Genomic DNA, 144,179 nt, shown 5'->3' with positions numbered 1-144,179 from the left:
CTAGGGTTCGATTTTCCGCTTTACATTTTGGTGAACCCGACGTGAACATCTTAATTTTGATTATTCATGGTTAGATCTGAAAAATTTTGCTTCCTTAATTACATTTCCATGTTTGATCTTTTGCAAATTTTAGAGGTTAACTGCATAAAAACCCTAAATTTTCTTTTTAGTAATTGAGCTTGTGAAATGTCTAATTGTTAATGCTTGTTTCAGATGTACCCTTCTATTGCAAGTTATCAATTCATATTTGTGCCTTAATTCTGAAAATTAAGTGGTTAAGTGTCAAAACCCTAATTTTTAACCCTCTTGATTCAACCTTTGACCGATGATTTCACTGATCAAAACACCTCTAAATTGGCTGTAACTTTGGATTCCACAACAAAATCATAATATCTTTCATCCCTGAAAATTTTGAAAAAAGTTGTGAGGACCATGTGCACCCCGAGCACCATTGTCCCCGACTTTTTTTCTGAAATTTCGGGAGCTAGATCTTACTGTATTTTTCTACTAGAATCCAGAATCTTGGCTGATTTCATCAATTCTAACACTTTCAAAATTAAAGTCAAAGTTGGTCTAGTGATTGCTTGGATTAAGGCTTCTAATCATTCAAAAATTGTTGAAATTGAAATTTTGTGTTAAAATTGTGTTTCTTACTGTCCTAAATCTGAAAAGTGTGTTGGCATTCATTCAAAGTTTCAGTGCTTTATTCAAATTTTTGCAATTTGTGACTTTTGAAATTAAGTGTTTAATTGCAACAACTTTGATTTCCGCTTTCAAAATTGAATTTTGCATGAAATTGAGTCAACTTTTAAATTCCAAAGCTTGCATTGCTTTTAGTATTCCCTCTAAAATCATAAAATTCAAAATTTCAGTTTCCCTCTCTTTTTCAAAATTCAAATTTTGCATTTTTCAACAATCTTGGTAGGATTCAATTTTGAGATTGCAACTTTAATTTGGCCTATCTACAGATCATAAAATCACTCAATTTTTTTAGATTAACTTTAAAATCATCATAACCTTCATCCTTGAAAATTTCAAAAAAAGTTGCAAGGACCGTGTGCACTCCGTTCGCCACGGTCCTCGACATTTTTTTTGAAATTTCGGGAGATTGTCATGAATGCATTTAATAGCTTAAATCTAGGAGATTGGCTGATTTTATTGAAATTTACTACCTCTAAATTCGAAAATAAATTCAAAATTCAAGATTTCAATTTTCAAGATAACAATTAAAATTAAGAGCTACCCCCCTTGGCCCTAATTTTTCAATTGTGCCTACCTTTCTTGGAAGTTGTGTTTACCTCTTCTTTCACAAAGTTCAAATTGGATAATCATTATCTCATTGTTCAATTTTGCCAACTTTATTTTCAAAATTCAAAATCTTCTCTCTCTCTCTAGTGCATGAGTTTTACAACAATAAGCCCTACTTACACTATTCCCGTTAGACGAAGCCTTAGAATTAAGTCTTTCCAAGGTTTAAATACCGAGGAGATGGAACCTAATTTGAATGGCCTTTTTAACGAGGACACGGGTACTTCCTCTAATCCTCTTAATGATGAAAAAGCTCTCCATGAGGTTTCTATAGAACAACTTTCGAAATTGGATAACCAATTTGATGATTTTCAGCAATGGATGTCTCAAGAATACCCCGATAGCCAAGCTCTTTCATTAATTGAGGGTCTAAAATGTATGGTTCAAAGTGATAAGAATGGAATTGATATTTTGCGTAGTATTGTACACATCGTGGATTCAAATGTGATGTCTATGAAGAGTTGTGCCGAAACTTTAGGTTATACACAACCTCCTACTCAAGTCAATCATTCTATCCCTTTGACAACTTCTATTGCTAGTATACCTACTTTTACATCAAACATAATGACTACTTCAATACAAAACATTCCACCTATGATCACCAGTCATGGGGGCAATCCTTCTTCTTCAATCAACCCTCTTCCTTCATTCAATCTGACTTCTTCATTCATTCCTTCAATGAGTGTCCCTATTACATCTCCACAAATGAACATGACACAAGGGGGCAATTCATTCAACCATTCCATTCCTCCTTATAGTGTTCCTTCTTTCCAATCATCTCCTATGACTAACTATCATAGTGTCCTGCCACCTTACTCTCAATCAATACCTTCTTTCAATAACATAATACCTCCATCACAATCTAACATGTCTAATATGAACTCTTCGACTGAAGCGACCATTAACAATCTTGCACAAACTGTCTCTTCTTTACAGCAACAAATTGCCTCTATGAATCAATCTAAGTTTAGTGTGCCCACATTTGATGTTGCGAGCCCACTTTCTCTTTACATTGTTTGAGCTATCCCCCCTAAGCATGTTGAAATCCCATAGTTGGAGCTTTATAATGGTAAAGGTGATCCTCTAACACATGTTAAGACCTTTCAAACAATATGTACCGATTTTTCTCATGACCAAAGGTTGCTTGCAAAACTATTTACTAGAACATTAAGAGATAAGGCTCTACAATGGTATTGCTCATTGCCTTCCTATTCTATTACTTCTTTCCAACAACTTGCAAATGCTTTTATTCAACAATTTCAAAACAATATAAGTCCTAAAGTTACTTTGATTGATTTAATGCATTGTAAACAAGGTGTTAAAAAAAAAGTGACTGATTTCATTAGTAGATATAAGCATTTGTGTGCTCAAATTTCTTTTCCAGTACCAGACAATGATATTCAAAGAATCTTTATTTCTAATTTACAAAAAGATACTAGAGAAAAACTTCTATTTTTTGAGTTTACTTCTTTCCAACAATTATGTGCAACTCTTCACAATTATCAACTGACTATGAGTCAAATGGAACAAGTAAATCCTATGGCTCTGAGTGATAAGGGTGATAGTAGTCAACAACCATTTGGGAAGTTTAAACCGAACAGAGGGTTCATTAAGTTCAATGAAAACATCACCAACAACAATGTGAATGTAGCATCAGGTGTGCCTCCTATTTCTAAGTTTTTCAAGAAAGAAAGAGAGTTTACTCCTTTGAATGAATCATTGCATAGTATTATGAATAAGTTATTGGAACAAAATGTGCTTACTCTCCCTCCTATAAAGCAAATAGATCCTACAAAGATTAATTCACCCTATTTTGATAACAAATCTTTTTGTCAATTTCATCGTCAACCTAGGCATGATACTGAAAAATGTTTTGCTTTAAAGGGTAAAATTCAAGATTTGATTGATAATAATACTATCTCTGTTTTAGGTGTGAATGATAAAGGCAACACATCTGTAGCTCTTCCTAACCAAAATATTAAGATTTTTAATGATCCATTACCTTCTCATACCTCTAATGTGATTGAGACTAATGGTTCCTCTTTCTCACTTGATGGTCTTGTGTCTATGACTCCGAATGTGATTAACTTTGTAAAGCAGCAGAAAATCCCTAAAGAACCTTCCATCACATTTGATTCCAGTGAAACTATCAGGGCACCTGATGGTCCTTTATATATAGTTGCAAAAGTCAAGAATACACCTTGCCGTGGAGTGCTTATTGAACCTTCTTGTATGGTTAACGTCATTACTGAAGAATTTCTTTTTACTTTGCAATTGAATCAAGTGATAGATATGACAAAACAAATGTGGTTGTGAAATTATTTGATGCATTTTCTTCTCCTACAATTGGTTCTATTACATTACCTATTGAGGTCCATAACAAATCCCTTGATGTGAGCTTTTCTATTATTCCATCATCCGAACAATTTCATGTGAAGCTAGGCTATCCTTGGCTATCTTCCATGAAAGCTATTGCTTCTCCTATTCACAAGTGTTTGAAATTTCCCCATAATGGTGAAGTTGTTACTGTCAATCATAGTCTCTTTAAACCAGCTGAAAGAACTTCTAGTCTTCCTATTGATTATTTTTGGCCTAAACAATTCCAATCTCTTCCACCATGAAGTGATCATCTTTTCAAATCTTATCAAAAGTGGAAAAAAGATATGATCCTATCTCTAAATGAACCTCGAACACCCAAACTTGATATTCCTATTGTTCTTGAGAAGGAAGTTCTTCCTTTGAAAGATAAAACTAATGTCTTTCCTCAAGAAGATTCCCAACCCATTCCTATGGATGTGACTATGTCTATGTCTAATAAACTTTCTAAAAGTAGACCTATACCTCCTCATCATGATGGACTTGGTCTCCTTCCTAAACCAAATATTCCTCCTTTATATGGAGCAATTCCTCCCCCTTCCTCTTATAAAGAGAAGAGACCTTCCTCTTCTCCTATTATCCAACCTAAGAGACCACAACCTAAACACCCAAGTGATAAGGATGAGAACATTCCTCCTCCTCAATCTTCTCAACTTCCTACCAAGACTAGATGAAATCTTTTTGCGTGTGAACACCGATGAAAGTGTCATCTTAGAGCTTGTGCAGCTGCTTCTCAAACTTTGCAATCCCCAAAAACACCTTCAGCTAGTATTATTCCATTTTCTCCTCAGCCAAAAATTGAGCCAAAATCTCCTAAGCATAAGATGCATGATGGTTTTGATCCTGTGTGAGTTAAAGATCCTATTTTTATAAATCTTGATGATGATATAGATGAAAATGTTATTCATGATGAAAATGTTACTTCTCTTGCTTCTGATAGTGAATATGAATATGTTGATATTGATAAGCATTTATCTAACTAATTTTCTAAAGCACTTATCTTAGCTCCTAGACAAGAACAACGTGGCTTGGAACATGAACATAGCCCTTGTTTGGATCTTGTGATAGCTCCATCTGCTGTGTTGGATGTTCCTCCTCTAGTGTGTTTCCTGCCTTCTTGAAATATTGATCAGCAAGATTGGGGGGTGGATGACGTGCTAGACTAGTTCATTAGCACAGCAGACTCTCTTCTCCTCTCTTGATCTCTTTTGTTACTTCTTCTATGTGTTATTCTCATTCTTCTATTTGTTGTCCTTAGTGTTGTCTACTTGAGGACGATGCAAAGAATTGAGATCTCTTTTGGTCTCTCTCATGTTGACTCAAAAGACACATGTGTTCCCTTCTTCTAGGTGACCTTCCTTGATTGGGGAATGAAGAACAATTATGCATACATACATATGATATACATGAATTATCATACAGCATACTGACCCCAAGGAAAGCGAAGTCACCTCGTGATTTGTGTTTTGTGTCTATTATCCTTGGGTTTATCTCACACTTGGGGGCTAAATCTTTGCGATGACATGCTCCTTTCCCTTCTCATTTCTTATGTGTATCACTACCTTAAAGCAATCACCCTCGATGAGGCATGTGCGATCACTATAACATAAGGGGCATATACTCTGTCCATATCTCTTCAAGTTTCTTAAAAATTTCTTGGCGAACTTAGCTTTGCCTTGAATATTTTTGGTATTATTCTTGCATGACTCATAGTGAGGGAACCTTACTACTGTCAGTCATGGTTCTCCCTCGTGATCTTCCCTTTTACTTTGTCAATTGAATTCGTAAGATCCTTAGTCCACTGGGGGCTTGGTGTATCTTGCCTCCTTGATGTGGTGAAAGTCTTCCAATGTTGTTTCCTTGTACTTTACCGGAAGTATGGGCGTACGCTTATACTCTCACTAAAGTGGGGGGTAAATGTAGCATCGTAAAATTGTGACACTTGTAATTTCAACTGCATTTGGGTCTTCATGATGGTGGCGCAACGTTGAACCTGAATGGAGACCCCGAAACCTGTTTACAACATCAAAAACTGCATCTTTCTGCACCTTGGCCTGATCCTCCTTGCACCCTGCTGTCCTGGGAGGTGGGACCATGGTGCCTAGTGCCTTGGTCCTTTAGGACCATGGCACCTAGTGCCCTGGTCCCTCAGGACCATGGCACCCAACGCCCTGGTCCCTGGCCCTATTTTGGGCCCGGTCTCTTGTTGGGCATCGGGTCTTCAAGTTTGCAATTTGGAAAATAATGCTCATAGGTCGGCCTAAGGTCGGAAAAATCAGTCTCCTAACCCTAATTGACAAGCATATAAACTACATTTCCCCTCCCAGAAAAGGAGGAGGAAAAACATATGTGTGCAAGAGGCGGAAGTGATAGGCAAACATTCAAACATTCAAACGTTCAAGCATTCCTTCAAGCAATTGAGCATTCTAGGTCTCCATTCAAGACAAGGATTCAACCATTGAAGAGGAGATCACCTAAAACATACAACATACAACATACAACATCATTACACCTTCGCATGTAAGAATACAAACATTCTTACAACAAGGTATCAGTACTTGATTACATTACAAACATTTACATTTACAGCATTCTCATTTCTTGGTTAATTCCAAAACTGAGGTTTGACCTGAAGGCAAACCCCTAATCCCTAACCCCCCAATTGTCCTCTCTTTTCTGTGTGTAGGTTGCAGGTATGCGGCTGTAATTGAAGATCTGGAATCCTTGTGCAGAGATGAATAGATCCCCCTTCGTTTCGCGGATTTTTTGGAGGACCGTGTGCACTCCGGGCGCCATCGCCCCATCAACTTTTGCTCAAACTTGTAGGACAGCATCGTCTCAACATTTTACTACTAATTTCAGGTCCGTAGCTTCATCCCGTGTCTCTATCTTTGTCTACAAGCGAATCTTTCTTACTTTCACATACACTCCTAGTTCAATCCTTCTATCTACATCCTTTACAAAAGAGGGTATCCTTGCTGTCTCAACCCTTGAAACTCATTTAGAATTCAATTTTTCATTGTGTGGGATTGGATCTTGTGAGTTTCAACCCCTCTTTTGAATGTAAAGTCTCTCCTAAGTGAAAACCGTCAATCCTAGTGACCTCCTTTCTCTCTCCTTGGAGTGGGGGAACACCTAGAGTTTGATTCTCCACTTTACACAATCATACAATGAGACCTTGCACATTTGGGATAGGTGACTTGGTCCTAAGAGAAAACCCCAAAAATTAGTAGGATGGAGAAAACATGGGCAAGTTTGAACCAAATTGGCTTAAACCTTATGTCATCACAAGAGTCTATGGATCAAGTTCATATCAACTATCAACACTAGAAGGAGAACCATTGGATGATCCTATTAATAGCATGCACCTTCTTAAATTATATACATAGCTTTTCAGAGTATTCCAATTCAAAAAAAATAAAAATCAATCAAGATCATTACTATGATTAAAACCTAGAAAATAGGCACCATGTGACATAAAAAATTGAAAAATGGAATAAAGTAAAAAGAAATAAATTTTTAAAATAGTGAAAACTACTTTTGTGGTACCCTGGGCAAGTACCATGATGAAAATTGGGTTACTTACACCGTGTGTAGAGACTTTTGCTCCTCCTTCCTTCAAGATTCAGTCTCGCCCTTTCACTTTGCACACACTCCCAACCTCACACTCCAAAATAAATTTGTCCATCCTCATCATGGCTTGATATTGATCTACCTAAGTTTGGTCCATCATCCATAATAAACCCTTTTCACCTTTATTTGCACCATAATAAATCAAGTCCTATCTATAACTAGGGGTAGATCCTAAACCTAGTGGTGAGAGTGGAACCTTGTCATCACATGTTTTGAGGAAAATCGTCTTTTCATTTCCTTCTTTCCACACACAATCCACAATAAAATATCGCTTGCATTGCCAGTCTACAATAAAGTATCTATTTTGTGGAATAATTTAGTTTCAAATGAGAACTTGTGAAATAATTTAGTTTCAAATGAGAATGCAAGCAATAGTGTGCTTTCAACAAATCAATCTTTCAGCAAACTTTGACTACAATAACATTTTTCAGTATTATTTTTCCTCTATCAGGATAACACTATTGTGATTAGATCAAAAATATTAACCTATGCGGAAAGAACAGTAAGAAGTTGAGGATGCCATTTTATGTTGGTGTCAAGTCTTGGATTTTCTTTTGATTTTATCTTCTGTGGTGACATGTCTTTTATCTTTTTAGGGATGTCTCTAACTAGAGATTTTATCTCCAGGATGTCTTTGACTAGAAAGGCAAGGATGGGACATGGTTACCTATTTTTCTATGTGGGGTTTGCCTCTTAGTAATGCTAAGGCTCATCCAAGTATACAAGGACATTATGCGTATAATGTGAATTGGATCAATCCTTTTTTGAGACTATCTGATCTCCATTAAAATGATACAATGACTATCTAGGTCAAACATATATCTGGATGGTCACAATGCATTTGTCATAATAAAGCTCAGTGATGATAATGCACAAGAAACTCATTTCACCTCCATATCTTTTACCTTACATCCTCGCTTGTTTTTTGTCCTCCATTGTCCCGTCACATGTCTGTGTAGTCCAGTATCACATGACTGAGTATAATGACACACCACAATATTTGCATCTCATGTATCCTCCACTTGTATCACCACATGCTAGTATGCACTATATATATCATACACAAAAATAATAATTTCATCACATCCTGCACATACCATTTCTTAGTACATAATATAAGCATCATAGGATTATTACCATAACATATGCGTCCAGCATACCTCAGTATAACATACAACATTTGCATCACTGCATATATAGAAACATACAAATGCATCATAATCATCGCATAACATACCATCATGTTACATCTCATAATCATGGCATAAACATCATAAGAAAATGCATCACATACAGATCATACATGTATATAGTTATCGCCAAAATAGGTCATCTCTGATATATATATGTGTGTGTGTGTGTGTGTGTGTGTGTGTGTGTGTGTGTATGCATACATATATGTATGTATGTATATATATACATATTTTATATATATGTATGTATGTATGTATATATTATATATATAATATATATATACATACATATATATATGTATGTATATATGTATATATGTATATGTATATGTATATGTATATGTATATATACATATAAATATATACATACATATACATATACATAGAAATATACATACACATACACATACACACACATGTGTATGTGTATGTGTATGTGTATGTGCATGTAGGTGTATGTGTATGTGTGTATGTGTATGTGTATGTGTATGTGTATGTGTATGTGTATGTGTATGTGTATGTGTACGTGTATGTGTATGTGTATGTATATGTTTATGTATATATGTATATATGTATATACATACATATACATATACATATACATATACATATACATATACATATATATGTATATATATATATACATATACAGATAGATATGTACATATATACATACATATATACATACATATATAGATATATACATACATATATATACATATATATACACATATATACATACACATGCATGCACACACACACACACACACACACATAAAAAATGGTAATGTGTCATGATACAATGATATCAAAATCATATGACTACAAAATCTCAGAGCCGATAGGCCTAGATGAAATTTGAGCTCCTAAAGGACTAGCATGCCTAGATCATCTCATCAGCCTCCTCCTACTAACCTTGTTGTTGTTGGTAGTGGCCCCATCACCCCACTGCTTAAATCCCTTCAACTATCTTTCCCTATGGTTGTCGATCAGGATGCTCATCTGTAACTACCTACCCTCAAATAATGTGGAACTACTACCTCATAAAGGATTCTCCAGTACTCTATCTTCTCACGGGCCCTTGTTTTTGCTAGAATGTGTTGTTGTCATTGATGTCAACATATTCATGTGCTTCGGTGTTGTAGAGAGTTGGTTTGGTTAGTATGTTGCGAATACACTGATGCAAATTTGAAGTTTCTGAGATTAGTATATGTAGTTGATTTAGCATAGTTTTATGATGCTATGAAGTGATTTGATCGAGTTATGCAATTCAATATTGCGATTGGTTTTCCAGTGTTCAGTGGTTAGCATAGTTGTCGTATTTGATTCGTATTGCTCAGACAGAATCATTATATCTTGAGTTAAGGATTTGGGATAGTTTTTATGATGTTCTTGTGTGTCTTTGTTAGTCAACAGATTTGTTACTTCAAAATATTCTACTATGTCTCCAATGGAGAAGTGACAAAAAGTTCCCAATAGTTGGATAGACCGTTCTTTGAAACACGATCTCCCTCTACGTTTGAGAGGGGAAGCTCCCTTGTATGATAAGGGGTATTTGTATTTTTACGTATAATTATCTTGAAAAGGAAAAGGGAAAAATAACTCTAAATGGAATTTAAAGAAATCTACACAACAAACATACGATTGCCACTAAGATTTCATTGACTTCTAACCTTATCACTATCAACTCTAGACTACACATAAGAAGATATTGAAACAAAATATTAAGTTTTTCATAACGTTAATATATTCCAGAGATACCAAAGAAAAGTATAACATTATATGACCATTGTCTTCATGTAACTACAAAAGTAATTTGCATGCTTGTTAATTCAATATCACAGAATAGTTACATAACATTGAGAAAATGAATACTTAACAACCATGGAAACAATTCCAAATGCCTTGTATTCAAAATGATGAAGCTATACAATCCAAAAAAATTAGCAGTCCCAAACTCATAAAGTCCAAAACTTCCTTCCATCATCTATCTTTCTAATTTTATAGTCTTTCAAAATAATTACCTCATAACCAACTTTGATTCTGAGTTAAAAACTAACTCCTTTCTGTGCAAACTACAATGAGTTAATAACTAGAATATTTATGTGTAGAAAAAGTCAACCCACTAACCTTGACTTTATGAGATAGAAAATCACAACTTATACAATGAAACCGAAAATAAACTCAAGACTGACTAAGAAAAACATGACAAAGGAAAATATACAAAGATATAAACATGGTGTTAATTTTCGATATCATGGAAGAGCATGCTAGCTGACTATTTGTTTCTGTTGAATTGGTGATTTAGCATTGAATAACTTATATGCTTTGAGCGCATCTACCATGAACTTGTACCTGGGAATAATCTAATTATCCATTTTTAATTAGGCAGTAGCTTGGCCATCCTGAATGTTAACTAAATTATGATAGTATAAAGGCATGTCGCAATCATCTAAGGCAACTGAAATGACACGGAGTCTCTTCATTCTATTTGCATCTGACACCTGCACATCTGCTAATTTAGTATTGACTCTGTCATGAAACTTGCTTAGGAGAACTTGACTATCCATTAGCTGAAATTGCTCTTTTACTGATATATCACCAATGATATTCATTGTATCTTCTATTCCCTTTATTTTTGTTTGTTCACAAGTTATCAAGAGTTTTTGATACTCATCCAAGCATTTCTTGATATTCTCCAATTTCCACCTTATACTCTTGCACCATGTACTAGATTGATTTTCTTCTTTATTAGAGAAGACTTTTTCATCATTGAGTACATTCATATTTGTTTTCGCTATCCTTTGGAATTATTTCAGAGTATCCTACCAAGACATCTCTTGTTCTTTAACGTTCTTCAATTATGTTATAATTTCTTGTTCCTGTGCATCAAGTTTCCTATAAACATCCTTGGCCTTCGCAATGAATTCTAATGTTTCAGACTTCATTTGATGAATCCACTCCTCTAACATCCTACTCTATTTCTTGCATTTGTGTATATCTTCCATCACCTTCTTTTCAATAATTCCTTCAGTGTGTACCAATGCTAGAGTTGAGGCTAACTCCAATTCTGTATCTGAAGAATCCACAATAGATTTGACATAGGATGAAAGAACCTGCATTTGTTGCTTAAGTTGATCCTTTGTTTCCTTATCTTTATTTTCTTTGTTAACAAGAATAGTTTATGAAATTTCAAAATTATGGAGAGCTCCCTCATGTGTTGTAGGACCTAAATCTACTTGTGTCATGTTAAAATCTGCCTCATTAGCTTCACTTACATCTTTTTCACCAACTGGTTGGGCTACCTCAACACATAAATTTCCTTATGATGTATTCTCAATCTGGATACAACTTTGGTTTTCTTGGGTTTGGCTATTCTATGAAGTACATTTGCAACTGCATAAAAACTAGGAGCTATCAGCTGAATAGTTCTGTTCTTATTCTGCAAACTCTGATGTAACCAGAATGATGAGGATGATGACAATGATTATTGATTATTCACACATGCAGAGGTTAAAGATGTTAAGCTATTTGGCAAGAGTGGAGATTTAACTTTAGTATGAATATCATTCATTTGAGCTTCCTCAAGAATGGCAAATCATCATGTTGGGGTGATGAAATAACAATAGATGGTGAGACAGAAGAAATTTGTTGATTATCAACATTGGGAGGATATTGAGGTCAAATATTTTCTAACTCATCTTCAAGCTCCTAGGCAAGATTCATTGTCTTTCCTTTGATCTTTGATCTCTTTTTCTTAATTACAAAGCTAACTTCACATGCCTTTGCAAGATCCTTCCTTTTTTTTGGATCTTCTCCATCATCACCTTCTTTGGATATATTTTGGTGTAGACTCATCATTCAGTTTGATCTTTGTGAATTTGCTAGATGGAAGAACTTCCTTGTGCTCCACTTCTATCTTTTGAGGAATTAGCTTTATATGAAGGTCTAGTTTCCATAGCCTCAATCCTCTTACCTTTAACCGATTCAAGCATCCTTCGAACCACATAAGTTGATCTTTCTTGAATACTTCTTACTTCTGAAATTGATGAATTAATGGGTGGAAGTGGAAGAAGTTGAATCCTCTCAAAGTAAAAACCATCAATCAAATCAGATTCATCATCCTCAATGCCATTCACATTTATTTACATTCTATAGTCGATAATCTATTTGATAGAAAATCTCATTCAATCCCTTTTTGACACCTCAAAATCATCTTCACGGTATTGCCAAAAATCTTATATATGAGGAAAGTGTCCAAATCCGGCACCAAGATGTAACTCTCATGTAGCATACCCTTTGATATCAAAGTGAAACCTTATATCTTAAGGATACAAGTGGATGTTTTCTATAGTCCTCCTGATAGTTTGAGCATCCGAATATCTCTCACAGCTATAATAATCAAGTCCAATGGGAAAAGAAATAATACTTTTTCTTTTATTCCGACAAATTTTGTTGACTTGTGAAATATTCTTGCATACCTCAATAAGGATCAACTTATCTTCAACAAACCTCAGCAATATGAGAGGGCAGACATCATAACCTCCTATCCAAATGTACGTGAACTTCAAAAAGTATATAAAGTAACTACCATATTTCTAAATCAATGTTGTTGCTTCTGAGGATATTCTGAGTCCAATATTACCCTGTACTTCTCTTACTGTCAACATAGTAAAAGCATCATTACCTCACCTAAAGTGATGATAGCTTTCCTTCAACTACAACTATAGATGATAATTCTAAATTTGAGTTGCATCATCATAAATGCCTTCAACATTCAATCATGGCCATTTCTTCATCTCAACAATGGCATAGAAGAGGTATGATGTCATATAGAAGTTATAATTGTTCTTCAGTTTGAGTAGATGATCACAAATATTATTGCTAATAATCTCAATCCAATTAATAAATTGTATACCCTCATGGATGATATTAATAAACAAGAACATACACCCTTCCACATCATTTGAGTCCTCATTTCCTATGACCCAATTCAAGAAAATAACTATATTAGTTATTGTTGGCATATGTGCAAAGCATGATGATATGATGATATTGTATGTAGTCATTGATGTCAATATGTTGAAGTCTGAACCAGTATATTGAAGAAAGAAAATTGGCAAGAGAACCAATATGATGATGTGAACTGGTATATGTGAAAAGGTGAAGTAGTATGTTTGTTCTAGGTGAACCGGTATGTTGGAATGAAAACCGGTATATGGAAGTTTTGTATTGGGGTTTTATATGGAATGACTACTGGCTCGTAGTCTCAGCTTCAGGGTTTCCAGTTGATGAATCTCCTATGTGATTAAACCGATGACATATTGTGATGAGTTAGCATTATAATGAAGATCAGATAGTGTTTCTATGTTAGCCTTGTGCGCGTGAAGGATTTCCTTGAGGATCTTGCATGGAGATTGATTTGATCTACCTCGAGAATGCGTGAAGTCTCTGTAAATGATGGAGAATGCGTGATGGGTTATTAGCTTCCTGAAGCGGCAAAGAATGAACATTGGAGAATATCTTGAGATCTGTTAAAGACTTTTGTATTCAATGCAGTATGATTAACGGTTAGGATTGAACCGATTGAATTGGAAAACCTAAATGTTTAGGGTTTAGGGTTTATGCTACTGACCTATCTGTTTCCTATAAGGTTGATGATGTTTTTCATATTGAAGTTGTTGGCAAATGTTATGTGTGTATCCTAGTGAGTGATACTTGATTCTTTCCAGACTGGAGAAGTGTGTTGATGCCTACAGAAGTGTGATTGTGGAAGAAAAAGAGCTAAAGAGGATCTTCCTTGGCATTGAGTGTTGTTATTAGATCAGTGTATTACATGTTGACTTTTAACCATTTCAATAGTTGGAAAATCCCTTAACCGGGTAGCTTTAACGGGCTTTTGTGTAAATCCTTTAACAGGGTGACTCAATTCAATGAGTTCTTAAAATACTCTTACGAGGTAACCTCTAACATGGTTTTAACCTTTAACCAGGTATTTAGTCATCCCTTAACCAGGTGATCCCTAGCAGGATTGGTTCCTAGTAGAACCTATTGTAAAAGTCTTTAACCAGACTAGGCTCCTAATAGAGCGGACTTCAAAAGAGTTCAAAGAATAGCTTGTGGGTATTCATCCCCACTGTAGTTTTTCCTAGTTGGGTTTTCACGTGAAAAATCAGTGTGTCATGTGTGATGTCTTTCATGTGATGGTTTAGTGTTTTATTTCAAAGAGGTGAAACATGTTGAGCTAGGAGTCATTATATTTCTGATAATAGATTACTTGTTTATGCATAAGGGTGAAGTGGAAATGGGGTATTAGATTGTGTGGAAAGCTAAGAGTTACCAGTTTATGTCTTTCACATTCTCACTATTTTTTACCAGTAGTAATCTAATTTAGACTAGTGTTATTGCTTTCCAGTCAAGTGATGTGTTTACTTTCAAACCAGTTCAGGAAAATTATTTTTGTCTATACTGATTCACCTCCCCCCCTCTCAGTACCAGTTTGGTACTAACTGTTCATAATTAATTCATCAATTGGTATCAGAGCATCCTCCAGGTCCTCTGTGTTGTAAGCTTAACTGCTTGAGGAAAAGATCCTATTCTAATGATGAAGAGGGGAGGTCCAAAGTGGAACAAAGATAACTTTAAAATATGGAAGGACAGAATGAAGATATACATCAGAAGTATGGGTGCTCAACACTGGAGCTATGTTGAGAATGCTTATGTTATCCCTACTGGTACTCTCACCGATGATCAAAAGAGAGAGATTCAAGAGAATGAGAAAGCCATGGAAGCCCTAATCAGCAATTTATCTGACATTGAGTTCATTGATGTTCAGGATAAAGACAATCCCAAAGAAGTATGGGATGCTCTTGAGAATATCTATGGTAGCAATCAGCATGTGAAACAAGCTAAGGAAGAGAGCCTTAGGGGAAAGTTTGAAGACATGCAGATGGTTGAAGGAGAGACCATTCAACAATATGGAATAAGAATCAAAATTGTTGCTGGAGACATCAAGAGTGCAGGAGGTAAAATAGATGATTCCACTATTGTTAGGAAAGTCTTGAGATCCTTATTACCAGTCTATGTAATAAGGGTTGCTGCTATTTAGGAGTTGAGGTCTATAGATAAGACAAAGGTATCCCTAGACTCCATTATTGAAAAGTTGACCGCATATGAGCTAAATAATTATGATGGCAGTATTTAGAAGACTGAATCAACCTTTAGAGCATCTGCTGCACCATCTAGAAAGGGAAAAGAAGAAAGAACTAGTTGTGAACCAAGACAAAATAGAGAAATGGATGATAAGGAGATCCTGATGGAATTTGAAGCTCTTCTTGCCAAGAGAATTCCTAAGGGAACTGGCAAATACAGAGGTAAGATCCTTTTGAAATGCTTCTCTTGCAATAGGATAGGACACATTGCTGTAAACTGTCCTAATGGTGATAATAAGGACAAACTCAAAAAATTCAAGAAGTTCAAAGGAGGAAACTGGAGAAACTATTTTGTAGCAGTTGATGAAGGTGTCATTGATGAGGAATCAAAACATTAAGAAAGTGAAGATATTGTGTTTGTAGCAATCAAGCAAGATGTGTCAGGCAAGAAGGCTCTTGTCTCCTGCTTTGATAATTCCAATGAGTGGATTATTGATAGTGGTTGTTCTCACCATATGACTAGTGATCAAAGTAGGTTTTTATCTCTGGAAGAGTATGATGGTGGTGTGGTCTGTTTTGGTAATGATGCACCATGTATGGTAAAAGGCAAAGGGTCCATCTCTCTAAATGGAAAAAGCAGTGCTGATAATGTGTATTGGGTAGAAGGTCTCAGACACAACCTTTTGAGTGTTTCCCAGCAGAATGATAATGGACTCACTTTGGAATTTAAAAATGGAGAGTGCAAAATCAAAGGAAAGAATGGTGAACTGATGGCCACCGGTATACAGACCAAAGGTAACTTATTTCATTTGAATGCAAATATCAGTACATGTGTAATGGCTAAGTTTGATTATAGCTGGATATGGCATAGAAGACTCTGCCATGTAAACTTTTATAACATTGTGAAGGCCAGTAAGACCAAGGCAGTTAGAGGATTGTCTGTGCTAAGCAAACCAGAAAATCCTTTGTGCAGAGAGTGTCAATAGGGGAAAATGTCTTCCTCAACCTTCAAAGGTAAATCTTTCACTGCAGACAATTTACTTGATCTTGTGCATACTAATTTGTGTGGTCTTATGAAAACTAGCAGTGTCTAGGGAGATAGGTACTTTATGATTCTCACTGATGACTGCTCAAGAATGATGTGGGTTACATTCTTGAAAGACAAGTCTGAAGCTTTTGGAAAGTTCAAAGCCTTCAGAGCACTTGTTGAAAAAGAAAGTGGTAAGAGAATCAAATTCCTTAGAACTGACCAAGGAGGTGAGTTGACTTCTAGTGAGTTCAATAAGTAATGTGAAGACTATGGCATCAAGAGGCAATTGTTTGCCCCCCGGACTCCACAATAGAATGGCCTAGCAGAAAGGAATAGTCGGACTGTAGTTGAAGGAGCCAGAACCATGCTGATTCAAGGAAAAGTTGCTCACACTTTTTGGAGAGAAGTGGTGAGCATTGCAGTCTACACAATGAACCGGGTACTCATCAAGAAAGGTAAGGATAAAACACCTTATGAGTATTGGACCGGTAAGACTCCTGTAGTAAGCTACTTTAGAGTGTTTGGTAGCAAGTGTTATATCAAGAGGAGTGAACACCATAGAAAGTTTGATGCAAAATGTGATGAGGGAATATTCCTAGGGTACTCCACCAAGAGGAAAGGTCTCAAATATTTCAACAATAGGACTTAGAGAATTTTTAAAAGTATCAACGTTAGACTTGATGAAACCTCTTAGAAACCCGAGGAAACTAATAGTGAGAAAGTCATAGATTAACCGGTTGTAACCTTCTGGGAACCGGTTGAAAAACAACCTAGTACCAATAGTAGTGCTCCTACACTGCATATATAGAAACGTACAAATGCATCATAATCATCACATAACATACCATCATGTTACATCTCATAATCATGGCATAAACATCATAAGAAAATGCATCATATACAGATCATACATGTATATAGTTATCGCAAAAATAGGTCATCTTTGATATATATATATATATGTGTGTGTGTGTGTGTGTGTGTATGCATACATATATGTATGTATGTATATATACATATATGTATGTATGTATATATACATATATATTATATATATACATATTTTATATATATGTATGTATGTATGTATACATTATGTAGCGTAGAAATTAGGAATCATCAAAATAAGTAGATCAAATCAAAACATTAAACATGGATAGCTCAATCATAGGAAAACTCATTGCAAATGAACCTAATTTAATGCACATTCAATAGAGGTATGAAAATGAAGCATTCAAAAGAAAACATTATGCAAACCAGATTCAAGATTGAATACTCCTTCCATGCGGCTCCATTGTTGTTCTTTCCTCTTCAATAGTTTTGTGGATCTCACCTACAAGTGCCCTCACAATTGAAAGCAAAAAGCTCAAGAGTACTAGAACTAAAATTTGATAGTTTGACAGCAATTCGGATTTCAAGAAGTAATTGAAGGGGATGATTGAAGAAAAATTATCCAATTTATAGAGAAATTGGAGAAATCACAAAATTGGCATGATGCAATTCAAATAGAAATTGCAAATCAATATGACAAATTATGACAAATTATGCACTTTCCATGCACAATTTGATTGATTGACAATTTGATGACAAATTATGACACATTCTATGTCAAAATTGATTGATTGTCAATTATGACAATTTATGACAAATTGAAATGTCATTCCCATAGAATTAGGAGATGAAATAGGAGGGAAAAGAAATTAGAAATTTGAGAATTTAGAAAATTGAAATTGATGAAAATTAGGAAATTGGAATTAGAAATTGATGAAAAATAGGATTTAGGAATTAGTGAATTAATTAATAATTTTTCATTTATTAATCAATTCACAAAGAAGAATAATTAGCCAATTAAATAAAGATTTAATTGTAATAAGAAGACTTAGGATTAACAAGTAATTTAGTAATCCTAGAGGAAGAAATGGCGAATTAGGTTAAATGACTAAATCATAAAACCCTAGAAGACGAATTAGAAATGCGAAAATGACAATTAGGTCTTGATTAGAGATAATTAATGTCATGATTTGATTTTGATAAATGACCAATGCGACAAAATGATTTGATTGATAAATGCGCCAATTGACGAGGAACAATGACAAATTGATCCAAATTGACATAATTAAGACAGACAATGATCGATAGCAAAATTGACAAAATTGACAAGTGGACAAGGATCGACAACAAAATGGATTGCAAGATGACAAGATTGAAAATAACCACGATCGATGACAAATCGATCGCAAAATGACAAGATTGAACATGACAACGATTGATGACAAATCGATCGTTAAAATGACAAGGTTGAAGGATTGATGATGATAAGATTGATAAGAGGACAAAACCCTAATTAGGATTGACAATGTCCAAAATGATGACAAATAAGCATGCTCATTGATGCAATAAGATAAAATCGATCAAAATCATGACTGGATAATGTTGTTGACAAGACCAAATTCGAGGACGAGATGATTGAAGAATGTAGAAGAATGACTCGATGTTCACAAATGATAAAGACCAAATACGTGACATAGGAGAAATGTTAATGCGATGCAAAAACCTAAAATGAGGCAATGCGCAAATGTTAAAGTATGACCTCGCAAGCGTTGACCATTTTTAAGTGTCTACACATTATATATATATATATACATACATATATATATGTACGTATAAATATATATGTATATGTATATGTATATGTATATATACATATAAATATATACATACATATACATATAGATATAAATATATGTATATGTATTTACATATACATACACATACACATACTCATACACATACACACACATGTATATGTGTATGTGTATGTGTATGTGTGTCTGTGTATGTGTATGTATATATGTATATACATACATGTATATACATACATATACATATACATATACATATATATATATATGTATATATATCTATATATATATATATACATATATATACATGTATATATATGTATACATATATATACATATATATATATATGTATACATATATATACATATATGTATATATGTACATATGTACATATATGTATATATATATATACATATATACATATATATATATGTGCATATATACAGATAGATATGTACATATATACATACATATATATGCATATATACACATATATATACATACACATGCATGCGCACTCAAATACACACACACACACACATACACACACACACACACACACACATATATCAAAAATGGTAATGTGTCATGATACAATGATATCAAAATCATATGACTACAAAATCACCCAAGGTGTCTATATCATCATACAAAATTGATACAAAATGATACAGAGAGATATGATGAACTCCATTCCTCAGAGCTGGTAGGCCTAGATGAAATTTGAGCTCCTAAAGGACTAGCGTGCCTAGATCATCTCATCGGCCTCCTCCTACTAACCTTGTTGTTGTTGGTGGTGGCCCCATCACTCCACTGCTTAAATCCCTTCAACTATCTTTCCCCATGGTTGTCGATCGGGATGCTCATCTATAACTACCTACCCTCAAATACTGTGGAACTACTACCTCATAAAGGATTCTCTAGTACTCTATCTTCTCACGGGCCCTTGTTTTTGCTAGAATGTGTTGTTGTCATTGATGTCAACATATTCACGTGCTTCGGTGTTGCAAAGAGTTGGTTTGGTTAGTATGTTGCAAATACGCTGATGCGGATTTGAAGTTTCTGAGATTAGTATATGTAGTTGATTTAGCATAGTTTTATGATGCTATGAAGTGATTTGATCGAGTTATGCATTTCAGTATTGCGATTAGTTTTTCAGTGTTCAGTGGTTAGCATAGTTGTCGTATTTGATTCGTATTGCTCAGACGGAATCATTATATCTTGAGTTAAGGATTTGGGATAGTTTTTAGGATGTTCTTGTGTGTCTTTGTTAGTAAACAGATTTGTTACTTCAAAATATTCTACTATGTGTCCAATGGAGAAGTGACAAAAAGTTCCCAATAGTTGGATAGACCATTCTTTGAAACATGATCTCCCTCTGTGTTTGAGAGGGGCATCTCCCTCGTATGATAAGGGGTATTTGTATTTTTACGTATAATTAACTTGAAAAGGAAAAGGGAAAAATAACTCTAAATGGAATTTAAAGAAATCTACACAACAAACATATGATTGCCACTCAGATTTCATTGACTTCTAACCTTATCACCATCAACTCTAGACTCCGCATAAGAAGATATTGAAACAAAATATTATGTTTTTCATAATGCCAATATATTCCAGAGATACCAAAGAAAAGTATAACGTTATATGACCATTGTCTTCATGAAACTGCAAAAGTAATTTGCATGCTTGTTAATTCAATATCACAAAATAGCTACATAACATTGAGAAAATGAATACTTAACAACCATGGAAACACTTCCAAATGCCTTGTATTCAAAATGATGAAGTTATACAATCCAAAAAAATTAGCAGTCCCAAACTCATAAAGTCCAAAACTTCCTTCCATCATCTATCTTTCTAATATTTATAGTCTTTCAAAATAATTACCTCATAACCAACTTTGATTCTGAGTCAAAAACCCAGAAAGGCACGGTTCCAGAAAAGCCCAAGAGAATTCCACTTGGTAGCAGTCAGGCGGATTCTTAGATATCTGAAGGGAACTATTGACTATGGATTGCGGTATCCATACAGTAATGACTTCAACCTAAGAGTGTTTACATATGTTGATTGGGCTAGTAATGTGGATGACCAGAAGAGCACAGTCGGTGGTGCATTCTTTCTTGGTGATAGACTAGTCTTAGGGATGAGTAAGAAGCAGAGTTGTATCTCTCAGTCTACAGCAGAAGTGAAGTATGTTGCAGCATTTATGAACTACACCTAGACAATTTGGATGAAGCATGTATTAAATAGCTTCAAGGTTCCTGTATTTGAACCGGTAAGTATATTATGTGACAACACAAGTGCAATTAATATTTCCAAGAATCCGGTGTTGCATGCTAGAACCACACTTCAAGCTCAAGTATCATTTCTTGAGGGAGAAGGTTCAGAACAAAGAGGTTGTATTGGAACATGTTTCCGGTAAGGAGCAGTTAGCAGACATATTCACCAAGCCTCTACTGAAGGCTACATTTACCTATTTGAGAGGTGAATTAGGGATGTTGCCCCTTCAAGAGGTGAACTAAAAGTGTGTGCTCCACATCAGTCAGGTCTTACATTAATATATAATTTTTTAAGATTGGTGTGTTGAAGGATGCTACTCCTTAGGGGGAGCAACATAGTGGACCATAAATGTGTATGCCTCCACTTTGGCATTGTTGTCAAAGGGGGAGAAGATGTGATGCAAAGAGATATCTTTGTATATTTCCATCAATGCCAAAGGGGGAGATTGTTGGCATATGTGCAGAGCATGATGACATGATGTTATTGTATGTTGTCATTGATGTCAATATGTTGAAGTATGAACCGGTATATTGAAGAAAGCGAATTGGCAAGAGAACCAGTCTGATGATGTGGACTAGTATATGTGAAAAGGTGAAGCCGTATGTTTGTTCAAGGTGAACCGGTATGTTGGAATGAGAACCGGTATATAGAAGTTTTGTATCAGGATTTTATTTGGCATGACTACCGGCTAGTAGTCTCAGCTTCAGGGTTTCCGATTGATGCATTGCCTGTGTGGTTCAACCGATGACATCTTGTGAAGAGTTAGCATTATAATGAAGATCAGATAGTATTGCCTCATCACTGTTGTGCATGTGAAGGATTTTCTTGAGGATCTTGCATGGAGATTGATCTTATCTACCTCGGGAATGTGCGAAGTCTCTGTAAATGGTGGAGAATGCGTGATGGGTTATCAACTTCCTGAAGCGGCAAAGAATGAATGTTGGAGAATGTCTTGAGATCTGTTCAAGAGTGTTGTGTTACTACTTATCAAGTTGCCATTAGTTTCATGTCAAAGTTATTCTATATACTCTACTCGGTTAACTCTACCAAAATATTCAGTCAGTATGAACAGAGCAGTCAGTAATAGAAGAAACTAGTCACAAAGTCTAGTATACACCGAGCTATCTACCGAGTATCACTTTATGTTTACCGAGTAGCAAAGATAACACACCAAGTTAAACGTGTTACCAGATTCATTGAACCTGGACATGCATATGGAAACATGTTACAAGATCGAGGCACATAGAACCATTATCACATTGGAAATTGCACCTAAAGATTGTGTATGATTTTGAGGTCATTTAACCAATGAAATATTTTGCATGGTTATTCATTTGATAAAACATGTTTGTAAGATCAAAGCAATGAATGGATCACCGTCTTAAGAGATCTATTTATACAACATGAATTGGGATCAAAAATACATGCAGAAAGGAAGATACAGTAATGCATGAGTGTATGAAGACTATTACAGAGACACAGAGGTCACCGAGAAGGATTTTAGAGAACAGTTAAAGAATAGAGTAAACAGAAGGGTTTACTGAGTTACTATATGGGTTACCGAGGTATGCTATAAGCAAGGTAACTTATTTTGAGCACATAGAATTTTCTATAACATTTTAGATGTAAAGTTGCAGATATTTGTAATAATCTTATTGTAATATTTTGAGTTATAGAGAAACCTTTAACATGGTAAAAGACTCTAACCAAGTCTATAAATTGTAAAGCCTCTAACCAGGTGAAGCATTTAGATAAGTGTTGTGAAATCCTTTAGCAAGGTAGATCTAACAGATCTTGATACTCCTAACGGGGCAAGCTAACAGAAATAGCTAAACATGTAGCTCTAGCCAAGCATCTTTATTATTTTTGTAGTGAAGTTGTGGGTGCCATCCCCACCGCAGTTTTTCTCTCTGACCAAGAGTTTCCGCGTAACCAAAATATATGTGTTATGGAGTGAATCATGTATGATTGTTATCTATTTGTTTTAGCTTTATGTTATGTTTCAGCAGTTTTCAGTTTATGCATAACACTAAAGTTGTTATTTAGAAAAAAATTTGGAGTACTGATTCACCCCTCCCCTCTCAGTACACTTGCCTTCCATATTGGGCCTAACAATTGGTATCAGAGCTTCAATCTTGGAAAAGGGTTTAACTGCCTAAAGAGAAAGATCTTATCAATGGAAGGATATAAACAATCTCGGAGGATTGTGTATCTGCAAGAAGAGTTAGATCATGCTAATCAACTGATTGTAGACATGCAAAGACAAATGCACAAAACTCTGAAAGTGAGAAAAAGGTTATCTGATGATTTGCAGGATTCTCAAGAGTTAGTGGAACAAATTGAGACATCATCTAAGAACAGTATGTCTGAAGAGACTAAAGAATTGATTGGAGTATTGAAAGAAAAGAACAAGGCACTAGCTGATCAACTGAAAGCAATGAAAAGAGAAAATAAACATTTTAGCACAAAGATGACTAAAAATCTTGATGCATTGAGGACAGCTGAGGATAAAGTAAGAGATCTTGAAAGTAAGAAACAACAGCTTGAAGTATTAGTATCTAAGAAGAATGATGAAATCACAAGGTTGATTGGGATTCAACAAAATATGTCAGATCAACTAGGTTATGCACATCATGAAGTAAATCAGAAAGATGAGGAGAATCAACCATTAAAAATTGAAGTATCAAGGTTGAGCAATGAACTTGAAACAGAGAAGCAATCCAAAGAAACACTGAAGAAGAGTTATGAAGCATCAAAGATATTAGATGAGAAATTGAATACAAGAAGACCCAACAAAGAAGCTGGACTCGGTTACAAAGGAAAAGACTCTACTGAGAAGGGAATTCATACTACCGAGAGAGGAGAGTCATCAAAGTAAGGTGGAAACAAGAATAACATCAAAAGAAAGAAATCTATTTGCAACTACTGTGGAAATCAAGGTCACACTGCCAACATGTGCAAAATCAGAAAAGGTAAGCAACCGATTGTCACAAAGTCTAATGGTTATTGTTACAATTGCAATAAATATGGTCACACATTTAACCAATGTAGGACAAAGTTTGTTAACAATTATCAGAAGGCAAAATTCAAAGGATTTTGTAAAAACTACGATAGATATGGACATAGTATCGAGAAGTTTTGGATTAAGAAAAATAACAATATGTGGTATGCACACCGGGCAAATGCTAGAGGTTACCGAACTCACACAAATCCTTACCGACAGTATTCTGTAGTACCATGGGATTACAATACAAGGATATGGTGTGAATGTTGTGGAAGATATGGACATATAAGTTCCAACTATTTTATTAGGTTTGGGATGAACAACCGAAGATCATGGAGAAATCTTGGTATGGCATGTTTTCATTGTCACAAAGTTGGACACTTAGCTGGAGATTGTAGAGATCAACCTAGAGGAGATACTGAAGAAATAAAAGACAAATTAAAGATGATTTGGAAAAAGAAGGAAATTTTGTCAAATGAAGAAAGCACCTTACCTACCGAGTTAGGTGCACCTATTCCAAATTAATTGGTAAAGGTATGAAGGGATTGCATTCTTTCAAAGTTTAAATCTTAATAGTTCCTATTGTAGTATGTACTTAATTCAAAATCTGCATAGTTAAGATGTATTAGTGTAGCGTCCTAAAATTGCGACACTTGCAATTTCGACTGCATTTCGGTCTTCACGATGGCGATGCAACACGGAACCTGAATGGAGACCCCAAAACTCGTCCGCGACACCAAAAACTGCATTTTCTTGCACCCTGGCCTGATCCTCCTTGCACCCTGTTGTCCCAGGAGGTGGGACCAGAGCGCCCAGCGCCCTCGTCCTCCAGGAACATGGCGCCCAGTGCCCTAGTCCCTGGGTCCTATTTTGGGCCCGGTCTCTTTTTGGGCATCGGGTCTTTTTGTTTGCAAATTGGAAAATAAACTTTCCTTGTCGGCCCAAGGTCGGTAAAATCAGTCTATCAGCCCTAATTGACAAGTATAAAAACTACATTTCCTCTCCCATTTTGAGGAGGAAGGATATATGTGTACAAGATGTGGAAATGATATTCAAACATTCAAGCATTCAAGTATTCAAGCATTCCTTCAAGCAATTGAGCATTCTAAGTCTCCATTCAAGGCTAAGTGTTGCATTCAAGACAAGGATTCAACCATTGAAGAGGAGTTCACATATTACATACTACATACAACATACAACATCTATACCTTCGCACACAAGGATACAAACATCCTTACAACAAGGTATTAGTACTTGTTTTACATTACAATCATTTACATTTACAGCATTTCTCATTTCTTGGTTAATTCCAAAACCAAGGTTTGACCTAAGGGCAAACCCCTCATCCCTAACCCCCCAATCATCTTCACTTTTCTATGTGTAGGTTGCAGGTACGCAGCTGAAATTGAAGATCTGGAACCCTTGTGCAGAGACGAACAGATCCCCCTTCGTTTTGCGGATTTTTCGGAGGATCGTGTGCATGCCGGGCACCATCGTCCCGTCAACTTTTGCTCAAATTTGTAGGACAGCATCATCTCGACATTTTACTGCTAATTCCAGGTCCGCAGCTTCATCCTATATTCCTATCTCTATTTATAAGTGAATCTTTCTCACTTTTCATGCATTCCTAGCTTAATCATTCTATCCACATTCTTTACAAAAGAGGGTAGCCTTGCTGTCTTAACCCTTGAAACTCATTGAGAATCCAATCTTGCATTGTGTGGGATTGGATCTTGTGGGTTTCAACCCCTCTTTTGAATGTAAAGTCTCCCCTAAGTGAAAACCGTCAACCCTAGGGACCTCCCTTCTCTCTCTTTGGAGTTGGAAGAGGGGAGAGCAACTAGGGTTTGATTTTTCTGCTTTACATTTTGGTGAACCCGACGTGAACATCCTTTCTGATTATTCATGGCTAGATTTGAAAATTGGATTCCTTGATTACATTTCCATGTTTGATCTTTTGCAAATTTCAGAGGTTAATTACATGAAAACCCTAAATTTTCTTTTTTTAGTAATTGAGCTTGCGAAATGTCTAATTATTAATGCTTGTTTCAGATCTACCCTTCCATTGCAAATTATCAATTCATATTTGTGCTTTTATTCTGAAAATTAAGTGGTTAAGTGTCAAAACCCTAATTTTTAAAACCCTCTTGATTCAACCTTTGCCCGACAATTTCACTGATCAAAACATCTCCAAATCAGCTGTAATTTTGGATTCCGCAACAAAATCATAATATATTTCATCCCTCAAAATTTGGAAAAAAGTTGCAAGGACCGTGTGCACCCCGAGCGCCATCGTCCCCGACATTTTTTCTGAAATTTCGGGAGCTAGATCTTACTGTATTTTTCTGCTAAAATCCAGAATTTTGGTTGATTTTATCAATTATAACACTTTCAAAATTAAAGTCAAAGTTGGTCTAGGGATTGCTTGGATTAAGGCTTCTAATCATTCAAAAATTGTTGAAACTGAAATTCATGTCAAAATTGTGCTTCTTACTGTCCTAAATCTGAAAAGTGTGTTTGCATTCATTCGAAATTTCAGTGCTTTATTCAAATTCTTGCAATTTGTGACTTTTAAAATTAAGTGTCTAATTATAACAACTTTGATTTCCACTTTCAAAATTGAATTTTGCGTGAAATTGAGTCAAATTTTAATTTTCAAAGCTTGCATTGCTTTTGGTATTCCCTCTAAGATCATAAAATTCAAAATTTCAGTTTCCCTCTCTTTTTCAAAATTCAAATTTTGCATTTTTCGACAATCTTGGTAGGGTTCAATTTTGAGATTGCAACTTTAATTTGGCCTATCTACAAATCGTAAAATCACTCAATTTTTTCAGATTAGCTTTAAAATCATCATAACTTTCATCTTTGAAAATTTTGAAAAAAGTTGCGAGGACCGTGTGCACTCCGAGCGCCATGGTCCCTGACATTTTTTCTGAAACTTCGAGAGATTGTCATGATTGCATTTAACAGCCTAAATCTAGGAGATTGGCTGATTTTATTGAAATTTGCTACCTTTAAAATTCAAAATCTTTTCTCTTTCTCTAGTGCATGAGTTTTACAACAATAAGCCCTACTTACACTCTTCCCGTTAGACAAAGCCTTAGAATTAAGTCTATCCAAGGTTTAATTACTGAGGAGATGGAACCTAATTTGAATAGCCTTTTTAACGAGGACACGGGAAATTCGTCTAATCCTCCTAATGATGAAGAAGCTCTCCTTGAGGTTTCTATAGAACAACTTTCGAAATTGGATAACCAATTTGACGATTTTTGATAATGGATGTCTCAAGAATACCCCGATAGTCAAGCTCTTCCTTTAATTGAGGGTCTAAAACATATGTTTCAAAGTGATAAGAATGGAATTGATATTTTGCATGGTATTGCACACATTGTGGATTCGAATGTGATGCCTATGAAGAGTTGTGCCGAAACTTTAGGTTATACACAACCTCACACTCAAGTCAATCATTCTATTCCCTTGACAACTTCTATTGCTAGCATACCTACCTTTACATCAAACATAATGGCTACTTCTATACAAGACATTCCTCCTATGATCACCAGTCATGGGGGCAATCCTTCCTCTTCAATTAACCCTCTTCCTTCATTCAATCCGACTTCTTCATTCATTCCTTCAATGAGTGTCCCTATTACATCTCCACAAATGAACATGACGCAAGGGGGCAATTCATTCAACCATTCCATTCCTCCTTGTAGTGTTCCTCCTTTCCAATCCTCTCCTATGACTAACTATCATAGTGTCCCGCCACCTTACTCTTTACCTTCTTTCAATAACATAACACCTCCATCACAATCTAACACATCTAATATGAATTCTTCGACTAAAGCGACCATTAACAATCTTGCACAAACTGTCTCTTCTTTACAGCAACAAATTGTCTCTATGAATCAATCTAAGTTTAGTGTGCCCACATTTGATGTTGCAAGCCCACTTTCTCTTGACATTGTTCGAGCTATCCCTCCTAAACATGTTGAAATCCCGCATTTGGAGCTTTATAATGGTAAAGGTGATCCTCTAACACATGTTAAGACTTTTCAAACAATATGTACCAATTTTGCTTATGACCAAAGGTTGCTTGCAAAACTGTTTACTAGGACATTAAGAGATAAAGCCCTACAATGGTATTGCTCCTTGCCTTCTTATTCTATTACTTCTTTCGAACAACTTGCAAATGCTTTCATTCAACAATTTCAAAACAATATAAGTCCTAAAGTTACTTTGATTGATTTAATGCATTGTAAACAAGGTGTTAAAGAAAAAGTGACTAATTTCATTGGTAGATATAAGCATTTGTATGCTCAAATTTCTTTTCCAGTGCCTGACAATGATATTCAAAGAATCTTTATTTCTAATCTACAAAAAGATATTCGAGATAAACTTCTATTTTCTGAGTTTACTTCTTTCCAACAGTTGTGTGCAACTCTTCACAATTATCAACTGACTGTGAGTCAAATGGAACAATCACATCCTATGGCTCCGAGTGATAAGGGTGATAGCAGTCAACAACCATTTGGGAAGTTTAAACCGAACAGAGAGTCCATTAAATTCAATGAAAACATCATCAACAACAATGTGAATGCAACATCAGGTGTGCCTCCTATTTCTAAGTTTTTCAGGAAAGAAAGAAAGTATACTCCTTTGAATGAATCATTGCATAGTATTATGAATAATTTATTGGAACAAAATGTGCTTACTCTTCCTCCTATAAGGCAAATAGATCCTGCAAAGATTAATTCACCTTATTTTGATAACAAATCCTTTTGTCAATTTCATCATCAACCTGGGCATGATACTGAAAAATGTTTTGCTTTAAAGGGTAAAATTCAAGATTTGATTGATAATAATACTATCTCTGTTTCTGGTGTGAATGATAAAGGCAACACATCAGTAGCTCCTCCTAACCAAAATCTTCAGATTTTTACTGATCCATTACCTTCTCATACTTCTAATGCAATTGATACCAATGAGTCCTCTGTCTCACCTGAGGATCTTGTGTCTATGACTCCGAATGTGATTAACTTTGTAGAGAAGCAAACACTCCCTAAAGAACCTTCCATCACATTTGATTCCACTGAAACTATCAGAGCACCTGATGGTCCTTTATACATAGTTGCAAAAGTCAAGAATACACCTTGTCGTGGAGTGCTTATTGATCCTTCTTGCATGGTTAATGTTATTACTGAAGAATTTCTCTTTACTTTGCAATTGAATCAAGTGATCTATGACAAAACAGATGTGATTGTGAAATTATTTGATGCATTTTCTTCTCCTGCAATTGGTTCTATTACATTACCTATTGAAGTTCATAACAAATCCCTTGATGTGAACTTTGCTATTATTCCTTCATCCGAACAATTTCGTGTGAAGCTTGGCTATCCTTGGCTATCTTCGATGAAAGCTATTGCTTCTCCAATTCACAAGTGTTTGAAATTTCCCCATAATGGTGAAGTTGTTACTGTCAATCATAGTCTCTTTAAACCAGCTGAAAGAACTTCTAGTGTTCCTATTGATTTCTTTTGGCCTAAACAATTCCAATCTCTTCCATCGCGAAGTGATCATCTATTCAAATCTTATCAAAAGTGGAAAACAGATATGATCCTATCTTTAAGTGAACCTAGAACACCTAAACTTGATATTCCTATCGTTCTTGAGAAGGAAATTCTTCCTTTGAAAGATAAAACTAATGTCTTTCCTCAAGAAGATTCCCAACCCATTCCTATGGATGTGACTATGTCTATCTCTAATAAACTTTCTAAAAGTAGACCTATACCTCCTCGTCATAATGGACTCAGTCTCCTTCCTAAACCAAATATTCCTCCTTTATATGGAGCAGTTCCTCCTTCTTCCTTTTATAGAGAGAAGAGACCTTCCTCTTCTCCTATTATCCAACCTAGGAGACCACAACCTAAACACCCAAGTGATAAGGATGAGAACATTCCTCCTCCTCAATCTTCTCAACTTCCTACTAAGACTAGACGAAATCGTTCTGCACATGAACATCGACGAAAGCATCGTCTTAGAGCTTAGGCAGCTGCTTCTCAAACTTTGCAATCTCCAAAAACACCTTCAGCTAGCATTATCCCATTTTCTCCTCAGCCGGAAATTGAGCCAAAATCTCCTAAACATAAGATGCATGATGGTCTTGATCCTGTGCGAGTTAAAGATCCTATTTTTATAAATCTTGATGATGATATAGATGAAAATGTTATTCATGATGAAAATACTACTTCTCTTGCTTCTGATAGTGAATATGAACTTGTTGATATTGATAACCATTTATCTAATGAATTTTCTAAAGCACTTATCCTAGCTCCTAGACAAGAACAACATGGCTCGGAACATGAACATAGCCCTTGTTTGGATCTTGTGATAGCTCCATCTGCTATGTTGAATGTTCTTCCTCTAGCATGTTCCCTGCCTTCCCGAAATATTGATCAGCAAGATCAGGGGGTAGATGACGTGCTAGACTAGTTTCATTAGCATAGCAGACTCTCTCCTCCTCCCTCTCTTTTGTTACTTCTTCTATGTGTTATTCTCATTCTTCTATTTGTTGTCCTTAGTGTTGTCTACTTGAGGACGATGCAAAGCATTGAGATCTCTTTTGGTCTCTCTCATGTTGACTCAAAAGACACATATGTTCCCTTCTTCTAGGTGACCTCCCTTGATTGGGGAATGAAGAACAATTATGCATACATACATATGATATACATGAATTATCATAAGCATACTGACCCCGAGGAAAGCGAAGTCACCTCGTGCTTTGTGTTTTGTGTCTATTATCCTTGGGTTTATCTCACACTTGGGGGCTAAATCTTTGCGATAACATGCTCCTTTCCCTTCTCATTTTCTTATGTGTATCACTACCTTAAAGCAATCACCCCCGTTGAGGTGTGTGCGATCGCTTTAATGTAGGGGGGCATACACCCTGACCATCTCTTCAAGATACTTGAAAATTTCTTAGCAAACTTAGCTTTGCCTTGAAAATTTTTGATATCTTTCTTGCATGACTCATAGTGAGGGAACCTTACTACTGACAGTCATGGTTCTCCCTCGTGATCCTCCCTTTTACTTTGTCAATCGAATTCGTAAGATCCTTAGTCCACTGGGGGCTTGGTGTATCTTGCCTCCTTGACGTGGTGAAAGTCTTTCAATATTGTTTCCTTGTACTTTACCAAAAGTATGAGCGTACGCTTATACTCCCGCTAAAGTGGGGGCTAAATGTAGTGTCCTAAAATTGTGACACTTGCAATTTCGACTGCATTTCGGTCTTCACGATGGCGACGCAACACGGAACCTAAATGGAGACCCCAAAACTCATCCGCGACACCAAAAACTGCATTTTCTTGCACCCTGGCCTGATCCTCCTTGCACCATGCTGTCCCGGGAGGTGAGACTAGAGCGCCCAGCACCCTAGTCCTTTAGGACCAGGGCACCCAGTGCCCTGGTCCCTGGGTCCTATTTTGGGCCCGGTCTCTTTTTGGGCATCGGGTCTTTTTGTTTGCAAATTGGAAAATAAACTTTCCTTGTCGGCCCAAGGTCGGTAAAATCAGTCTATCAGCCCTAATTGACAAGTATAAAAACTACATTTCCTCTCCCATTTTGAGGAGGAAGGATATATGTGTACAAGACGTGGAAACGATATTCAAACATTCAAGCATTCAAGTATTCAAGCATTCCTTCAAGCAATTGAGCATTCTAAGTCTCCATTCAAGGCTAAGTGTTGCATTCAAGACAAGGATTCAACCATTGAAGAGGAGATCACATATTACATACTACATACAACATACAACATCTATACCTTCACACATAAGGATACAAACATCCTTACAACAAGGTATTAGTACTTGTTTTACATTACAATCATTTACATTTACAGCATTTCTCATTTCTTGGTTAATTCCAAAACCGGGGTTTGACCTAAGGGCAAACCCCTCATCCCTAACCCCCCAATCATCTTCACTTTTCTGTGTGTAGGTTGCAGGTACGCAGCTGAAATTGAAGATCTGGAACCCTTGTGCAGAGACGAACAGATCCCCCTTCGTTTCGCGGATTTTTCAGAGGACCGTGTGCACGCCGGGCGCCATCGTCCCGTCAACTTTCGCTCAAATTTGTAGGACAGCGCCGTCTCAACATTTTACTGCTAATTCCAGGTCCGCAGCTTCATCCTATATTCCTATCTCTATTTATAAGCGAATCTTTCTCACTTTTCATGCATTCCTAGCTTAATCATTCTATCCACATTCTTTACAAAAAAGGGTAGCCTTGCTGTCTTAACCCTTGAAACTCATTGAGAATCCAATCTTGCATTGTGTGGGATTGGATCTTGTGGGTTTCAACCCCTCTTTTGAATGTAAAGTCTCCCCTAAGTGAAAACCGTCAACCCTAGGGACCTCCCTTCTCTCTCTTTGGAGTTGGAAGAGGGGAGAGCAACTAGGGTTCGATTTTTCCACTTTACAATTAGTAAGTTTGAAATTCTATCAAAGTCTTTTTGAAGCACTATATTGGAAGCCTGTCAAGTTGGTGAATGAAGGAAGTTTGGTTACTCGGTTAAAGTGGAAAAAGGAAAGAAGGTTTAGTGGAACCGAGTGCAATTAATATTTTTGACCTAACCCGCACAGAGACCGATAAGGCATATGGTGTATTTAAAAGCATTTATGCAGTCATTTTTCACTCACCAAGTTTTCGAGAGAGTAGAGAAAAGCGAATCAAAGGCGATCAAACCTCCTACAGAGCAAAATCAAGGTATTTACATCAATCTCAACACACTGTTAAGTTGATTTACCGATCATATCTAGTTGCCATTATCTGCTAAGTATAAAGGGTCAGTTGCTTAAAATCCTAAAACCCTAAGGATCCTTTGTTAGCTTTTATCTGAAATTCACAATGGCGCCCAAGATCCAAGATCCCATAGTTTTCAAGAATGTAGAGAAGCCCTCACTAAAATTCTCTTTGACTCCCAAAGTTGCATCAGAACCGGATGACAAAACTGCCTTTTTACTCATCTTGGATAGAGTGTTGTTAGTCGAGGATGTGAGGTTCTTCACCAAATGCCATGTTGAAGAACTCAGTCATGTTGAAATTAAAGACACCTATGATGAGTTGTGCAAAGCTGGTAAATTGAATAACAAGTATGAGCACATCAAGATCAAGGGATTGACTGAAGCCCTAACCTATCCCCATGTGTTCAAACCCTAGTGGGCTAAGTTTATTCTAAGTAGAGTTCTGATGATTTCATGTGGCTAGAAGAGAAACCATTTAAGATTACCAAGGAAATCATTCATCTGATCACCGGTTACCCTATCTATGATCATGCCCAAGCACAGAAGATGATTTCACAGAAGGAATTGATCAGTTTAACCAGAGTATAATCTGATTGTGGAGGATTGAAATTGAACAATGTCACAGATGAAGAACTAAAGTTTACCATTAGAGTAATTGGTTACTGTTTCTTCCAATCGGCAAGGGAAAATAGTGTACCCTATGCAATAGTAGACCTGGCTTACAAAATTGTGAAAAAGGTAATGAAAATTGACCTATGTGAGGTATTGCTGAAGAACCTATTTGAGAATCTGAACACCATCAGGAAGCCAAAGAAGAACAACTCAGCTAACACTCTAAAGTTTGGATCATTACTAGTATGCATGTTTTTCTATTTTGAAAAATTCTTTCCATCAGTCGGTAAAGTTGTTTGGGAACTACACCGACCAATCACCCACCAGATTAATGACTTCATCAAGAAATTAGTTGACAATTTCAATGATATTATGGATGATTACTTCAGTAAATTTTAAGAGAAAATGCATAACAGATATAGGATTCCACCCTAGCTAGTGAAGAAATACAAAAATGATATATGTTTTGAAGCCAATTACTGTTATGTGAATGCTGTGGAACCGAGGACTCAATCTTTGTCACTGATGGGTTATGAGATTGACTTTGACATCACATAATAGTAAATTGATGCATTTCTTACATTACCAAGGCATGCTACCACACTGAGGTATGGAACTTATGAGGAAGTGAAGGAAAAGGTAAAAATGAGCATTGTAGTACCCAAAGCTACAAGGAAAGCAACAAAGATGATTAAGGCATTATCAGATAAATTTGGAAAAGACTCTTCCTCTACACCTATCAAAGGCACCATTGCCATTACCGAAGAGGAATCTGAAACCTAAGAGGCAGCAATAACACTAAGCACTGAATTGCCTAAGGGAAAAGTGTTGAAGAGAAAGAAATAGGACACATCAAAGGCCTCACTGACTCCACCTCCAAAGTGACCTAACACAAGAGCTTCTGAAGCCTCACCGAATGAGAAAACAAAGAGTGTTGCCACCCCAAAGGTAACAAAGACTTACAAGAAAGCTACTCAGAGACTCATTTTGGCAAAAGAGTCTAGTGATACCGAATTAGAGGATGCAAGCAAATTTCAGATTGTCAAGAGCAAGAAGGTAAATGAACATAGTGTTGAAAACTTTTGTGCTAATCTAAAAGAATATGGAGGATTTGGATCATTTAGATTTATCAAGTATGAAACTAGAAATAATGATGAGAAAAGACAAATTGAAGAAGCTGTCATTTGCACACTTCTAAAATTCTGGTTAGCTCCATTGGAACTAGCTAAGTCACTTCCGAAATAACTTTATTTGCATATTGATAATAGGTGGAAGTATGCAATGGACTCAGAGAAACAAATTAGAGAAAGAAGTCTGGTTCATCTCTTTCCTGACATGTCAGTAGCTGAAATAAAGGAACATCTGACAACCTACAATTCAAAGTTTCTTGTCAAACTGAGAGCTTTAAAACTGATGAATGGGTTGTATATTGAAGTGGAAAATGAGACAAAAGCAAAGTGGCAAGAAATCTTTAGAATGAAGGATGCTGGTGAGAAAGAAAAAATTGAAATAGTCGATATCACTGAGCAAAACCCTATAGACACCATACAGATAGATGAAGATATCATGGATATAGAGACACCAGAATAGGAAATGATAGAAGGCAATGCATATGCAAAACTTGTATCTAGTGAATCAGTCTTGGAACAAGTTTAGCCTTATCCACCAATCAAGTAACCTGTCTCAACTGAAACCCCTCATGACACGGAGCAAGGCACCAAAGGTCACAAGTCTACAATAGGAGTAGGTACTACTCAAGAACAGACATTTCAAGCACCTTCTAGCACTAAGAAAACTGCAACTGAGATGCCCAGCATCGAGACACCAAAGGACACCTCAGAGGCTAAAATAACCGATCAAAGTGTTGCCTCTACCAAGCAACCTACTGAGGGTCATCAAGCCTCACAAGCCCTTGTCTTAGTTCCATCTGTGAAAGGTAAAGAAAAGAAGATGAAAAAGCATAATTTCAAAGTTGATTTGTCTAAACCAATAGTGTTGCCGAATGTTGACATAGCAAAATTAAAAGGGCAAGCACTTATTGATTTCAGTGAACTATTCAAAGCAAAGGCCAAACAAGAGAAGCAAATGGCCATTCAAAAGAAAAATAAAGTACTTCAGAAAGTAAAGACACTATTATCTGATATGCTACCTACAACTATAGTATCTCCTGATGTAGCCATCCACATTCAATTGGATGAACTTCTAAATCAGATAGAGACATCTGGAGTAGATGCTTCTGAATACTTGAGCAAGCTAAAAGATAAGGAGCTCATTGCAAAAATGATAGAAGAAGTACAAAAAGCTATTGCTATTGGCAAAGTCAAACTTGTCAAATTTATTGCTGAGTTAACCCCTCAACTTAAGCACATTATTTATTTATTTCAAAAACTCTGCACATTTTCTTTATGCATTAAAGACATTAGAAATAAAACAGAAGCAATTGAAAAAGAGATCACTGATCTTTCAAATAAGTTGAACACAGAGCCCAATTCAGTTCCAAAATTTTATACAAAGTTACAATAGCTCATGGCTCAACAATTGGACTTAAGAAATGAAGAGCACAAGATCAGGATGGATATAATGACACTTCAGACATTATTTCTTCATCATCTTTCACCCATCCAAGAACAAATTAATCGAGCCACTCACCTTTCTACTACATAAGAGGGAAGCACATTAGATGGCTTAATTTCTTTATTGGCTGATATTCAAGCCTAGAATTCTTTAATGGACAATGTAAAAAATGCACTTTCTGTCGCTCTCACCGAAGTAAAGACAAAGTATAAATCCATTTTTGACCAGCTGCCACCACCAAATTGTAATTAAATTTTGATGTTTGTCAAAAAGGGGGAGTAATATAATATGGTATTCAAAGTATAGTAAACAGAAGGAGTGTAGTACACAGGGGGAGTATACTGTTCAGCACAAGCAGTGAACAGAGTATCTTATGATCTAATGGACAGTTAATTTTGATTGGATATTTTTGACAGTGATCACCGAGCAGTGAACAAAGTAGAACAACAATGATTATAGGATATTGATCATCATGCATGCAAAATCAAAGTGTTATATAGTAGATTGATAAGGGGAGTATATCTATATAAACTATTTCATTGACTATTGTATATACTATTAGTTTTATGACAAATTTTGCAAGTATATAGATTTTTAAGTTATAACTTTGAAAAGTAGTTTTTGTCAAACATCTCAACTAATGTCAAAAGGGGAGATTGTTACTACTTATCAAGTTGCCATTAGTTTCATGTCAAAGTTATTCTATATACTCTAGTCAGTTAACTCTACCAAAATATTCAGTCGGTATAAACAGAGCAGTCAGTAATAGAAGAAACTAGTCACAGAGCCCAGTATACATCGAGCTATCTACCGAGTATCACTTTATGTTTACCAAGCAACAAAGATAACACACTGAGTTGATATACACCAAGTTAAACATGTTACCAGATTCATTGAACCTGGACATGCATATGGAAACATGTTACAAGATCGAGGCACATAGAACCATTATCACATTGGAAATTGCACCTAAATATTGTGTATGATTTCGAGGTCATTTAACCAATGAAATATTTTGCATGGTTATTCATTCGATAAAACATGTTTGTAAGATCAAAGCAATGAATGGATCACCGTCTTAAGAGATCTATTTATACAACATGAATTGAGATAAAAAATACATCCAGAAAGGAAGATATAGTAATGCATGAGTGTATGAAGACTGTTATAGAGACATAGAGTAAATAGAAGGGTTTACCGAGTTACTATATGGGTTACCGAGGTATGCTATAAGCAAGGTAACTTATTCTAAGCACATAGAATTTGCTATAACATTTCAGATGTAAAGTTGCAGATATTTGTAATAATCTTATTGTAATATTTTGAGTTATAGAGAAACCTTGAACAGGGTAAAAGACTCTAACCAAGTCTATAAATTGTAAAGCCTCTAACCAAGTGCATCATTTAGATAAGTGTTGTAAAATCCTTTAGCAAGGTAGATCTAACAGATCTTGATACTCCTAACAGGGTAAGCCATCAGAAATAGCTAAACATGTAGCTCTAGCCAAGCATCTTTATTATTTTTGTAGTGAAGTTGTGGGTGCCATCCCCACCACAGTTTTTCTCTCTAACAAAGAGTTTCTGCGTAACCAAAATATATGTGTTATGGAGTGAATCATGTATGATTGTTATCTATTTGTTTTAGCTTTATGTTATGTTTCAATAGTTTTTAGTTTATGCATAACAGTAAAGTTATTATTTAGAAAAAGTTTTGGAGTACTGATTCATCCCTCCCCTCTCAGTACACCTGCCTTACATATTGGGCCTAACATTTTGTATTCAATGCAGTATGATTAATGGTCAGGATTGAACCGATTGAATTGTAAAACCTAAATGTTTAGGGTTTAGGGTTTATGCTACCAACCTATTTGTTTCCTATAAGGTCGATGATTTTTTTCACTTTGAAGTTATTGGAAAATGTTATGTGTGTATCCCAGTGAGTGATACTTGATTCTTTCCACACCAGAGAAGTGTGTTGATACCTACAGAAGTGTGATTGTAGAAGCGAAAGAGCTAAAGAGGATCTACCTTGGCATTGAGTGTTGTTATTAGATCAATGTATTACCTATTGACTTTTAACCATTTCAACAGTTGGAAAATCTCTTAATCGGGTAGCTTTAATAGGCTTTTGTGTAAATCCTTTAATAGGGTGACTCAATTCAATGAGTTCTTAAAATCCTCTTATGAGGTAACCTCTAACAAGGTTTTAACCTTTAACCGGGTATTTAGCCATCCCTTAACTGAGTGATCCCTAGCAAGATCGGTTCCTAGCATAACCTATTGTAAAAGTCTTTAACTGGACTAGGCTCCTAACAAAGCGGACTTCAAAAGAGTTCAAAGAACAACTTGTGGGTATTCATCCCCACCGTGGTTTTTCCCAGTCGGGTTTCCAAGTGAAAAATCAGTGTGTCATGTGTGATGTCTTTCATGTGATGGTTTAGTGTTTTATGTCAAAGTGGTAAAACATGTTGAACTAGCAGTGATTATATTTTTTATGATAGATTACTTGTTTATTCATAAGGGTTAAGTGGAAATGAGGTATTAGATTGTGTGGAAAGCTAAGAGTTACCGGTTTATGTCTTTCACATTCTCACTGTGTTTTCCCTAGTAATCTGATTTAGACCGGTGTTATTGCTTACCAGTCAAGTGTTGTGTTTACAGTCAAACCAGTTCAGGGAAAGTCTTTTTGTCTGTACTGATTCACCCCCCCTCTTAGTACCGGTTTGGTACTAACTGTTCATCATTAATTCATCAGTTATATCCTCCATCGGCAAAGACCGGTGAATTATTTTAGGAAGCTGTAATTTTCCTTTCCTTGGTTTTCCTAACCATTTTCTGTCTATATTATGCAAACACTGGTCTTCATTATTGATAAAGTAATTATCTGCATACTCTCTATCTACCTTTGTGAATTGGTCTCTGAAAGGCAATCTCAATATTATGGCAATAGAGATTGGATCAAGTTTAACGACCACATTACTTTCTATTGTCCTAATTTCTTTTGTATCTGGATTAATTTCTTTCATGCATTCCAAAACTAATCCCGAACATTGGACTAATGTGGGGTACCTTGCTACATGTGTTAATCCACTCTCTAGTAACCTCTGAGTTGTCAAAGTCTTTTTTTCCTTTCCATCGATTTCCAAAACTCAGAAAGACTCTCATTTCCTAATTTAGTATCCCCAATATCTAGAAGCATGTATTTGAGAATGGGTGCATAATCGAGGCTATGAGACTTATACTTCATTATGAAAAATAAAAATATCACTCACTCAACCTTATTTTAATGTATGCTTGCAACTAGCTTACATCACCTAAATGACACATGTCAGAATAGTTCACATGCTTTGTCTATGCATTCACATTATGATTTGGACTATAAGCACAGGCTACAATATTAAACATTTCACATGTATGATCTATACCTACACATTTTGCAGCTCAAAGCTCCTATGTTGTCTACTGGAAGAGGTTATGAAATTTGATTATACATCTGCCAATTGCATTAGCCTAAAAATTTCAAACATCTTGAATACACTTCATTCTTCCCCTGCAATCATTGTCTTCAATGGGATGACATTTCTTAGAGACTTTTTTAAACACTTCTCTCGACTTTTCTCAACATATGTATTTATCATGCACCTTTTGTCAACCAATTCGCACCTGAGCTATGCTTCACAATTTGCATCTTTTCACACATATTTTTCTGTCAAGCAATTGGCTATGATAATTTATTTTCCACAGAGCAGTTGCAACTTCAATATCTAGCCTCCACGATTATGTCTTGCACCACGTCTTTCAGAGCATTATAACTACAAGATCTAGTGAATCTCTTTATGTTTTATGCATTGGTGAATATCCATAACCTATTCGAAATTCCCACTAAAATATCATGGAATTCAGTTTTACATGAGGATTCAAGTTCATCGATCCTTCATTCCCACCTCTCAATCTTAAGAACATCCATCTTTTATGTTCTCAAGTGTTCTCACTATTATTCACAGAGTCTCCTAGCTACCAAGCAATCGATACCTTCCTCAATTCTGAGTTCCCATTAAGGAAAGCTTCGGCATTAGCTATCCCACCTCCGATTGTTTCCCATGCGTTGGAATCAACCTATTGAGATGGGTACTTGGTTTCCTTCTTAGAGAATGACAAGTTTAGAAAGGTCCCACTGAGTCAGATTTAGAGGGATGAATGAAGGTGCCCTACTATTCTAAGGGGCATCCACATATATAAAAGTGTATTATTACCAATGAGTTCAAAGTGTCACGAATAAGTGTAGTTGCTAATCTGCATTAATAATTTCTTTTATGTGTATGATCTACACTGCACAATGTAATTTCTTTAGTGCATTCTGTCAAACAAGTATGATGGATGCATTACATCAAACAGTTCACGTGCATGGTCTGTACTTTTAACAATCAGCTCCTTCCATACTTTCATGATTTTCCTGTGCATTTTGTTCAATAAGTATCAAGTGTCATTGCTCTTTATCAAACCTTCCATATCTATGATGTGCATATCAGATTGTCAAAGTGTTAATGACATGGAAGTTGATTTTACATCTGCCAATTGCAGCATATATATATTGTAAGTGAATCTCACAGTAGGCAAAAATCTTAGATTTGGTAGTCACCTCTCCTAGAGCGAGTGCAATGACAACAACTAATGAAATCCCTCTATCTTTTAAAGCTTTGATGAATGTCCTTGACTTGTTCAAAAGCTCTCAACTTTGTATGAATGAAATGGAAGGTAGACAAACTTGCATTGCAGATTTACATTATTACTCTTTTTGTCTTTGCTTACAAAAATCCATGAGATCACTGCATTTTATTTGTACATTTTTTTTTTAACTCTTATGGAGAAGGTTAAGAATGCTCCAAAACGGAGCATTTCTTACCTTTCTAGACAAAGTGGGTCCACACAAGGTTAGAAAATAAGGTTAGAGATGCTCCATTTTGGAGCATCCTTAACGTTTTTCTTTTTTTTTCTTTTTGAGGTTATGAATATGGGTTAAAAATGCTCAAAAATGGAGCATCTTTAACCATTTATTTCAAAGACTATGATCTTGACCTCTAGAAACCATCGACTATGAAGGAGAATAAAGGAGAAATGAAAATGATGTTTTTAGATAACTCTTTACCTCAAATGACCACAATATTTAAAAAAATTTAAATATTAAATTATATTTTGAAAAATAATTTAAATATTTTAAATTTAATGCCCAAACTTAGGAAAGACTGCCATATCTTCCAAACAGTAGGGAGTTAGGCTCTGAAATTTGAAACACATGTTGATGGTAGGGAAATGAGACAACATCATCATTTATTCCTCATAACGATACCTAGGATGAGATATTTTAATCATTTTTGGGAGAGGGACATCAAAATTTGAAAGTGTAATATATGATAAACCATGAAATAAGTTCAGGTAAAAATTAGTCACATTAGAAAAAATGATTCTTAGAACATGTCTATCAAATGATTCTCTTCAATTCTTGATAATTTTTAAAACTCATCCATTTTTTATATTCTAAGTGATAAAGATCTTGAGTCACATGCTCACTGCTTACATATAAACACCTATTGGATCTTCATTCAACATTGAGACCGATTTGAAATTCAAATTTTAGGCATGCCAAAAATGGGGCAATAGATGGCTCTAACTAGGGACAAGGGCTGCAAAGGATGTAGGATGATCCCAAAATCTTTGGTTTCATAGGCTAGTGCACTATTCATTGGGTCAGAGGCATGTGAGACGAAAGATAAAACATGCAAAGGATTAGAAGGACAAAAACATGAAGGAAAGAAAATCCTCCACCACAAACCAAAACTAGGACAAAGATAAACACCTATTTATCTTATGTACATGGACAAATGACAATCTACCCTACTGATTATAAAGTTTCAAATGTTGCCAGCTATAAGGGAGGGGCAAGTGTGTTCCATCCATATAGGCCAAGTACAATGAATTTTCACCACAAACCTGTTTTATCTAAAAAGGCCCTCTCCAAAGAGAATCAAACCTGCCATGCATTCCCTTTGGCTCTCTCCATTTATCCCATACCAAAACTAATTCGCTAATGCGAAATAATCTTTCTGTTTCTCTTCTATCAAACAATTCTTTAACTCATATTTGGTGTTCTTTACTTCTATCAACCACTACTTCTCTTTGCTGCTCCATCTTGGTCAAATACAGCACTCACTTTTCTAATACATCTCTAAATTCATAATTTTCCAAAACTTCTTGCAATTTGAGAAAATCTAACTCCAAAGGAATAGGCAACTTTGCCTCTATTCCAAAAACTATTTCAAAAGGAGATAACCTGATAGCTCTCTTCTTTGTGGTACGATAAGCCCATAGTGCCTCATACAAATGTTTATGCCATGTTCTTTGATTTTCATTAGCTAACTTTTAGAGTATGGTAATGATATTCTTATTGTTGGCTTTAGCTTGACCATTTCCATGTGGGTAATAGTCAGATGTATGAGAGAGAATGATTCCATATTTGTAACAAAAAGATGATATTTCATGAGAAGAGAAATTGGTAGCATTATCAATGACAATATTATGCAGGACTCCATATCTCACTTAGATGTTTTTCTTAGTAAAGTCACAAATCACCTCTGATGTTGTTTACTTCACTAGAATAGCCTCGAGCCACTTTGTGAAATAATCTATAGCTTCCAAGATGTGTGTGTGATTTGCACTGGAATGAGGATGAATGAGACCAATCAAATCCGAACCCCATTGTTGGAAAGACTCTTCGATGATCAATAGCTTTAATGGTAGAGCAACAAGATGTACTTTCCCTTTGAATTGCTAGCATGTGTCACATTTCTTTACCCACTCATCAGCATCCTTGAACATCCTTGGCCAATAGTAACAATTTATCAGTATCTTGTATGCTGTCATTGAAGAAGAGAAATGCCCACCACATTCTTCATTATGGAAGAACTTAAGAAGCTTCTCTCTTTTCGCTTTATCCACACACCTTAGTAAAGTACCATCGATTCCCTTTTTGTATAGGACATCACCATAGATGATATATTTGGCTTCCTTCAACTTGATGGTCCTTTTCTGCTTAGGGGTGAGGTGAGCCAAACATTCTTCATACGTGAGAAAGTAAGCTATATTAGTGAACCAATCATCTATGGTGCCGATGAACAAAACTAAAGGCAATTTAGACTCTGAAATAACCTCTCCTTCTGAAGTATTTTCAGCCAACAACTTGCATAATCCTCGCCCTTGGACAAGCTTAGTGAGTTTGATGTCAATATCATACTCTTGAACCTTCGCAATCCAAGGAGATCTCTTTCTCAATCCAATTTCTTGTTGAGTGAGGATTGTCTTCACGATAGTATCTAGAACATATACATTAGAGTGTGAATTTAAAACATAGAAATGAAACTGCTTCACAACCTTCACCACTGCAAAATCTTACTTTTCAACTGGAGAATATTTCAGCTCGTGTTTCTTCAAAGGAATGCTCATGAGAGAAATTGATGCTTCATCATTGTCATTATGTTGTTGAGTCAAGATTACAGACAATGTGGAATCTGAAGCATAGAAATAAATATTAAAATCCTTGTTGAAGTATGGATACATTAACGTAGGCATATCTGCTATAGCTGACTTGATTTGATTGAATGCTCTCTTTCCTTCTTCTGACCATTTGAAAACCACATCACCTTTCATCATCTCAATAATTGATTTTGTTATCTTGGAGAAATCTGGGATGAACTTCCTTATGAAATTGATTTGGCCAAAGAATGAGCAAACTCCAAGCTTACTAGAAGGTAACTGCAACTATTGAATAGCTTTGACTTTCTCAGGGTCAATGTGGATACCTTTCTTTGCAATAAGGTGACCCAACAACTTTCCTTCGGTCACTCCAAAAATTGATTTCTTTGGATTCAAGGAGATTCGTTGTTGCCTACATCGATGTAACACACATTCAAGATGATATGCATTCTCTTCTCATTTCTTGGAGAAGACAGTCAAGTCATCCAAATAAACAACAATAATATTGTTTCTTAAATCACCAAAAGAGAGATCCATCACATGCTGAAAATTGGCACCAACATTAATCAGACTGAAAGGCATTCGGTTGTAAGCAAAAGTCCCCCGTGGAGTAGTAAAGATAGTCTTATACTGATCATCTTGATCCACACTGGTCTAATTATAGCCTGAAAAATAATCAAGCATGGACATCATTTTAGATCCAAAAACAGTTTGAAGAAGATGATCCATAACTGGAAGAGGATAGTTATCTTTGAGGGATGCTTGATTTAGATTGCAAAAATCAACACAAATTCTGATCTCCCTATTTTTCTTTCTGATAGGAACTATGTTTTCTACCCATGTAGAATGGTGAATAGGATAAATTTGTTGGCATTGAACACTCCAATGAGAAATTTTAGGTGATCAAAGGTATTGTCATTGATGGCAACCTTGCAATCCTATGGCACCGACACCAATAGACTCTACACCAGCAGATAGTTCACCGACAACAACAAAGATGATTACTGACACTCTAGCCGACAAGATTTTATTTATTGTAATTTGTATTTAATTGTAACATCTTTTTGTAAGCCGACAAGGCGTATTGTAATAAGACTCATATATAAGTATGAGATCTTGTAGATCATTTTATAAGTGATATGAAAAGAAGAGCGAAGATGGATATGTAGTGGGAATATTAAGGCAAGTTTTGGAGTAAGGTTTATGATTATTGTATGTGCTTAAACCGGTACTGAACCTGGCATAGTAGATGATTTTTGTAGTAGTACATCACATTGGATTTCTATAATCCATTTTTATAAGTCAATGAGACTTCCTTTGTAATTGAGCAGTGATCTCTAGGTAGTTGGCCTTCCTGCATGTGCAGGTACACATTTGTAAGTAATATCCATTCATTGGCCAGTGAGTGAATATTGTGGGTCACAAATCCCATCCAGGTTTTTCCCACACCAGGTTTCCTCGTTAAAATCCTTATGTTATGGTGTGCTTTCTATGTTGTGTTTATTGTTCTTATTTACTACATTAATTCTTGTTTACTGGTAGACTATTTTGGAATGCAATTTATTTAATAAGATCAAAAAATCTATTAACCAACAAGATATTGATTCACCCCCCCTCTCAGTATTTTTGGGAATCCTAAAAATTGGTATCAGATCATGGTCCTTTATTTTTAGAAGCCTAATATCTTGAGAAATATTTTGACACCAGTATAGATGGATAACTTGAGACAATAGTTGGAAACAACTCTTGTGGATTATGATGTAGAAAAGTTGAAGAATTTCAAACTTGAATATGATCTAAGGACTACACAGGAATTCATTCAAGGACTTCAAGGGAAACTCACTATTGCTAGAAACAAAAGAAGAGAACTTCATGAGATGATGCAAAGTGATGATGATGAGAAAGAAACTCTAGTTAATGATCTTATGTGCAAGCTAAGATTGGAAAACTATACTATGAGAGATGAGATGCAAGATATGACTATGAGGTTTTGTAAAGATATTGAAGATAGAAAGAAGAATGAAGAAGACTTGAATAGAAGACTCAATGATGCTGAAAATCAAAATCTAAGACTCAATCATGAGAATGACATGTTGAAGACAGATTTGATCCACTTGGAGCATGACAAAATTGAACTGATGAGACAAAAGGGAATTCTAGATAATGAGTTGGCTACTTCTAATCAACACAAAGAGAAAATCAACAAAAGTTCAGAAGAACTTGATAACATGCTGAAAAGTCAGAAACCTAATGGAGATACTAATTGACTTGGATTTGAAGTTGGTGAAAGCTCCGGTACTGCAAACCCTCCTGATCATAGTAAACCGGTAAGACAACCTAATTCTTACAAATTTAATGGGAAATTCTTTAACTATAATAAGTATGGTCATAGAGAAAATCGTTGTAGATTTAAAAACTATCAGAACACTAATGCACCCACCGATCAATGTTCTAAATACAACAAAAGTGGTCATAATTTAGAAAATTGCAGAATGAATGAAAGATGTTATGTTTGTGAAAAATTTGGGCACTTATCTAATCAATGCATAACACATACCGGCATAGGATATGGAAAGGCAATTCAGAAAAACAATGTGACTTGTTATGCTTGTAACAAGATTAGGCATATTACAAAATTTTGTAGAAGTAAGACATTACTGGCAAATAACAAAGGACCCAGTTTGAAAGGCAAAGAGAAGGTTGAAGAGGTAAATCAAGAATTTTCAAAACAATGGATTAGAAAGAGAGATCAGAATGTTGATGAGACTATTCCTTCACCGATAGAACAAAGTAGTACTCCATCGACAAGAGATCCTTCATCAAATTGAAAGAAACCCTTTGGGGGTATTGCTACAAATTGAAAATCATGCAAGTTAACCCTCAGTTGATGGTGAGAAGATGAATTACTTCTTTACAAGTAGATGTGTTAAGTTTATCTTAACTAGTAGGCATTTAATGTGGTAGTTGAAGGAAAAGACATTATAAAGCAAGTTTTTTTTACTCTTTTTCACTCACCGAGCATTCAAATTTCCTAAGAGTGTGAAAAACCCGAGCGAAGGCATCCACAGTGAGAAGTGAAGTAAATCTTTCAAGCATCCAAACCTAAAGGCAGATTAAGGTATTTATCAAATGGCTTCCTCCTCTGCACCTGATTTCATTGCAAACCCTACTATAATTGAAGTGGTTAAATGCCCTAGGCCTGTATTTAAGATCATACCCGAAATAGCGAAGCAGGATGATACCCTAGGTGCATTTTCTAAAATACCCAAAGGAGTTGCTTATGCAGAAGACCCTAGGATATACATACAGTGTCATATTGAGGAACTTGGTGCTGATGAAATCATGAACATGTATAAGACTGTAATTTGTGATAAAAGTGGGAATGTGAAATCAGAACACAAGATAATTGAAACCCTAGGTTTTTTGGAAATGCTTAGTATTCCTGATTTTCCTAAGGAAGTTGTGACGATTGTATTGAGCAGAGTTCATGGTGAATTATTTTGGCTTGAATCCATCCATAAGATAACTAAGGAAACAGTTAGGGTAGTGACTGGCTTACCTTCCATGGGTAGTAGGCCTGATAAATCTAAGAAGGTTCCAAACAACATAGTAATGACTTTGACAGGAGCAACATTTGATAGTCGATCCTTAAGAGTCAATGATGTGAAAGATATAAATGTCAGATTCATTAGCATGATTCTAGGATACAAAACTACACATGCAAACAGATTAAACTCAGTTTCTAGTCTGTGTATCAAGAGTGCTTATGACATGGTGAACAATAATGCTAAGATTGACATATGTGAATGGTTAAAGGATGAATTGTTTGATAATCTTAAGAAAATTAAAGGTGATAAGAAAGGTACTTTCAGATTTGGTAACTTACTTGTATGCCTAATGCTATAGATTGCTAAGGAAGTTCCCGGTATAGGAAGAAAAGAATTTGGCATTAACATACCGGTAGGTAAACAACTATTGGATATCTTTAGCGGCATGGGAGCTGATAGGGAAAACAACATAACTGAATACTTCCAAGCATTTAAGGCTAGGATGAAAACAAGAGAAAGGTTATCTCAGAACTTAGTTGACAAATATCAGAATGATATATGTTTTGTTATAAAGAAGGATGAAATCTAGATGGAAGCAGTTCTTCCTAGAACTATTTGGGTAACAGAAATGGGTTGTGAGGCTAATGAAATCATAGTTGAAACTTATGCAAAGGCATTAGTTCAAGCTCCTATAAAACCACAAGAACAATTCTTTGGAAATGCTAAAACCATAGAGAGTGGTGTACAAACCTTGAAGCGAAGGAAGAGAAGAGAACAAACTATAATAAAAGTAACTAAATAGGCCAAAGAAATCAAGAAAAACATCATAAACATCACTGGTATTAAGGAAAAGTGACTTGGAAGGGTTACAACTGGAAGCTCACCTTTCATCGATTGGTACTTCATCTGACAGTGAAATACCAATAGTGTTTAAAAGGGTAGAAAGAAAAAGAAAACCTTCAGCTGTACCCTCTCCTACACCCAGGAAGACATGATAGAAACAACAGGCAGTAAGGCCTCGAGCAAAGAAAATGACACCAAGGAAGAAGAAAGAAAAACAAGTTTTTCCTCCTTTAGACAATCTTCTAAATGAAATTACTGAAGAAGGAAAACTATCTATTGTGAGCAAATTGTATAATACTTTTACTAATGAAGAAAAGGAAAGCATAGAAAATAGTGTCATTATACACTTAGACATATACAAGATATTTTTGATAGAAGTTGTAGATGATTTACCAAGTGACTTGTATAGGAGACTTGATGCAAAGAGATTAGCTATCATGGAATTGGATAAGAAAATAAAGGTAGAAAAATTGCTTGCAGTGCACCTAGTGAAATCAGCAGAAGAAATTGATGAACTGATAAGTGAGGCAAACAAAACAGTATTTTCCACAGGTCACCAGCATGTAGGATTAATGGCTGGTAGAGTGAATGAAATCTCAGAAGAGACAACAGACAAATGGGATATATTCTTTATGGAGAAATAAAAGCAAGTACAACTCAAATGATATATGTTGGTATTTTGGATATGTTGATATGGTTTTGTCATTGATATCAACAAGTTATCAACTCTGGAAAACATTCACCGGCAAGCAAACCCTGACACCGACACTGGCAAACTCTACAATGATATTCTATCCACCGACAAGTTACATTGCTTACAGACACTTGGAAGACATAAAGGACACTTGGTTGTGTTGAAGATATCATTTGAACACCTTGTCTTGGAGAATTGTTTATACAAGTTTGCATATTTGCTTTCACTGGCAAATAAGACCAGGATATGCGCCGACAGACTTATCTATTTCAGATCAGCATGACACATTATGGAGATAATTTAATTATGTTGTAAATGCATTAAGCCGACATGTTGAATTGGTTATTACATCGGATATTGTTTTATAAATTACTTTTATTGTAATATCTTCATAGAGCCAACCTACTAAAATCGGTCCTAGGTTATGGTATATATGTAAGATCTTATTTGTAAGATTGTAGTGTGGATTGTGATTTTTGGATTGTGAAATAAAGAAGAGATATGCGAGAATAAGAAGAGCTATACACGCAAACATTGTCTAAAGGTTGAAGGAAGGTATTTGTGAAAGACAGACAAAACTCCACAGGTACTGAATCCAGCATATGAAGATGCTACATTGAAGCAATACATTTGTCATTGGATTTAACCATCCAATTATAGTCAGTGTGACTCCCATTTGTGATTGAGCAGTGAGCTCTAGGTACTTGGCCTTTCTACATATGCAGACCCCATTTTGTACACATACTATTTACAGTAGTATCATCTGATTGTGGGTAAGATTTCCCACCATGGTTTTTCCCCTTACAGGGTTTCCACATACAAACTTTGGTGTTATGTGTTATGGATGCTTTTATCTTTCTGTTTCATGCATTATTCTTTACTGGTACTGCAATTAACTATCAAACTATTTACCAGCATAAAGTTTGGTTTACCGGTATTAAGCATTAATATTGGTTAAGTTGTTTTGGTTTGAGTTTTGTTGGAAAACTGATCCCCCCCCCCCCTCTCAATTGTCCCTAGGACCTAACAATTGGTATCAGAGCCTAGTCCTCTTTTTGCAGAAGTTTAATAGCTTGAGAAGATCAAATGGCTACTAAATATTTCAGGAAGGACAGTCCTAAGCTTGATGGAAACAACTATGGAATATGGAAGATCAGGATGGAAACACATCTAAATTGTATTGGGAAAGATATTTGGGATGTTACATTAAATGGATATAACCACTGTTGTTTAAGGTCAACCTGCTCCACCTACCTTGGCTAAAGATGAAGAAAATGATTGCAAAGCAAGAGAAACACTTTTGAGCGTATTATCATATCAACAAATTATGGGATTATTAGATAGGTCTACTACTAAAACTATTTGGAACCATTTGGAAATACTATATGAAGGAGATTCCACAATAAAAATTGCAAAAATTGAAAGCTTCCAAGTCAGGTATGAAAATCTGAAAATGGAAGAAGATGAAAGGATTACTTCTTTTATGGAAAGAGTTAATGAAATTGTTTTGGGTATTAAATGTTGTGGAGGAACCTTAAGTGAGAGTGAAATTGTTTCAAAAGTTTTAAGAGGATTGCCACCGGCATACAAAATGAAAGTTACTTCTATAAATGAACTAAGAAAAATGCCTAATGCATCAATAACTAGGGATGCATTGATTGGAAAACTTTCATCTTTTGAAATTGAGCAATTTGGTCTTGTTGCTACTATAAAGACATATCTAGCTTTTAAAACATCAACTTCATCTGCACCATCATTTGACAAATCTAATTGGAAAGCATTTTATGCAAGAGAACTTGAAGAAAGTAGGAGAGAAAATGAAGAGCTTGAAGAACTTGAAGCACTATTTGCAAGGAAAAAGCCTGAAGGTCTAGTTGGAAGTAAGTATGAAGGTAAAGCACCCTTTAAATAATTTAATTGTAATAAGATTGGTCATATGGCTTCAAGATGTCCTGAAAGACATGCAAGGTTAAGAGAAGAAGTAAGAAGAACATATAAGCCTAACCCTAAATATCAAAGATATAGATTTCAGAAGAATAAAGATAAATCTTGTTATCTTGCTGATGAAGGAGTGACTGATGATTCTGATGAGGATACGATAGACAATGGATGGGTCTTTGTTTCTTTAACAGAAGATAAATCGACACTTATTGCTCAACTGGTAGAACAGGCTCTGGCAGCTAAAGTGGAATTTAAGGATAAATGGATAATTGATTCAGGATGTTCGCATCATATGACTAGAGATAAGAGCAAATTCTTATCCTTCCAGGAATATAATGGAGGTATAGTAAGATTTGGAGATGATAAAGCTTGTTCAATCAAAGGTAAAGGTACAATATCTTTTGATGGTAAGCATAATACTGACAATGTTTATTATGTTGAAGGTTTGAAGCATAATCTACTGAGTATTGGACAACTAGTTGAAAAAGGATTTCACTTACAGTTGAAAAATGGAAAATGCAAAATCATGAACAAAACCAGCTTGGAAATTGCAACCGGTAATCAGACTAGAGGTAATATCTTTCATTTAAATAGTAATGAAAAGACATGTTTAATTGCACACATTGATGAAAGTTGGCTATGGCATAAGAGACTTTTTCATGTAAATTTTGATTGCATTATAAAAATTAGTACAACTAAGGCAGTTAGAGATTTACCTAAGATTGTTAAACCACACAATCTGGTATGTAAGGAATGTCAATTTGGAAAGCAAGTTAGAGCATCTTTTAAAAGTATTCCAGAAAAATCCAATAATGCTCTTGATTTAATTCATACTAACCTGTGTGGTCCTACTAGAACTAAAAGCCTACAAGGTGATAGATATTTCATGCTAATCATTGATGACTAATCTAGAATGTGTTGGGTTACTTTTATCAGAGATAAATCAGAAGCATTTGGGAAGTTCAAATTATTCAAAGCAATGGTAGAGAATGAAACCAGTGAGAAAATCAAATGTCTAAGATCAAATCAAGGAGGTGAATTCACATCTAAAGAATTTAATACATTCTGTGAAGTGAATGGAATCAGAAGACAACTATTAGCACCCCGAACACCACAGCAAAATGGAGTTGTAGAAAGGAAAAATAAAACTATCTTAGAGGCAGCTAGAAGTATGTTATTTGAAGAAAATCTACCACATGTGTATTGGAGAGAGGCAGTAAGTACAGTGGTCTATACATTCAACAAAGTTAACATCAAAGGAAAAATAGGTAAGACCCCTCATGAACTATGGTTTGGGATTACTCCCACTCTTAACTATTTCAGAATATTTGGAAGTAAATGCTATATTAGAAGAGATGAGTACATTGGTAAATTTGATCCTAGAAGTGATGAAGGGATATTTCTTGGCTATTCATCTAAGAGTAAGGCATATAGATGTTTTAACAAGAGATTGCAGAAAATTGTTGAGAGTACAAATGTGAAAATTGATGAATAGTTTAGAGAAGTTTCTCAGTATATAGACTCTGAACCAGCATAAAAAATTATGGTAAATGAACCTACAGTGAATCCACTGGTACAGAATGAAGATCCAGTTACACCGGCATCATATGAAGATTCAACGGTAACTGAGGAACAACAAAAGAAGACACCCCGGTATGTAAGACTGAATCATTCTAAAGATCAGATAATTGGTAACAAATTCAAAGGAGTTATGGCAAGAGATAAATTGGAAAATGAAGAGGTATGTCTTATTTCACAAATTGAACCATTATCAATTAATGAGGCATGTGAAGCTAAACACTGGATTAAATCTATGGAAGAAGAATTAGACCAGATAGAGAAAAATGATACATGGACATTAGTTCCACGGCCTAAAGACAAAAATGTAATTGGAACAAAATAGGTATTTAGAAACAAGTTTAATAAAGATGGTAAGGGAATCAGAAATAAAGCAAGACTAGTGTGTAAGGGATATACACAAAAAGAAGGAGTTGATTACAATGAAACATTTGCACTGGTAGCTAGAATTGAGGCTATAAGATTATTCTTGGCTTTTGCAGCACACAAGAACTATAAAGTATATCAGATGGATATTAAATGTGCATTTCTAAATGGAATTCTTGAAGAAGAAGTTTATATTGAGCAACCTGATGGATTTTCTTTTACATAAAATGAAGATATGGTTTGTAGGTTAAAGAAAGCTTTGTATGGATTGAAGCAAGCTCCAAGAGCTTGGTATGCTAGATTGGATAAATATCTTTTGAAAATTGGTTTTTGTAAAGGTAATGCTGATAATAATTTATACTATAGAATAACAAATGATGATATCTTGGTTATAGAAGATTTTGTTGATGATATAATCTTTGGAGGAGAAGATGGATTATGTAAAGAATTTTCTGAAAAGATGCAACAAGAATTTGAAATGTCTATGATGGGAGAAGTAAAATTATTTTTAGGATTACAAATTTCACAAACTGATAATGGTATATTCTTGAGTCAATCTAAATACTTGAAGGAATTTTTAAAGAAGTTTGGTATGGAAAACTCTAAACCAGTAAGCACACCTATGACTACAACTGACAAATTATCTTTGAAGGATGAATCAGAACCTATTAATCTGACAAGATATAAATCTATGATAGGAGGTCTACTGTATTTGACACAAACAAGACCTGATATTATGAATGTAGTATGTATTGTTTCTAGATTTTAGAGTAATCCTAGATTAAATCATGAATCAACACTAAAAAGGATTTTCCAGTACTTACAAGGTACTAAAAATCTTGGCTTATGGTATCCTAGAGATGAAAACTTTGATTTATGTGCATATACAGATGCCAATTGGGCAGGAGATGTAGATGATAGAAAAAGCACCACCAGAGGAGCATTTTTTCTTGGAAATGGATTAATTTCTTGGTTGAGTAAGAAACAAAGTTGTACATCTTTATCAACAACTAAATTAGAATATGTTGCAGCAACAACTAACTATACACAGGTAATATGGCTTAAACAAATGTTGAAGGATATAAAGGTAATATGCAAGGAACCTACCATAATCTATTGTGACAACACTAAAGCAATTGATATATCTAAGAATTCGGTACTACATTCTAAAACTAAACATGTTTCTATCAAACTAAATTTTCTGAGAGAAAATGTTGAAGCAAAAGAAGTAAAACTGGTTTATGTGAATACTAAAGAATAGATTGCAGATATTTTTACTAAACCTCTACCTAAGGAGACTTTTGAATATCTTAGAGACTAGCTTGGGGTCATACCCCCACCGATAGAGAATTAGATAGTTGATGTTTTTCATTAACCAGCAGATTTAACAGAGAAATCTTTTATTTCGGCTTTGATGAGGAAGCTACTTCTTAGGGGAAGAGGTTGATCTATTGGTATATTAGTTGGTATTTTGTATTTGAACCTGGTTTTGGTATATCTTTGGCATATGATGTCAAAGGGGGAGAGATTGATATGGAAAAACATAAGGAGAAAACATAAGGATGACACATGTTACTCCCAGGGGGAGAGATTGTTCAGTTGGAAAGATTGTTATTTGGTTATGATCTCTTTTAAGGAGATTGATTGTTTTTTGGTATTTGGCATTTATGTTTTGGCACTTTGATGGTTTTTCCATCTTGTGTTGCCATGAATGCCAAAGGGAGAGATTTTTGGTATTTTGGATATGTTGATATGGTTTTGTCATTGATGTCAACAACTTATCAACTCTAGCAAACATTCACCGGCAGGCAAACCCTGACACCGGCACTGGCAGACTCTATAGTGATATTCTATCCACCGACAAGTTATATTGCTTATAGAAACTTGGAAAACATAAAGGACACTTGGTTGTGTTGAAGACATCATTTGACCACCTTGTCTTGGAGAATTGTTCATACAAGTCTGCATATTTGCTTTCACTGGCAAATAGGACTAGGATATGCAGCGACAGACTTATCTATTTCAGATCAGCACAACACATTATGGAGATAATTTAATTATATTGTAAATGCATTAATCCGACATGTTGAATCCGTTATTGCATCTGATATTGTTTTATAAATTACTTTTATTGTAATATCTTCTTAGAGCCGACCTACTAAAATTGGTCCTAGGTTATGGTATATATGTAAGATCTTATTTGTAAGATCGTAGTGTGGATTGTGATTTGTGGATTGCGAAATAAAGAAGAGATATGTGAGAATAAGAAGAGCTATACACACAGACATCATCTAAAGGTTGAAGGAAGGTATTTGTGAAAGATAGATAGAACTCCACTGGTGCTAAATCCAGCATATGAAGATGCTATATTGAAGCAGTACATTTGTCATTGGATTTAACCATCCAATTGTAGTCAGTGAGCTCTAGGTGCTTAGCCTTTGTGCATGTGCAAATCCCATTTTGTACACATACTATCTACAGTAGTATCATCTAATTGTGGGTAAGGTTTCCCACCATGGTTTTTCCCCTTACAGGGTTTCCACGTACAAACTTTGGTGTTATGTGTTGTGGATGCTTTTATCTTTCTATTTCATGCATTATTCTTTACCGGTACTGCAATTAACTGTCAAACTGTTTACCAGCATAAAGTTTGGTTTACTGGTATTAAGCATTAAGATTGGTTAAGTTTTTTTGGTTTGAGTTTTGTTGGACAACTGATTTCCCCCCCCCCCCCCCTTCTCAGTTGTCTCCAAGACCTAACAACATAAAACTCTCAAAGTTTACCAAAAGGATAAGGACAAAGGTAAACGTAAGGTAGGTGGTCCTCCAAGCATAAAAGTAATAGATAACTTGCCCCCACCTCCTTCTGATAGTCCACCAGTTGAGACTGTTGACACTCTGGCAACTGATAATGTTGAGTTGACACATGAAGATACCAATCCTAATTCTGAAGTGTTATATATAGTGAACATTGATACACAAGAGGTAAGTATTATGGTTGATAAGGAAACCACTGGTGAAAAGAAAGATGTGGCACGCTAAAAATATTATAGTAGAAACACAAGTTGAGCATACAGTTGACAATGTTGAGTTTGGGGTTGAAACACAAACTAAACAATCAGTTGATCCCCTAGATACTGGAATGGTGACTAATACCACTGGTGCACACATTGAAAAAACCCACTGAGTTAGAGCAACCGGCTACTGACAGCACTAAAAAACAAGTTGAGATACCGGTAGTGGATAGTTCAGAGGTGCATACTAAGAATCTGGTAGTAAATACTGAGACATCATCAGAGAAATCAGAAATGGAAAGCACAGAGAAACTAGCTGAGGTACACACTGAGAAAATAGAAGAGAAAAAGGTTGAGGTAAAGGTTAATACAGAGATAGTGCCACTGATGACTACTGAGAAACCTAAACCTTTGCTAGTTGAGATGTAGACACAAATTGACCTATCAGAGGTCGAAACAAGAAAAAAAGTTACTCACACTAGTAAAATGCAAATTATTAAGGTAGTTGGACAATAAGCTAGTTCTTCCATGACAGAATTCAGACCAACTAATGTGACAGAGGTATTGTTGGACTCAATCAAGAAAATAACAGATTGTAATGCACTTGCATACAAGGCTATTGGTGACATAATTCCTTTATTAAAACTGATTGCACTCAAGTGTAATGTAGAGAATAAGGATTCTTTGAGCCAATTAGACACATTGTCTAAATATATCACTGGCAAACTATTAACAGTTGATCAGATCAATAAGGAAACATTTAGTGAGAAAATGAATAAGGAAAAAGAAAAATTATTTGAGGAGACAATTAAAAAGCGCATGGGACACATTGATACCCTTTTACCGGCACTAAGAAAAACAATTTTGGAGTTTAAGGAACTATACAGGGATACATGCAAGAAAAATCTTCTGACAACAGATATAGACAAGGAAATCAGCAAGGTACAGAAAGAAATAAATGACATTGTTGATAATTTTATTGGTTCATCAAAACCCATATCTGTTATAGAGAAGGAAATATTAGGCTTGGAGGAGAAAATTGAAAAATTTGAAAAAGAGAAGGAATGAATAAAGTTCAAGGCTAAAGAGCTTAAGTGCAGACTTGGTCCTAAACTTGATAACCTCATCTCTTTGAGAAAAGAGATCTCAGAGGCACTTGTTCAAGGACTAAAGAAACTAGAAGAGAAAATGCACATCCTCACCAGTACAATTCAAAGGATTGAAGCAACATTGAAGGATAGTGAAAGGTTCACTGAGAGCCTGAATTTTGTATTGGCAGATCTATTTCAGATTGTAACCAACCGGTTGCAGGGTTCCAGCTGTGAACTACACCCAGTTGACACTTTTTGACATCCTTTGTCATTGATGTCAAAGGGGGAGTAGTAGAGGAGAAAAATCCAAATGACATAAGAGATCATCTACTCAGGGGGAGCACACAATTTTGGTAAGATTTTTGGACTTCATTTTTTTGGTATACAATTTTGAGTTTTTCTCATGGGTGTTGCCATCAATGCCAAAGGCGGAAATTGTTGGCATTGCACACTTCAATGAGAAATTGTAGGTGATTGAAGGTATTGTCATTGATAGAAACCTTGCAATCCTATGGCACCGGCACCAACATACTGTACACTGACAAACTCTACACTGACAGATAGTTCACTAGCAATGGCAAAGATGATTACCGACACTCTAGCTGATAGGATTTTATTTATTGTATATTGTATTTAATTGTAATATCTTTTTGTAAGACGACAAGGTGTATTGTAATAAGACTTATATATAAGTATGAGATCTTGTTGATCATTTTGTAAGTGATGCGAAAAGAAGAGCAAAGATGGATATGCAGTACGAATATTAAGGAAGATTTTGGAGTAAGGTTTATGGTTATTGTATGTGCTTAAACCGGTACTGAACCTGGCATAGCAGATGCTTTTTGTAGCAGTACATCACATTAGATTTCTATAATCTATTTTTGTAAGTCAGTGAGACTTCCTTTGTAATTGAGTAGTGAGCTCTAGGCAGTTGTCCTTCCTACATGTGCAGGCACACATTTGTAAGTAATATCCATTCATTGGCCAGTGAGTGAATATTGTGGGTCACAAATCCCACCAAGTTTTTTCCCACACTGGGTTTCCTTGTTAAAATCCCTTGTGTTATGGTGTGATTTTGTATGTTGTGTTTATTGTTCTTATTTATTGCATTATTTCTTGTTTACCGATACACTGTTTTGGAATGCAATTTATTTAATAAGATCAGAAAATATGTTAAATAGAAAGATACTGATTCACCCCCCCCACTCTCAATATCTTTGGGAATCCTAACAAAATTATTTTAGCCTTCAACATTTTATCCACTTCTGCAAAAATTGCATTGGCTATCTTTGGATTGAATTGCCTTTGCTTTTGCCTGAATGAAGTTGAATTAGGTTTGAGAGTAATTTGATGCTTGAATTCACCATTCATAAACTCTTTAAGATCATCATATAACCATGCAAAGACATCAATGTATCTTGTCAATAGATCAATGAATATCTTTCTTTCCTTGTGTATAAGACATTTTTCAATCAAAACAACTTTAGGATCATTTTCAAAACCTATGTCTACTTTCTCAACATCTAAAGATCCCAATGGCTTTTGTTCATCTTTCTTCTTCACAAATTGATCATGTTTATCAAACAAACTTTCAAGAGAAACTAAGCCTTTAAGAATGGTATTACCTTTAAGTTGCAGAATCTCAAGTTCTTTTTCCTCTTCTTTAGTAGTCTACTGACTAGTTGAAGGTTGGTTCCCATCAAAAAAAAAATTGGAATTTTTTTTTTTTCCTTCCAAGAACCAAATGATATTTTTTTCACCATCAAAGACTTTCCAATTCTAATTATTATCTGGCACACTGGGTCGATAGATCATCTCTACAACATAAAAATCCTTATCAAACTTAGGATGAGGAAGTAATAAAGAAGTTGAAATGGCTAGAGAATTCGCCTTTGTATTCAATTCTCTTGGAATGAATTGTATGGAAAGAGAATCAAAACCTTTGATCTCATCCCACACTATATTTGGATATGATCTTAGCCTTTTTTTCTTACTCAGGTATCTATTCTTTACTTGACTAACAATCAATTCAACATCTCCCATGACCTACAAGTTTTTGATCCCTTTCTCCTTAGCAAAATCCAACCTTAAGAGAAGAGACTCATACTCTACAGTATTGTTTATAGTATCAAATTTGATCTTGTAAGCTTTGGGAAAATTTTCATCTAGAGGGGAAATCAACACCACTCCTGCACCTGAGCTGGAAAATGAGGAACTTCCATCAAATTGCATTTTCCAAAGTCTTGAAGATATATCAGGGACAAGTATTTCAAGAACATTCTCTTCTTTTGAAGATATCCTATAAGTACCCAAACCAGTTTCAAGATACAATATCTTTGCCTTTGGATCATCAGACTTAAGGACTGTATATTTTCCCTTAGTTTCGAGATCTAATCTGACATTCTTGTTGCCCAGAGGTATCAAAGCATGGGACCAATCTAACTAAATTTCACCACATAGGTATTTACAAAAACTATGACTTAAGAGCATACCATAACTGGCTGGAATATCAGCAACTAAAATGTTAAGTTTCAACTTCTTTTGGGGGTGAGTAGCTAAGGAAACTTGAGCGTCTTTGATTTTCTCAACAAGGGGAACTTGTTTAGACTCCAATGAAAACACTTTACCGGTTGGTTTTTTCAAAGACAAACCTAATGCATGAGAAAATTTGGAAGGCATTACATTATCGAATGCACCAGAATCAATGATACAATTGCTTAACTTACAACCAACTATATACAAAGATATATAGAAAGGATTTGGCTTATCAGAAAAGGAGGTGGCATCAAGAGATGATTCCTTTGCAATAGATCTCTCTTGATCATCAACATCAAAGTTCTCACCTGATTCTTTGTGTATATCTGAATGAGACTACTTGAGATCCTTTTTGATACAATGCACCAATTTATCCAACTGCTACGGGTTCTTCTTTAGATATTCAAATTGAGAAATTTGCACCTTGGTCTTTTTACAATATTCTATAAAATCAAAAGAATCTTCAAGAGAAGGTTCCCCATGATCAACAACTTTGTCATCTTTTCTTAACGATCCTGATTCTTCTTTATTTTTCTTCCTAGATAAGATTTACTTAGGAATATCCTCTACTTCTTTATCTTTTGTAATAGGTTTATCTTTTTCCTCTAGTTTCTGGTACCAATTCTTTGTGAAGATATTACAAGAATGATTGTTAACATCACTATCTTTCTCATCTTCCTCAGCAGACTCATATTCTAAAAAGTTAACTATAGATGGACCAAACTATTGATCAATTTCATCTTCAATATATTCTTCAATCTTTTCACTGGTCTAATTCATTTGCATAAATCTAGTCATTTTAGGGCATGAAGCTCCATCATGATCTGTTGTGAGGTCACAATCACACATTTTAATAGGTTGGAGATTACTTGTGGATGGACGTTCAATGGCCAACCTTGGTGTTGGAGCAAGAAGATTTGGTTGCCGACTTTGTTGGTAAGGAATATAATTCCTCCTAGGGATATCTTGATATAAAGGTGGTGGATTTTGTGGCAACTATTTCTTTAGTTGGAGCAAATTATTGTCTAACTTCTGAACCATTGGATCAGTGGTTGCAGGGTTGACTTGTTGCAATTCCTTATTCCATTTTTCTACACTTAATAAGTCATCTTCAACTTCAATAGATAGCCTCTGTGTTGTTGCAAGATCAGCAACTCATCCTCACCTTATTTAGAAACTTATATCAAGAGGTTGTGCATTAATAAAGAAGCACTTCTGGTTTTCCTCTGTGGGTCTCTTATTAGTTGTAAGTCTATTGACAAGTTTATTGAATCCTGCCACAAATTCTCTCATAGGTTCATGCACTTTTTTTCATTTGAGTCAACTATACAAGAAGCAAGTTCCCATCATCAATAATTTTGAACCTATACTCAAATTTTTGTATCAGAGTCACCCAATTATTAATGGAACCAGCTGAGAGCTGATTAAACCATTTAGTTGCAGCATTGATAAGAGTTTCAACAAAAAGTCGAACAAAAACATCTTCGTATTGGACTCCAAGGACTGCACATGTAGTAAAGAAAGCACTGATATGATCTTCTGTGGAAACTTTTCCATCTCCTAAAAATTTAGGAAGATACTTCCTTGAGCCCATTGGCAGGTCATGTAAGTGATTTCTCAAAGCCAAAGGACCTATGGCAACACCCCATGGAATAGGAGGAGGATTTTTTTGCTTGATTGGTGGCACAAAAATAATAACAAGAGGAGGAAGTAAGGTTAGATCTTCAAAAGATGGTGAATGTACACTTGTTTTCTTTGGAGAAGAAGGTCTATTGGTAGACCTAACTTTCTTTTTATAAGGTATTAAATTTGTGGAAAAGTTGATCTTATCTAGTTTAGCAAAATCAGGATCAATAATACCCTTACTTCTATCACCTCTGGTATATATTTTCCTTACCAGTGTACTTATTGATTATTTTGCTCCATTTGATCTTGCATGCAGTGAAAATTTTTCCTATTGCACCTTGGAATTACAACAATTCTTTCAATGATGATCAACTCTTGTCCAATAGGTACTCTCCTGAGAAGCTCACCAAATTTTTCTTCTTCAACCAACACTTTATGTACTTGCTAATATTCTTGATCACCTTTATGACTCTTCCACATGAGCCTATTGAATTGTGATATCACATCTTCTTGCTTAGCTTGAATGTGATTAAGATTTGGTTGTAAGACATGTGTGTTGTGACGAGTCAGGACCATAACTAGTCACGAAACACAATATCTTATCTTCTAGGTTGTCTTTGAATTTGATGTTGTTTGGGTTGAACAACTAGATTTATTCATAGGAATACAAGAGGAAATATTTCAACTACTCTTTCAAGCACCACCACTAGATTTCTATCTTGTCTTTGTTCTTCTTCAAGAATTAAACTCAATGTCTCGTATTCTGCCCGATTTCTTCTATTTCTCCAAGCTAAAGTATCCAACTGAGAAATTATATTTTCTTGCTCGACCTGAACCCAATCAAGATTTGATTGCAGCAGAGGAAGCACATTTTCATGCGGAAGACCCATATTTCTTCATGGTGGGCCAATGGAAACAAAATATCAAGGTGATCATCTTCTTGTTTGTTTCCCCAGAAAAGTCACCAAAAATCTATTAGTAAATAGATTTATCACTTCAAAATATTTTACTATGTGCCCAATGGAGAAGTGACAAAATGTTCCCAATAGTTGGATAGACCATTCTTTGAAACATGATCTTCCTCTATGTTTGATAGGGGTAGCTCCCTCATATGATAAGGGGTATTTGTATTTTTACGTATAATTAACTCGAAAAGGAAAAGGGAAAAATAACTATAAATGGAATTTAAAGAAATATACAAAACAAACATATGACTGCCACTCATATTTCATTGACTTCTAACCTTATCACTATCTACACTAGACTACGCATAAGAAGATAGTCAAACAAAAAATTAAGTTTGCACAATGCCAATATATTCTAGAGATACCAAATAAAACTATACTGTTATATGACCATTGCCTTCATGGAACTGGGAAAGTAATTTCCAAGCTTTTTATTTCCATATCACATGATAGTTACATAAAATTGAGCAAACGAATACTTAACAACCATGGAAACACTTCCAAATTCCTTGTATTCAAAATGATGAAGTGATACAATCCAAAAAATTTAGCAGTCCCAAACTCATAAAGTCCAAAACTTCCTTCCATCATCTATCTTTCTAATATTTATAGTCTTTCAAAATAATTACCTCATAACCAACTTTGATTCTGAGTTAAAAACTAACTCATTTCTATGCAAATTACAACAAGTTAATAACTAGAATACTTATGCATGGAAAAATTCAACCTACTAACCTTGAATCTATGAGATAGAAAATCACAACTTATACAATGAAACCGAAAATAAACTCAAGACTAACTAAGCAAAACATGACAAAGGAGAATATACAAATATATAAACATGGTGTTAATTTTTGATATCATGGAAGAGCATGCTAGCTGATTATTTGTTTCTGTTGAATTGGTGCCTTGAATAACTTGTATGCTTTGAGCGCATCTACCATGAACTTGTACCTGGGAATAATCTAATTATCCATTTTTAATTTTGGTAGTAGCTTGGCCATCCTGAATGTTAACCAAATTATGATAGTATGAAGGCATGTCGCAAGCATCTAAGGTGACTGAAATGACATGAAGTCTCTTCATTCTATTTGCAGCTGACACCTACACATTTACTAATTTAGTATTGACTCTGTCATGAAACTTGCTTAGGAGCATTTGACTATCCATTAGCTGAAATTACTCTTTTACTGATATATCACCAATGATATTCATTGTATCTTCTATTACCTTCATTTTTGTTTGTTCACAAGTTATCAAGAGTTTTTGATACTAATCCAAGCATTGCTTGATATTTTCTAATTTCCAACTTATACTCTTGCATCATGTATTGGATTGATTTTCTTCTTTATGAGAGAAGACCTTTTTAGCAATAAGTTCATTCATATCTGTTTTTGCTATCCTTTGAAATTCTTTCAAAGTATCCTGCCAAGACATCTCTTGTTCTTTGGTGTTCTTCAATTTTGTTGTAATTTCCTGTTCATGTACATCAAGTTTCGTATAAACATCCTTGGCCTTCTTAATGAAGTCTAATGTTTCTGACTTCATTTGATCAATCCACTCCTCTAACATCCTACTCTATTTATTGCATTTTTTTATATCTTCCATCACCTTATTTTCAATAATTCCTTCGGTGTGTACCAATGACGAAGTTGAGGCTAACTCCAATTGTGTATCTGAAGAATCCACAATAGATTTCATATAGGATGAAAGAACCTGTATTTGCTACTTAAGTTGATCCTTTGTTTGCTTATCTTTATTTTCTTTGTCAAAAAGAATAGTTGCTGAAATTAGAAAATTATGGAAGGCTCCCTCATGTTTTGGAGGACCTAAATCTACCTGTGTCATGTTAAAATATGCCTCATTAGCTTCACTTACATCTTTTTCAATAATTGGTTGGGCTACCTCAACACATAAATTTCCTGATGATGGATTAATTCCCAATCTGGGTGCAACTTTGGTTTTCTTGGGTTTGGTTGTCCTATGAAGTACATTTGCAACTGCATCAAAACTGGGAGGTACCCGCTGAACAATTCTCTTCTTATTTTGCAAACTCTATTGTAACCAGAATGATGAAGATGATGGAAATGATTCTCGATTATTCGCACATGTAGAGGTTAAATATGTTAAGTTATTTGGGAAGAGTGGAGGTTGAACTTTAGTATGAACATGATTCATTTTAGCTTCCTCACGAATGGCAAAATCATCATGTTGGGGTGATGAAATAATGATAGATGGTGAGATAGAAGGAATTTGTTGATTATCAACATTGGGAGGATGTTGAGGTGAAATACTTTATTACTCATCTTCAAGCTCCTGGCAAAGATTCATTGTCTTTCCTCTGGTCTGTGATCTCTTTTTTTTAATGATAGAGCTAACTTCACATTCCTTTGCAAGATCCTTCCCTTTTTCTAGATCTGCTCCATCATCAGCTCCTTTGGATATATTTTGGTGGAGACTCATCATTGGGTTTGATCTTTTTGAATTAGCTAGAATGGAAGAATTTCCTTGTGCTCCACTTCTATCTTTTGAGGAATTATCTTTATATGAATGTGTAGTTGTCATTGCCTCAATCCTCTTACATTTAACCTATTCAAGCACCCTTCGAACCACATAAGATGATATATCATGAAAAAATCTTATTTCTGATATTGACCAATTAATGGGTGGAAGTGAAAGAAGTTGAATCCTCTCAAAGTAAAAACCATCAACCAAATTAGATTCATCATCCTCAATGTCATTCACATTTATTTCAATTGTGTAGTCAATTATCTATTTGATAGAAAATCTCATCCAGTCCCTTTTTCACACCTGAAAATCATCTTCAGAGTCTTGCCAAAAAACATCTATGTCACGAAAGTGTTCAAATTCGGCACCAAGATCTAACTCTCCTATAGCATAACCTTTTCTATAAAAGTGAAACCTCATATTATAAGGATACAAGTGAATATTTTCTATAGACCTCTCGATACTTTGAGCATCTGAATAACTCTCACAACTATAATAACCAAGTCTAATGGGAAAAGAAATAATACTTTTTCTTTTATTCCGACAATTTTTGTTGACTTGTGTAATTTGCCTGCATGCCTCAATGAGGATCAACTAACCTTCAACAAACCTTAGCAAAAATGAGAGGGCAGCCATCATAACCTCCTATCTGAATGTACGTGAAGTTCAGAAACTATATAAAGTAACTACCATATTTCTAAATCAATGTTGTTGCTTCTGAGGATATTCTGAGTCCAATATTACCTTGTAGTTCTCTTATTGTCAACATAGTAAAAGCATCATTAACTCACTTGAAATGATGATATCTTTCCTCCAACTATAGCTACCGATGATAATTGTAAATTTGAGTTGCATCATCATAAATGCCTTCAGCATTCAATCCTAGCCATTTCTTCATCCCAGCAATGGCATAGAAGAGGTATGATGTCATATAGAAATTATAATTGTTCTTCAGTTTGAGTAGCTGATCACAACTATTATTGGTAACAATATCTTCCCAATTAATAAATTGTATGATCTCACAGATGATATTGATAAACAAGAACATCCACCCTTCCAAGTCATTCTAGTCCTCATTTCCTGTGACCCGGTTCAAGAAAATAACCATATTAGTTATATCCTCCATCAGCAGAGAACTATGAATTATTTTAGGAAGTTGTGTTTTTCCTTTCCTTGGTTTTGCTAACCATTTTCTATCTATATTATTCAAACACTAGGCTTCATTATTGATAAAGTAATTATCTACATACTCTTTGTCTAACTCTGTGAATTGGTCTCTAAAAGGCAATCTGAATATTATGACAACAGAGACTGGATCAATTTTAGTGACCACATTACCGTATGCTCTCCTAATCTATTTTGTATCCAGATTAAATGCTTTTATGCATTCTAAAACTAATTGAGGACATTGGTCTGATGTGGGGTACCCTGTTGCATGTGCTAATCCATTGTCTAGTAACCTTTGAGCTGTCAAAGTCTTGTCTTTCCTTTCCATTGATTTCCAAAAATCAGAAAGATTTACATTTCCCAATTTAGTATCCCTAATATCTGGAAGCGTGCATTTGAGAATTGGTGCATAATCAGGGCTATGAAACTTAGACTTCATTATGACAAATAAAAATATCACTTGCTCAACCTTATTTTAATGTATGCTTGCAACTAGCTTACATCACCAAAATGACACATGTCAAAACAACTCACATGCTTTGTCTATGCATTCACATTATGATTTGGACTATAAGCACAAGCTGCAATATTAAACATTTGGACTATAAGCTCCTTTGTTGTCTGCTGGAAGAGGCTATGAAATTTAGTTATACATTTGCCAATAGCATTAGCCTAATAATTTCAAACATCTTAAATGAACTTCATGCTTCTCCTGCAATCATTGCCTTTAATGGGATGACATTTCTTAGAGACTTTGTTAAACACTACTCATGGCTTGTCTCAACTTCTACATTTATCATGCACCTTTTGTCAAACAATTCGCACCTGAGCTATGCTTCATAATTTGCAGCTTTACACACATATTTTTTTGTGAAGCAATTGGCTATGATACTTATTTTTCCCTAGAGAAGCTGCAACTTCAACATCTAGCCTCCACAATTACGGCTTGCACCACATCTTCCAGAGCAATTGCAACTACAACATCTGGTAAAATCTCTTTATCTTTTATACATTGGTGAATGTCCATAACCTATTTGAAATTCCCACTTAAATATGATGGAATTAGGTTTTACATGAGGATTCAAGTCCATCAATCCTTCATTCCCACCTCTCAGTCTTAAGAACATCCAACTTTTCTTTTCTCTAGTGTTCTTGCTACTATTCACAGAGTGTCCCAGCTACCAAGCAATTGATACCTTCCTCAATTCTGAGTTCCCATTAAGGAAAGCCCTGGCTTTAGCTGTCCCACCTTCGATTGTTGCCCATGGGTTTGAATCAAGCTATTGAGATGGGTACCCAGTTGCCTTCTCAGAGAATGACAAGTTTAGAAAGGTCCCACTGAGTCAGATTTAGAGGGATGAATGAAGGCACCCTACTATTCTAAGGGGCATCCACATATATAAAAGTGTATTATTGCCAATGAGTTCACATTGTCATGAATAAGTGCAGTTGCTAATCTGCTTTAATAATTTCCTTAATGTGTATGATCTACACTACACAATGTAATTTATTTAGTGCATTCTATCAAACAAGTATGATGTATGCATTCCATCAAATAGTTCACGTGCATGGTCTATACTTTTAACAATCAGCTCCTTCCATACTTTTGTGATTTGCCTGTGCATTTTGTTCAATAAGTATCAAGTGTCGATGCTCTTTATCAAACCTTCCATATCTACGATATGCATATCAGCCTATCAAAGTGTTAACGGCATGGGAGTTGATTTTACATTTGCCAATTGCAACATATATATATTGTAAGGAAATCTCATAGTAGGCAAAAATATTAGATTTGGTAGTCACCTCTCCCAAAGAAAGTGCAACAACAACAACTAATGAAATCCCTTTGCCTAAATTAAAGCTTTGATGAATCTCCATGACTTGTTCAAAAGATCTTGACTTTTTATGAATGAAATGGAAGGTAGACAAACTTGCTTTACAGATTTGCATTATTACTCATTTGGTCTTTGCTTACAAAAATCCATGAGACTGCATTTTATTTGTACATTTTCTTTTTAACTCTTATGGAGAAGGTTAAGAATTCTCCAAAACGGAGCATTTCTAACCTTTCTAGACAAAGCGGGTCCATACAAGGTTCAGAAATAAGGTTAGAGATTCTCCATTTTGGAGCATTCTTAACCTTTTTCTTTTTTCTTTTTCTTTTTGAAGTTATGAATATGGGTTAAAAATGCTCGAAAACGGAGCATCTTTAACCATTTATTTCAAAGACTATGATCTTGACCTCCAGAAACCATCGACTACAAAGGAAAATAAAGGAGAAATGAAAATGACGTTTTAAGAAAACTTTTTCCCTCAAATGACCACAATATTTAAATAATTTAAAATATTAAATTATCTTTTAAAAAATAATTTAAATATTTTAAATTTAATTCCAAAACTTAGGAAAGATGGTCATAACTTCCAAACGTTAGGGAGTTAGGCTCTGAAATTTGAAACACACATTGATGGTAGGGAAACGAGCCAACATAATCATTTATTTCTCATGATAAAACCTAGGATGAGATATTTTAATCATTTTTGGGAGAGGGACATCAAAATTTGAAAGTTTAATATATGATAAACCATGAACAAAGTTCAGATAAAAATTAGTCACATGACACAAAATGATGCTTAGAACATGTCTATCAAATGATTCTCCTCAATTATTGGTAATTTTCAAAACTCATCCATTTTTTATATTCTAACTAGCCACGACCTTGAGTCACATGCTCACTGCTTACGCATAAACACCTATTGGATCTTCATTCAACATTGAGACCAATTTGAAATTCAAATTTTAGGCATGCCAAAAATGGGGCAATAGTCTTCAATTTAGATGGTTTGTGATTTGGTGCTCCGCAAGTTATCTTTCTAAATTTCAGTTGTTGTTGTTCAATGTTGTTGAGTATTAATGTCTTGAAATATGAAGATTTTGATAAGTCATGTTGGTGTGGTTATTGTTGATGGATCTAATGTCCTTGTGGGTTTTTCCTGATCGTGTCTTATTTATGTTTCTAGTCTACATTGATCATAGTGCGTGTTATTGAAGATTTTATTTGTCCAATGGTGTTCTTCATGTTATTCGACATATTCGGTGGTGTAGCATGTTCTACATGATCTTGGCAAATTATTTGGTGGTGTTGTGTGTTCGAGGATTTGATTTAGGTCCATGCTATGTCCTTGGAGACATTGTATTGGTCTAGCTATTTATCTATGTATCATGTGATGTAATTTTATAATTAGGTGTTATGTGTTGAGTTGATCTTGAGGTCAAGGTTTATGATTTGTCTAAATAAGTGTAATATTCATGTAAGTTGGATGTCTCTATTGTGTCTACGATATTAGAGAGTATTGTATGTATGAGAAAGCGAATTGATCTTTTGGTAGTGTGAAGTGAAGAATAGAGAACTGTTGCAGAGTAGATAAATGTGCTTAATCGAAACTATGATCAAGCATTCGGAGATTTTATTCTTTAAGTTTATGTAAACCGGATTGGTGTCCGCTTTTTGTAAGGCAGTGGGCCTTCCCTGGGTCGTAGACCTTTGTTGTTTTGAGCAATGAGCTCTAGAAAAGTGTGTCTGAATGCATGTGCATTCACCATTGTAATATTTTCACATACTATTATAGAGTATCATCTTATTGTGGGTTGGCTCCCACCGTGGTTTTTCCCTTAACTAGGTTTTCCATGTCAAAATATGTGTGTTAAGTAAGTTGTTGTTGTGGCGCTTATCTTTATTCTTGTTGTTGATGATCAGATTTGAATTTTTGCATAAATTGTTTAATTTTGGTGAAAACTAATTAACCCCCCTCCCTCCTCTCATTTTTCCTTCATTGTTGTTGCCCACAATTGGTATCAGAGATAGATCCTCTAGAAGAAGCATGAACGCTTAAGGATGCTAAACATAACATAAGAGACAAAGAAGCATTGCTAAGTGCCTTGATTGATTAAGAGATGACTAATGTGATAGGATTGCAGACTGCTCATGAGATTTGGGAGAAGTTAGAAAACTTGTATGAAGGAGACAAACATGTGAAAGTTGTTAAATTGTAGAGCTTGAAAGAAAAGTATGAGATGATAAAAATGGGAGAAGATGAGAATATTACATTCTTTATAGCTAAAGTGAATGATCTTAATCTGAATATCATATGTGCTGATGGAATCATTGAAAAAAATGATATTGTAGCTAAAGTGTTGAGATCCTTTCCTCCTACTTACAAACACAAAGCTGTTGCTATTTATGAGATCCAGACTATGACAAGAGACATGTTGGTTGGAAAGCTTGTTTCTTTTGAATTAATTCAACTTCGAGAATCTCATGGCAAAATTGAGACTACATTTAAAGCTACTATATCTAGGAAGCATAAGTATGGTCTAAGAGAGAGTTCATGGTGTAGGAGCACCTCATGACCAAGATAGTAAGGGAAATAAAGGCTAAAGGACACACATGAGAAAGTGACCTTTCAACATATGTATAGGATAGTCTTGTTTGTTTCATGTTTGATTTATCTATAATAAACCCCACCTTGTTACCCAATGACATGGATTTCACAAATTGATAAGCCACCATGGGCATATGGGCCTAGGGGTATTTGGTTGAGTATTTTTATAGGTTTTTATGTGTTGGATATGTCTTAGAAAGGTTTAGGACATGTTGAAGCACCTCTAGGTAGTCGGATTTAACATATGTCAAAAGTTGCTCAAACTTGACAACTTTTAATGACAACTTTTGGTTGCAAATAACAACTTCTTTCCAATGGTCACCTCGGTTCAAAAGGTGGTTGATAACTATTGAGTAAGGTATAAAATGTTATCCCTAATCATCATTGGGAGGAGACAATTAAGAGAGAATGACTTTGTAAACTTTGGCATCATTAAAGTAATATATTTCTGAGAATTTCCTGCAGTTCCGTTATTCTACATGGTGTACCATATTGTATGATCATTTTTGAATTAGGAAACCAATGGGATGTGATAGAGTGGAAAATAATATTTCAGATGCATCTATTTTGAGGTCCTAATTTGCCAAGACAAGGAATAATTTGGCAAATTTAAGGAAGTAGTCTAGATTTGACAGTTTTGTCTAGGGTTTTGCAAAGAAATGGCCTTACCTTGTTGATCCTTCATTGGCGGTTCATGGATTTGAAGGGGATGCAAGTATGGCCAATTTATTTTAGTATTTTAAAGGCCTTTTTCAAGTTAGGACCAGTTGGATGTGAGGGTTTGATGCATTAAGGTGGGCAACTCCGTGTGGCCACCGATAATTGTAAACAAATAGGTCTCACATCAGGGGTTAAAGGCATGATCATGGCCTAAGACTTAGGATTTGGTGTCTTTGCAATGGATTAAGAGTATACCTTGATTTTTTTTGGTGATTTAAGGTCTTTGTCTACACACTCCTTTGTAAAATGGGCCTAATTTGACTATATCAGTCTCCTAACCAAGTAGGGTTTGGATTCTTGTGTTCCCTACCAGCAAGAACCCTTAGGATATGTTTTGTATCTCCCAAAAGGGTATCCAAATCTAGGATTTTTTATCTTGTATTTTGGAGACATGAAGAGTTAAGTGTACAAAATCGATCTAACAGGGCTACTAGGTTTTGTAGGCCTTGTTGCAATAATTACCCAAACTGGTAGAGGGAACCTGAATTTAGTGATTGAAGGAGGTCTCCTAAACCTAGGGGACTTCAAATCAAACCTTAATTAGCCATTATTGCATTGGAGAAGGGACCAAACCAATGCTGACCATAGAGACTTTGTACCGATAAATGAAAGAGACCTTGTACTGGTAGTCCTTTGTTTAGAGAAGGGATGCGGGACTTGTTAAACTGATGTTCCTTAACCCCTAGAGTGTTGTGTGATTGCTAGGGTCCTTAGTGTTCTCTTGTATTAAAGGAACCTACCCTATATTGGTACGAGGACCTCCGCATCAGTTTTGGTATCAGAGCGAAGGAGGAATCCTTTTGGGAAGAAGAATAGTACATGTTAGCAGAAGAATCAGAGGGTGAGGCTAGAAGAATACCTCTAAAGATGACAAATGTGGAACTTGCCAAGATGGTGCAAGAGAAAAGAGAAGAAAATTATTGGCTTAGAAGGTTGATTGAGAACTTGGAAGGCAGGCTAGAGAGAGGACATGATAGATTGGAGGAAGTGGGAGAAGAGGAGAACCAACAAGGATGGGAGGAAGAGGAAGTTCTTGCAGAGAATAGGTACCTGGTCAATGCCTTGAAGTCTGTGGGGAAGACAACCATAGACCATAAATCAAACCTTCCTATTTTTTAGTGGGAAGATGGATGCTGATAGAGTGATGAACTAGATAGAGTACTTAAAGAACTTCTTTTAATGTGAAGATATTGCAAACAACCAAAAGATGAAGGTTGCCAAGTCAAAAATGTAGGGAGCAGCCTTGACATGGTGGAATTTTGTACAAGGAGAAAGAGTTAAAGAGGGAAGAGGAATGATCACCTCTTGGAAGAAGATGATTACAAAGATCAAGGGAGTATATGTACTGGAGGACTATGAAGTCCAATTACGCAAAAGAAGGTAGAATCTTAGATAGAAAGAGATGGATGTGTGTGCCTATACTAAATAATTTCAAAAATTGAGTATAAAGTCTAAGAAGGTTGAAGATGAAAGTGAAAGAGTGGAAAGGTATCTAAACGGCCTAAGGTGGAACATACAAGAAGAGTTGAACCTCTTGTGCCCTGACACTATTCATAAATCCTATCAATTAGCATTAAAAGTAGAGGAGAGGCTCAAAAGAAGACAAGAGCATAGCAGTAGAGGAAGGGGTAAGAAACTAAGAGGAAGGAGCAACTTCAGAGGAAGAGGATCAAACTTTGAATTCCAAGGAGAGAGCAGTCAAGACTCCTCAAGAAATGACAGCAACAACAAAGGAAACTTCAAAGGAAGATCATCAGGAAGAGGAGCAGGACCAATAAAATGTTTTAATTGCAACCAAGAGGGACACATTGCCAATAGATGCCTAGAGAAGATTGGGTCTAGTTCCTAAGGAGAAAGGAGAGCCAATCTAACCCAATAATCATATTACCAAGGTAGTAGTAAACCTAATTCATATGGTTATCCAGAGACCAAAGAAGCACTAATGTTGAGAAGAACCCTCTTGAAGCTAACAACACCTATGGATACACCTCAGAGGAAGTTTATCTTCCACACCACTTGCCAATCAGGAGGAAAGGTATGTAAATTTCTATTTGACTCAGAGTCTACTAAGAATTTTGTGTCAATAGAAATGGTAGAGAAGTTGAAATTGAGGAGGATACCCCATCCATACCCCTATAAGGTGTCTTGGCTCACAAAAGGGCAACAAACTCTTGTAGAAGAGCAGTCATCGGTAGAATTCTAGATAGGAGCTTATAAAAAAGAATTTGTTTGATGTTGTTAACATGGATGCTTGTCACCTCTTGTTTGGAATACCATGGAAGTATGACCTCAAAGAACACCATGATGGCTTTAGGAATACCTATTCCATCACAAAGAATAGCAAGGTCATAGAGCTACTGCCCCTAACTAAAAACAATGAAGAGCAGAAATAAACTGAGTCCAAGGTGATGATGATGGAGGGCAAACCATTCCTCAAGGAGATAAAGATGGAAGAAGGAATATGCTTTGCATTGATTACAATACCAACCTCAAAGGTGAAGCTTGCCGCAAATGACAGAGCATAAGGAAAGGACAAGGATCTCAGTCTAGAAGTGAAGGAGATCATTGGTAAATACCAAGGCATATTTGTAGATGGAGTACCAAGGAGTTTTCCGCAAATGAGAGAGATCACTCACTATATTGAGTTGATCCCAAGGGCTACATTACCTAACAAGGCTACATACAAACTCACACCACAACAAAATGAGGAGATGGCAAGGCAGATGCAAGAGTTGCTAGATTGTGATCTGCTTGGAAAGAGTCTTAGCCCATGTGCATTACCGACAATTTTGGCACCCAAAAAGCATGGAACATGGAGGCTTTATACTGACTCAAGAGCTCCCAACAAGATCACCATAAGGTATTAATTTCCAATTCCTAGGATAGAGGATTTTCTTGATTGTTTGGGGGGTGCAAAATATTTTTTTTAAATTGATTTAAAGAGTAGATCCCACCAAATTAGAATTAGGCCTGGTGATGAATGGAAAACAACCTTCAAAACAAATAAAGGGTTGTATGAATGGAAGGTTATTCCATTTGGTTTTTCTAATGCCCCAAGTATATTCATGAGACTCATGAATGAAGTTTTGAAAGAATTCATAGGGAAGTTTGTAATAGTGTATTTGGATGACATCCTATTATTTAGCAGGACAAAGGAAGAGCATTTGAGGCATCTAGAAATGGTTTTGAAAAGGTTGAGTGAAGAGGAATTGGTGATCAATATGGAGAAGTGTTTTTTCATTTAGGAAGAGCTCATCTACCTAGGATTTGTGATCTCCAAGGGTCACTTGAAGATGAATCGGGATAAGGTAAATGCAATTCTTTCTTGGCCTACTCCTAAGACTATCGGTGAAGTTAGAAGTTTCCATGGGTTAGCTACATTTTATAGAAAGTTTTATAAGAGGTTTCAGTCAGATATGTGCTCCTATGTTGGAAACCATAAAAGGTGGTCCAAAGTGTAAGTTTTCTTGGACAAAGGAGGTGGATGAGGCATTTGAAAATCTCAAGAAAAAGGTAGCTCAATAACCAGTACTTGCTTTACCTAATTTTAACAAAGTGTTTCAAATTGAATGTGATGCTAGTCATGTGGCCATAGGAGTAGTCATAAGCCAAGAAGGCAGACCTATATAATTCTTTAGTGAAAAACTCAATGAGGCAAAGAGAAAATATTCTTCTTATGACCTAGAAATGTATGCATTAGTTCAAACATTGAAAAAATGGAGGCACTATCTGCTACCAAAGGAATTTATGGTCTTTACCGACAACCAAGCCTTGAATTTCATTCACAGCCAAGAAAATCTAAGCCATAATAATATGAAGTGGGTATAATCCTCACAAGCCTATACCTTTTCCATAAAACACAAGAAAGGAGTGGTTGATGCACTAAGTAGGAGAGTGCTGACCATATCTGAAACCCAATTAGAAAGCATTGGGATTGATGCAATGAAAAACATGTATGCTACAGATGAGGACTTTAAGGAGATTTACAAGGCATGTATTGAATTTGGTGAAAGGTATCATGTGGAGTTTTTTGATTTTCTAATCCAAGATGGAATTCTTTTCAAAAGTGGGCAATTGTGCATACCAAAGTGCTCAATGAGGACTAATACCATCAAGGAAAAGCATAGCGGACCTATGGCAGGTCATTTTGGTTTGGACAAGATACTTGAGTTGGTAAGAAGGCACTACATTTGGCCTAGATTGCAGGTTGATGTAAGAAAATTTGTAGATGCATGCACCATTTGCCAAAAGGCAAAATGAAGAAATACCAATGCTGGTCTCTATCAACCCTTACCCATTCCCTCAAGACCATGGGAGGGTGTGTCAATGGACTTTGTAATGGGTTTACCTAGGACCCAAAAGGGGTTTGACAGTGTATTTGTGATAGTGGATAGGTTTAGTAAAATGGCACTCTTGCCATGTAAGTCCACTAGTGATACATCTTATATAGAAGATTTATTTTTCAGAGAAGTAGCAAGGATTCATAGACTTCCATTGAACATAGTGTCTGACCAGGATGTCAAATTTGTTGGCCATTTTTGGAGAACTTTGTGGAGGAAACTTCGCACCAATCTGTCTTTCTCATCAACCTATCATCCAAAAATGGATGGGCAGACAGAAGTAGTAAACCGGTCATTAGGGAATTTGTTGAGATGTCTTACAAGGAAGCATGGTAAAAAGTGGGATTCAATCTTATCTCAGGCTGACTTTTCCTACAATGACACTATAAAAAAAAGTACCAAGAAGTCACTATTTTAGATTGTGTATGGGTTGCATCCAAGAGGGGTATTGGAGTTGAGAAAACTACCACATATGGATCCCATAAGTGGAGATGGTGAAAGGTTTGTTGAAGCCATAAAATAAGTTCATGAGAAGGTCAAAATACAACTTCAAAGTCATCAAAAAAATACAAAGAACATGTAGATCAGAAAAGGAGAGATACAGTTTCAAGTTGGAAATTTGGTTTGTGCAAATTTGATGAAGGAAAGGTTACCCAAGGGCAAAAACACTAAGCTCATGCAAAGGAAAGTAGGACCATGTCAAGTATTGAAGAAGTTTGGCACCAATGCTTATGAAATTCAATTACCATTAGACCTTGGCATATCTCCTATTTTTAATGTTTATGATCTAACTCCTTTTAAACGTGACTCTAATGCAGATAACTCACAACAGATCCTAGAAGAAGCATCAGATATAGATTTTCCCAAACATGAGCCATCTAAACTTGAAAAATTGTTGGACACCAAGATTATAAAGAAGATGAGGAAGAATGAGTATAAACAATACTTGGTCAAATGGAAAGGAAAACCAGACTCTTAAGCCATTTGGTTAGATGAAGATTAGATCAAGAAGTATGACACTACATTACATGACCTCATCTCAAGTGGACTTGAGATTTATTCACCCTGGGAGTATGGTGCAAGACCACCTCATGAACAAGATAATAAGAGCAATAAAGGCTAAAGGAAACACATGAGAAAGTGACCTTTCAACCTATGTAATAGGTTAGTCTTGTTTGTTTGATGTTTGATTTATCTGTAATAAACCTCACCTTGTTACCCAATGACATGGATTTGGCAAATTGATAAGTCACCATGGGCATATGGGCCTAGGGGTATTTGGTTCATTATTTTTCTAGGTTTTTACATGTTGGATATGTCTTAGAAAGGTTTAGGACATGTTGAACCACCTCTAGGTAGTCGGATTTAACTTATGTCAAAAGTTGCTCAAACTTGACAACTTTGTTGACAACTTTTAATGACAACTTTTAATGACAACTTTTGGTTGCAATTAGAAACTTCTTTCCAATGGTCACCTTGGTTCAAAAGGTGGTTGATAACCATTAAGGAAGGTATAAAATGTCATCCTCAATCATCATTTGGAGGAGAGAACTAAGAGAGAATGACTTTGTAAACTTTGGCATCATTAAAGTAATATATTTCTGAGAATTTCCTGCAATTTCGTTATTCTACATGATGTACCATACTGTATGATAATTTTTTAATTAGGAAACCAATCAGATGTGCTATAGTGGACAATCATCTTTTAGATGCATCAAGTTTGAGGTCCTAATTCACTAAGACAAGGAAGAAGTTGGAATTTTTTTGGAAGTAGTCTAGATTTGACAGTCTTGTCTAGGGATTTGCAAAGAAATGGCCTTACCTTGCTGATCCTTCATTGGTGGTTCATGGCTTTGAAGGGGATGAAAGTATAGCCAATTTATTTTACTATTTTAAAGGCCTTTTGTAGGTTAGGACTAGTTGGATGCAAGGGTTTGATGCATTAAGGTGGGTAACTCCATGTGGCCACCAGTAAGTGTAAACAAATAGGTCTCACATCAGGGGTTAAAGGTCTGATCATGGCCTAAGACTTATGATTTGGTGTCTTTTCAATGGCTTAAGATTGTCCCTTGAGTTGTTTTGGTGAGTTAAGGTCTGTTTCTACACACTCCTTTGTAAAATAGGCCTAATTGGACTATACCGGTCTCCTAACCAAGTAGGGTTTGGATTCTTGTATTCCCTATCGGTAAGAACCCTTAGGATATGTTTTGTAACTCCCAAAAGAGTATAAAAATCCAAAAAAATTTGTCTGGTGTTTTGGAGACATGAAGAGTTAAGTGTAGAAAACTGGTCTGACATGGTTACTAGGTTTTGTAGGCCTTGTTGCAGCATTTACCCAAACTGATAGAGGGTACTTGAATTCAATGATTGAAGGAGGTCTCCCAGACCTAGGGGACTTCAAATAAAACCTTAATTAGACATTATTGCATCGGAGAAGGGACCAAACCATTGCTGACCATAGATACTTTATACCGGTAAATGAAAGAGACCTTGTATTGGTAGTCCTTTATTTAGAGAAGGGATGTGGGACTTGTCAAACCGATGTTCCTTAACCCCTGGAGTGTTGTGTGATTGCTAGGGTCCTTTGTGTGTTCTTGGATTAGGGGAGCCTATCCTATACCAATACTAGGACCTCTGCATCAGTTCAACTAAGGTTTCCAGATATGAAAGAGAAATTAGAGAGATGGAAGAATAGAAACGAGAAGTGGAAGATCTTGAAGCATTTATTGCCAGGAGATTTCCTAAAGGAGTAGGTAAGTATGATGGGAAGTTACCATTGAATTGTTTTGCATGCAATAAGATAGGACACTTTGCTTCTAAGTGCCCAGAAAGAATGACAAGGTATCATAAGCCTTACAACCCTAATCACAAGAATAGATATCAAAAGATGTGTTATTATGTTGTTGATGAAGGTGTGACAGGTGATGAGTCTAAGAAAGGGAATTCAAAAGATGAATTTGTGTTAATTGTTGACAAGGAAGATAATTTGGTACCTATTGATTCTACAAGCTACATTATTGAAGAGAAAGTCTTGGCTACTAAGACCGAAGAGAAAGATGAATGGGTGATTGATAGTGGTTGTTTACATCATATGATAGGTGATAAAAAATAAATTCTGAATATAGAGAAGTATGATGGTGGTATAGTGAGATTTGGAGATGACAAAGCTTGCGTAATCCATGGTAGAGGTTCTACTTCTCTTGATGGTAGGCATAATACTAATGATGTTTTGTATGTTGAGTATTTGAAGCATAACCTTTTGAGTGTTAGACGGATGGTTGATAAGGGATATGATTTACAATTCAAGAATGGGAAATTTAAAATTATGAATAGTTGTGGTATAGAGATTGCATCAGGAACTAAAACTAAAGGTAATATCTTTCATTTGAATGGTGGTGAGAAAAGTTGTCTGATTTGTCAGATTGATGAGAGTTGATTGTGGCATAGGAGGATGTGTCATGTTAATTTTGACTTCTTGGTTACGATAAGTTCTACTCAAGTTGTTAGAGATCTTCCTAAGATAGTGAAGCCTACTAATCCAGCATGTAAAGAATGACAATTGGGAAAATAAAAAAGAATTTCATTCAAGAGTAGAAAATATACATGTAATGGGCTACTACATCTTGTGCATACTTATTTATGTGGTCCTACTAGGGTAAGAAGTGTGCAGGGTGACAAACATTTTGTGTTGCTGATTGATGAATATTCTAGAATGATGTGGGCTACTTTTTTAAGGGAGAAATCTGAAGCATTGGATACATTCAAAATATTCAAAGCTAAAGTGGAGACAGAGATAGGATTGAAGCTAAAGTGTCTGAGATCTAATAGAGGAGGTGAATTCACTTCCAGTGACTTTAATTATTTTTGTCAAGAGCATGGAATTATGAGACAATTATCTGCTTTGAGAATCCTCAACAAAATGGAGTTGTTGAAAGAAAGAACAAAACTATTTTGGATGCTGATAGGACTATGATGATTGAAAGAAATGTTATGTATATCTATTATAGAGAAGTTGTTAGCACTATTGTGTACACATTCAACCAAGTGCATATAAAAGGTGATTCTGATAAGACCCCTTATGAGTTATGGTTTGATCATGTTCCTACAGTTAGATATTTCTGAATCTTTGGAAAGAAAATTTTATATCAAAAGAGATAAGGATATAGGAAAATTTGACGCAAGATGTGATGAAAGAATCTTTTTGAGATATTCCACAAAGAGAAAGGCCTACTAGTGTTACAACAAAATACTAAGAAAGATAGTGGAAAGTGTAAATGTGAAGGTTCATGAATGTCATGAGAAGCAAATCAGAGCATGTAGATATGAATTTGATGATTAGGATGTTATTTCAAAGGAAGTGCAAACTGATATCTTAAAGAAGAGTGATCCGGAAGAGTTAGTAAATTCATATGTTGTTGGCAGTGAAGAAGTTAAAAGAATTGAAAATGAAAACAATCAGAAGACCCCCAAGTATGTAAGATTAAATCATTCTGAGAATCAAATTATTAGTGTTAAAAGTAAAGGTGTAATGACTAGGAGAAGAATTGATGCTAAAGAGATATGTCTGATTTCCAAGATTGAACCTAAAGATGTTGTTGAAGCGTGTAAAGATGAAAATTGGATAAAAGATATGGAAGAAGAGTTAAATCATATTGACAATAACAATATATGGGAACTTGTTCCAAGACCTAAACACAAGAATGTAATTGGTACTAAATGGGTATCTAGAAATAAATTGAATGAAGTTCGAGAAGTTGTTAGAAACAAAGCAAGACTGGTATGTAAGGGATGTTCAGAGATGGAAGGAGTTGATTATGAGGAGACTTTTTCTCTGGTAGCTAGAATTGAAGTTGTTAGATTACTTCTTGCATATGCTTCCTATAATAATTTCAGGGTATAACAAATGGATGTGAAGTCAGCCTTTTTGAATGGTGATTTGGAAGAGGAAGTCTACATTGAACAACTGGATGGATTCTCATTGTTACATGGAGGAGACATGGTATGTAAATTAAAGAAAGCACTATATGGACTTAAACAAGCCCCTAGAACCTTGTATACCAGATTAGATAGGTATTTTATGAAGTTGGGATTATAAAAAAGGTACTGTTGATAGTAAGTTATACTTCAAGATTGATAATGATAGTATTTTGATTGTTGAAATTTTTGTTGATGACAATATTTTTGGAGGAGATGATGATTTGAGTATGGAGTTTGTTGATGATATGCAAAAAGAGTTTGATATGTCTATGATAGGTGAGATTAAATTCTTTTTGGGATTGCAAATTACACATATTGAAAAAGGAATTTTCATATCTTAATCAAAGTATGTAAAGGAATTTCTCAAGAAGTTTGGGTTAGATGACTCCAAAACTGTTGGAACTCCTATGGTAACTAGATGCAAGATGAAAAAAGATGATGAATCTTTGAAGGATAATCAAACCTTGTATAGATCTATGATAGGTAGACTGCTATATTTGACTCAAACTAGACTAGACATTATGAATGTTGTATGTCTTGTTGCAAGACTCCAAGCTATACCTAAGGAAATTCATGTTAATATTATGAAAAGGATATTTAAATATTTGAAGCGAACAATTGATTATGGTCTATGGTATCCGAAGAATGATGATTTCATGTTAAGTGTTTATATAGATGTTGATTGGGCAGGTAACGTTGATGACCAGAAGAGAACTTCAAGTGGTGCATTCTTTTTGGGAAAGAAGTAGGTTTCTTGGGCAAGTAAGAAGCAAAATTCTATTTCTCCATCCACTATAGAAGTTGAATATATTGTTGCTGCTAGAAATTGTACTTAGGTAATTTGGATGAAGCAGATGCTGAAGGATATTAGAGTTGTTTATAATGAGCCTATTGTTATATATTGTGACAATTCAAGTACTATAAATATTTCTAAGAATACGATGTTGCATTCCAATAAAAAGAATGTATCTATCAAGTTTCATTTCTTAAGAGAGAAAGTGAATGAGGATGAAGTCAGATTGGAGTATGTACCTGCAAAGGAATAGATTGTAGATTTCTTTATGAAGCCTTTGCCTCTAGATACATTTTTATATCAAAGAGAGAAGTTAGGGGTAATTGCCTCTCCTGATGTGAACAAGGTGCATTGAGATGCATCAATCCGTTGGACTTCATAGTTTTACCCTAATATCTAGATTGATGAGTAGCTGATGCTGCTCAGATGGAGTAGTCAGTATGTGGTTTAGTTTGAGATTGTGTGTTCTAAGGGGGAGATTTATTCTATTTTGAGATCCTTTTGCATTGATGTCAAAGGGGGAGAAAAGCATGTGAATATTTGTCTTATCTATCTAAGGTTGCAAGCCTTATGTGCATGATCTCAGGGGGAGATTGCTGCTGTTTATTTGTTTCTTTGCATTGATTATTTTTCACATTCATATGTTGCCATCAATGCCAAAGGGGGAGATTGTTGTTGCCAAAACATGTTGTTTTCATTGATGTCAACATATTATTGTGCTCTGGTGTTGCAGAGAATTAGTTCGGTTAGTATGTTGCAGATATGTTGATGCAGATTTGAAGTTTCCAAGATTAGTGTCTCTAGTTGATTTAGCATAAGTTTTATTATGCAATGAGGTGATTTGATCAAGTTATGGATTCTGGTATTGCGGTTGATTTTTTTCGTATTACTTTGAAATGATTATATCTTGAGTTGTAGATTTCAGAGAGTATTTAGGATGCTCTTGTGTGTCCTTAATTCAAATGGTTTATGATTTGGTGCTCTGCAAGTTATCTTTCTAAATTTTAGTTGTCGTTGTTGAGTATTCTTGAGTATCAGTGTGTTGTTCGATGAAGATTTTGATAAGTGATGTTGATGTGTTTATTGCTGATGGATCTAACGTGCTTGTGGGTGTTTCCTAATCATATTCTATTTGTGTTGCTAGTCTGCATTGATCGTTGTGTGCATTATTGAAAATTTTATTGGTTTAGTGGTGTTCTTTGTGTTATGCAACATATTCAATGTTGTAGCGTGTTGCAGATGATCTTGGCAAATTATTTGGTGGTGTTGCGTGTTTGAGGATTCGATTTAGGTCCATACTATGTCCATTCTGACATTGTATTGGTCCAATTATTGCTCTATTTATCGTGTGATGTAATTTTGTAATTATGTCTTATGTGTTGAGCCGACTTCAGGCCAAGGTTGATGATTTGTATAAATAAGTGTAGTATCCATGTAAGTTCGATGTCTATTTTATGTCTATGATATTAGAGAGTATTGTATGTGTGAGCAAGAGAATTGATATTTCAGTAATCTAAAGTGAAGAGAAGAGAAGTGCTACAGAGCACACAAATGTGCTTAACCAGAACTGTGATCAGGTATTTGGAGATACTAATCTTTCAGTTCATGTAAACCGGATTGGTGTCTGATCTTTGTAAGGTAGTGGGTCTTCCCTGAGTTGTATCCCTTTGTTTCCTTGAGCAGTGAGCTATAGGCAGTGTGCCTAAATTCATGTGCATTCCCCATTGTAATATTTTCACACACTACTATAGAGCATCATCTTATTATGGGTAGTTTCCCACCGTGGTTTTCCCTTAGGGTAACTGCAAGCAGTTGTGTCCACCTAGAGAGGAAGTTTTACACTTAAAAAAATGGGAAACCACGCAAAGCACATGAGAAATGAAACGAGATCCCATTATGGTTTAGGGTCTCGAGCCAAAATTTGAAATGGGATCCCATTTTGAAAATGAAATGAGAAAACGGGATCCCATTTGAAAAACAAAACAGGATCCCTTTTTTTGTAATTTATTATATATATATATATATATATATATATATATATAGATGAAATATAACATTTATATTTCATGTATTTATTGGCAGGATGTTTGAGAGTGGTTTCAAATCTCTAGGAGTTATAGTGCAAATTCTAGATTTTAGAAGATCTTATAAATTTTCAAACTTGGGCAAATTTTAGTAATCAGTAGTTCAACATTTTATAGCTCTCTTTATATCAATCTCTTTATCTTACTTCATCTCTAGACTCATCTCTCTCCATATCTATATTGGCAAGATGTTTGAAAGTGGTTTCAAATTTCTAGGAGTTATAATGCAAATTCTAGATTTTAAAAGATCTTATAAATTTTTTAGAAAGTCAAATTTCAGTAATCAGTAGGCTCCTATCAACATTTTCTTCCTCTCTTTATCTTCCTTGAGATCTAGACTCATCTCTCTCCATAGCACTCTTCCTCTATACCCTCTCTACCTCTATATCTCTCTCTATCCCGAAATCTAGACCTATCTCTCTATCTCTATCTCTCTCTCACATCCCTAACTCTCTACTCTTTGTCTCCTCTCTCTAGATACACACCTCCCCTCAATCTTTACCTACCTCTATTTCTATAAATATATAATTCTCTCTCCCTAGGTATCTTTCTCACCCTCCCTACCAACTTATCTTTCTTTACATACATCTCTCTCCCACTTGATATCTCTCTCTCTCTCTCCATCTCTACCACTCCACCCCTTCCTCCTTCCCTCTCTACATTCATCTCCCCTTTATCTCATCTCTACCTCTCTATCTCACTCTCTCATTTATCTCCCAAAATATAGACCTATCTCTACCTCTCTCTCACATCCTTAAATCTTTACTCTTTATCTCATTTATCTCTACACATCCCCTCACTCCCTACCTACCTTTATATCTCTACATATACCTATATATCTATCTCTACATACCTCTCTCTCCCTCACTACCAACATCTCTCTCTCTCTACCCCTCCCTCATTCCCTCTCTAATTTTATCTCCCTTCTATCCCATCTCTACCTCTCTATCTCACTCTAGAGAGAGGTAGAGATATAGGTGGGGAGGGAGAGAGATGTAGGTTGAGAAAAAGGTAATAGAGAGAGAGTGGGCAGAGAGTGAGATTAATAGAAGTGATAAGGGAAGGTTTGGGAGATAGAAGAAAAGATAGAAATAGAGGTCTTGTAGGGAGGGAGATATATAGAGAGAAAGAGAGAGAGGAAGAGGAGAGATAGTGATAAGTTGAGAGGGGTAAAATAGATAGAGAAAGCTGGAGACAGAAGGAGAGAGATAGAGATAGGTGATATATACAAAAGTGGAGGGGAGACTTTGAGTGAGGGAGAGAAGGAGAGGTATTTAAAGAAAGGTCAGGTATATAGAGATAAGTATCTAGAGAGAGAGTATGGAGATGGAAGGAGGGAGGGAGGGAGATAAAGGGAGAGAGAGAGAGGTGAGATAAATAGTATAATGGAGGGAAGGAGGTAGAAAATTAGGTGAGATAAAAGTAGATGGGGATGGAAAGAGAGGTAGGTAGAGAGGGGGAGAGGGGAGATAAAAAGAGGAGGGAAGATATATATCCATATCTAGCGAGAAGAGATAAATACATAAAGGGAGAGGGGAGATAGATAGTATAGATAGATGGGTACTTGGTAGAGAGGTGGAGTAAACAATACCTCTCCTTCCCTCCCTCTCTTTGAATACCTCTCCTTCTATCCCTCAATAAAACTCTCTCCTCCACTTTTGTATATCTCAATTGTCTCTATCTCCTTCCCTCTCCACCTCTCTTTATCTATTTCCCCCCTCTAAACTTATCACTATCTTCCCTCTTCCTCTCTCTTTCCCTCTATCTCTATTCATACATACCTCCCTCATTCCCTCCACCTCTCTACTTACCCCTCAGGAGATCATTTGACCCCTTTTAACATCTTAGTACATGACATGAGACCTTAGGACACCATATGACCCCTTAGGACACCATATGACCCCTTAGGACAATATGATCTCCTATGGTGTTCTAACACGTGTAGCCCCTTAGAACTTCATATGACCCCTCATGACACCTTATGACCCTATCTAACATCCTAGTATGTATGACATGACCCTTTAGGACAATATGATTCCCTAAGGGGTCATATGGTGTTCTAATACATTTGTGGCCCCTTATGACCCCATATGACCCTATCACACCATATGACCCTTTTTAACATCCTAATATGTACGACATGACCCCTTAAGACATAACATGATCCCTAAGACCACCATATGACACCCTAAGGGGTCATATGGTGTCCTAAGGGGTCATATGGTGTTCTAACACATGTGGCACCTTAGGACCCTATATGACCCCTTAGAACACCATATGACCCCTTAGGACCATATGATGTCCTAATGGGTCATATGGTGTCCTAAGGGGACATATGGTTCTAACACATTTGTACCCCCTTAGGATCCCATATGATTCCTAACGACACCATATGACCCCTTAGGACACCATATGACCCCTAATGACACCATATGACCGCATAGGACATTATATGACCCCTCAGTACACCATATGACCCCTTAGGTAACTATATGACCTCTTAGGACACCATATGACCCATTTTAACATCCTAGTACATGACATGACCCCTTAAAACACCATATGAACCATTAAGACACCATATGACCCTTTAGGACAATATGATGTCCTAAGGGGTCATATGGTGTTCTAACATGTCTGGCCCCTTAGGACCCTATATGACACCTAATGACACCATATGACCCCTTAGGACCTGATATGACCCCTAACGACATCATATGACCCTATAGGACACTATATGACTCTTTAGGACACCATATGACCCCTTCTAACATCCTAGTACACGAAATGACCCCTTAGGACACCATATGACCCCTTAAAGCACCATATCAAGCCTTGAGACAATGTGATGTCCTAAGGAGTCATATAGTGTTCTAACACATGTGTGGCCTCTTAAGACACCAAAATTTACCTTAAGACATTATATGACCCCTTAGGATGCCATATGACCCCTTAGGACACTATATGACCCCTTAGGATACCATATGACCCCTTAGGACACTATATGACCCCTTAGGATACCATATGACACCATATGACAATATGATTTCCTAAGAGATCATATTGTTTTCGGATACATGTGTGGCCCCTTAGGACCCCATATGACTCCTAACGATACTATATGACCCCTTAAGACCCCATATGACACATACCAACACCATATGACACCTAACGACACCATATGACCCCTTAGGGCACCATATGACCCCTTTTAATATCCTAGTACATGACATGACCCCTTAGGACACCATATGAGCCCTAAGGACACCATATGGCATCCTAAGGGGTCATATGTTATCCTAAGGGATATATGGTGTTCTAACACATGTGTGGCCCCTTAGGACCCCATATGACCCCTAACGACACCATATGATGTCCTAATAGGTGATATGGTGCCCTAAGGTGTCATATAGTGTCCAAAGGGGTAATATGGTGTTGTTACAAGTCATATGGTGTCTTTAGGGGTCATATCGTGTCATATTAATAATGTGTGGAATGAATAGTTACATATAACATAAATTTTATATATTTTTACACAATATGAAAAAATAACTATTATTCATGAAATTTGTATTTTTATGAATTTAATCTTCTTTAAAAAACATACTTATAAATTTATAAGATTTATATTTTGAGCTATAATGGAGATGGAAACACTTGTAGACATCTAAAATTTTCTCACTTAATTAAATGAATATTTATGTTTAGTTAATTAATTTATTATATTTTTCTTCACTTAATTAAACAAATACTTTTATTTATTTAATTTATTCATTATTATTTTCTTCACTAAAATTAAATAAATATTTATTATTTATTTAATTATTCTAATCCCACATTTTTCTGTTATTAATTAAATATTTTTTTATTTACTTAATTAATTCATTATCCTCCTATCTTTAATCCTAGCCCTTGAACTTGTTCACGTGGATCATAATATAAATTTCTAGTGATGAGACATGTGTCTTTTTCCTCTTCATTCACTTTTTCATCTTTTTTCAATGTCCACGTTAATTGAATCATAAAGTTGACCCACCTCCTAGTGTTAAATGTTCATTCAAATTAACCTCTTAATCCTATTCACCCTCTTCCAGTACTTAATCTCATCCCTCCATATCATTTGCACCTCTTAATTCTATTGATTCTCCTTTAACCATTTAATCAAAGCCATTCATCATTTTACCTCTTAATCTAAGTCCTTGATTATCTTAGAGATTCCCATTAAAAAGGCTCTTCCCATTTCATTTTTAAATGTATCCACAACTTGGCTCTATATATATTATGTCAAAGTTTCTCTAGATATTACATCATTTCTTTCATTATTATTACATAATAACTTACATCATTAATCAAACACTCTACATTTATTTATGTCATCTAGTGCTAGTGCTTAATGCTAAGAGAAAATACATAATATTCACAAGATCTTGAAGGTTAAGATGATAATGGAGTCAAGCTTGTCATTTATATAAGGTATAATATTGTTTCATTTCATTTACATGCATTTGATTTAGAGCTCCATTGGTGTGATGTTTCAATAATGATTTTGTATATTATAGGTTTGTGGATGAGATAATTAGGAGTTTAAAATAGATTCAAAACTCAACATGCGAAACACCAACACGAGATTTGACTTCAGAAAGCCCCTATACAACACAACCATTTTCACCTCTTCTCTATGTGTAGGTTATAGATCCAACAATAGGAAGATGCAAAATTGTAGAAAGAAGACTAAGACATCCATTCTAGACTTTGAATATGTGAAAACCCCTCATCGATAACAATTTGAATGTTTGTCAAAGGCACTTTTTGGATGAATTTTGGAGGGAAAGATCTATAGAAAATCCTAATCTAGAATCTAAAGTTTTAGATAATTAAAGTGCCTTCAATTCTAGGGTTCCTAACACACTTGACAAACACTTTTAGCTCTAGATATCAACATGATAGGTTCCTCTCTACATCTCATTTATAGATTTCTACTTTTGTGTTAGATTCAAGTGTTGTATCTTTTTGTTTATATTAAATATTGTCAATTTTTATCACATTACCTATTCATTAAATATTCACATGAAACCAACTCAAGAAAAAAAGAGGATATAATCACACACAACATCCAAATATCATTTATAAATAAATTTGGATTTTCTTGGCTATTCCCACTTATGAATGATATTGATTTGGGGTCTTAGTTTATATATATGCTAAGTTCTTATTTTTCATTATTTCACATAGCTATTATGGAGGTTGTAAGACCAACATAGGGTTTGACTTAGGCACGCACCTATAAACAAGACATTTTGCTTTCTTCATGTGTTTGAGTTTAAATTCAAGGACAGGGGAGGCTATTGGAGTGGAGATGGGATTCACATGTGAAATCCATGAGGATAGCAATATTGTTGGAAATGTGCCTCTAATTCACTTGACCTTTTATTCATACTGATCAAGTTAACTTTGGCCGATGAAATAGTGTTGTAGCGTCCTAAAATGCAACACTAAACCTAAATGGAGACCCCGAAACTCACTTGCGACACCAAAAAATGCATTTTCTTGCACCCTGGCCTGATCCTCCTTGCACCCTGCTGTCCCGGTCTCCTATGGGGCTTCGGGTCTTTATGTTTGCAAATTGGAAAATATTGTTTCCCGGTCGGCCCAAGGTCGGAAAAATCAGTCTATTAGCCCTAATTGACAAGTATATAAACTACATTTTCCTCTCCCATTTTGGGAGGAAGATAGATGGAAAAGTGGCGAAAGCGATATTCAAACATTCAAGCATTCAAGCATTCAAGCATTCCTTCAAGCAATTGATCATTCTAAGTCTCCATTCAAGGCTAGGTGTTGCATTCAAGACAAGGATTCAACCATTGAAGAGGAGATCACATACTACATACAACATACAACATTTACACCTTCGCATGTAAGAATACAAACATTCTTACAACAAGGTATCAGTACTTGATTACATTACAATCATTTACATTTACAACATTTCTCATTTCTTGGTTAATTCCAAAACTGGGGTTTGACCTAAGGGCAAACCCCTAATCCCTAAGCCCCCAATCATCTTTGCTTTTCTGTGTGTAGGTTGCAGGTACGCGGCTGAAATTGAAGATCTGGAATCCTTGTGCAGAGACGAACAGATCCCCCTTTGTTTCACGGATTTTTCGGAGGACCGTGTGCATGCCGGGCGCCATCGTCTCGTCAACTTTCGCTCAAATTTGCAGGATAGCGCCGTATCGACATTTTATTGCTAATTCCAGGTCCATAGCTTCATCCTATATTCCTATCTCTGTTTATAGGCGAATCTTTGTCACTTTACATGCAGTCCTAGCTTAATCCTTCTATCCACATTTCTTTACAAAAGAGGGTAGCCTTGCTGTCTTAACCCTTGAAACTCATTTAGAATCCAATCTTGCATTGCGTGGGATGGGATCTTGTGGGTTTCAACCCCTCTTTTGAATGTAAAGTCTCTTCTAAGTGAAAACCGCCAATCCTAGTGACCTCCCCTCTCTCTCCTCGGAGTTGGAGAGGAGAGAGCAACTAGGGTTTGATTTTTCCACTTTACATTTTGGTGAACCCGACGTGAACATCCTTTCTGATTATTCATGGTTAGATCTAAAAATTTTGCCTCCTTAATTACATTTCCATGTTTGATCTTTTGCAAATTTTAGAGGTTAATTACATGAAAACCCTAAATTTTCTTTTTAGTAATTGAGCTTGCAAAATGCCTAAATGTTAATGCTTGTTTCAGATCTACCCTTCTATTACAAATTATCAATTCATATTTGTGCTTTAATTCTGAAAATTAAGTGGTTAAGTGTCAAAACCCTAATTTTTAAAACCCTCTTGATTCAACCTTTGACCGACAATTTCACTGATCAAAACATCTCCAAATCGGCTGTAACTTTGGATTCCGCAACAAAATCATAATATCTTTCATCCCTGAAAATTTGGAAAAAAGTTGCGAGGACCGTGTGCACCCCGAGCGCCATCGTCCCCGACATTTTTTCTGAAATTTCAGGAGCTAGATCTTACTGTATTTTTTTGCTAAAATCCAAAATTTTGGCTGATTTTATCAATTCTAACACTTTCAAAACTAAAGTCAAAATTGGTCTAGGGATTGCTTGGATTAAGGCTTCTAATCATTCAAAAATTGTTGGAATTGAAATGCATGTCAAAATTGCATTCCTACTATCCTAAATCGGAGAAGTGTGTTGGCATTCATTCGAAATTTCAGTACTTTATTCAAATTCTTGCAATTTGTGACTTTTGAAATTAAGTGTTTAATTACAACAACTTTGATTTCCGCTTTCAAAATTGAATTTTGCGTGAAATTGAGTCAACTTTTAAAATTCAAAACTTGCATTTCTCTTAGTATTCCCTCTAAAATCATAAAATTCAAAATTTCAGTTTCCCTCTCTTTTTCAAAATTCAAATTTTGCATTTTTTCAACAATCTTGGTAGGGTTCAATTTTGAGATTGCAACTTTAATTTGGCCTATCTACAGATCGTAAAATCACTCAATTTTTTCAGATTAGCTTTAAACTCATCATAACTTTCATCACTGAAAATTTCGGAAAAAGTTGCGAGGACCGTGTGCACCCCGAGCGCCACGGTCCCTGACATTTTTTCCGAAATTTCGGGAGATTGTCGTGATTGCATTTAACAGCTTAAATCTGGGAGATTGGCTGATTTTATTGAAATTTGCTACCTCTAAATTCAAAATCTTTTCTCTTTCTCTAGTGCATGAGTTTTACAACAATAAGCCCTACTTACACTATTCCCATTAGACGAAGCCTTAAAATTAAGTCTATCCAAGGTTTAATTACTGAGGAGATGGAACCTAATTTGAATAGCCTTTTTAACGAGGACATGGGAAATTCCTCTAATCCTCCTAATGATGAAGAAGCTCTCCTTGAGGTTTCTATAGAACAACTTTTGAAATTGGATAACCAATTTGATGATTTTCAGAAATGGATGTCTCAAGAGTATCCCGATAGTCAAGCTCTTTCATTAATTGAGGGTCTAAAACGTATGGTTCAAAATGATAAGAATGGAATTGATATTTTGCATGGTATTGCACACATTGTGGATTCGAATGTGATGTCTATGAAGAGTTGTGCCGAAACTTTAGGTTATACACAACCTCCTACTCAAGTCAATCATTCTATTCCTTTGACAACTTCTATTGCTAGCATACCTACCTTTACATCAAACATAATGACTACTTCTATACAAGACATTCCCCCTGTGATCACCAGTCATGGGGGCAATCCTTCCTCTTCAATTAACCCTCTTCCTTCATTCAATCCAACTTCTTCATTCATTCCTTCAATAAGTGTTCCTATCATGAACATGGCACAAGGGGGCAATTCATTTAACCATTCCATTCCTCCTTGTAGTGCTCCTCTTCTCCAATCATCTCCTATGACTAACTATCATAGTGTCCCGCCACCTTACTCTCAATCAATGCCTTCTTTCAATAACATAACACCTCCATCACAATCTAACACGTCTAATATGAACTCTTCGACTGAAGCGACCATTAACAATGTTGCACAAACTGTCTCTTCTTTATAGCAACAAATTGCCTCTATGAATCAATCTCAGTTTAGTGTGCCCACATTTGATGTTGCGAGCCCACTTTCTCTTGACATTGTTCGAGCTATCCCTCCTAAACATGTTGAAATCCCGCATTTGGAGCTTTATAATGGTAAAGGTGATCCTCTAACACATGTTAAGACCTTTCAAACAATATGTACCGATTTTGCTTATGACCAAAGGTTGCTTGCAAAACTGTTTACTAGGACATTAAGAGACAAAGCCCTACAATGGTATTGCTCATTGCCTTCTTATTCTATTACTTCTTTCAAACAACTTGCAAATGCTTTTATTCAACAATTTCAAAACAATATAAGTCCTAAAGTTACTTTGATTGATTTCATGCATTGTAAACAAGGTGTTAAAGAAAAAGTGACTGATTTCATTGGTAGATATAAGCATTTGTATGCTCAAATTTCTTTTCCAGTACCTGACAATGATATTCAAAGAATCTTTATTTCTAATTTACAAAAAGATATTCGAGATAAACTTCTGTTTTTTGAGTTTACTTCTTTCCAACAGTTGTGTGCAACTCTTCACAATTATCAACTGACTGTGAGTCAAATGGAACAAGCAAATCCTATGGCTCCGAGTGATAAGGGTGATAGTAGTCAACAACCATTTGGGAAGTTTAAACCGAACAAAGAGTCCATTAAGTTCAATGAAAACATCATCAACAACAATGTGAATGCAGCATCAGGTGTGCCTCCTGCTTCTAAGTTTTTCAAGAAAGAAAGAAAGTTTACTCCTTTGAATGAATCATTGCATAGTATTTTGAATAAGTTATTGGAACAAAATGTGCTTACTCTCCCTCCTATAAGGAAAATAGATCCTGCAAAGATTAATTCACCCTATTTTGATAACAAATCTTTTTGTCAATTTCATCGTCAACCTAGGCATGATACTGAAAAATGTTTTGCTTTAAAGGGTAAAATTCAAGATTTGATTGATAATAATACTATCTCTGTTTCTGGTGTGAATGATAAAGGCAACACATCTGTAGCTCCTCCTAACCAAAATCTTCAAATTTTTACTGATCCATTACCTTCTCATACCTCTAATGCAATTGATAGCAATGAGTCCTCTGTCTCACCTGAGGATCTTGTGTCTATGACTCCGAATGTGATTAACTTTGTAGAGCAGCAAGAAACCCCTAAAGAACCTTCCATCACATTTGATTCTAGTGAAACTATCAGGGCACCTGATGGTCCTTTATACATAGTTGCAAAAGTCAAGAATACACCTTGCCGTGGAGTGCTTATTGATCCTTCTTGCATGGTTAATGTTATTACTGAAGAAATTCTCTTTACTTTACAATTGAATCAAGTGATCTATGACAAAACAAATGTGGTTGTGAAATTATTTGATGCATTTTCTTCTCCTACAATTGGTTCTATTACATTACCTATTGAGGTCCATAACAAATCCCTTGATGTGAACTTTGCTATTATTCATTCATCCGAACAATTTCGTGTGAAGCTAGGCTATACTTGGCTATCTTCCATGAAAGCTATTGCTTCTCCTATTCATAAATGTTTGAATTTTCCCCATAATGGAGAAGTTGTTACTGTCAATCATAGTCTCTTTAAACCAGCTGAAAGAACTTCTAGTGTTCCTATTGATTACTTTTGGCCTAAACAATTCCAATCTCTTCCACCATGAAGTGATCATCTTTTCAAATCTTATCAAAAGTGGAAAACAGATATGATCCTATCTTTAAGTGAACCTAGAACACCTAAACTTGATATTCCTATCATTCTTGAGAAGGAAGTTCTTCCTTTGAAAGATAAAACTAATGTCTTTCCTCAAGAAGATTCCCAACCCATTCCTATGGATGTGACTATGTCTATGTCTGATAAACTTTCTAAAAGTAGACCTATACCTCCTCGTCATGATGGACTTGGTCTTCTTCCTAAACTTAATATTCTTCCTTTATATGGAGCAGTTCCTCCTCCTTCCGTTTATAGAGAGAAGAGACCTTCCTCTTCTCCTATTATCCAACCTAAGAGACCACAACCTAAACACCCAAGTGATAAGGATGAGAACATTCCTCCTCCTCAATCCTCTCCACTTCCTACTAAGACTAGACGAAATCGTTCTGCGCGCGAATGCCGACGAAAGCGTCGTCTTAGAGCTCAGGCAACTGCTTCTCAAACTTTGCAATCTCCAAAAACACCTTCAGCTAGTATTATTCCATTTTCTCCTCAGCCAGAAATTGAGCCAAAATCTCCTAAACATAAGATGCATGATGGTCTTGATCCTGTGCGAGTTAAAGATCCTATTTTTATAAATCTTGATGATGATATAGATGAAAATGTTATTCATGATGAAAATGTTACTTCTCTTGCTTCTGACAGTGAATATGAAGTTGTTGATATTGATAACCATTTATCTAATGAATTTTCTAAAGCACTTATCCTAGCTCCTAGACAAGAACAATGTGGCTCGGAACATGAACATAGCCCTTGTTTGGATCTTGTGATAGCTCCATCTGCTGTGTTGAATGTTCTTCCTCTAGCATGTTCCCTGCCTTCCCGAAATATTGATCAGCAAGATCGGGGGGTAGATGATGTGCTAGACTAGTTTCATTAGCATAGCAGACTCTCTCCTCCTCTCTTTCTTTTGTTACTTCTTCTATGTGTTATTCTCATTCTTCTATTTGTTGTCCTTAGTGTTGTCTACTTTAGGATGATGCAAAGCATTGAGATCTCTTTTGGTCTCTCTCATGTTGACTCAAAAGACACATGTGTTCCCTTCTTCTAGGTGACCTTCCTTGATTGGGGAATGAAGAACAATTATGCATACATACATATGATATACATGAATTATCATACAACATACTAACCCCGAGGAAAGAGAAGTCACCTCGTGCTTTGTGTTTTGTTTCTATTATCCTTGGGTTTATCTCACACTTGGGGGCTAAATCTTTGCGATAACGTGCTCCTTTCCCTTCTCATTTCTTATTTGTATCACTACCTTAAAGCAATCACCCCCGTTGAGGCGTGTGCGATCGCTTTAATGTAGGGGGGCATACACCCTGTCTATCCCTTCAGGATACTTTAAAATTTCTTGGCGAACTTAGCTTTGCCTTGAAAATTTTTGGTATTTCTCTTGCATGACTCATAGTGAGGGAACCTTACTACTGATAGTCATGGTTCTCCCTCGTGATCTTCCCTTTAATTTTTCAATCGAATTCGTAAGATCCTTAGTCCACTAGGGGCTTAGTGTATCTTGTCTCCTTGACGTGGTGAAAGTCTTTCAATGTTGTTTCCTTGTACTTTATCGGAAGTATGAGCGTATGCTTATACTCCTGCTAAAGTGGGGGCTAAATGTAGCATCCTAAAATTGCGACACTTGCAATTTCGACTGCATTTGGGTCTTCATGATGGCGATGCAACACTAAACCTGAATGGAGACCCCGAAACTTTCTTGCGACACCAAAAACTGCATTTTCTTACACCCTGGCCTGATCCTCCTTGCACCCTGCTGTCCCGGGAGGTGGGACCAGAGCGCCCAGCGCCCTGGTCCTTTAGGACCAGGGCGCCCAGCGCCCTAGTCCCCTAGGACCATGGCGCCTAGTGCCCTAGTCCCTGGCCCTATTTTGGGCCCGGTCTCCTATGGGGCTTCGGGTCTCTATGTTTGCAAATTGGAAAATATTGTTTCTTGGTCGGCCCAAGGTTAGAAAAATCAGTCTATCAGCCCTAATTGACAAGTATATAAACTACATTTTCCTCTCCCATTTTGGGAGGAAGATAGATGGAAAAGTGGCGAAAGTGATATTCAAACATTCAAGCATTCAAGCATTCAAGCATTCCTTCAAGCAATTGATCATTCTAAGTCTCCATTCAAGGCTAGGTGTTGCATTCAAGACAAGGATTCAACCATTGAAGGGGAGATCACATACTACATACAACATACAACATTTACACCTTCGCATGTAAGAATACAAACATTCTTACAACAAGGTATCAGTACTTGATTACATTACAATCATTTACATTTACAGCATTTCTCATTTCTTGGTTAATTCCAAAACCGGGGTTTGACCTAAGGGAAAACCCCTAATCCCTAACCCCCCAATCATCTTCGCTTTTCTGTGTGTAGGTTGCAGGTATGCGGCTGAAATTGGAGATCTGAAATCCTTGTGCAGAGACGAACAGATCCCCCTTCGTTTCACAGATTTTTTGGAGGACTGTGTGCACGCCGGGCGCCATCGTCCCGTCAACTTTTGCTCAAATTTGCAGGACAACGCCGTATCAACATTTTACTGCTAATTCCAGGTCCGCAGCTTCATCCTACATTCATATCTCTGTTTATAGGTGAATCTTTGTCACTTTACACGCATTCCTAGCTTAATCCTTCTATCCACATTTCTTTACAAAAGAGGGTAGCCTTGCTATCTTAACCCTTGAAACTCATTTAGAATCCAATCTTGCATTGCATGGGATGGGATCTTGTGGGTTTCAACCCCTCTTTTGAATGTAAAGTCTCTTCTAAGTGAAAACCGCCAATCCTAGTGACCTCCCCTCTCTCTCCTCGGAGTTGGAGAGGAGAGAGCAACTAGGGTTCAATTTTTCCACTTTACAAGTGTGAAGAAAATATGTGAGCTTTATCGGTTCAACCTTTGTCAATGAACTTGACATATCAGAGTAGGTATCGACTATCGAGGGTGGTCTGGGTCTTCTATACTGATTCTCTATGAGTCCTCCTTCCTATGTCTTGAAGTGTAACAGAGCTCAGAGAAGCAGGTTTGAAGTCATCTCGATGACCCGATGAAGTCGCCTTAGGTGATCCGGTTGACATTGGGTATCGATAGGAACAAGATGGAAGCTATGTCGAGTCCTGATGAATCCTTCTTGGGTCATCGGAGTGCTATCAGCTATCGAAGGATTCTGTGAGAAGCTACACCAATATCCGATGGATTCGCCTTTGGCAATCGGGTTTGTTATCGGTCATCAGAGATGTAGTTTTGGAGTTACGCCGATACTTGATGGAGTTGAATTATCTAAAGCTACATGTTTAGGAACCACATACTTGTTCATTGGGGATCAGGGTAACCTTATTTAGGGTCTTCAGATGACCGATAAGGTGTGACCGACCACAAGTGCTCACTTCGAACCAAATTCCAAAAGATGAGCTCGTGGTCACATTAGAAGTTTCTGTTGGTGTATTTGAATACGAATCAGTGTGATTCCTAGGTATTTGAAGTTTATGTCTATGTATTTGAATACAAATGTAGACCGACATGGACAGTTAGATATCTAACCGATTGGTGCAAACTGACAGTTGAATGGTTGACATGGAAATTGTATATGAAGCCAAGAGGAAATTAGAATATTTATTTTTTTGCTTGTTGTTCTGATGATAAGCTGTATACTATGGTGTGTAGCCAAAGTGATCAGAGTGAACGTCTGTGTTGTGATAACAGACTTTATTGTAAAAACAATTGTTGTGAATAAAGTGCTCTTGTTTTCGATAGTGGGTTTTTTCCCGAAAGGGTTTCCCATGTAAATTCATGGTGTTTATCTCTCTATGTGTTTGAATTCTGATATTTTTTTTGTTTTGTATATGCTAGCCTTAGTATTATGTAAAGTTTTAAAAACATACTAGTATTATTTCCCCTACAAGTTGACATTAGGGAAGCATTTTTCCACACTATGCTTTTCTTACAAGTGGTATCAGAGCCTAGCTAGTTGTGTTATCCTTGTTGGGTAGGGTTAGTTTTTTGTGTTAATTTGTTTTCAGTGGGAGTGTGTTAGTGTGTCTACTTGTTTACAGATTAAGATGGAAAGCATTTATGGAAGAATGGATATTGATAAGTTCAATGGCTCCAATTTTGAGTTGTGGAAACTTAAAGTTGAGGACCCGCTAGTTGACCAAGACTTTTGGATTGCAATGACTAGATAGAAGCCTTTGGGCATGAAGCAAGAAGATTGGGAATTACCAGACCAGAAAGCTAGAGGACTCATAAGACTAAAACTTGTAGACTCAGTTTTGTTGAACGTACATGAGGAGAAGACTGCAAGTGCTTTGTTGAAGAAGTTAGGAGACATCTATCAGAGCAAATCCTTGGTGAATAAAATTTTCCTCAGGAAGAAGTTATATTTTTTGAAAATGGATGTAGGAACACCCTTGGCAGATCATTTGAATGCGTTCAACATGGTTCTCGCTCAATTGACATCAGCTGGTGTGGCTATTGAAGAAGAAGAACACTGCATGTTGTTGCTATGCCCATTTCCATATTCATGGGAACATTTGGTGATGGCCATTGGAAGCACTACTACCCAATTCAAGATAGATATGGTAGTTGCTTCTTTGTTGTCAGAAGAAATGAGGAAGAAATCTTCTAAGACAACTAAAGAGGCACTCTTTGTTTGAGGTAGACCAAAGGACATAGGCAAAAACAAGGACAAGAATTCCAAGTCTCAAGAGAGGTCCAAGTCTCCTAGAAAGAAGTCTAAGGTGAAATAAAGGAGCTGTGGAAAAAAGGGTCATGTTCGAAAGGACTGCAAAGAGGAGAAGAAGAGAAAGAAATCTTCTGATAATGAATCATCTCATAGTGATGCAGATGCCTTTGTAGCAGCTCTGGCAGTGCTTGCTTCTGACAATGTGTGGTTGATTAACTCAGGGGCATCTTTCCATATGACATCTCATAATGAGTGGTTCTTAAAGTATGAACCATATGCTGGTGGGAAGGTGTACTTAGAAAGTGACTCAACACTAGAGATTGTTGGGAGAGAAATAATTAAAATCCAATTTTCTAATTGGAGAATAAAGGGAATCAATGGAGTTCTGCAAATACCAGGTTTGGCAAGAAACCTACTTTCTGTAAGTAAGTTGAATGATGCTAGAGTCCAGGTAACATTTGTGTCTAGTGGTTGTAAGATGAATAGAGGGTCTATTATTTTGGCTAAGGGTGAACATATTGGTACATTGTACAAGTTAGATGTTGAAACTGTGTGTTGTAATATAGTCACTAAGAAATCTGATAGAACTATCGAGTTGACATATGATGTAAATTCTATGGAAGCTAAACTTCCTGCAGAAAAGACAATGCTCTTGCATTATAGGCTTGGTCACATTGGTGAAAAAGGTTTGAAAACATTAAAGAGTAAAAATCTGGTAGAAGGACTTGCTGATTGTAACCTTGAGTTTGATTTTTGTGAACATTGCATATATGGAAAACAAAACCGTGTTCAATTTTATTCAAGTTCTCATAAATCTTCTGACATTCTGGACTATGTGCATTCTAATGTGTTTGGTCTAGTGGGTGCACCTTCTTTGTCTAAATCAAAGTACTATGTATCCTTTGTTGATGATTATTCAAGAAGGAAATTTGTTTATTTTATGAACAGTAAGTTAGAAGTGTTCAGTCAGTTTAAGAAATTTAAAAACTTGGTTGAAAATCAGACCGGAAGAAGAATAAAATGTTTAAAAACTAATAATGGTGGTGAGTATTGCAATGCAGATTTTGACAAGTACTGTGTAGACCATGGAATCAAAAGGCATAGGACTATGCCTTATACTCCACAACAAAATGGAGTTGCTGAAAGGTTGAATTGGTCTCTGATGGAGAAAGCAAGAAGCATGTTGAGTAGTGTTGGGCTGGAATAGAAATTTTGGGTAGAAGCAGTTGCTACAACATGTTACCTATTGAACCAGTCTCCTACCACAATGTTAGTAGATAAGACACCTATGGAAGCATGGTTTGGTAAGAAACCTTCTCTAAGACACATTCGTGTTTTTGGTTCAGAGGCATATGCACATGTGCCTGATGTTAAAAGATCTAAATCGGATAACAAAGCAATCCAATGTATTTTCATTGGCTATGGAGTTGGAATTAAAGGATACAAGCTTTGGAATCCTGAGACTAGAGAGGTTGTGTTTAGCAGAAGTGTCATCTTCCCTAAGTTGAAACCTATGTCTATAGATAAACCAATAGAGAAGGAAAAAGAGAAGGATGTGGTTGAAGTTCCACTAGGAGAAGAAGTGAAAACTCCAGATGTACCTGAAGATGAGAATGAAGAGAGTTCAAGTAGATCTGAAAGTTCAGAAGAAGAACAAAATGAAGCCTCAACCCAAGGGTTAAGAAGATCCACATGAGAGAGGCGACAACCTGATAGGTTTACTCTAATAGGTATAATTTTTCAATGTTGAATGTAAATCGTGCCTATGCTTTACTTACTGATACTGATGACCCTAGGACTGTAAAAGAAGCCATGGATATGTCAGATTTAGATTCTTGGTTGGAAGCCATGAATGATGAAATGAAATCATTGGACAAGAATGGAACATGGGATCTGGTATCCTTGCCTAAAGGCAGAAATCTTGTGGGTTGTAAATGGGTTTTCATAAGGAAATATGGTCCAAATGGTAGCATTGACAAGTACTAGGCCAGATTGGTTGCGAATGGGTATTCTCAAAAAGAAGGTATTGACTAAGGATAAATCTTCTCTCCTATAGCTAAGATGACATCTATTAGATTTATTTTATCACTTGCAGCTACATATGATTGGGAAGTCGAGCAAATGGATGTGAAAACAATATTTCTTCATGGGGAGTTTGAAGAAGAAATTGATATGTCCCAGCCTGAGCATTTTGTGAAAAAAGGTAAAGAACATTTGGTATGAAAACTAAAGAAGTCTCTTTATGGTTTCTCACTGGGTCTATGTTGTCCTTTTGTCCTGGCTGCTAGTTTTATGCTAGTTTTTTGCAGCTTTTTTGTCTAGGTCCTATCTTCTCTAGTTTCTTTCTTGCTCTTCTTTCGTAATGTAAGCGGGTTTTGGGTCCCTTAAAACCTGATTTTCCTTAATCAAAAATAGTCTCCCAGAATGTGGTATCAAAAATATGATACGTTTGTGTTGTCTTTGGGATTTGTGAGATCAAAAGCTGATCATTGTGTGTACTACAAGGTTGAGGATGATAAGATAATTATCATTACTTTGTATGTTGACGACATGTTGTTCATTGGAAATAACAAAGGTATGATCTCAAACTTGAAGTCCCAATTATCCTTGAAGTTTGAAATGAAATATTTAGGGTCAGCAAACTACATTCTAGGAATGGAAATCAAGAGGGACAGATCTAAGAGAAAACTCTAGCTCAGCTAGAGAAAATACATCACCAGTGTTCTTGATAAGTTTAATATGTTTGACTATAAACAATAGGTTGTTCTTATTTTGCAGGGAACCAAACTGTTTGTGCATGACAGTCTAAAATCTCTGAAAGAGATAGATGACATGAAGAGTATACCTTATGCAAGTGCTATTGGCAGCTTGATATATGCAATGGTTTGTACAAGGCTAGACATTGCCCAAACAGTGGGATTATTAAGCAAATTTATGTCAAATCTAGGAAGACCACATTGTGATGCTGTAAAGAGACTTTTCAGATATCTGAAGGGTACTTTAGACTTTTCATTATGCTATCATGGTAATCTGAATGATTCAAAGATAACTCTTAGCATTTGTGGTTATGTGGATTCTAATTGGGCAGGGGACATTGATAGTAGAAGATCCACCAATGGATATATTTTTTGTTCTGAATGGCAGAGCAATAAGTTGAATGAGCAAGCGATGGCCTATAGTTTCTTTGTCCACTATAGAGGCAGAATACATGGAAGCCACACATGCTTGTAAATAAGTTGTTTGGCTTAGGCGTTTGAGTACAAATGTTGGTTTTGATGCAAGGCAAGTTGAAGTGTGATGTGATAGTTAGAGTGTTATATGTTTAGCGAAGAATCCTACCTTCCATGCCAGGACTAAACACATAGATGTGCAATTCCATTTTGTATGTGACATGGTAGAAGATGGAAAGGTTAATCTGAACAAGGTAGACACTCAGGAAATGTTGTAGACGCATTAACAAAACTGGTGAGCACTCACAAGTTCAAGTGGTGTTCTAACTCGATGGGTCTCAGTACCCATCCCTCTCTATAATGTTTGGAAAGTGCTCAAACAGTCCAATGAATTCCTTGTCAAGTGGGAGTTTGTTGGAAATGTGCCTCTACTTCACTTTGCCTTTTGTTCATACTGATATGGTTAATTATGGCCGATGAAATAGTATGAAGAAAATCTGTGAGCTTTATCGGTTCAACCTTTGCCGATGAACGCGACATACAGGAGTAGGTATCGACAATCAGGTGTGGTCTCAGTTTGCTATACCGATACCCGATAAGTCCTCCTTCGTATGTCTTGAACTATAATGGAGCTCAAAGAAGTAGGTTTGAAGTCATCTCGATGACTCGATGAAGTTGCCTTAGGTGATCAGGTTGACATCGGCTATCGAGAGGAACAAGATGGAAGCTATGTCGAGTCTCGATGAATCCTTCTTGGGTCATTGGGGTGCTATCGGCTATCAGAGGAGTCTATGAGAAGCTATGTCGATATTTGATGGATTCTCCTTCAGCGATCAGATCTGTCATCGGCCATCAGAGATGTAGTTTTGGAGTTATGTCGATACCCAATGGAGTCGACTTGTCTGGAGCCGCGTGTTTAGGAACCGCATACTTGTTCATCGGGGATTGGGGTAACCTCATTGAGGGTCCTCTAATGACCGATAAGGTACAACCAACCGTGGGTGCTCACTTCAAAACAAAGTCCAAAAGATGATCTTGTGGTCACATTAGAAGTTCCTACCAATGTATTTGAATACAAACCAATGTGATTCTTAGGTGCATGTGGGATAATTATTTTCTCATGAATACAAACTGGTGCAGATAGTTAGATGTCTAACCGATTAGTGCAAACTGATAGTTGAATGGTTGACATGGAAAATATATATGAAGCCAAGAGGAAATTCAATTTTTTTTTTCTTGTTGTTCTGATGATAAGCCATATACTGTGGTGTGTAGCCAAAGTGATCAAAGTGAACATCTGTGCTGTGATAACAAACTTTATTGTAAAAATTCTTTGCTGTGAATAAAGTGCTCTTGTTGTCAATGGTGGGTTTTTTCCCGAGAGGGTTTCCCATGTAAATTCATGGTGTTTATCTCTATGTGTGTTCGAATTTTGATATTGTTTTTGTTTCATATATGCTAGCCTTAGTATTATGTAAAGTTTTAAAAACTAACTAGTCTTATTTCCTCGGCAAGTTGACGTTAGGGAAGCATTTTTCCGCACTATTCTTTCCTTACAAATACCCTGCTACAAAAAGGCCCATGGAGGTTGGATAGTTCATTTTTGGGTATGAAACTATGGCATCTTGATTTTAACCTTTCAAGGGAAACCTTCCCTGCACTACTCGAGTCTAGGTGCAATTACCAAATCTTTACTACATTCTAGGAATCTTTGTGTTTACGCTCCATAGGAAATTGTATAATAAAATACATTTCTAGTTTGACTTCCTTAGAAGACCACTTCATATTTACTTTGTGATCCTCCTTCACCTTTGCATGAATTCTTGTTTCAAATTGATCTTTCTCATCCCCTTCTCGTTGAGGTTAGAATCAAAATTAGATCTTGATTTGGAATTAAATGCTAGACTATGAAGGTATTATTTTTTAGGTGCCAATGTTGTTATGCTATAAGGCATAAGGTAGAAAAATACCTAGAAAAATATTCTCCTTCAACAACTTCCACTAACTCAAGGAAATATGCTACTTGGTGGAAAGGGGCTAACCCTAATCATCACCACATTATTTATTTTTCATATAATGGTACCTATGTGTGGGAAAAGCAGTTCAATGAAACTTAAAATACAAAAATTATTCAAAGACTTGTCCACACACCCATGGGACTCTTGATGCAAGTTATGGAGCCATGAGGAATGACTCAACTTCCCAAGGAGTGTTCCATGGTTCTCTATCTCACAAGGTCCCTCAAGCCAATGCCTTTGCTCTAGATTACTGAGCAAAGTGACTTAGGGATGATGAATGCAAGAATGAGGGATGCTTTTGATAAAATTTAACATGAATGCATCCTATTTATGCATGATTATAACAAATGAATTTAAACTAGATGATAAGATGACAAGGTTAGTAACAATACTATCCTAACATGATATACTAGTTAAATGATTTAAGCTAAGATAATAGAAATATTCTAAAATGCTTATTAGATTTATTTTTATTGCAAAGAGAGGCTAAATGCTTGCTAAAATTAAGTATAAGTATGATGCTAAAGACTTGGATCCTTAAAAATGGAGAAATGAGGGCTCTATTTATATAAGAAATAGGGCAATGGATGGTCAAGATTGGATAATCTTATCAAGGGCCAGGATTCAAAGTTATCAATCCATGTTTGCAATGCTCACCAACGAAATGGTGACAATTGTCAACATAAGACTAGTTCAGAGGGGGTATAAGAAGAATTTAATGCTTGAGAAGATGCCAGGGTTACCTTAGGAGGTAAGGGTTAAGGTTAGGTTAGGGTTATCCATTGGGTAAAGCTTTTATCCAAGGGGTAAACTCTTGTGCAAGGGTTAAAGGAATAACCATGGTCAAAGCAATGAATGCTTGATGAGACCCTATGGCTAGATGAGGGTTGAGTTAGGAAAAAAGTCTCTAACCATACCACAAAGGGTTAGTTAACCATTAATGGTTTGAAGACTTTGGGGACAAATTTGTAAGAGTCCTTCCAAATTTGGGGGTATTCAACAAGTTAGCTTGTTGAAGGCATAAAGGCTTTAATGCCTTTGGCAAACTTTACTCCAAATTTGAGAAGTGACCTCTTCAAATTTAGGGAAAAGGGATAAATTAAGGGTTTAGCTTAATTGATTAGGATTAGATGGATTCTAGAAGAGTCTAGAGAGGGGGTTAGGGAGGCAAGTGGGAGATGTAGGAAAATGGATAGGTTAGGCTAGTGCATAGGGATAACCTAGCGCGTAGGGTTAGGTCCACAACACAAGGCCAAAGTAGGATAGCGCATAGTCGAGGATTAGTGCTTAGGGTGTTTTAGGTGGCGCTTTGATGGATTAGGGCAGCTCATAGTTTGCAAGCTAGGGCTTAGGGCTAATTGCGTAGCACATTGAGAATTTTGGATGACGCATATCTAGCAATGTAGCGTGTAGATAAAACTATTTAGCATGTGGGCAGAAAAGTTGGGAAAAAAAGTTTTATGAGAAATTGAAAGATAGGTAGGCGCTTGCCATTTTTTTTTAGGATGGGTGTGATAGTGAGTATGTGTTTCTGTTGTCATTGTATTGATAATCTGTCCAATATGAGTTCCGAGATGGTGTTTTGATATGGATTTTTGATATGGTTGTTAGAAATAACTTGATTTGATTTTCAATGTTTCAAGTTAATGTTGATTTGTTGTTGATATGGATTCGATATGATGTGGATATTGATATGGATGTTTGCTATGAACTTGATTTAATATTCAGTGTTTCAAGTTAGTATGAATGTGGGGCTTGAGTTGTTTTTCAAGTTGATATGAATTGGAAACTTGAGTTGTTTTACAAGTTGATATGGATATGGAACTTGAGTTGTTTTACAAGTTGATATGAATGTGGAACTTGAGTTGTTTTACAAGTTTGATATGGATTAAAAACTTGAGTTGTTTTACAAGTTTGATATGAATGTTTGGAAACTTGAGTTGTTTTACAAGTTGATATGAATTGGATATTGTTCTTATGGATTTTTGATTTGATGGTGGAACTAACATTGGACATGTTTTGCTTGTGACAAGAGCGACTTGGAGTTGTGTAGTTGTGAGAGTGATTTCTGAGACCATGGTCGTTGATGCCATGATTGACACAGGCTGATAGGGATATCATTCAGAGGTGTCGCCTATCCTCTTTGTTAAAGATGCCCCGGTTTATCATTAACCAGAGTTTGTTGATAGCATTGGCCGAGAGGTGGCATAGTGACATGAACACCTTTCACTTGGAGACAAGGGAGATCACAGTGACACTTGAGGATTGCTACTGGATATTGTGGATTCCCATGGTAGGTGCTATTTTACCCTATGAGAAGACCAAGGAGGGTGGTGTAGAGGATCTTCGCTGGATACTGCTGGATGACATGATATGTGGATATGAGATCCCATGGAAAGAGTTCTTTTATTTGGATTATGCTCTTCTACCTTCAGTGATGGCCGGATTCATTGGTGGCTTCCTATGTCCCGACCGTAGCTCGAAGGGACTAGCAGTAGGATGGGGATTGGTTCCGGAGGACATGGTGACATAGGGTCACCAATTTGCATGTGGGTTTGCAATGTTGGCCCATTTATACAGGGACCTCCATCAGGTGGTCTACTTGGGATATAGCAGTGTATCTATTGGGGCTACGCTACTACAGGTATGGGAATGGGAGCATATTCCCACGGTGAGGCCACTTACAGATAGAGATAGGCCTGTTGGGTGTGCATACGCCTATGGATATAAAGGTTTAGTTGTCCAGCGTAAGCTGGGAAAACTAGAGCATTGGTAGTGAGTACTAGATGATATAGACACCATCATCTAGAGACCGTATATGGATTGTGAGGTGTGGGAAGAGGATGGGATGGAGATGTCGTATGCCTACATGTCTTGATATCTGATAGGGTAGATGCCCTTTGTCATAGAGAGATTCCTTCATAGCCAGGTTCATCAACAGTATGGACGGCAGCAGGGGATTCCATAGGGAGCATGCTTGTATGGTCAACGGAGGCAGGATGTGCTGGAGTGGGGATCCACTATTAACAGCACAGCGGTGGTTGAGGAGTTCTTTCACCTAGCTGGCTAGATTTAGGATTATGCCTACGGGATAGTGGATGCAGGTATGACGGAGGAGTTCGCATCACTCTTTGCGGCTCATGTGGTGGCGAGGATATCGGATCCAATGGAGATGATTCTCAAGTTTGACGATGATGAGGATGAGTAGCCCGAGAGGCTAGGTAGACAAGGAGAGGAGTGAGAGGAGATGGATGAGGGAGGTGGGGATGGTGGAGGTGATGATGGTGGAGGAGGTGGCCGAGGTCAGCGTGGTGATAGAGGGAGAGTAGAGTGGGGGAGGAGAGGAGATAGAGGCGGAGTTGGTGGAGATAGAGGGATATGAGTGGCGAGAGTAGTGCAGTGGGTTGTGGAGGATAGAGGGAGAGGAGGTTTAGCTATCGAAGCTAGTGGTGGGCAAGTAGGGGAGGTAATAGCGGTGGTGGGAGGGATAGATGAGTTCAAATGGTTGGCCCAAAGGAGGAGGTCAGATGTTTTACCCCCACCAATGTCGAGGACAGGTAGAGGGATAGAGGGTACCACTACATAGGTACCCTTGCAGATTCAGATTCCAACACACCAAGAGGATGCTCAGATTATGTTCGTACAATTGACAGTGTAGCAGCTGCAGATAGAGTTATTGGCATATCAACGTTAGATGACGCAGTTGACTCCTAATCAAGATACAATTTTGGAGCGCTTGGGCCAGGTAGAGGCACGAGCAGATAGTTTAGAGAGAGCGGCGATGGGTGGTTCGATGAGAGACACCCTGAGGGAGTTGGCTTATAGAGCCAAGGAGGCTAAGTATTATCAGTGGCATTATGAGGATCTGGTGCCTCGGGAGCGCAGAGTTCCCAATTTTATAGTGACAAGATCCAGTCGATCGAGGGAGACTAGGTCGAGGAAAGAGAGGAGAGGTGTGATAGGGCCTATTCATCAGGATCCACCTGGTGATCTTGGTGCTGGGACATCGGCTATGAGGCAGTCACCCTCAGGAGATAGTCATACCTGAGAGACCTTGTCTCTATTGTATTTTTTATCATTTTTATTGTATTGGGACCAAAATGACATATCTTTTGTACACTTGATCACTTTTGAGATATAAATATATATATATATATATATATATATGACACTGATTCTTGATCCATATGTGTTGTGCTTTATGATGATTTATATATGATGGTGATGCAATGTTTAGATAGATGCATGTGATTTGATATTGATTGATATGATTTTGTTGATGCAAATGATTTGATGTGAGATGTATCTTGAAAATGAGATGTATGATAATGATAATGATGTAAGATGTATCTTGAAAATGAGATGTATGATAATGATATGTAACTATTTGTAAAATGATATGCAATTAATTGAGCATCCCCATTCTTCTGTTTGTCATTCCTATATAGTCACATGTTTTTCTTTCCTTGTATTGATCATCATTGAGCATTGATTTATTTGGGATATGTTGAAAATTTATACAAGCATAATGGCATATTTGAACCATAATGACCTAAGAAAAATTTGCATGGTTTTTTGATTTTGCAAGATAGCACAAGCGTCGAGGTATAATTGAACCAAGACGACCTGAGTGCAGCTTGCATATAAACATACAAGATTTAACCATTTGTATGCACAAAGTGGAACCATGTCTTCAGTGATATGCTTTGAATCATGTCGTGAGTCCAGTATTTGCACAGTACAAGTGATTTCCTCACAGACAGAAAACTAAAAAGATATTGGAGTCTTAATGACTTTTCTCTAGCTCGATGCATCATTGAGAAAATGTATAAGAGCCAATAATGCAAAAAAAAAGGTCAAGTGCAAAACTAGTCAAAATCTCATGCAAGATGCAATCATTGTATACTTCAGAAAAATCATCCATCATGTGTTGTGAATCTATTTTTAATGATCAATGTGTTGCTCTTGTTTTTGTTGATTCATATGTTTGGACATGATTCTCTTAGTCAGTTGCTAGTTTTGACGTAGGATGGAATTTCGATCAATGTTTCCCCTAGCTAAATTTACCTCTTGATGTGGATATGTATAGTGATTACTAAGCCATGGTGGGATATGACGAACTGATATTTAGATAAACAAGGATAGTGACTATGCTAAGTATGTCTGGGATAATGTTGATTTGGATAAAGTGTTGGACGATGGCCGATAGTGTTTAACGGTGGATATAAAAAGCTCGAGAGTATAGATAGATAGAGGAGTTGTCCTCTCACAAGTAGTGCTTGTTGCCAGGATTTCACCAGTTGTTTTTATTGTACCCTTTTTGTTTTGTTCCTTTTGTATTTTTTTGATATTTTTTATTTTTTTGTATTTTTCACTTTTTTCATGCATTAGACTACTCAAGTATAGTATTTCTTCAAATGGATGTTGTTGGTTGGGTCTTCGAGGACATCGCCTTCTGAAGTTGTTAGGTGATAGGTGCCTAATCCATAGGCAAAGATGATGACATAGGGACCTAACCAGTTAGGTTCAAATTTCCCTTTCTTTTCTCAATCCTGTTGATTTCTAGGAGTTTCTTTGAGCACGAGGTCACTGATTTTGAAATTCCTAGGGATGACTTTGTGGTTGTAGCTTCTGCACATGTGTTGCTAGTATGCTTTGAGGTGATTATAGGCATGTTGTCTCTTTTCATCTGGAAGTTCTAGCTCTTGCAGTCTGTTGACTTGATACTCTTTATCTGGAATGAGGCCTTTTAAAGATACTCTGAGAGATGGATATTCTACCTCAAGAGGTAAAATTGCTTCTGACCCATACACGAATGAATATGGTGTAGCTCTTGTAGGTGTCTTGATGCTAGTTCTGTATGCCCAAAGTGCTGGATTGAGTCGTACGTGCCAATGTTTTCCTACATCATTTACTATTTTCTTGAGGATTTTTAATATGGTTTTGTTGGATGCTTCAACTTGACCATTCCCCTATGGGTAGCAAGGTGTAGAGAAACAATTATGGATTTTGAATTGTTCACATAGTTCTCGTACATCTTGGTTCTTGAAAGGTCGGCCATTATTTGTGATGATGGAACTTGGAATGCCATATCTGCAGATCAGATAGTTTAGAATGAAGGAGGCAATTTGCTTCCCTGTTACTGTGGTCATGGGGACTACTTCAATCCACTTGGTAAAGTATTCTGTTGCAGTGATAATGAACTTGTGTCCATTTGAAGATGAAGGGTGCATTTTATAAACTAAGTCCAGTCCCCACTAGCAAAAGGGCCAGGATGTTGTGAATGGTTGTAATTATTGTGCTGGTGCATGTATAAGATTACCATGAATTTGGCACTTAGGAGATTTCTTTGCAAAATGATAAGAATCCTTTTCCATTGTTGGCCAGTAATATCCCATTCTCAAAAGTTTTTTGGTGAGAGTAGGATCACTTGAATGTGTGCCACATATACCTTTGTGAAGCTCTTGTAAAGCTGAGTCAAATTCATTAAAATCAAGACAATGAAGAAGAGTGCCATCTAAATCTCAACGGTAAAGTGTATCAATAGTTAGGGTATAATGGGCGGCTTGCCGGATGAAGTTGCATTTCTGGTTTCAAGATAGGTCGATAGGTAGTACTTTTTTTTTGAGATACTCATATATTGTTTCATATAGGGGAGAGCCAGAACTGGTTATGCCATAGATAACAGTGGATGTGGAATGATCATAGGCTAGGGAAAATAGTCTCTCTACCAGAAACTTGTAACGACTCTATTGTTCAGCAATTTGTAGCAGTGAAGTGATAGTAGCCATTACATCAGCTACTTTGCTGTCCAATCTTGGTATTTGATCGAAGGTGATGTTTACAAAATACTGTTTGAAATCATCCACCATTCGTTTGTTGGGTAATAACTTGTCATCTTTCGTCGGATAGTCATTGTTGATCTAATTTATGACTAGTTGTGAATCTCCATAGACTTTTAATTCTGTGATTCTCCATTCTATGGCCATTTTGATGCCTGTTACCAGTGCCTCATATTCAACAATGTTATTTGTGCATGGAAACATAAGCCTATATGATCTTGGGATGGTGTGTCCATCAGGAGTGATGAATAGAATGCCAGCACCTGAGCCATGTTGAGTATAGGATCCATCAAAGTATAGGGTCCATTGCTTCATGATTATAGGAAGAACATCCCTATCTAGAAACTCGATCTCCATTGGTTGTTTATCAGGTAATGGTGCATTAGCCAATAGATCTGCAATTATTTGTCCTTTGATGGATTGACATTTTGTGTAGTGGATATCAAATTTGCTGAGGATCATTACCCATTTGGCCAATCTTTTTGTGAGAGCTGCTTTGCTGAGTAAATATTTGAGAGGATCAATTTTTGCTACTAGTTTGATTGTATGAGCTAACATATAGTTTTAGAACTTTTGAGAAGAAAATACCACTATCAAATAGGCTTTCTCAATGAATGTATAATTGAGTTCATATCCATTCAAAGTTCTAATGATGTAATAGATAGCTCTTTCTTTGCCTTCCCGATCTTCTTGTGCTAATAGTGCCCCCAGTGATATGTCAATTGTTGATATGTAGAGAATAAGTAGCTTCCCTGCTATTGGTGGTACCAAAACTGGTGGGTTCATTAGATATTTCTTGATTTGATAGAATGATTCTGCACATTTTGCTTCCCATCTGAAGGGTGCATTTTTATGTAGCAAGTGATTGAATGGTAAACTTTTATCTGCTAGCTGGGTGATGAATTGCCTGATTGATTGTAGCCATCCTTGCAAAGATCTAAGTTGACTAATGTTTTTAGATGGTGGCATCTCCATGATGGCTTGCACCTTTGCTGGATCTACTTCAATGCCCTTTTCTGAGACTATGTAGCCTAATAACTTGCCTGATGTTACCTCGAAGACACACTTCTTAGGGTTGAGCCTGACTTGGAATTTCTCCAACCTATCAAATTTTTTCTCTAAGATGCCCAAATGTTCTACTCGAGTAAATGACTTAGCTAGTAAATCATCCACATAGTCTTCCATGAAGGTATGCATCATGTTGTGGAAGATTGTCATCATTGCTCTTTGATATGTTGTCCCAACATTCTTTAATCCAAATGGCATGACATTCCAACAATACGTCCCCCAAGGACAGGTGAATGTTGTTTTATCTTGATCCTCTAGAGCTATCTTGATTTGGTTATTGTAAAGCGGAAAATTGAACCCTAGGCTGTTCCCCCCCACTCCAAGGAGAGAGAAAGGAGGTCACTAGGATTGACGGTTTTCACTTAGGAGAGACTTTACATTCAAAAGAGGGGTTGAAACTCACAAGATCCAATCCCACACAATGCAAGATTGAATTCTAAATGAGTTTCAAGGGTTGAGACAGCAAGGCTACCCTCTTTTGTAAAGAAAGTAGATAGAAGGATTGAACTAGGAGGGTATGTGAAAGTAAGAAAGATTCATTTGCAGATAGAAATAGAAACATGGGATGAAGCTACAGACCTGAAATTAGCAGTAAAATGTCGAGACGATGCTGTCCTGCAAGTTTGAGCGAAAGTTGACGGGACGATGGTGCCCGGAGTGCACACGGTCCTCCGAAAAATCCACGAAACGAAGGGGGATCTGTTCGTCTCTGCACAAGGATTCCAGATCTTCAATTACAGCCGCGTACCTGCAACTTACACATAGAAAAGAGAGGGCGATTGGGGGGTTACGGATTAGGGGTTTTCCTTTAGGTCAAACCCCGATTTTGGAATTAACCAAGAAATGAGAATGTTGTAAATGTAAATGTCTGTAATGTAATCAAGTACTGATACCTTGTTGTAAGAATGTTTGTATTCTTACATGAGAAGGTGTAATGATGTTGTATGTTGTATGTTGTAGGTGATCTCCTCTTCAATGGTTGAATCCTTGTCTTGAATGCAACACTTAGCCTTGAATGGAGACTTAGAATGCTCAATTGCTTGAAGGAATGCTTGAATGCTTGAATGTTTCAATATCGCTTCTGCTACGTATATTTTTCTTTCCTTTTTCCATCTCTCCTTTCTGAGAGGGGAAATGTAGTTTATATACTTGTCAATTAGGGTTAGAAGACTAATTTTTCTGACCTTAGGCCGACCTAGGAAGATTATTTATCAAATTGCAAACTTGAAGACCCGATGCCCAAAAAGAAACCGGGCCCAAAATAGGGCCAGCGACCAGGGCGCTGGGTGCCATGGTCCCACCTCCTGGGATAGTAGGGTGCAAGGAGGATCAGGCCAAGGTGCAGAAAAGATGCAGTTTTTGATGTCGTAAATAGGTTTCGGGGTCTCCATTCACGTTCAGTGTTGCGCCACCATCGTGAAGACCCAAATGCAGTCGAAATTGCAAGTGTCCCAATTTTAGGACGCTACATTTAGCCCCCACTTTAGCAGGAGTATAAGCGTACACCCATGCTTCTGGTAAAGTACAAGGAAACAACATTGAAAGACTTTCACCACATCAAGGAGGCAAGATACACCAAGCCCCCAGTGGACTAAGGATCTTACGACTTCGATTGACAAAGTAAAAGGGAAGATCACGAGGGAGAACCATGACTGTTAGTAGTAAGGTTCCCTCACTATGAGTCATGCAAGAAAAATACCAAAAATTTTCAAGGCCAAGCTAAGTTCGTCAAGAAATTTTCAAGTATCCTGAAGAGATATGGACGGGGTGTATGCCCCCCTACGTTAAAGCGATCGCACACGCCTCAACGGGGGTGATTGCTTTAAGGTAGTGATACACATAAGAAATGAGAAGGCAAAGGAGCATGTTATCACAAAGATTTAGCCCCCAAGTGTGAGATAAACCCAAGGATAATAGACACAAAACACAAAGCACGAGGTGACTTCGCTTTCCTCAGGGTCAGTATGCTGTATGATAATTCATGTATATCATATGTATGTATGCATAATTGTTCTTCATTCCCCAATCAAGGAAGGTCACCTAGAAGAAGGGAACACATGTGTCTTTTGAGTCAACATGAGAGAGACCAAAAGAGATCTCAATGCTTTGCATCGTCCTCAAGTAGACAACACTAAGGACAACAAATAGAAGAATGAGAATAACACATAGAAGAAGTAACAAAAGAAAGAGAGGAGGAGAGAGTCTGCTATGCTAATGAAACTAGTCTAGCACGTCATCCACCCCTCGATCTTGCTGATCAATATTTCGGGAAGGCAGGAAACACACTAGAGGAGGAACATCTAACACAACAGATGGAGCTATCACAAGATCCAAACAAGGGCTATGTTCATGTTCCAAGCCACGTTGTTCTTGTCTAGGAGCTAGGATAAGTGCTTTAGAAATTTCGTTAGATAAATGGTTATCAACATCAACATATTCATATTCACTATCAGAAGCAAGAGAAGTAGCATTTTCATCATGAATAACATTTTCATCTATATCATCATCAAGATTTATAAAAATAGGATCTTTCACTCGCACAGGATCAAAACCATCATGCATCTTATGCTTAGGAGATTTTGGCTCAATTTTCGGCTAAGGAGAAAATGGAATAATACTAGCTGAAGGTGTCTTTGGGGATTGCAAAGTTTGAGAAGCAGCTGCATGAGCTCTAAGACGACGCTTTCGTTGGCATTCACGCGCAGAATGATTTCATCTAGTCTTAGTAGGAAGTTGAGAAGATTGAGGAGGAATGTTCTCATCCTTATCACTTGGGTGCTTAGGTTGTGGTTTCTTAGGTTGGATAATAGGAGAAGAGGAAGGTCTCTTCTCTTTATAAGAGGAAGGAGGAGGAACTGCTCCATATAAAGGAGGAATATTTGGTTTAGGAAGGAGACCAAGTCCATCATGGCGAGGAGGTATAGGTCTACTTTTAGAAAGTTTATTAGACATAGACATAGTCACATCCAGAGAAATGGGTTGGGAATCTTCTTGAGGAAAGACATTAGTTTTATCTTTCAAAGGAAGAACTTCCTTCTCAAGAACGATAGGAATATCAAGTTTGGGTGTTCTAGGTTCACTTAGAGATAGGATCATATCTTTTTTCCACTTTTTATAAGATTTGAAAAGATGATCACTTCGCAGTGGAAGAGATTGGAATTGTTTAGGCCAAAAATAATCAATAGGAATGCTAGAAGATCTTTCAGCTGGTTTAAAGAGACTATGATTGACAGTAACAACTTCACCATTATGGGGAAATTTCAAACACTTGTGAATAGGAGAAGCAATAGCTTTCATGGAAAATAGCCAAGGATAGCCTAGCTTCACACGAAATTGTTCGGAGGATGGAATAATAGCAAAGCTCACATCAAGGGATTTGTTATGGACCTCAATAGGTAATGTAATAGAACCAATTGCAGGAGAAGAAAATGCATCAAATAATTTCACAACCACATTTGTTTTGTCATAGATCACTTGATTCAATTGCAAAGTAAAAAGAAATTCTTCAATAATAACATTAACCATGCAAGAAGGATCAATAAGCACTCCACGGCAAGGTGTATTCTTGAATTTTGCAACTATATATAAAGGACCATCAGGTGCCCTAATAGTTTCACCAAAATCAAATGTGATGGAAGGTTCTTTAGGGATTTTCTGCTGCTCTACAAAGTTAATCACATTCGAAGTCATAGACACAAGAACATCAGGTGAGAAAGAGGAATCATTAGTCTCAATCACATTAGAGGTATGAGAAGGTAATGGATCAGTAAAATTTTTAAGATTTTGGTTAGGAAGAGCTACAGATGTGTTGCCTTTATCATTCATATCTGAAACAGAGATAGTATTGTTATCAATCAAATCTTGAATTTTACCCTTTAAAGCAAAACATTTTTTAGTATCATGCCTAGGTTGACGATGAAATTGAAAAAAAGATTTGTTATCAAAATAGGGTGAATTAATCTTTGCAGGATCTATTTGCTATATAGGAGGGAGAGTAAGCACATTTTGTTCCAATAACTTATTCATAATACTATGCAATGATTCATTCAAAGGAGTAAACTTTCTTTCTTTCTTGAAAAACTTAGAAATAGGAGGCACGCCTGATGCTGCATTCACATTGTTGTTGATGATGTTTTCATTGAACTTAACGGACTCTCTGTTTGATTTAAACTTCCCAAATGGTTGTTGACTACTATCACCCTTATCACTCGGATCCATAGGATTTTCTTGTTCCATTTGACTCACAGTCAGTTGATAATTGTGAAGAGTTGCAAACAACTGTTGGAAAGAAGTAAACTTAGAAAATAGAAGTTTTTCTCTAATATCTTTTTGTGAATTAGAAATAAAGATTCTTTGAATATCATTGTCAGGTACTGGAAAAGAAATTTGAGCACACAAATGCTTATATCTACCAATGAAATCAGTCACTTTTTCTTTAACACCTTGTTTACAATGCATTAAATCAATCAAAGTAACTTTAGGACTTATATTGTTTTGAAATTGTTGAATAAAAGCATTTGCAAGTTGTTGGAAAGAAGTAATAGAATAGGAAGGCAACAAGCAATACCATTGTAGAGCCTTATCTCTTAATGTTCTAGTAAACAGTTTTGCAAGCAACCTTTGGTCATGAGCAAAATCGGTACATATTGTTTGAAAGGTCTTAACATGTGTTAGAGGATCACCTTTACCATTATAAAGCTCCAACTATGGGATTTCAACATGCTTAGGGGGGATAGCTCGAACAATGTCAAGAGAAAGTGGGCTCGCAACATCAAATGTGGGCACACTAAACTTAGATTGATTCATAGAGGCAATTTGCTGCTGTAAAGAAGAGATAGTTTGCGCAAGATTGTTAATGGTCACTTCAGTCAAAGAATTCATATTAGACATGTTAGATTGTGATGGAGGTATTATGTTATTGAAAGAAGGTATTGATTGAGAGTAAGGTGGCAGGACACTATGATGGTTAGTCATAGGAGATGATTGGAAAAAAGGAACACTACAAGGAGGAATGGAATGGTTGAATGAACTGCCCCCTTGCATCATGTTCATTTGTGGAGATGTAATAGGGACACTCATTGAAGGAATGAATGAAGAAGTCGGGTTGAATGAAGGAAGAGGGTTGATTGAAGAGGAAGGATTGTCCCCATGACTGGTGATCATAGGTGGAATGTTTTGTATTGAAGTAGTCATTATGTTTGATGTAAAAGTAGGTATACTAGCAATAGAAGTTGTCAAAGGGATAGAATGATTGACTTGAGTAGGAGGTTGTGTATAACCTAAAGTTTCGGCACAACTCTTCATAGGCATCACATTCGAATCCACAATGTGTGCAATACTACACAAAATATTAATTCCATTCTTATCACTTTGAACTATACGTTTTAGACCCTCAATTAATGAAAGAGCTTGACTATCGGGGTATTCTCGAGACATCCATTGCTGAAAATCATCAAATTGGTTATCCAATTTTGAAAGTTGTTCTACAGAAACCTCATGGAGAGCTTCTTCATCATTAAGAGGATTAGAGGAATTACCCGTGTCCTCATTAAAAAGGCCATTCAAATTAGGTTCCATCTCCTTGGTAATCAAACCCTGGAAAGACTTAATTCTAAGGCTTCATCTAATGGGAATAGTGTAAGTAGGGCTTATTGTTGTAAAACTCATGCACTAGAGAGACAGAAGATTTTGAATTTATTTTTGAATTTAGAGGTAGAAAATTTCAATAAAATCCACCAATCTCCTATATTTAAGCTGTTAAATGCAATCACGACAATCTCCCGAAATTTTGGAAAAAATATCAGGGACCGTGGCGAACAGAGTGCACACGGTCCTCGCAACTTTTTTCGAAATTTTTCAGGGATGAAAGTTATGATGATTTTAAAGCTAATCTAAAAAAATTGAGTGATTTTATGATCTATAGATAAGCCAAATTAAAGCTGCAATCTCAAAATTGAACCCTACCAAGATTGTTGAAAAATGCAAAATTTGAGTTTTGAAAAAGAGAGGGAAACTGAAATTTTGACTTTTATGATTTTAGAGGGAATACTAAAAGCAATGCAAGCTTTGAAATTGAAAAGTTGACTCAATTTCATGCAAAATTCAATTTTAAGAGAGGAAATCAAAGTTGTTGCAATGAAACACTTAATTTCAAAAGTCACAAATTGCAAAAATTTGAATAAAGCACTAAAACTTTGAATGAATGCCAACACACTTTTCAGATTTACGATAGTACGAAACACAATTTTGACACAAAATTTCAATTTCAACAATTTTTGAATGATTAGAAGCCTTAATCCAAGCAATCACTAGACCAATTTTGACTTTAATTTTGAAAGTGTTAGAATTGATGAAATCAACCAAGATTCTGGATTCTAGCAGAAAAATACAATAAGATCTAGCTCCCGAAATTTCGGAAAAAATGTCGGGGACGATGGCGCTCGGGGTACACACTGTCCTCGCAACTTTTTTCAAAATTTTCAGGGATGAAAGATATTATGATTTTGTTGCGGAATCCAAAGTTACAGCCGATTTGGAGGTGTTTTGATCAGTGAAATCCTCGATCAAAGGTTGAATCAGGAGGGTTTTAAAAATTAGGGTTTTGACACTTAACCACTTAATTTTCATAATTAAGGCACAAATATGAATTGATAATTTGTAATAGAAGGGTAGATCTGAAACAAGCATTAACCATTAAACATTTCGTAAGCTCAATTACTAAAAAGAAAATTTAGGGTTTTTATGCAATTAACCTCTAAAATTTGCAAAAGATCAAACATGGAAATGTAATTAAGGAAGCAAAATTTTCAGATCTAACCATGAATAATCAGAATTAGGATGTTCACGTCGGGTTCACCAAAATGTAAAGCGGAAAATCAAACCCTAGGCTGTTCCCCCCCACTCCAAGGAGAGAGAAAGGAGGTCACTAGGATTGATGGTTTTCACTTAGGAGAGACTTTACATTCAAAAGAGGGGTTGAAACTCACAAGATCCAATCCCACACAATGCAAGATTGAATTCTAAATGAGTTTCAAGGGTTGAGACAGCAAGGCTACCCTCTTTTGTAAAGAATGTAGATAGAAGGATTGAACTAGGAGGGTATGTGAAAGTAAGAAAGATTCGTTTGCAGACAGAAATAGAAACATGGGATGAAGCTACGGACCTGAAATTAGCAGTAAAATGTCGAGATGATGTTGTCCTACAAGTTTGAGCGAAAGTTGACGAGATGATGGCGCCCGGAGTGCACACGGTCCTCTGAAAAATCCACGAAACGAAGGGGGATCTGTTCGTCTCTGCACAAGGATTCCAGATCTTCAATTACAGCCGTGTACCTACAACCTACACATAGAAAAGAGAGGACGATTGGGGGGTTAGGGATTATGGGTTTTCCTTTAGGTCAAACCCCGGTTTTGGAATTAACCAAGAAATGAGAATGTTGTAAATGTAAATGTCTGTAATGTAATCAAGTACTGATACCTTGTTGTAAGAATGTTTGTATTCTTACATGCAAAGGTGTAATGATGTTGTATGTTGTATGTTGTATGTTGTAAGTGATCTCCTCTTCAATGGTTGAATCCTTGTCTTGAATGCAACACTTAGCCTTGAATGGAGACTTAGAATGCTCAATTTCTTGAAGGAATGCTTGAATGCTTGAATGTTTGAATATCGCTTCCGCTACGTATATTTTTCTTTCCTTTTTCCATCTCTCCTTTCTGAGAGGGGAAATGTAGTTTATATACTTGTCAATTAGGGTTAGAAGACTGATTTTTTTGACCTTAGGCCGACCTAGGAAGATTATTTATCAAATTGCAAACTTGAAGACCCGATGCCCAAAAAGAAACCAGGCCCAAAATAGGTCCAGGGACCAGGGCGCTGGGTGCCATGGTCCCACCTCCCAGGACAGCAGGGTGCAAGGAGGATCAGGCCAAGGTGCAGAAAAGATGCAGTTTTTGATGTCGTAAATAGGTTTTGGGGTCTCCATTCAGGTTCAGTGTTGCACCGCCATCGTGAAGACCCAAATGCAGTCGAAATTGCAAGTGTCGCAATTTTAGGACGCTACAGTTATATCCATAAAAACTGTCCATTAATGATAACATTGCATGGCCTGCTATGAGGTCTACAATTATGTCAATGTTGGGCAAAGGAAAGTCATCGTTTGGACAAGCCTTGTTAACATCTCTAAAATCTGTGCATATTCTGATGCTACCATCTAGTTTTGAAACTGGCACTATGTTTGAAATCCATTTAGCATAGTCTATAGGTCAAATGAATCTGACGTCTAATAGTTTCTTTAGCTCAGCTTTGACCATGAGTGCCACATGTGGATTCATCTTTCTTAGTTTTTGTTTGACTGGCTTAGCTCCAGGAGCAATGGATAGGTTTGTGGATCAATCCCAGGCATATCTGCATATGACCAAGCAAAATTGATTTGTTTTTCTTTGAAGAATTTAATAAACTGCTTTTTTGTCATCTGTCAGATATTCTGCTAGGTGTATGCTTTTGGCTACCTCTTGTGTACTAATGTTGATTGATTGAGTCGACTCAATCAATATGGGTGATCGCTCCTGATAATGTTCATGAAGAGTGTCAAGTCTCTCATCCTTAGGTGCCTTAGAAAGGTTTTCACCTTCAGATGCATCCTTTATTTTTACTTTTTTGTGATCTAATGCTACCATTTGCTGGTTTTCAGCATTAGAATCTTTATGTTTTTCATTTTGCGACTGAGAGACTTGACACTCCCCTGATTGCAAATGTCGTTATTTTGTTTGCTAGTAAAGTCTGTTTCTGGGTTGATGGTACATAAGTAATGGATAATGGAGTCATCATTTGGAAAAATTGGTATGTCATAATTTTTAGGTTCATCCCATTCTATGAGGTCAGGAAAGACAAGTGGCAAATAATCATTGGGTGGGTCCAATTCAGTTGAGGTAAGGGTCATGATGGATGTATCATTAAGATTGTTTGGGATATTGAATAAGTTAATGATATTTTCGAGATCTTTGATGGTATCGTCTTCTATGTAAACTTGCTCGTAATGTTGTTGCTCATTTTCCTTGGTGTCATAGATATTTTGTGGACCAAATTCATGTAATCTAGGCTTTGTGCCTTGTCCTTCTTGAGAAAGAGGTGTATGACTAGCATTTTCAGCAATATCTTTAGTAATATTTGAACAACTACCCCATTCATACTCATTTGAATCAGTCTCAGAAGTATTATCCCAGATTCTTGCAGTGTTGTGGACTGGTATGTTGTAAGGTGAAAACAGGTCCCTGGTGATTGATACAATTTTGGTAGTTTTCTTTGATTCTACATCAGATCCTATTTCTACTCTTTGTATCTGCTCATATATTTTCTCTCCTTAGGGATTAATGATGTTATCAGGAGGTGATTCTTCTTTGTTTGAAATAGGTTCCTGAACATGATGTACTTCTGCAAAGGTTCTTCGACCTTTGGAATGATTGACTCTTTGTGTTGTGCCCCTTTTTCCTTGTATTCTCGTTCCTTTCGTATTGTTTTTGTTGATTCAAATAGTGCTTCCTGCCATGATTCCTCTTTGTATTTCTTCTTTGCCTTCCATTGAGGATTTTTAATATTTTCTTGGTGTCTTCTTTGGGGGTAGAGTGCGTTCGTAGCCCAATCCTATTTTTTCTTTAGAAAATTGTGAAGGAGGATCCAATGGTTCTGTGACACCTTCCTAATGCTTATCGATAGGTCCTTTGCCATTATATCCCATTTGTTGCATGATTAGGTAGCCCTTTCCATATAGGTGTGTTGGTATAGTGACTTCCATAGTATCTTCCCTAACTTCCTCTTCATCCTTCTATAGCCAACTAAGGATGTCTTTTTCTTCTGATTCATGAGCTAGTGTACCTAGCTGAATAAATTTGCCATCAAACTTGGTGATGGGATGTGTTGCTTGATGAGTTGATGCTTATGGTAACCCATGAGATTTAGGCGATAGTGGTAAGTTGATCAGACATAAGGGTTCCAAAGAGTACTCTCCCATGCCTTGTTCTTTGATTTTCATCTTTTGTTTAAAATCCATGGATAAAGATTTAGGCTTTTCTTGCTGAAAATATGGTGTTGAGGAAAGTTGTTTTTCCTTGTTATGTTGAACCAAACTGTCTTGGGCTGCCCCCATAGCATTACAATGTTGAAAAGGGTTATGATCTACTGATATAGAAATTTCCTATCCATTGTATGGGAACTTAACGCACTAGTGATAAGTTGAGGGTACTGCTTGCAATTTGTGTATCCAAGGTCAACCTAATAAGATATTGTATGTGAGGTCTATGTCTAACACCTGGCACATAGTGTCATTTTGTATCGGTTCCACTTGAATCGGTAACACCATTGTTCCTTTGGATGATCTTTCTTCATCATCATATGCTTTGATAGTGATCTTTTTGCATTGATCAATTGACTTCTCAGAGAAGCCTAATCCATGGATAAGTTTTAAGGTACAAATATTGAGTCCAGCTCCTCCATCTATTAATACTCTTTTGACCCAATGTTTGTAAACCAAGACTTCAATGTGGAGTGGGGTATTGTGTGGATGAGTCAATGAAATGTTATCATGCTCAGAAAAGGTGAGATTATGAGGCCCTGTCATGTGAGCCACCATGGCTTGGAATTTTTCAGTATCTAGATCTTGAGGTACATTTGTTTCCAACAGTGCTTGTTCCAAGATGTCCTTGTGTTTTGGTGAAACTTTCAGTAACTCAAGTATAGGTATTTGAGCAGGGGTTCTTCGCAATTGACTGACCAGATCATATTGAACTTTGGCTATGGTGTTTGATGTTGATGTATGTCCCTTCAAGACATATTTTTGAGCTCGGGTGGTGAGGTTGATTGATTCATGCTCGTTTTTGTCTTTGATCTGAATAACATTGATGTGATTATCTTCTGTTGATATATGATTGATGGTATTATTGTAGATGTGATTTATTCAAGCTTCCCTAGTATTGTTTGATGTCGAAGCTCCATCTTTGTTGTAATTTGGAAGAGGATTCTTAAAGGCTCCATGGTCACCATTTGTCTTGAGACCATCAACTGTTAAATCACCTCTATCAATAATGTCTTGAACAATGTTTTTCAGCCTCATGCAATCATTTGTTTGATGTCCTTTATTTCGATGAAAATCACAAAAGTGCGAGTCATTCCACCAAGGTGGTTTAACTAGTGGTTCAAAATTGTTAATTGTTGGTAAGGAGATGATTTTGTTTGCCAAGAGTTCTCTGAAAGCGGACTCCAATGATTTTCCTAATGGTGTGTAAACATGTTTAGGAAAGTTATTGGTGTTACCTCATGATTTTGTATTGGGTGTTCAATTGGTGTTATTGTTTTAAGCATTATTGGTGTTGTTGGTGTTGAGATTGTCTTGATTGGTATTAGGTGCATAAGCATTAGTGTTCTAGTTAGCACCTTTTTTATTCTTGGTAGTCTGAGTATTACCTGATAAAGCTAATACTGGTTATTTAGATTTCACATCATGAGCTTCGTTTCCTCCTTCATTTTCAGTGTTTTTGTTTCTGGTCCAGAACTTGGATTTGTCTAAGTTATTATTTTTGTGGTTATTGTAGTTGGATGAATTTGTTCCTTCTTTGAAGAATTTCAATGTTCCTTTCTTGACACTTGCCTCTTTTACTTGGATGCCATTTTCAATCAATTTGGAAAAAGATGGTATGCATTGGAGTTTGAGTATGTAACTCATCTCGCTATTCAAATTGGCGATGAAGATTTCCATCTTTTCCTTTTTAGGCACATCTCGAGGACATCTTGACACCATTTATCGCCAATGTTGAAGGAACACCATGAATGTTTCATTGTTTTTCTATTTGGTATTGCAGACATCTAGCATGGTGATGGCATGTTGAATGTTGTAGGAGTATTGAGTGATGAATTTGTTGACCAACTCATCAAAGGATCTGACAGGAGGTCTGAGTTTTGACAACCATTCCATTGTTTTCCCTCCCAACCTTCTTGGGAATAATCTCATTAAATAGGTGTCATCATGGGTAAATTCTAGGCTCATGGTACAAAATTCTCGAACATGGTCATGAGAATCGTATTTCTCATCATATTTGTCGAATTTGGGAATGTCTGAATTTGGAGGAAAAGGTACCATGTTTAACCTTCTGTCAAAAGGATACGGACAAATTTCATTCAAGGAATACCGTACTGTTGATCCTTGTTGCATGTCTTGCATTTGTTTTTGTAGCATTTGCATTTGCTGTGTTAGAGAAACCAAGGGTGCATTTGTTTGCCGAGAGAAGAGTTCTTCCCTCCCATGGTCTCTAGTTTGGAAAGGTGTGTGCAACGGTATATTTTGCTCAGGGATTTTTTGCTCGAGAATGTTTTGCTCAGGTATGTTTTGCTCAGGGTTGCCTAGGTCTTCTTCTCTTTGTTGTTCTTGGTAAGTATAGAGTCGGGACTTTATTCTAAAAGTGTTTGTATCAAAGTCTTCAAGAATCCTAACTCCTTTGCTTGCGAGCATGAGTAGGTATTTTTCTTTGTCAGCCTCGATAAGTTTTTCCATAAGTTTTTGAAATGAAGGGTTTTCTTGACATTCTTGGAGGAGCTCGTCAGTAATCTCAATGTCCTCGAGATTTGGATACTCGAAGGGATTTGATAATCTTCGTCCCATACTGGACTCTGGTTGTGTCTCTCTTTTTTCGTTTCGTTGAGAGTGAGTGACAATGGACATCTAGTAGAAGAATGTTTGGGAAGAAAGCTGGGTTGATTTTTCCTCGACGATTTAAGCATTGATTGAACGCTGATTTTTGACAGAATGCTCTACTCCTCAATGGTTATTCGTCAAATTCATTTATTTTGTCTTGAAGATATAAGTGCATATGATGGAGGAATGTTCGATGAGATTTGAAGAGTTGGTGATTGATGTACAAAAATCTATTCCTTTTGGCAAGTTTTAGAGAACTAGGTTGTTGTTTTCTCAACTTAGTGTTGTGATAAATACTCTATCTTTTTAGAAAATGAGGATTAGTCATGCACAAGCGATCAATGTTTTCCTTTTATTTGTTTCTATCTAATGAAGGTTTAGATGCCCCCTCACGACAAAGCACGTCAAATGTTATGGAATAAGAGTTTGCCCTATATGGAAACTCGATTTGACAACTTGGAGTTTGAAACAAGTGTGTTTTAGGATAAAATCTGTTTGATGGAAGGACCTTTTGATATGTGTGATAGCATTACCTGATTTTGATAGGAGAGATGTGTTTTATTTCTTGACTAGTTTTTGGCTTTTTGACAACTTTGTTTTATGAAGAACTTTCTTTGGGAGCAGTTTTGATACTCTGATTTTGATTTTTTGTTTGATTGGATTCAAGTGAGGAAAAATGACTTCCTAAACTATTTTCAGAATTTTCAAAAAAAATGTTTTTTTTTTGCCCCTTGTTTTCTCAGTTTTGGCTATGCGCTAAGCCAAAAACCTGATGCACTATTGGATGTCTTCCACATGCTAGATAATTATCTCAATGCGCTAAGCTACCCCTGTGACGCACTATTTTGGATTGTTTGATTTTTGCTTGATTTTGAAAACCATGCGCTAATATGTCTTTCTTATGCACTAATGTTTGGTTTCAACATGCTAAAGTTTGGTTTCAACGTGCTAAATTTTGGTCTCAATGCGCTAAGTTGTTGCTCCAAAGTGCTAGGTTGTTTTCAACAAGCGCTAAGGTTTGATTTGTTGATTTGTTGGATTGCTTTGCGCTAAATTTTAGAAGAAATGCATTATGTTGAAGCTTGCATGCGTTAAACTTTGGTCCAAAGTACTAAGATGTTGCTCGTACATGCTAAGTTGCCCTAATAATCTTAACTTGGTGGTTTTCTATGATTCTTGAATTTTGTTTCAATGATGATGGATGATTTTCTGAAGTAAGAAATGAATGCACAACACAAAAGAGATAACCATTTTGCCTAGTCTAAACAATGAGTGTATGTTCTGCAAGGATGTGTTTGAATCCCTAGTGTTTTAACAGGTTTTGATATAGATAAAACAGATGAGTCAGACTCTTTATTCAAAGGTTATTGACAATACCATAGCCCACTAGTCTCGATACTCCGTCAGCTCAAATAGCCTTGTCACCCCCTAGGGGGTGCCTTTTTTTTTGCCTTTTGCCAGAAATTAACTCAAAATGAATTGCTTCAGCTATCTTGGGAGATATATGGTGAGTAATCTTTGGGGCGAATTCTTCCCCACCCTTGCACTATGATATTGTAAATGTTTGGATACTGACTCCGCTCAAGGTTTCTAATGCTATGGTTCATAATCAGGCTTCATGTTTGGCCGTCAGTGATAAACTCCCTCAGGAGGCTTCCCAACCTTTAGAACAAAGGCTTTACATATCGTAAAGATACTGGGGGAAGGCTAATCACTCCGGCAACCATTGAAAAGGACTTTCATCACTTTCCACTTTTGATTATAGTGGGTTGGAACACTTGGCATCAAAGCCATTTCCCACTTAGGTTGTTCCCCTCTCACCGGCCTTAAAGGCTAAGAGTTATTACTCCTCGGGAGGGCAAGCCTACTAAAGGTTTTAATGCAATAAACACTAAAACTGTAAGAGTGGTCTAGCTTTTTTATCACCCAGTTAAAGGGAGAGCATATTCCTTTCACTTTCAAATCAAAGCACACAAGTGTTCTTTTTAACCTTTCATTGCAATGATTTAGTAAAATCTAGATGGAGATATTGCTCCACAAAAACATGGTGTCTGTTTTATCCCATCAAATTAGTGATTATATGAGCTAGTAAAGGAACCTAGTCAACAAAGCAAAATGTCAATTTTGGTGGTCAACAAAAGAAATCATCAAAAGGGGAAGAACTTCCCTCTTTAACTTGAAAACAAAATTTAGACAAGTGTGATTCTTTTTCCTTGCAAAAATTTAAAAGATTGATCCTTTTATGCACCAAAGGATGGTGAGGTTCTTTTCCAAGCTCTTTTGCAAAAATAGAAAGTTTGTTGGTTCTTTTTAGCAACCCAAAGGAAAGTTTTTCTCCTATGAAAGAAAGGAAAGATTTTGTTGTGATTCTTTTTAAGTGCCCAAATGAGGTGCGAGTTCAATATTAGCTTTAAACAAGAATTCAAAGAATTCAAATTTTTAACTAACTTAGCTAAGTTAGTAAAAACTTCAAACTATTTTAAATCCTAATTCTAAAATAAAACGAACTCCCAAATCCTACAATGAAACTGTCAAAAATCTTGCAAAAAAAACAACAATTAAATTTGTTAGCAAATATTGGCTTTGTGGACTTTCACAAGTCTAATTCTGATCTCAGTTACAAAGTATTTCTTGTTCTTTGTCTGTGATGCACTACAAAATACTCTGTATGTGCTACAAAATTACCCGAATGCATTATCAGACAGACCTAACGCACTGAGTTATTTTCCTAATGCGCTATACTGTTAGGTTCTCGTGCCAAAATCTACAGGAAAATTTTAATATTGCTATGTGCTAAGTGAGGGTCTCTACGTGCTAGGATATGAGTCCCACACGTCAAACAGTATATCAAATGCGCTGGAATGTTAACCAGATGTGCTAAGAAAAGTTCCCCATGTGCCGATTCCTGTTTCCTGCATACCTGCAAAATTGGTCAGATTCAAAAACCGATTTGATTAATGGGGTTATGTCCCATGGTGGGTGCCAGAAATGTGTGTAGGAAAAGCGGTTCAATGAAACTTAAAATGTGAAAATTATTCAAAGACTTGTCCACACACCCATGGGACTCTTGATGCAAGTTATGGAGCCATGAGAAATGACTCAACTTCCCAAGGAGTGTTCCATGGTTTTCTATCTCACAAGGTCCCTCAAGCCAATGCCTTTGCTCTCAGATTACCGAGCAAAGTGCCTTAGGGATGATGAATGCAAGAACAAGGGATGCTTTTGATAAAATTTAACATGAATGCATCCTATTTATGCATAATTCTAACAAATGAATTTAAACTAGATGATAATATGACAAGGTTTGTAACAATATTATTCTAACATGATATACTAGTTAAATGATTTAAGCTAAGATAATAGAAATATTCTAAAATGCTTATTAGATTTATTTCTATTGCAAAGAGAGGCTAAAAGCTTGCTAAAATTAAGTATAAGTATGATGCTAAAGACTTGGATCCTTAAAAATGGAGAAATGAGGGCTCTATTTATAGAAGAAACAGGGCAATGGATGGTCAAGATTGGATAATCTTATCAAGGGTCAGGATTGAAAGTTATCAATCCATGTTTGCAATTCTCACCAATGAAATGGTGACAATTGTCAACATAAGACTGGTTGAGAGGGGATGTAAGAAGCATTTAATGCTTGAGAAGACCTCAGGGTTACCTTAGGAGGTAAGGGTTAAGGTTAGGTTAGGGTTATCCATTGGGCAAAGCTTTTACCCAAGGGGTAAACTCTTGTGCAAGGGTTAAAGGAATAACCATGGTCAAAGCAATGAATGTTTGATGAGACCCTATGGCTAGATGAGGGTTGAGTTAGGCAAAAAGTCTCTAACCATGCCACATAGGGTTAGTTAGCCATTAATGGTTTGAAGACTTTGGGGACAAATTTGTAAGAGTCCTTCAAAATTTGGGGGTATTCAACAAGTTAGCTTGTTGAAGGCATAAAGGCTTTAATGCCTTTGGAAGACTTTACTCCAAATTTGAGAAGTGACCTCTTCAAATTTAGGGAAAAGGGATAAATTAAGGGTTTAGCTTAATTGATTAGGATTAGATGGATTCTAGAAGAGTCTAGAGAGGGGGTTAGGGAGGCAAGTGGGAGATGTAGGAAAATGCAAGTGGATGAGGGATAATAGGATTTAATTAAAATAAATTGCTTTATTTCAATTTGGTTGCAAGTTGGGGATTAAATAAATTAGATTTATTTAATTGGGATGAACTATTTAATTAAATGTAAATTTAATTAAAAGAAGATAGAAGGGATTTAAATAAGTAAAATGATTTATTCAATTAAATGATATGAAGGGCTTAAGTGAATTTAAATAAATAAATTGAATAATTTATTTAGTTAAATAGGAGAATGTGGATGATTTAATTAAATTCGATTTAACTAAATAGAGGAATGAGAATAAAATGAACATTAAATATTCATTTAGGAATATGGTCATTTTTATACGTCTACAATACCAACACTGAGTTTGATGTGTCAAACAAATCTAGTACAATAGGAAAAGCTTCAAAAACGACATAGAAGATGGTAGGTTCCCCTTGTAATAGATCTAATTCTAAGAAGATCAATAATTTTTTTAATGTTGTTAAGGCTACAAGAAACATTGAGAATATCTTTGTGGTTCTCAATGAAGTCAATCCTTCTAATAAATTGGGAGGCATCATGATCCCTAACATGGCATGAATCCACCCTTGAAGGAGAGTGTCCAAATCTTAGGAAGTTAATAATCAAGTAAGCATATTTCAAGCAATTGGACCTTGATCAAGTAGTGGAAGAAGGAAAAAATAATCAAATGGTATGTTTCTAATGACTTTGTGCTCCCATGACAAAATGGGAAGGTTGGAATCACAGACAAAATTGTTTTAACAAATGGGATGATATGACCTATTAGAATCACATTTTTTTATATTAGCATTAGATGTAGGTTCTTATACGATGAATTTATGCACCCTTGTTTATGGAGTTGTGTTGTGTGATCCTCCACTTTACAACAACCATATTCATGAAAAAATTTGTTGATTTTTTTTATAAATATGATCTCTTTTACAAAATTTACTAATAAAAATATATATAACATTATATTAATTCTATATTCTAACCAATCTTCATTCATAATTATGAGCTTAATCCAACTCTCTCTTTATATTTAATCCAATATATATGTGTGTGTGTATACACACATATACATACATATATATATGTGTATATGTATATATATACATACATACATACATATATGTATGTGTATATATGTGTGTGTATATATATATGTGTATATATACACATATATATATGTATGTATGTATATATACATTTTCGACCAATAATTCTTAATAATTCAGAATTTACTCGGACACCACTTGCAAGATAAATAATAAGACTTAGAACGTATCATTAATATTTATGTATTAGAGCTAATTACTAAAAACGGTGGGAAGTATGAATTAGATAGGTATAACTTGTGACAGTGAGAAAAAGAACGTAAAATAGAAATACCAAAGTAACTTTTGACCATCTGGAAGGTCAGAACTTAGGTAGTGTGCTCTTTAAAATATCCAAAAAGTCCTGAGCGTGTGGAAGACGTTCAGCTATGAAATTTTTAAGTCGCCTTCATACAATTTTCCACACGTGTGGAGGATATAGAGTGCTAAAATGTTAGTTCTCAAAGTCTTGTTTATTTGTGTTTATAATATGCAAAGTTTTTCCTGAATTTAATTAATAAAAGTTTTTGATCATATTGTATATAGTGTTTGTAATTTTTAACAAATCAATTTAAAATAGAGGAGCACCTCATATTTAGATAATATATAGATAAGATAAATATATATCAGTTGTAGATTAGTTAAAAGTTTTGGCTAAGAGAAACTTTTTAAAATGTCCAATTTTTTTTGCTCTCCCATTCATAATTATAAACTTTATATTTACATTGTAGATGAGAGTATTGAGGAGTATTTATAAGATGTGTAAGTTGCTTTCATGTGTGCAGTTATAATTTCCAGAGATTTGAGCATGTGGAAGATTTGAAGTTATAATTTTTAGAGTCTTGAGCATGTGGAAGATTTGTAATTATAATTTTCAAAGTCGTTACAATTTTTAAAGTCTTGTTAATGGATAGTAATAATTTTTTCAGTCTTTGAAATTTGTGTAAAATTTTGACGGATTAACCAAGCCTACGCATAAGCTATTACATAGGGAAAACCACATTTAATGTTTATAGTCAATGAAGTGGGACGCATCTATTCTGGCTCCAAAATGACACTGTCGTACAAACGACATGCATCCAGAGCCCATTGACATACATCCCTCCTATGCCCTCCCATGATGCGATGAGTCACGTTCTGGGACTCGCCATCAGGCTGACCTGGAGGCATGTTGTCATTTTTTGGTTGACATAAAGGCTTAACCAACACACTCGAAGCGTTGACCGCTTAGAGTGGCTGGTGTGGGCCCCTTTGACCTGTCCGCTTTGCTGTTACCGGTTATCGTTTCCGTCATCCGTAATCCTGCGCAAAGTTTGATTTTTTTGAACTCTTTTCTCCCTCCCATAAGTCTTTTAACTGCAATCAACAACTCTGGTAGTTTGCATTTGCATATGGTTGTGCCAAAATGGGAGCTTTCGAACTGGATATGGATGCCCATCATAACTGGCAAAATGTGGAAGCATAGACAAGCCATGCAATTTGTTACACAGGATGCCTCAAAAAAAATGTGGGCTTGTTAAATGATACGATTGCAGAACATGAACAAAATGCCTTTCATAGGTGTAAAGCCGGTCTCTGCATTCTTTGGCAACATCCTCCCTGCCTGTGCCAAATCATTATCTTTTCAAGTATTGTTTTTGTGTTGAAAATATGAAAACACATTATTTTCAATGGCAACCAAGTCTTTGAGAAGGTGGGAATTCTTAAATCATACTTTTCAAGTCTTGTTTGTATGTGAAAAATATGTGAGTGGAAATTCTTAAATCATAATTTTTCCAAGTTTTTTTAATATATAGAAAATATACAAAAACATTATTTTCAAATTTACTTTGATAACCAAATCTTAAAAATGTAGAAATACTTTTTCAAATTTTGGTGATGCTATTTCAAATCTAAAACTCACTTTATAGGACATGCCTATTGGATTGACTAACACGTGTGTTAGTCGCGGGTTTTACACCATCAATTTTACAATAAATAGCTGCGATTGACTAACACATCGCTATCACACTGTACGAAAGATCTGTTTTGGAGCCAGAATAGCTTTGGCCCACTCAAGCATGCATCTACTTCTTGGAGGAAACGGCATATTTTTGCGTGTTCCGCCATTCTGATTTTTGGTTAAGAGTGCATCATATATGTACGTGTATTGTCGACTAATTAATCATTTACTCACCACTTCCGTTCGTACAATTTTGAATGGCAGCCAAAGTCTTCAAAATTTGGAATACGCAGCGAAACTTTTCAATCATTAGTTAAGTCTTGTTCGTATATAGAAAAATTATGGATAAAATTTTCTGTCTTTGGAAATTGTGAAAAATTTAGATAATCATAATTTTAGGCCGTAGGTTATAATTGTCAATCCTTTTTAATCATTTTACACATCGTGAATTTTCTTTGGGGAAACCCCACTGGTTTTCAAAGGTTTGATAATGAAATAAGAAATGTCATTCTGTCGTCCTACATTCGTGGAAAATTTACTATGGCTTTGGTAATCTATTCTACCATCCTCACTTTGGCCTCATTTTCCACTACTAAACTACCATAATACTCGTAATCAAATCTTTTTTTTTCACGTTGATTTTTATATACCATAATGATTAAAAAAAATTATTGATGATAATTTTTATTTAATTTTATATTTTTAAGGAATGTTGTAATGTAATTACATGTTGTGGTAAAAATAATTAAGTCAGTTTTCAGTGTGAAAAGATGCTAATAAATAAACAATAAAGATTGATAGTGAACAATTTAGATGTTAACAATTCTTATTATAATCATGTTTTTGTGATGGGTTGTTTGAGTTGGGAGGCTCTCATTCAGTTTTTCAGAAATTCACACTTGGAGAATTCCTTCCTCCTCCTTTCAGTTGCACATGGCATGGCTTCTTCATCATTCAATGGACTTGTTTTTTCTTAAGGGAAGATGTGTTTCTTGTAGATGTTGGGTCATCTTTTGTTTAAAAGCACACTTCATCAAAATTGGAGCTTCTTCATTATGGGGGGACATTTTGTCTCTTTTCTTCCTTCCTATGGGGGGATACTTGATTGTATATACATGATGTATGTAGTCCTTGGGGGTATTGAGTCCCTCGTGCATCATGGCTTGCTTGTTTGTTTTCTCTCTTTTGGAGAGGATTTTTTCCCATGTGGTTTTCTCCTTTTCTCCGCTTTGTGAGAGATTCATTTCATTTCATTGCATTTACATTGTACATGGGTACCTATCATGGCCTTGTAGCCAAGACCCACATTGCACCTTGCTCTTTTTGCATAATAATCTTCTCCTTAATTTGCACTTAAGGGGGGGTGTTGGAGTAAATTATATTTGCTCACATGCTTAAGTTTACTTAGGAAAATTTATCATTCCCTAGGTGTTAGGTAAGATTTATTACAAATTACTATATACCTATATCTAGTATTTTGTGTTAGGTGATAGTACCTACCTTTGCACCCCATTGGTGTTTGCATCCTTTCTCTTACCTATATAAGGAGAGCTTATTGTACATTTTATTTATCTCAATCTCAATTATTCATCTACTAGTTAATTATATTTTTCTTATGAAGGTTTATAGCTATCTGTAGGTCTTTAAGATATGTGATTGCTACACAAAATAGCTAAAAAGGTAAATGAAGATACCTATATAATTATCATTTATCTATATAAATTATCGCCCAAAATATAGTTCCTATAGCCTATGAGACTATCCTCCCTAGCTGTAACAATAATGGGAACTCTGGAGCAATGTATGGATATAATAAAGAAGGAAATATATTCTTCAATTTGTAATCTCTTTTGCATTATCTTCTTCCCACAACTACTAAGTAATTCCCACCAAAATTCATGTACCTTTTTCCCCTAATTGATCACATTAACAAGGAGTCGGATTGTAAATTGGAAAAATATTGTAAGTGTTTTCAGTTTGAATCACACACTAATTCCTTAGAATAAAAGATTGATTCATAGGAGATGTGTAGATTATTAAAATAATCATTGTTGATCCCAAGGTGATAGGAAAAAAGATTAGTCCAAAAATGCAAAATCTCCATGTAGACCATTCATTTGAGAATAGCTTTTTCATCTCTGTAGGCTTTCATGTTGTAAAATAAAAATCCAAGGTTTTCCATTTTGAGTTCAATAAACATAATCCATGTAATTTGATCCCCATGATTCAAGTATAAAGAGAATATAAAGGCTAATGATATGAGATTTCCACAATCTATAGAATAGATAGAAAGTTGTTTGTGGATTAAATTGTTTACAAGATTTCCGAATCAACATTTCATATCACACTCTATGATCCATCATCAGGATAAAGAGAGCCAGAAAAATGATTTTTTTGGCTCTTTTATCTTTACCATGGATCACATAGTGTGCTCTAAACCATTGATTCGAAAACCTTGTACACAACTTAATCCAGAAACAAATTTCTACCTAATATTAAGGTTGCCATGGATTAAAAGTATCTCATGAGATATCAATAGTCACAAATTAGAAATATTTTCTCTTTAAGGAAACCAACAGATATTGTAATATAGATCATATATTTGGTAATTAATATTTGATTGAATATGATTTTTTTTATCAATAGATCTTCTCACATTGAAAAAAATATCAATAGAAAAAAATAGATATGCTACCTTCTTATCAAATTTCAATTTTAAAATAATGCACAATAATAGACATACCTTTCTTTTCTAGATGATACTTTCATGAAGACCAAGAGCCACTTTAAACTCAATATCACTATACTTCACTAACCATGTTAATGATTCCAACCATGAAGCTCTAATACAATTGCAGGATCTAAAATAAAATACACATAAAATAATAATAAAAAGGTATATTTGTAAGTGACAGAAATGAACATATATTAATATATTATATTCAAGTTAATTTAGTATGTCAAATATAGACTTAAAAGGCCATCTTCTTTACGCACTTGAGTAATCATCAAATACTCATAGAATAACTATATAAAAAATTACCTAACAACATTTAAAAATTAGTTAACACTTAAAAAATTACCCTAGAATTTTTATTCCCTTTAAAAATTGTTTTTAGGGAATAAAAATTATAGAGTAATGTTGTTTATATTTCTACTTTTAAATATAACTAGCTGTTCCGAAACACAAATCATTATCAAATGAAAACAAAATAACACATCTTCATCCCCTAAGGTTTTAAGTGGCACAATGATAAGGAAACTGGCATAAGCCTACCATCAAGGAACAATGGCATTGACTCCCAACTTATTAATAACTTCCACATTTAACAGTGTTTAATTTATTAGGACTCACTTTCTCACACGTCTTCCGTAATCTCGTTCTTTCTACTCCAAGTTGCTAACTACAAATTGGTCACTCAAGCATCAGTCCTATATATGTGCATGGAAGATTGATGTTATTATATTGATAAGAAATATTTTGCACTACTTTTGGTCCACCCATTTAGTCTAGATTGAAAATTTTGTTGGTCTAAACTCTCTAGTTTGATGCAGATAAGCTCTTTTTCTTTATTATTTTTCATTTCTCAATCGTGTCTCATGGATAACAACGAAAGCCTTTCCTGAACCAAAAATTCAAGGCTAATATCCACCTTAATAATTGTAGACACCTAAAATTGTCCTGTCTAATTATTTTATCTCAATTCTTCTATTAATTAAATAAATCTTTATTTATTTAATTAATTCATTTATCCTCTTCTAGCCTTTTTTCTCATTTTAATAAATACTTTTATTTATTTAAATAGTCCCTTTTCCTAAATTAAATAAATACTTTTATTTATTTAATTGATCCCACTTCCTCTATTAATGAAATAAATCTTTATTTATTTAATTAATTCATTAGCCTTTTCTACCCATGACACTTGTCATTCATCTCTTAATTCCTACACTACCTACCCCTTTTATTATTTTCTTATTTCTTTTACCTACCCTCTAATTATAGCCGGCCATTTATCTTTTACACCTCTAATTCGTATCCCTCCATTTCTTATAGTGTCTTCTATATAAGGAGATGCTTCCTTCATTATCAACCACCAACTACACTTTCAAACTTTCATATGTGATCAAGCCTACTTGCAACCACATTTCCGTTCTTTGTTGAGCTCTTGTCCACACATAAAATATGAGAGCAAGCAAGATCAAAGGAGATAGGAAGAATGGGGATCCAAACCCTATTGGACATGTGATGGTATAATCTTTGTGATTTTCATTTGATTTGCATTGTCTTAGGTAATCTTCATATGTTATGGTGGATCTTTGTTGTTGTTAGGCTAGGGTTTTATGGTTGAATCTATTTAGTCTTTCAATATTATTGTTCTATTATCCACTTTCACCATATACAATAATTATGTAGCAACACAATAGCAATAATAGAGTTGTCAACTCATGAAATGCTATGATTGCAGAATATGCACAAATGCAAACAGTCAGGATCCATAGCCTTCACTTGCATCCTCACTACTAGTACCAAATGGTAGCGTTTGTTCTGATTGAAACACTTGTGGTAGATTAGGCATGTGAACTCTTTAACATGAGTTATTGGAATGGGAATGACTTAAATCACACACACTAAGTTTACATTTATAGATTTAAAAATGTTACACATTCAGAATTGACTGATATTTTCTAGGCTTAATATATTGCTTAAGGTGTGTTGTCACACTAAGAATGCACTTCTAGATTTAAAAATGTTAAATACTCAAAATTGACTAACATTCTCTAAGCTTAATATATTACTTAATGTATGAGATTTCAGATAGTGATCTAAGAAGTGCATCAATTGATTGTTGCAATGCCTGTGAAAATACCCTAGATAAATAGAACGAGATATATTTATTTTTTTACATCATCAACTAATGAAACATATATGACTAAAATACTCAATGCATCCAACAACCATCTCCTAGATATGTACTTAAACAACTTAAGTATAGTCACAAGGGCATAATACACAAGCGGAGTAAGCACATCTCATCAATTATCATTCCCTAGGGTATCTCACCATCGTTACTTAACTAACACTTAAGAACATAACATCACCCTTATAACTATAATCTATTACATATTAACATTTCCAACATTTACTTCTTATAGCAACATAAAAGAACATCCATTTATTTTAACTATCATGATTACATCCAACTATAATGCAAATACCATTAATCCCCTTTAGATTTATTTTAAGAGCACCAATCCAAATATTCCTAATCTCTCATTCTCTTATTTACTAACATATCATCATTTATCAATTTCTGGCATCATCTACAACATGTCTAATTATTTTCCCTTAATATCAATAGCCATATACATCAACATAATACTAAATGCATAACCACATCCAAGAAACAAGAACATGAAGGGAATAATTTCACTTTTCAACTAAGAACACATACTCGATTCCATTCAAGACTGATTCAATGACATCTTTTATTTAACCTTGAATCCAAATCCTTATTTTCATAAATGATCAATATCCAAGTACAATAAGAACTACAACAACTTATCCTATTACAAGAGTCATGAACGTATCCTAATACATCGATTTAAATTACATATGAATACAAGACCTTCTTACTTCAAGATAATTAACTCTCATCTTCAAATACATCTAACTCATGGTATCTATCAATACAATGCCATATGAATCACATTACATCAATCTGCTACAATAATCCATCAATGCTGGAGAGATAAGAATCCACATCCATGCACAAGAGAATCTGGATGAAGAACATCCCAATGGAAGAAGGAATCAAAACATGTGACCATGTGGAACCATAAGGAACCACCCCTATTCTAGGAGATGACACAATGTCCCACACACACTCTAGACCTAGGCTGACACCTAACAAGAAAAGAGACTACAACAATACCAACATCACATATGAAATGAAACCACAAAACCAATGAGCCAAAACACATCACATGGCTAATCATAAATCATAAAACTTCTAGAGGCTTATCAACAATCATAGCATAAGGAAAAAGGACACATGTAGGGAAGAGTGTTATCACATGTTATCCTCACATACAATGGAATAAATATATAACATCAAGATCTCCACCCGACACTACGTGATCTCCACCCGTCACCCTGATAGACATGTGGAACTGTCTCAACCTATGGTAGAATCAAGGGAGTTTGGTTTACCATCTCCATGGTCTTCCCAAGCTCATCTCAAGTCTCCAGTCAAGGGCTATGAGGTGAGGCACAAAATCCAATTTATTATCCTATTTAGGCGAGTCCTAATTACCCAACCCAACTAATTAATTATTATGGTTATCACTTATTTAAATCAAGAAAACCTCCAATGCATTCCCAGTGGTCTAGACTTCAAGCATCCTTACAAGGAACCTCTTGACAGCTTATTCTCTCATGAACCCAACCCTCACATGGAAGCCCACTCCCCCTAACCATGCTCCAAGACCTTAGGGTAACTTATACAATAAAATCAATAAGGAGCCTCATATATTTATAATCCACAATGACATCCATACATACATATACAATCTGAAAACATAGCCACAATGTCACAAGGCCAAATCACATAATAAACCAAGAGCGTTAATAAAAAAATCCAATAATCAAGAGCAAGTCATTATCATTTTGCTTAGCCAAAATAAAATATTTGTTTACGAGGAGGCACACATCCTCTCACTGGAGCTATCAGAAGCATTCCTTCACAACAAGGAATTAACCATCTTGCTGGAGCTAAATCAATACATCCTCAATAGCAAGGTATAAACCATCTTGTTGGATCAAGAACATAATAAAATATCGAGTTCTGAACAACAATCAACTCTAAGAATCACAAGGATACCAAAATCTAGCCTCCAATAGAAAATCAGACCAAGAAACTTGACACAGAAGGACAAAAATAATCAAAACACAATGAAAGAGTAGAACAATGCCTTTGTGAAATAGAACAATGCATTGGAGTGTCAGTACATTGCACTCACAAGACAGATTAGTGTTTTTATCACTTACATTGGACACTTATAGTTACCTTTCTTCATAATACAATGTTACTAAAGTAGTAGATAATTTGTAATGCAATATCATTGTATCTCTAGCACATTAATATACTTCAATATTTGCACAAAATAATGTAAAAACCAAATATATCTACCAAATAGAACCCCTTCATTGGAAGCAATGGAAACATACAACTGTAAACAATATATTTGACTTGTAAATAGTAGAAGACCTTTGGACCTTGGAGCTTCTTGGTTTTGAACAAGATAGACACAATGAGAAGTATTGAGATCAATGACATATTATACATCCAAGATCCATGAAGAAGATTTACTAGCATGAATGAAATTGCAAATTAGTAAAAGTTATAGGTTCAATATCTTATTTGTATTGTCATAATTGAATAAATTATACTTGTACTCAACATACTTCTTTGGTTAATTATTTGAGCATGTTACAAGATGGTTTTTTTATGATGTACCTCACATGTTCCCTATAAATAAATACAAATCTAATGCTTACACTAATGTTAGCTTGTTATATAAATACATTGTCTCACAAAACCTTCACACTGATCAATTTATTATTGAATACCAAATGAAATCACAAATCCTTTTGACTTACAAACAACACATCAAATAATATGTTCCTCGTTCACTTTGTTCACCATAGCTAAAATCTCCATGCTCTGTCATTTAAAAATATCAAGTTCATTCTATGTTAATACTATACATATTAGTCAAGACACATAATGGAATTCCAATCTTACCTTAAGTATTAAATATTATCAAAGAATAATTAAACTATTCTAAGTGAGCAACATAATCATGAATCAAAATTTAACAATAAAATTGTCCATGCCATTAGGCTCAAGTAAAGCATCTTAAAGTACCAACAAAATATTAAATATTACTGCACATTTATATGTGGGGTGTGACATCCTTCCTCCCTAAGACTAAACTTCCTCATAGAAGATAGTAAGGAGCTAAAGAATGCATGCTAGAGTTAATTTAGTACATGACCAAGTCCCTTTAAAAAAAAAAAAAAAACTATATGTGAATCTCAACATAGCTTACTAATTTGAGATGATTATAAATGTATCCACCACAAAAATTTCCCAACAAAAATGAGTAACATCATATTATGCATAATTTTTTATACACATCACACCTAGAAAAGATCATCAAGACCCTAATATGTCTTACAATTACACACATCACACACTCAAGATGGTTTTAGTCACATTGATGTTGTTATTATTAACATCTCATTCATTAGTCAAATTCCATTTTATATTAAGAATGTCACAATATAAGATTCACCAATAACAAGAAGTTAAACATCATTTCATACCATCAAGACATCATATTCATCATGTTCTCATGGACATTCAATTTTGTTTTAAATTGCTATTCTTTAATATATTTTTTCTCATTTGAATAGCCAAAACAACATTGATAAACACATATATGACCACAAGAGGACTTTCTTGACTCACATCGCAAGATATATGCAAAGGGATGAGGTTTTCTACTGCCCATTATTCTCCTAGGAGAATTGGTTTGTAGACATCCCATACTGGTCTCATTTACCACTACATAATAATTCATCAGGCCATCTACTCCCCTCATACAATCTATCAAAGACCCCTCATGAATACAACAATTACATATTTCACATTAATATATAGACAACATCAATAACAAACATTTGATAAAGCCTCAAATGAGAAATTTTAATAAAATCAATTAATGAAAAATCACAAATGGCAATAAAATTTTCAATAATGGCCACCAAACATCAATGCAAAATTTAAAAACAAAAACTCACAATGATTAGCCTCAAGTATAAAAGAACAATTTTATAATAGATTTAATGAATAACTAAAAGAATCTCAAAACTTTTGGCTTCATCAATCAAATATAAATCATATAATTTTTATTTTTTTTAAATATGAGTTAAAAAAATTAAAAAATTTCACAACATGATCACTTTGTGACTTATTTCAAGTCACCTAGGGGAGGGATGTAGTCTCAAACCACAGAGCTCATAAATATATCATAATATCACCATAATTGTATCCCACACAACCCATGACAATCATGTAATAGTGACATTTTCATTCATAGATATTCTCCAAAATGCTGGTACACTTAAGTCCATCCTCAACACATGGGGTATACAAATCAAAGGATAGGTTTACACTAGAAACCAACAAGAATGGATCTACATGTGGCAGATTCAATAGAGACCTACATCCTTCAAAGTATTGCACTCAATGGAGGTCTTCTCTCTCTCAAGATGGTTTGCATTTCATTTAGCAAAATTCTTTTCACTATGGAGCTAATACCAACATAGCATTGTATTGTTGTAATCCATGCCAAAATACCCTAAATAAATATAACTAACTATCATGCAAATAAAGATAAATTTTATTTTTTTACATCATCAACTAATGCAACATATATGACTAAAATACTCAATGCATCCAACAACCATCTTCTAGATATGCACTTAAACAACTTAAGCATAGTCATAAGAGCACAATACACAAGTGGAATAAACACATCTAATCAATCATCATTCCCTAGGGTATCTCAATGTCATTACTTAACTAAAAATTAAGAATAACATCATGGTTATAACCACAATATATGACATATTAACATTTACAACATCTACTTCTTATAACAACATAAGAGAACATCCATTTATTTTAACTATCATGATTACATCCAACTATAATGAAAATACGATCAATCCCCTTTAGATTTATTTTAAGAGCACCAATCCAAATGGTCCTAATCTCCCATTATCTTATATTCTTTAGAACATATCATCATTTATACATTCTAACATCATCTACAACATGCCTAATTATTTTCCTTTAATATAAATAGCGATATACATAAACATAATACTAAATGCATAGCTACATCCAAGAGACAAGAACATTAAGGGAATAATTTCATTTTCCAACTAAGAACACATACTCTATTCCATTCAAGACTCATTCAATGACATCTTTTATTTAACCTTGAATCCAAATCCTTATTTCCATAAATGATCAATATCCAAGTACAATAAGAACTACAATAACTTGTCCTATTACAAGAGTCATGAACATATCCTAATACATTGTTTTCTATTACATATGAATACAAGAACTTCTTACTTCAATATAATTAAATCTCATCTTCAAATACATCTAACTCATTGTATCTATCAATACAATGCCATATGGATCACATTACATCAGTTAGCTACAATAATATATTAACCCTGAAGAGATAAGAATCCACATCCATGCACAAGAGAATCCATGAAGAACATCCCAATGGAAGAAGGCATCAAAACACCTGACCATGTGGATGATGAATACTAGGGGGGGGGGGGGGGGGGTAAATTAGTATACCAAAAAAAACTAAACTCAAACTCTTAAATAGTTTAGTAGTTAACCGATATAACAGATTTACTAACAAACCAGTTAAGACAAATGCAAACCAAACAGCAAATAAAGCATTCACCCACAAGAGCACAATCACCATAACACAAGATGTTTTGACGTGGAAACCCAAATGGGAAAAACCATGGTGAGAAGAAACTCACAAGTAACTATCTGTAGAATAGAAACCAGACCGGTTAAGGTCATACAATGTTCTTCACCAGAATAGATCCTGTTAGGAATATAGATCTTTGTTAGGAGATAAGTCCTATTGAAGACTACCTTGTGAGAGGATTTCAGATTCACAGTTGTGAAACACCTTGTTAGAGGATTTACAAAGGCTTTGCTAAGCCTACCCAGTTAAGGGTTTCAGACTTGTCGAAGATATGAGTAATCAACAAGTAGATTATCTAGTTACTAGCACAGTATGCTTGGTTAGATCCTTGATAGCTCATTGTTAATGCACATTTAGCATTACTTCAGTCTTCAATATCTCAACACTCTATTTTTCACACAGACCTAATCTTCTCTTTTTTGATCACACATACAAAAACCTCTTCTCCATCTAAAACCCTAGACATGATGTCCTTATAAAGGAGTCTGATTTCATGTTGGTCCAATAGGATTACATTACAAGTTCCTAGGTTCAGTGCATCTAGATACATTTGGTAACACAACACAAAATCACCGTCAAAGTGTCGATGGATGGTAACTCATCACAAAAATACCAATTGGTAACTCATCACAAAGTAATATCGGTTCATACATTTTACTGATTATCGGTTGCTAAAGTGAAGACTGAAAAAGTGTTAACTACCACTTTGTTCCTTCATACTGCTTGAGATCCTTGAACTGCTTGAGGTCTTCATATCGCTTGAGGTCATCATACCGCTTAAGATTGGTAAACACTTTTTGCAAAACACCGATAGTCTAAAGACTATAATACATAATACCGGTTGGAAAAAATACCGGTTGAGCATGACTTATACATAAAGAAATTGATCTCAAAGCAAGTGTGTGTCCATCAATGACAATCACAACATCATCATAAAAAATGCCAACAATCTCCCCCTTTGGCATTGATGGCAACACTTAGGAAAATTTTGACATCTAAGTGTTTTTACAAGAAAAATATGTCATAATCAAAATTACTCCCCCTAAGCACATGCACTATCCCTTTTACATAAATGACAATGTATACGTAACATTCACTAAAATTTTAAATACTACTCCCCCTTTGCCAACAATGACAAAGTAATGCAGAGTAACCCCCTGTTTCACATTAACATTAAAATGAGTAAATGTTTATGAAAATAATGAGTGAAACTTATCAAAAACATATTTAAAATCCTGCATAAAAGTCTTCATGACGAATGACCATGACTTAAGTAAGGAGGTGGCAACCTCACTTTTCGTCTACATCTGTGATACCTGTTCTTCCATGAAAGCAATTGTACTCATCTCTTGAGTTACCGTTAAAGCTTCTAGATTGAGAAGGCTCTTCTGAAGAATTTGTAGTCTGGGTAATAGGACCAGTTGAAGCTCCTACAAATCTCTTATCCAATTGCTAATCTCCAAATCTATTATGGCAAACTAAAGCTAATACCGATGAACAGTTTGCCCCTATGTAGTGAAAGAATCATATAGCGTCTTGAAGTTATTTATGTATGTATGCAAATCTAATTGGAGTTTATCCTTTTGAGTGAGCACATCATCACAAAATAGATGGGGTTGGCTTATTTTGCTCAACAGTAGTTTTCCCTCATCCATAGCATCTCTTATATCTTTCTGTTGTTATTGAAGTTGAGACCAGAGCTCATTCAGTTTCTTTACTAAGGCAGTGTTTAGTGCCTTTTGATGCTTCTTTTATGCATTAGCTTCAGCAACTTCTTCCAGGCATTGTACCTGGTCCTCTACAAATGTACATAGAAGTTTTTGTTTGGCCAAAGAGGAATTAATACCGAGGAGGTTGGTACCTGGAATCAAACTGGTAAGGGTGTCAATCGCAGTGTGAATGACATCCTGCTGCTTTTTCCTTCTCAATGTTTCTAGTCTTTCTTGTGCTAGCTTTATGCCTTGTAGCAGCTCCGATTCATTTACAGATTGGAGGTCAATAGGACTGGTGATGTTAGCCTGTTTGGCTTGACCATCGATTACCTTTGGAGTCTCCGCTTGTTATTTTCTGCTTCCTTCTTCTCTCCTGCTCTTTTCTTTTCCTCTTCTTTCTCCCTTTTCTTTGCTTCATGCTTTTTCTTCTCTTCCTGCTTTCTCTCTTCTTCTTTCCACTTCTGCTCTTATTGTTTCTTCTTCTCCTCATCTTTTCGCTTCTCCTCTTCTTTCTTTTTCTCCTCTTCTTTCCTCTTCTCCTCTTCTTTACTCTTCTCTTCTTCTTTCCTCT

This window comes from Cryptomeria japonica, chromosome 3 (assembly GCF_030272615.1).
Source record: "Cryptomeria japonica chromosome 3, Sugi_1.0, whole genome shotgun sequence".
NCBI classification, from domain to species: Eukaryota; Viridiplantae; Streptophyta; class Pinopsida; order Cupressales; family Cupressaceae; genus Cryptomeria; species Cryptomeria japonica.
Note: the sequence above shows the minus strand (reverse complement) of the source record.